Below are 125,257 nucleotides of genomic sequence, written 5' to 3'. Positions count from 1 at the left end.
TACAAAATAAAGAAATTACATAATATTTCACGTCAAAATTTCGATGATCTTTAACAACAATTAACAGTTTATTGTAGTTCTTACTTCTTATGTTGTTTTGTTTTTAGGATTTCGGTTTTTGTAGAGAACGGAAGTATTTTTCGATGCTCTGCAACTACTTGCAAGAGGTGTTATTCGTTATTATTGAGTGTTTTGTTGAGGACTAAAATTAGTGCAACTCCTCATTCTGCTTTATCATTAGTCGTCACTAAATTCTTCACCATCTTTTCGGATGCCTTGAAACTTACATCTTTCCACTGAAACGGATCTCCTTTTTAAAAAGTTATTAGGAAGTAAAAGCATGTTGAAGAATTTTTTGGAGTTTACAGTAATGCTCCAGACCTCTGCTCTTCAAAAATGCAGAGTTCATATCAGTGGCAAGTTTTGGTGGGTGTTCAGGAGCTTCTATTTTCATAGCTGCAATGATTAAGCTTTTTGATTCTGGAAGTATCTTGAAATCAAAAACAATCTAGGATGAAGTATTCAGAGATGTACCATAAGTGTTTCTAAAGTTTTTGTCTCGTTACAGTGGCAATTCTTGGGTGCGGATAGTTAAGTATCTGTTTCATAAGCCGAAAATTATTAAATGGCGCCTTAGTAGCTCGTTTTAGGTCTTTAATTATACGATGGCTGCGAAAACAGTTAAACTAACTACAAATTCCTTTCAGTCCCGCAGCAGGTAGCTGTCACCTTAAATCGGTTACGAAACAAACATTTACTGTCGCATATATGACATCTCGAATTATGCATAGCTTTAGGATAATAGAAACGAATCCCTTCATTTGAAACTCGACCTAGAAAAAACTCTAAGAATTATTTGTAGTCAGATCATGATAACAGCAGAATCTGTGGAAGCCGGTTCAAAATTACTTTTGTCTATGGTTGCCCAGCTGTCTTGGAATTTTTTGAGAAGACTTATATGGAGGCCAGATAATTTACTAATTACCTCATCAAACACCGGTCCAACTATTTTCGTATCCATAACATTCATTATTTAACATTTGATATAAGAACAAGTCGATTCACATGTTCTTGGAAGTTAAGGCGTCCATTAGCTTACCGTCTCAGTAAACAATAATAGGGCTTTAAATTAAAAAGTTTTTTTTATTTTGTTGCAATCTTGGCAATGTGCCGTCTTCTACCGAAGTTGGCGACCATCAAACCATAGGTTTCTCTGTTTTGTGCCGCATGTATTATGTTCGCAGCTTCTGGTATTTGAAACCATTCTTTCAAGTTTCTCAGCCAGGATTTCTTCTTTCTGCCCAAACCTCTTCTACCTTCAATCTTGCCTTCCACGATAAGCTGTAGCAGACTGTACTTATCATTACGGAACACATGGCCCAGGTATGACGCTTTTTTCCTTTTAACATTGTTAACAATTCCACCTCTTTACCCATTCGTCTTAATACCTCTGTGTTGGTCACTGTGTCTGTCCAAGGTATTCTCAGTATGCGTCGTCACAGCCACATTTCTAGAGGAATACCATTGGAGACGTACCATTGGAGGTTAACGCTTAGGTGGCGGTTGCTTAAGAGCTTTCTCATTGTGATGAATTTGAATCCTGCTATTTCAATTCGGATCTTAATCTCTACGTCTGGGCCCCACTTATCATTTACTGTATATCCCAGATATTTAAATCGCTGTACTCTTTCAATACGTTCGGCTTCAATATTCAGGGCGATATGTTAAATGTTCTTTTTACTGAGCACCATAAATTTAGTTTTCTTTCTATTGATCTTCAGTCCAAATTGGTTGCCAGTTGTATTTACTCTATTTAGCATCATCTGTAAATCTTCGGTGTTATCGGCCAGTATAAAAGTATCATCTGTATATCGAAAATTACTTATTGGTACGCCATTGTGTACAGGTTGAAAAGCGGTGGCGAAAGAGTACAGCCCTGTCTAACCCCTCTCGAAATGGTTACGTTTTCACTCACCATATGTATATGATTGATGACTAACGAGTTTAAATCTTGATCAAGACTGGATGCTACCTCACTAATGATGAATGCAGCTTTCCTGGACGACACCTGGATTCTACAAAGGCAGACCAAAGTTCAGAAGTCATAATGTTGATTTGTGCTCGTTTCGGTAAGGTTTCATCTTCAAGAGTCGAAGCCGCACCTACGTTAGCAGTCTTATTGTTGTTTATATTCATTTCAGTTTCACTTGACGATAATAAAGTAGATAACTTCTGAACTTGGGATGCTATAATATCCATGTCGTATTGTAGTCGCTTTCGATGAAGGTTATTATTTTCAACATATTTTTCAGTTCGATGTGTTCGTTGCATTTCAGCCGCTCTAAACCTGCAATGCATCCTGGACGGCTTTTTTGCCTTTACGAGATTAAAAAGTCTTTGTCTTCTGCGATCGTAGTTATATCCATTTACATGGGCTGTATCGAAAAGATCCCCAAGGCGTTCAATAAACTTCGCTTCATGCTCTTTGTGAGCTTCAGTTTTTTCAACACGAAAATTTCACTGTTAATATTAAAGGAGATGGCAATAAACTGTGGAACCGATGAAAATAATTTAGTTTAAATCGCGTAAACTAAACGAAAAAGATAATTCTATACTAAGAGAGAATACTATTTATTATATTACAATTAATATATAATCCATGAGCTTAATAACAGATTTTCATTTCATTAACTAAATTTTAATAATGTTTATTCCTGTGCTTAATTATAACTGATGAGCGATGAATTAATAATTTCTTTTTTTTTAAATCTTTTATACAGTCCATCTAATTTACAAACCGTTGCACGTCATCGACGTGATAGCCCGTGACGTCACATGATACCAACACGAAATATTTAGGCGGTAGGTGTGTTCTTTTTTAGAATCACTTTGCCGAGTACACTGGCATTACAGCCACTAGACATATTTTATTATATACGCGTATAACTACTATTTAAAGATTTCTTTTAATGTTAACTTAAAGAAATAGACAACAATATGTTTCATTTAATTTGTATAAATGCATTATAAAGCGTTTTTATGAAGAATATTTGTTCGGAGTACACTGTAACTGTATACGAACGAAGGTGATATTTTGGCATAAATTGGTAACACTTATTTGACAGTTGCGGTGTTGATACTTTTTGTACTTTATTATTTTCAATTTTAAAGTGAATACCTCTTGTTTAATATTTTTACCTATTTAATAAAATCTGTTCTTTTTAAAACAAAATTAGTGTGTTTTATTTTAAAAATGTCACGTAAGACGTTAAATAGTCGTTGTAAAGAGTATAATAATAATTATGTAATCTATTTGATTTAAAATGGATTCAGGATTTTTTATACTTTGGCAACTATGTCAACTTCGATCTCTGACGTAGATAATGACGTGCAACGGTTTGTAAATTAGATGGACTGTATTATTGGCTAAAATTCTTACTACACGACTAATTTTAATTGCATAGGGCCAAGCTAAAAGTTCAGGGGCCCGGAGCCACCTTTAAATATTTTAAACCACAATAATAACGCTTTTCAGAACACTCATATTTTCCCTTGTCCCTTTCGAAATATTCACTTTAAGGCCAATGATAAATAAATGATATTTACGAAAGAATAACGACTCTCTCGAAATGTGATTATAAGAAAGATTTGCAAGTAACACTAGAAATATCATAAATAGCAAGATCAAGAGGTATTTGCATAATACTGACTAAAATAAAAATAAAATAGGTCGTTCACTCATGTTTTAATTTGAATCTTGCTACCAGTTCATGGGGTCACAAAATTAAAAATCTTTTTACCAACATTTAATCTTTCCCATAAAATTAAAAGCATATTTACTTATCAGTATGATAATAAGATGATATAAATGATGATTTTACGTAAATGCCAAAAACTTAAAATAATCACATCAGCATATTTGTATCACTCTCGACAAATTGGACCGCAAATGTGTAAATGGTTAGTACATTAAAAAATCTTTTGAACGAATATAACATGTACCGGTTAATTATTTGGTTTTGTTGCTTTGGAATGGGAATTTATGGGGTAAGTATAATATTTACTTATTATATTATTCTTTTCGTATAATCTTTCTATATTTAAACAACTCATTCATTGTTACGATTGATAGAGATACAGATCAATTTAAATGAGTTTCAACAAAAAATGTCAGCAAATTAGATCAAATTGTTAATAAAATGGTAAAATAAAAAATTAGATATTGCTGCCAAAGTTATAATACTCAACAGTATAACCTAGATTTATTAGAAAAAGTACATAGTAAATAATTTAATCAAAGCCTAACAAAAAATAGAAGACATTACTAATGTTACTATCGTAATAAAAATATTATAATTTAAAAGGAATATTACTAAAATGGACATCGTCAAAATAGATCAGTAAAAAATCTATAGTGATTAGCGTCTCGACCTTGGCAATCCCCGAACCATCTTTCTCTAATTTTCTTCTTCTTATGGTGCCTATCCGTTACGGATGTTGGACACTAACATGGCTATTCTGACTTTGTTGACTGCTGCTCTGAAAAGTCCGGTAGTGGTTAAGTTAAACCATTTTCACAGGTTATGCAGCCAGGATATTCTTCTTCGTCCTGGACCTCTTTTCCCATACACTTTACCTTGAAGTATGGTCCGAAGTAGGTCATATCGTTGTTCATTGCGCATTATATGGCCCAGGTATTCTAGTTTGCGACGTTTTATGGTTATGACTAGTTCGCGCTCTTTACCCATTCTGTGTAGTACTTCTTCGTTGGTAACTCTGTCTATCCAAGAAATCCTCAACATGCGTCTATAGCACCACATCTCAAATGCTTCGAGTCTCTTCAGTGATGCTTCAGTTAAGGTCCATGACTCCACGCCATATAAAAGAACGGAGAATACGTAGCATTTTAGTAAACGATTTTTTATTTCCAATTTTATATCGTGGCTGTTAAAGATTTTTTCATTTTGACGAAAGCTGATCTTGCCTTCTCGATCGTTACCTTAATTTCCGTCGATTGGTCCCACTGTTCATTTAAGTTTGCAGCCAGATAATAAAAGTTGATGATTTGTGTTATAGGTTGTTGGTTAACTAGTAATTGACCAGGTGGTATCCTATTTTTGCTTATAACCATGTATTTGGTTGTTTTGATGTTAAAATCAAGCCCAAACCTGCTACTTACTTCTGCCACCCTGGAGACAAGTGTCTGCAGACCATTAAGACTGTCTGCAAAAATGACAGTATCATCAGCTTATCTTATGTTGTTCAATCGTTCTCCGTTTATAAGTATTCCCTCGTCTATGTCCGTTAGCGCTAGGTTCATAATGTGCTGTGAATATGTATTGAACAATAATGGGGACAATATACATCCCTGTCGCACCTGTTTTTATCTAGTATGTTGTCTTAAATTCTCTTATTTACTTTTTATTAATTGTATCCTTTTTTGTCACTCCATTGATCCACCTAAACATTCCCACTTTGACCATATGCATTTGTTGTCTTTCTTTTCACCTACTTAACATTTACTTCCGTAGAATACAGCTAGTAGTATGGTAGTGTTGTCGAATTTTCATTTTAATTTCATTGGAATCTTTCTGCCACATAACACATCACACACTTTCTTCCTCTTTATTTATCCCGCTCTAAATCTGCTACATGCATCTCTGCCTACATCCCCATTACCCTGTATTACCTATCCTAGGTACTTTAAGCCATAATTTTTTACAATAGTTGTATCACTCAACGTTATTATCTTATTTGTAGTGGTACCTCTACCTTCAAATGATTATTCCAAATACTACCACCAAGTTTTGTCCTACAAGTTTTAAAACTTGTTCTTCAGGAGGTTGTCTCCTGTGTTCCAGTTTTTTGTTAAATCTTATTGTTAAAGTAAGATAGGAGAATGTCAACTTGGAAAAAGTCACTACAGAAACCAGTGACCAATTTGCGGCAATAATGTTAGAAGTTCTGAAGTTTCCGGAGCAACAACTAACACATTAATGGAGGAAGCTAAGCTACCTGAGGAAAGGAATGCCAAACGTTTAGAACGTTTCAAACAACAAAAAAGGTCAATGCGAGTTAAAGTGAGAGAGTTTATGATATTCCTTTAATTGCCATTTTCTAGTACCGGTCATAGGTGTCCGTTTTGGGTAGGTCAACGTTTATTTTAACTCAAAACTATTTGTCTTTTAAGAATTCGTTATTTTAGATTATTAAATTTTTTGGTATTCTAGTACTAAGTACTCGAATAAATGAAAAAGGCCCAGAAATAACCAAAGAAGAAGTGATTCACGCAGTAAAATCTCAGAAGGATGGAAAAACCATCGGTCCAGACAATATTAATGTCGAAATACTTAAACTAATTGCAGATAACGAAAGTAAAAGCCTAGATTTAATAACAGCACTATTCAATAATACAGGGTGGCGCACCGAAAACGAAACAGATGCATTTACTGGCAGATGATTCCTTTTTAAAAAAAACGCTTGGACCCGTCGATTTTGTTATCGAGGGGGAAACAAAATTGGCATAAAATCACATTAACATTTGCAGCCCCCTAAGCGGGGGTGGCACCATCCCTAAAATCTTAAATGGAAAGGGGGGTCGAATGATCCATCATTTAAAAGGTCTTTCAACTCCCTTTACAATGATGTAAAATTCAGGTACTTCAATTCAGTAGTTTTGGAGATTTATTGATTTAAAGTTTAAATACATCATCGTAAGAGGAGATCAATACATAGCAGCAAAGTTGTTAAAAAATAAAGAATGAACTGACCTGTCAGCCGAGTAAATGTTGAAAATGACCACCATTACTTTCCATGCAATAATAAAGATTTTGCTGAAAACGTTGCCGGACATTTTGCAATATTTGAGGAGTAATTTGATGGCGCTCATTTACAATTCTTTGTCGTAAATCTTCTAAGGATGTTGGCTGAGTAGCATAGATTTTGCTTTTTAAGTTACCCCACAAAAAGAAATCCAAAGGTGATAAATCTGGCGATCTTGGGGGCCATTCAACGGCACCTCTTCTACCAATCCATTGACCTGGAAAGGTCTGATCTAAATAATGCCGAACTCTTAATGCGTAATGTGGTGGGGCACCATCCTGTTTTAACATCAACATATTCTCAACGTATCGACCATCATTCTGATTTTTTAATTATATCTGTTAGCGCAGGATCTATGGCATTTTGCAGTAATTCCAAATACATTTCACCAGTCAAATTTCCAGGTAAGAAAAAAGGACCAACCAAATGATCGCCAAAAATGGCAGCCCAAACATTTAATTTTTGTGGCTGCTGTGTGTGTACCTCATGGTAAATTCTGGGATTAGAGTCCGACCAATATCGACAATTATGACGATTTACTTCGCCATTTAAAAAAAAGGAACATTCGTCGGAAAAGCAAATGTTAAATAAAAATTGTTCATCGTTTGTTATTCGTTCACTCATAACTTTACAAAATTCTAATCGCTTATCAAAATCGCCTTCATTAAGTTCTTGTACAAGGTGAATTTTATACGGATAAAAATTATGGGCCTTTAGAATCCGTTGGATAGTACGTCGACTAACACCACACGAAGTTTGCAATTTGCGGGTACTTAATGTAGGATCTACAATAACTTGCCCTAAAACCCCCACTTCTGTTGCTTCGTTCCTTATAGGATTTTCAATATTACGTTTTTTATTGGCGACTGATCCAGTTTCCCGAAATTTAGCTACAAGTTCTAGAACATATTTTCGGTGCACATTATTGTTCTCATGTCGCTCATTAAAAATTTGTGCTGTTCTATTAGCGCACTGATTATTTCCGAAAAATATTTCAATAATTTCAACCCTTTTTGCCGTGGAATATACCATGGTTAATTTATGTATAAAGCAATAAATGATATTTTAACAACAAAGATTGGTCAAATCAATCGCAAACTAATGTACTATTTCCTATTTAAAATAAGTACGTGGAATTCTCTACTTATCTTTCTTCAAGAAACAACTTTTTTTGTCACAAAGGACACTTCAATTGCTATTTTTATTATTAATAAACCATGGGCGTAGTAAATAAAAGCATTTACTTATCAAGAAAATGCTTTTACTCAAATTTCTTCTGAAAGAAGTACAAACTAATTTGATGTACCTATTAAAGTCTACTTTAAACTTTAAATCAATAAATCTCCAAAACTACTGAATTGAATACATGAATTTTACATCATTATAAAGGGAGTTGAAAGACCTTTCAAATAATGGATCATTCGACCCCCCTTTTCATTTAAGATTTTAGGGATGATGCCACCCCCGCTTAAGGGGCTGCAAATGTTAAAGTGATTTTATGCCAATTTTGTGTTTCCCTCGAAAACAAAATCGACGGGTCCGAGCGTTTTTTCAAAAAAGGAATCATCTGCCAGTAAATGCCTCTGTTTCGTTTTCGGTGCGCCACACTGTATATATGACATAGGTAAAATACCAACAAACTGGCTAAAATCAACATTCGTAGCATTACCAAAAAAATCGAATTCCTCACAATGCGATGATTATCGAATATTAAGCTTGATGTCTCATGTCCTTAAAACTTTTCTCGGAATTATCCATACACGAATTTACAAGAAGTGCGAGTTCCAGATGAGTGACACTCAATTCGGATTTCGGAACGGATTGGGAACACGAGAGGCTCTTTTTGCTTTAAATGTGTTAACGCAACGATGCAGAGACATGAATGTAGATGTATATGCATGTTGTATTGACCATCGAAAAGCATTTGACTGCGTTAACCATCAAAAGATGATCGAAGTTATCTATCTATCTATCTCAGAACTATACTGGCACCATACGGCAACAATTGAAATAGAGCACACAATATTCGAAGACATACAAATCCGACTAGAAGTGTGACAGGGTTGCGTCTTATCACCGCTACTCTTTAATTTGTATTCGGAGTCTATATTCAGAGAAGCATTAGACGAGGTCCAAGGCGGAATTAAGACTAACGGAATCAGCATAGACAACATCATATATGCTGATGATACCGTCTTAATAGCAAGCAACGCACAAGAACTACAAAATATAATAAATGCGGTAGTTGTTCACCACAGCGAAATGTTCGGTTTACATCTAAACGTTTCCAAAACTAAAACTTTAGTATTTTCAAAGACACTAATAAACGTACAGGTGTATGCCAAGGGTCAAATAATAGAACAGGTAAATCCCATAAAATATTTGGGAACAAATATCAATAGTCAGTGTAATCCAAAAAAATTAATCCTATCAAGAATCGAACAAGCAAGGAAAACATTCATGAGCATGAAAACATTTTTCACAAGATCAGACCTTAGTCTACAGCTTAGAATACGAATGATCAGATGTTACGTTTTTTCTGTCTTACTGTATGGCTGTGAAAGTTGGACAATGGACTCTGAAATACAAAAAAAAATAGATGCCTTTGAGATGTTTATATACAGACGACAGACGAATGCTGAGGATTCCATGGGTACAAAGAGTTACTAATGTTGAGGTACTTCGTCGCATGTGTAAACAAAAAGAATTACTAAGAATAATCAAAGAGAGGAAAATGCAATACTTGGGTCATCTGTTGAGAGGCGAAAGATGTGAATTACTTCAAGTTATATTGGAAGGAAAAGTACAGGGCAAAAGATCAGTAGGAAGACGCCAGAACTCGTGGCTGAAAGACCTAAGGAGATCAGCAGTTTCCAAAACTACAATTGTCATTTGGATCGCCAACCTTCGAAAGGAGACGGCGCAATAAGAAGAAGAAGTACTAAAAGGTACTCTTAATTTAAGTCGGTAGGATACACCGTTTTCTACAAAAATCGATTTGAAATTTTTTTGTTTTTCGTCATGAAAGTTAAATTAATAGGTGCCCAAACCAAACTAACACAGAACAAGTATCAAAAGTAGATACTTACAAAATATGCTCGATGTTGATAACCATTAGTCTTTATGCATTAATTTGACCTTTTGATTATAGAACGCACGGTTCTTGCAAAAATTTCAAAGTTATTTCTAAATTCTTTGAAGCATCTTGTATCCTTAGCCAGAGTTGTGCACGATTTTGTATCGAAACGAAATAAATACAATAATCGCAAGAATTTAAATACAACGACCTTGCTGGCCAAGCAACTGGACAGTCTGTTCAAATCCAGTGGTATTGGTAGTTATTATGGAGAAAGTATCGCAGATTCATTTAGTTTTGCCGAATATTTAAAGGCACATCTACCGAATTAGCTAAAACATTTTGCAGGAAATTTAAGTAATTAGCAGCATTCAAACGAGCAGGCAATTTCACTGGCCCAAGAAGATAATCGGTAACTACGATTATCTTAACTCGCTAAAACTATGCTGATGCTTAAATGCTTGAACAACGTGGGGATTGTCACCAATGTACGAATAATATTGTGCATTATGCACATTAAAAATTCCATTTTTTGTGAATGTAGCTTTGTCGCAAAACAAAATGTATCTGAAAAAATTTGCATTTTGATTTTTCTGATTTTGTAACCATCTAGCGAATTCTTCACGGGCAGGAAAATCTCATTGTAGCAGTGCTTGTACAGCATCAGTGCTTTGTAAAATAAAAAAAATATAAATTTTCGTTGTCTAGGATATTTCCTACGTAAGATTTTGAATTGAATGATTTGAATTTGAAATAAGGAACATTGAACCTGTTTCTCTTAATCGTTGATAAGAAGCTAAATGTTTAACGAGTTAAATCACAATTGGAAAATTTTTTAGGGTATCTACGTTGTGCTGCTTTAGCGTTACACTTCATTTCGCCATAAACTAAAACATATCAGCGTAATCCTCGTTAATAAAAACCATTTTTGTTAAAATGAAATTGTTATATTTAAAAACCACAAAGTAAAAAACTAAGAGGTAAACTTCACGATCTGGCCACAATTTGACAATGAAAAACTTGGGTTATACTTCTGTTGATAGGTCTACGGTCTAGTGCAAAAAATATTAATTTAACTTGTAACCTCGAAAACCTATTTTGGACGGTGCTAGAAAGGTCACCAATGGAGACACTGTGGACGGCAGCCAGATGGTTTGTGGAGAGCGAGTCGTGGGTTCGAAACTAGCTTTTGGAACCGGGAATGGGTCCAACGGACGAAATAAGTAAAGATAGGATAAGAGATATTAGAAAAGATACAGAAATAAACAAAAAGATAGATGGGTAAAATTACCAAAGATACGATAAGATAGAAACAGGGCGCCACTTAATTTTTTTTGGGGTTTAAGGAGGAAATTAAGAAACCTTAGAAAAGAAAAGAGATAAGGAAAGATATTTTGGTTCTGAGACCAAATCCAAGGAAAGATATCAACAGTTAATTATTAAATGAATTTGGTCAACACACTATATAAACAAATAATAAACATATTAGGTGGACTTCGTCCACCTACTTACCTACAGAACTTAATCGGCCTGATCTTTCTACTGCTCGAAGGTATAGTAATATTTCAAGCTAAAAAGCAAATATTCAGAGTTATGATTATATCAGGAAATTTGTTAGGAGTTGACAAATAAAATACATACATAAAACAAAAACAATATATTCAACAACACAATGATGTCGGTAGCTGAATGTACATACAGGTAATAAAAATACACCATCAATTATGAAATGGTGATGTACACATAAAAATAAGCAGTAATATGAATCATAAGTACCTTTACAAATACAACAATATAATAATGCACAGGTTCAAATATCAGCGAAGAGAGCCTGATAGTGAGTAAGAAAAGAATTCAACCAAAGTTGATTAAAGAAGGTCTCTCTTTGATGTTTAATGGGCATATCTCGAGACACTGGGTAAAAATGTATAACAATTAGAGCAAATAACAAAAATTAATCGAAGCTAAATTTACAAGAATACAAAAAGTTACCGAAATAAAAATTTAACCAAACCGCACTTGGTTAAGTTGATTATCTATCTCGCACTGTTATTTAATGATTGAGAACTAAATGTTTGTAATTATTATTTATTGAAATTTCTTAGTAGCTGATGGAAAGTTCGTAAGGAAATATTGAATATTCTTTAAATTGAATGCAAAACTCAGTAGTTACTCTCAACTACAGGTGAAGACATGGATGAACTTAGATTCGCCCAGATGATTGAAAAAATATGATACCATACCATATTATTTGCCCAGATAAGTGGAGATACTAAGATTATGGTAACTTACAGTAATTCCTGATGACTGCTGCACTAATTCACTAAAGTTAATTTATTTTACTATAATACTTTACTTATATCAAGCAATGAAGTTAATTAAAATTAAAGGTACTCTATACCAATATTTAGTCTAATATGATATTAGATCAAAAAACTCAAATATACAAGTGTATACACACTTAGAAAGAAAATGCACAGAGAAGGTAACACAGTGACGATAATATGAGCGAACGGCTTTACTCAAAGATCGCCCGACCAAAAGTAGGTCTTTTCTTAACGAGTGCCCACTCAGAAGTGGTCTCCCTTCTGCAAAAATTTACCAAACTACCAAAGAAAGGTGGGATATCTCCCACTTAAAAATGATAGATCAGCCTGTAGTATTTCTAAGAAGGTAAACATTCTAACGACTCGGAAAGTTCGAGGTAAATAACGGTACCAGCAATTGGACATGAGAAAATTAAAATCCTTTGGATTAGGGTATTATAGAAAGAAAACATTACTACGTGCCCCGACGATATTTATCAACTTTAGCATAAAGAAACCCGGCCTTAAAGCCGGAAGGAATTAACCGAGGATTACCTAAACCGTCGTTTTTAATAAGTCGGTTATTCCATATTTTGAGGTAGTCGATAGTTTCAATAAAAATTTTGCCTCTGTTAAACCTACCATGAGCGTACCAGCACGGGGGTAAAAGAATTATCAATAATTTAATATTTTAATCACAAAAAAAAATGTTACAAACTTTTATCACGAAAAACGAAAAATTTTAAAATTGATTTTTGTAGAAAATCTGTATCCAATCGACTTAGAGTAAGAGTACTTTTTAGTACTAGAATACTTTTTAATTTAATAATCTAGTATCACAAATGCTTAAAAGGTAAAGACAAAAATGTTATGCGTTAAAATAACCATTGGCTTATCCAGAACGGACATCTGGAGAATAAATAATTTTACCAGTTTTCGTTTTTATAGTTAGACGCGTTCTGAAGGTATTTAACAAAAACTAATTACAAGGCACCATCTTCAAAGAGCTTTAGCTCTCTGAGGAACATTTTCAAAATAGGTGAATTTGGTTAAATAAATATACTCGTATATTATTTTGCCTAGCTTTTGCTATTGCTGCTTTCGCTACCTTATTGGAGACCTTATAGTTTTAAACAAGCAAATCCATATTTATTAAAATTATATCGAGACATTATTGTATATTCCAAAGTAGTAGGATTTATTCTAATTAATTATAGAAAGCCTTTCTTTCATTTTCACCCAGATCGAGTTGAACGATATGGGTCGTTCACCCATCACTTCAAACATTTATGTAACAAAACAATTGTTTTATTTTGTTTAATCCCAAAAAAATTTATATTTACACTCATTTTTTAAATAATTTCTTTTAATATTGATTGTTTTACTAAATTGTTTTACTAACTTATGTTTATGACTTTTTTATTTTGACACACAGGCTGAAACATATGATGATACTGTTACTGAAATTGTTAACGGCAAAATCCGTGGACAGGTAAGAAAATCGTTTACGGGAAAAGAGTTTATTGCTTATGAAGGAATACCCTATGCTGCGCCACCTACAGGACAAGGAAGGTTTAAGGTAAGACACTTCGTTCTGTAAATAATGTGCTATTTATTTTTGCCATAAAAAAGTATTTTTTTAATTCAATTTTTTAATATCTACAAATTTATAATTTGAAGCACTACTATAATGAGTACACAGTTTAAAAATTAAATTAGGTAGACATGTAGCAAGCTATCCAGTGATATGTTTGTTTTTTTTTTAAACAATTTAATGATTTAAAATTGTTAATTTGACAAGCTGATTAATTACACTTAAAAATCTACGTATATCAACGAAAAAAAGGCTATATTCTGCGTCTGGTAATTAGTGCGTTCGGCTATTTACATAAATGTGGGGCATAATTTACCATTGACCTTACCGAATGACTGTCGTTATAAGCAGTCCCTCTTTTCTCAATCGACACCTTTAGATGGGAGAACTGAAAATAGATTAAGACTACTCTCTTGTCCTTGGAATCAGAAATTCTCCCAAAAATTGAAAGAACCCATAAACAGCATGGAACAGTAGGCAACGTAAAACCAATATTTTTAAAATCCCTAAGAATATTCCAAGAATAGTCGTCACGCCAAATAGTAGTGACGAAACAACAGTTACTGATTGTGAATTGGTGCCCCAAGATTCGGTAAAGGAAGATGACAGAGTTTTTCCCATCGTCAATAAGCAAAATCCCTATAAAAACTCACTTAAATAAAATAAATAAAATTAGGAAAATCAAAATATGCACATCTAACGATAAAATGTTTGTCGAAACAGTGAAGCTTAAAAACCTTTTACATGAAATGGACAGGCTCGACATCTTCGTGACAGGAGTCTACGAAATAGGGTGGTCAAACAACGGACACAATAATTCTCAAGACTATGAGATATATTACTCTAGAACGAACGACGAGTTACTTAAAAACGGCGTAACGATCATACTACAGATGTAGCTTACGATATATGTAAATATACCTAGAGCAGACAAAGAAAATACCGTGATTAAAATATTTTACCAATTTATATCAGAAGCCTTGGAATTAGAAACTACTCTCTGTATTAACGGAAAGTTTGGTCTAGGACAACGAAATGAAAGAGGATAACGCTTGGTGCAGTTTTACCTAGAGGACAATTTCGTACTTATGAATACTTGGTTTAATCTTTTTTTTTTTTTATTTAGTTTGATGGCCTTGGCCGAGCCAATTAGCCAGACAAATTTTAAGACAAACAATTTTTACAATCAGAGGAATTTTTTACAATTAGAGGAATAAACATATAATCATCCGTACAATCTAACGTGCAATTAGTACTAAATTACAACTTATTTTTTAATTCTTTTTTTTCTTTTTTAATTTTTTTTTTCCTGCGCTAAGACATAACCCGATTCAACATCTCGGAGGTTTACATCTTCCTTTTTTTTTTTAATTCTTTATGATTTTTTTTTTATTAATTATATATATATTTTTTAATATATATTTTTTTTTATTTTTTTAAATTTGTTATTTTTTTTTTATATTTAATTTTTTTTTTGCTATAATACACTATTTACTTAAATATAAGTTAGTTTTAAGCTACAATTTATATTTACAGTTTTTGATATGTTCGTAAATCGTTTTTACTATATTGATATCTCTAGAGAAAATCAAATTGTTCAGGTAGACGGGAAGTGGAATTTTTAATATAATAAGATTATCATAAAATTTGTTTATGTTTACTGATTCGTGGGAACATTCAAGAAAAATATGTTTGTTATATGTTGTATGTTATATAAATATGTGGTTTAATCTATCCAAATATAATCTGTATACTTAAAAATCTCCAGGTGATCCACGAGACCACATTGTAACAAATCAAATTAATTATATAACAACCAATGAGTGATTTAAAAACTATATGAAATTGGTAAGGACTTACCCAGGTGCCGATATTCGATTAGACTATTCCCTACTGTGCTCTACGATCACAGTTTAGGCTATAAAAAGTCTCTAAAAATCAGAAAATGCTTTAAAATATTACTTCCTTTGCACCTAAAGACCCATGCACTCTAAACAACGTCTCTTAATAAATTACCAAGTTGCTCTAAATTAACTAGTTCTTCACCTCCCAACAGCTTGAACAGTAGACTCAAGGACTAAAAAACTCAGGTTCTCTGGAGCTTTCTGGTCTTGTTTTTGTATTTTCTTTCCTCCACAATTCGAATGCGATCGTCGATCTGGTACGAAACTGGGTAACAGTTATTCAGGTCGCTAAGGGTGGTCTCCTTCGAAGCTCCAATCCTTATTAACGCCCTTTTGATCTTTTTTGCTGAAGGACCAATAAACAGTTCGAGTTTAATTAAAATTTTGAATTGTTTCTAATGCCCTGAATCTAGTTTTTCTTGATCGACGATGATAAAATAAAATGTTGAATTCGCGGAGTAAAATATAGGTTCATTGGCAGCTACTAAAATATTACACTATAGTTGTTGTTAAGGTAAAAATTTGTAATAGACTGCCTCCCAAACTAGTCTCGAAGCTATATTTATAATCTCACTAAATTGCTACGATTCATCAAATAAGTGATTTGCTCTCTGTATAGAATAAAAACCTTTGACTTTTGAAAGCTAGCAAATATAATTTGAACCGAGAAAATAATTGCAACCATTTCCTCAATACCTATTAGGCAATCTACAGTTTGAGGATTTTAAACAAACTATAATTAAGCTACTTATCAATAGATTTTACAATTATACACGGTGAAACTATAAACATTCAGAAAATTAAGAATAATGTGAGGTTACAAGTTAATGGACTAATTTGTAATTGAACACTCAAGTTATAAATGATTGATCGAAACAAATGAAGTCGACAATAATCACTACAGCATGAGAAAATCTTCTTAGACAGCAAACACTTAAAAAAGACTGGATGACACAATGGCAGTACAAATCCAGAGACAAAGAAAAATACAATTAAATACATAGGGAAATCCCAAATAGAATTAAACCAGCAAAAGACCAATGGCAAAGAGTTCTGTGTGGAAATTCAAAAGATGAAGCAACGACACAACAGCTATCATTTGCATAAAAAAACTTGTAAGGAATTAATGGATTAAAGCAAAATTTACAGCCCTAACATCTTGCAAGACTCTAACGGTAGATTTTTAAATAATTTTAAGCAGCGTTGTACCTATTGGAAAATTACATGACAGAATTATTAGTAAATGGTTTATAAATGTTTCTTCCGAGAACTGAACACCACGAGCCAGGTTAAGGTAGAACGAGACTTGAGGAGACTCGACAAACTACAGGTCCATCAGACCCCAGACTATCTTATATTTATTCAATTTACTTTATTATTAATTCAAATATAAATGTGCCAAATTATTTCAAAAATGATTAGATTTTTAAAATCGCCCAGATATACGTTGTGTTTCTTACATTTCAGGTCATATTATCGTATACAAAATCCTTTTGTTAGTCACTACACAATCATTGTCTTCTAATTGAGACATGATAACGGCATAAATTCAAAATGTTACTAAAAATGATCGTTAAATTCTCGTTCACTTCGACACTGTTGAAAATTACGATTACCTATATATAAAAATTACCTCTATCAAAAGTTTTATGATAATATTATATCTAAAGGGTAGGTTGTTATATTAGAATGCATAATCTTCTTGTTCCTTATTTGTTCGTCGTCGCTTTTTAATGAAGGTAAACTGCAAAAATTTAGGAGTTTACAATCTCTTAGAATTTATGTTGTTTACTTACATATATTGTTTGTCGCATTACCTTTTGTGTTTGGATACACCGCAATAAACTAGTCAGCAAATTTTAAAAATACCATTCTCCATATCATTAACTCTACTGTACTATTTACATTTTAAACTAAAATTGTACTGTTCAAAACGTTATTTTTAACAAAAATGTCTGATCCAAAATTACCATCATCATATCGACCTATATCGTTAATGTCTTGTCTGACCAAAACTTTTGAACGCATGATTAAGTTTTGCCTAGAATATTTTATTGAAAGCAATTCTCTCAATACAGATGCACAAATATGCTTATCTGATAACAAATACATGTTATGCCTATTTGTTGACCTAAAAGGTGCATATAATGTGGTTGATTTAAGTATATTAAGAACAAAATTGTGTAGAATGGGTATCAGCAAACAGGTATCAAATAACTTAATAAATTTTTTTCTAAACAGAAAGATTTATATTTGTGACCACAAAAATATACTCAGCGGACCAAGAACAGTATATAACGGTTTGCCTCGAGGATCAATATTGAGTCCACTTTTATTTAATTTATACACAGCAGAGCTGCATAGTTTGATGGATGACACTATAAAAGTTATTCAGTACGCGGATGATATTTGTTTCTATACTATCCATAGTTTATATAAACGATGTATTACAGATGTAGAGTATATTTTTTGCTGCATGCGTGATTGGTTACATACTATGGGTTTTAGTTTTTCACAGCAAAAGACAGCGATTATGTGTCTTACTAGGCACAAACTTAAAACACCTGATTTGATTACCATAGGTGATTTTACTATACCCATAGTGAAATAATATAAATATCTTGGCATCTATATTGATAATTAACTCCTATAGACCAGCCACATAAAACACGTAAAGCAAAAATGTGAGAAAGGGCTCAACATTCTGCTTGTAGTTTCGAAATATAAATGGGGTGCAGATGTTAAAATATCCCTTACTTTTTATAAGTCATCCGCTCAATAATGGATTATGGATGTACTATTTATGTCTCAACTAGCAAATCAAACTTATTAATCTTAGACAGAATTCAATATAGGGCAATTAAAATAAGTCTAGGAATTATGATGTCGTCACCTAATTGTGCAGTTCTCGCTTAAGCACAAGAACCGCCTTTGTGCCTTTGAAGAGAATATTTAGCTAATAAACAGCTAATAAAGTATAGGACGTTTGCTACATTTATGGTCAAAAAAATATCAAATATAGTGGTCCAGAATCTTACAAATAAATATTGGAGAATTAAAACGTCTCCCCCGCTTGCTGATGCTTTTATTGACACTGAGAGACATAAAAAACTAATACATAGTCAAAAAATATCCTGTTTACAAAATTAATTTTCTAGCCTTAATATTTAAACCAACCATTATAATTCCAAACTATCTAGATAATATATTTCTATCAAAATTAATTTTCAAATCTATACTCTGTAATTTAGGAGAGAATAAAATCATCATCTATACGGATGGATCAAAAAAATGATTTAAAACAGGCTGTGCATTTTTAGTTTCTAATATTAACCATGTTGAGCAATATCAAGTCCCACATTATTTATAGATTTTTAGTGCAGAAGCTATAGCTATTAGGAAAGCTTTAGATTGGTGCGGGATGAATTTACCTTTATCTGTGGTAATTGTAACAGACTCTCTCTCAGTTTTGCACGCCATTGAAAGCCCTCCTTTTAAGCATTATAACAACAATATTCTTCTATCTATAAAAAATAGTATGTATAAACTGCAGGAGTATGGTGTATGAGTTACCTTAGTTTGGGTTAGAGGTCATTCAGGGATAACTAGGAATGAAGCAGTTGATCTCGCAGCTAAAAAAGCCCTTGACTCGGAATTGAGAGTAAACATGTGCAACTCGTCAGATCTTATTAATATATATAAGGCTGATGTTAGGGTTAGATGGGAAGCTCAGTACAGTAAATTTTCAACTACATCAGAGAACCTTTATTTTAAACTTCAACCGGTTTTACCGACGAACATTCCTCACATCAATTCGTGGGATTATAATAGATATAAGTCATCAATTATATTACGTTTAAAACTTAATTATGGTCGCTTTCCAGCACATTTGTTTAGGTTTGTTATCTTAGATTCTCCGTGTTGTCCTCACTGTCCAGAAAAACCTTAGCCCATATAAATTACATTTTCTTAGAGTGTCAAAAATATACTGCACATACAGATATGCTGTACCAAGAACTGAAAAAGTTTGTAAGTCTACCAACTAACATCCCTACTTTATTAGCACAACAAGAGAAAGAAATATAAAACATATTAATCAAGTTTGTTTTAGAAGCAAAAATAGATATTTAGCTCATATATGGTTAAATATATATATGTATTTACAAACATTATGTAATTAGAATCCAAACCTCTGTTTTACCCCATTTTTTAATACCTCCTGCCCGTGACCTAGTCTAGTTTATCTTAATAAAAATGTCTTGATGAGTCCCTAGACAAGAAACGAGTGGCCACGTTTTTTATACTTATCCTATCCTTAATAATAATTAAAAAATACAATTATGAAAACATTATGTTTCCCAGTGTAGAACAGTTGTATCCAGAAAATAATTTTATCCTCTAACAAGATAATTGTCCTGTTCACACTGCAAATATAATAAACTAGTGGCTCCAGAATAATAACATCGAATCCTTACCATGGCCCAGCTACAGTCCAGATTTAAACCCAATCGAGAATGTGTAGGGGGTTATTATAAAACAGTTGTATCGGCGTAATTTTTTGGAACAGGTTTGGAACGAACTCTCTGAAGAAGACAATATCATAGTTCCTTTCATATCATAGTTTCCTGTTCCCTCCATTTTTTATTAATAAAAAAACTATGGTTCTGCTTATGTTAAAATGTTTGCTGCCTCTGATAGTGCCCAGTTATATTTTAATTTGGTTATAATTCTTGCTTTGATATATTGTTGAGTTAAGTCGTTTGTTTTATTTCTTAATAATAATAAAAAATAATAACAACAGCCCTATTTTATGTAAAAACTATCATTTATATAGTCTTTATAAAATGCAGGAATTTAAAATAATATCAAAATTTAGACCTTAATAATTATTACAATTTATGAATTAACATTATGCAATCAATTTTTTATTGTTTGTTTGTTAATTTTATTATTTGGCTGTCATAAATATAATATAATTAATGTCACACCTATCAAGCATAATGCTCAAAATAATTAAATCTTACTAAGGGCCGTTCAAATTTTTTAGGAACCAGCTGTAGAGCAAGCAAAAGCAGATTTTATTTACATGAAATTATTTCTTTTAGCTTCCAAAAGATCCTGATAATTGGACTGGAATATTAGAAACTACAGACAATACTCAAGTTTGTGCTCAAGTATCTTCTCCTATACCTAGTGTTGTAGGTACAGAAGATTGCTTATATCTTAACGTATATACACCAAAAGTAAGTACCTATCCGTATATTACAGAATGATTTTGTGAACTAGGAAACATACAGTAAAATAATCATAGTAACACATCAGTGACTGCTAATAGAATGTCAAACAAGAATTATAAAACACACTTGCAATCTTACTCCACACCCGCGTACATTTTTCTAGACAGGCAAAGATCCCTACTGGAAGAACTCCTCTGTGCGCCAATGTATTGTTGCCATTGCTAGGAGGCATGTACTTTATATGGGATGCTAGTAATATTAGTGATACAGAAATTAAAATACTTAAAAATTCTCAACAAAGATTTTTAAAATTAATCTGATAGTAGTCAAATGAAGTCCAATAATATAATAGAGGATAGTAAACTATTAAGAGTGGCACAAAAGTAGGCCTGATATCTTTTTTTAGAATTATAAGGTCATCAAAGGGGAAGCGAAAGTAACTGTAACAAAACCTGAAGCCGAACCATACAAACATCTACACAATCAAATTGGTAATAGGGAAATTAGAAGAAACATATATTATGTTAAAGCTTGGGGTATGGAAAGGAAAATATTTTAGTCAGAAATGATTTAGTCAGTTTGGAAGTTAAAAAAACAGAATAGCAAAAAAGGTAAAGTACAATAAAGTCAATGAGTACAATAACAATAGAGGATACCAGAAAAAATGGGTATATTTGCAGAAATCTTCGTGTGGTACCAATTAATGACAAGTGACAGAGCATAAATTAAGATGTTCTGGGCAAGTTTAACGTCGGAATGATATTCGTGGTAGACTATATATTGTCAAACTAAATATTAAGCAGGTAAATATTAAGACTAAAATATCGTCGAAAACGATTTGTTATGACACCATTCATTCGTCATTATTAAAATATTGTTATTGATATTACCTAAACTTACAAAGGAAACCTGTAGTGGATAATACAAGATATTTAGCAAACCAGCAAATATAAATCGAGAAAAAGAGATAATGAACCAAAGGATAGAATTGTAATAAAAACTATGTTTTAAATAAAAAAACTTACATAGAAATAAGAACTTCTTATGTATATTGGCATATTTTTTATTCAAAAATAATTTAAAAAAAACTATCCAAAAGAATTACAAATCTTCAAAACGTTTTCGGTCCAGTCGGACCATCATCATCATCATTCTGGCTTTACAACCCTGTGTGGGTCCTAGGCTCCTGAAGCGTTTCTCTCCAGTCGTCCCTATCCATCGCCTTTCTCCGCTATGCACGTATTTCCATATTTCTCATGTCTTCATCGATGTAATCAAGGAACCTTGTTCTGGGTCGTCCTCTTCTTCTCTGACCAATAGGTCTATTAAATAGCGTTTTTCTAGCTGGGCCATTTTGTTCCATCCGCATTACATGCCTTATCCACCTCAGACGTCCTATCTTAATATGTTTTAAGATATCAGATTCCTGGTATGTTCTATAAAGTTCAAAGTTGTATCGTCTTCTTCATATTCCATTGTCATTTACTGCTTTATAAATTTGCCTTAGTACTTTTCTTTCGAAACATCCTAACATGTTTTCATTATTTTTTGTTAGATTCCAGGTCTCTAAACCATATGTTAGGACTGGGCGTAATATTGTTTTGCAGAGTTTTATTTTTGTAGTTCTCGATATAATTGTGGATTTAAGAAGATTAAGCCCAAAATAGCATCTGTTGGCCGTGCAAATTCTGCGGTTTATCTTGCGCTAGTATTATTTTCAGTGTTAAGGAGCGCTCCAAGGTATACAAATTCGTTCACTGCATCGATGACGCCGTTTTCTATAACAAGTGATCGTAGTATTTGTGGTTGCGTGTTTATTTTCATTTACTTCGTTTTGTTGGTGTGTATTGTTAAACCCATTTTTGTAGCCGATTCTTTTAATGCTACATACGTCTCACGTACATCGTTTTCCCTTCTCTCAACAATATTGATATCATGAGCATAGGAGAGACTTTGCACTGATTTATTATATATTGAACCAGTGATTGTAATTTGTGACATACGTATTACTTTTTCTAGAGCTAGATTGAACAGCATATAGGAGAGAGGGTCTCCCTGGCGAAGCCCGTTATTTGTTTTAAAAGGTTTAGACCGTTCCCCCTGAATTCGTACTCTACATTCAACTTTTTCAAGAGTTAGTTTTGTTAAATTTACCAAATGATTTGGTAATCCTAGCTCTTTCATTGCTTTGAACATTTCTCTTCTATTCACAAAGTCGTAGGCTGCTTTGTTGTCTCTAAATATGTGATGAGTATCAATGCCATATTCACGTGTTTTCTCCAAAACAGGAAAAGGGTTGTTTCAGGGTTGCAATCTGATGAATTGTCTATTTACCATCTTTGAAACCAGCCTGGTATTTTTCTACTATCCGTTCTCTGTATGGTGCAAAGTATTTCAATATTACAATCATTGGGGAAAGATTTCTGTGTCTACATTTCTTTTATACGCTGCTGTAATGCCGTTATGGTATCATGGTTACCTTCTTTATATAGTTCAGCTGGGAGGTTATCTATTTCGGGTGATTTGTTTCTGGCTAGTTTTTTAACTGCATCTTTACCTTTAAGAATTATTCCTCTTTCCTCTCGTCTGTTCCCCTTATCTTATCTTTTTCGTGTTTCCAGGTTTTCTTCCTCTTCATCTGTATTGATTACCTGGTTAAAGTATTCCCATTACCATACCCATCTATTCAATACATCTTACCTTGTTGTTAATAGATCGCCATTCTGACTTCTGCAGTCTTGTAGTTGCCTTGAATTCTTTTCTGTATCCTCTTTTTTCTTTGTGTCTGGTAATTCTCTACAGTTATTTTAGTTCGTCGGGTAAGCATCTTTATGTAGGCTTGTAGTGTGCGTGGTGATGTTTTTCGAGTATCGTTCTGCAATTGTCGCATCTCTCATTTTTTGCACATTGCATTTTTTTGTAGTCATTTTATTTGTTTTACTGGTGTTTGAAATTCTAACGCTCAATGTTGAGATCACTAGAAAATGATCTGCAGTTTATTACGTCAGTTCCATGCCTTGAATATATTAAGATGTGATCAATCTGACTCGTTGTTCTTCCATCGGGAGAGGTTCAGGTCACCTTGTGTATGTTTTTGTGTTCAAAATAGGTGCCAACGATTATCATATTAAGTGCTGCTGCTAATTTTATCAGTCGTAATCCATTATCGCTACTGTTATTGTATAGGCTATGCTTTTGCTGTCGTGGGCATGAAAACTCGCTCTCGTCCTATTCTTGCATTTATGTCAATTCGATCCAGCGTTTTTACCTTGTTTAGGCTGTCGCCTGTTCAAGGAAGGGGTACTCCTTTTTTGCGAAGTAATGGGGGTGTGGTAAACGTGATGATGAATGCTTGTGGAGATGTAGTGAATTGCTAAAAGGCTGGAGTTCAGAAGGTGGCTTGTGTGATGTGGACGATATGTTATGATGAAGCGCACAAGTAGAATTATTGGTGGGGAAGGCCAAACAAGTCGAAGGAGGTACTTTAGGGGTTACCAGCCATACTGAGAACGGCTCTTAATCAGCGTTTTTGGAATGCAGTTGTTAGCTGCGATATTTGATGAAGTATGATTATGATGAAATAGCACATTATTTGACTGTAGGCTTTAAAGTCAATAATAAGGCGTTTTATTCTTCGGTTTACAATAAATCCCACCTCATCTATGTGTTGGCTTTCATTGCAGCTATAATGTATGGAATGAGTTCTCTTGTCCAGAGTGCCAGTTCTCGTCCGCCTCATTTCCTGTAGTGCTAAAACATCTACTTATATGTGTTAATTATGTCTAATAAAGATGTGAGTGCTCCAGTTTGGTACAGGGTTTAGGTATTTCATGTTCCTTATCTCATTTCCATCTTTCGTTTGCAGAGTCGTCATCGTGAGTGAGTTCCGTCCAATTAATATTTCCTGAGGTTTCGTAACATATGTTTCTTACAGGAAAAGGTTGTCAGCCTCTAGCTTAACCCCCAACCTGGAGGGTCAGGGACTCTTCTGTTAGGGTTACCATACCTTAGTCTGTTTTGGTTCGCGGTTGGTATTTTCATTTCTCAACTACCCACCGGTCCTACGACCGCTTAGGGCGTTCCCCTATCCACCACCTGGGGGCGAGTCCGATGGGAGACAGACAACTCCTTACTGACATTCGGACCACTATCAGTGAAAAAACCAGAAAGTATATTTTTACTTTAAAATGACAAAAAATATAAGGTAAAATTAAAAAAAACTAATTTAAAAATGACTCCAAAAGGATTTCAAATATTTATCTTGTTTTTTGTTATTTTAAAGTAAAAATATACTTTCAGGTTTTTTGGATGATGATGGTCCGACTAGACCAAAAACATTTTAAAGATTTGTAATCCTTTTGGATGAATTTTTAAATTATTTTTTAATAAAACATATAACGTTATACACAAGAAGTTCTTACTTCCATGTAAGTTTTTATAAACTATGGTATACAGCCAACCATTGAGATTTTCACATTTTACTTTGTTTAAACTATTACTAATTAATTTTGTTTTAGAATTACAAACATTTCAACCAATCTTTACCAGTATTTGCTTTCATTCATGGAGGTGCTTTTCAATCCCGCTCAAAAAGTGTTTGGTTGCCAGATTATTTTATTATGAACGACATCATACTTGTAACTTTTAATTATAGGTTAGGTGTCTTGGGTAGGTTTTCTGTCTTTTATTATGAATAATACATTATTTAAAAGTGATAATTTAAAATTTATGCAACTTAAACAAACAGAGTTTGTTGAATGAAAAAATATATCTAATCATGACCAGTTCTCACACGATCCTATTATTTTATTTTTTCGTGTTTTATCTGCAGCAAATATAATTGATCTGCATCCACTTTGCGTAAGTAGTCGTACTCGGTTAAGTCTAGAATAGCATCTTCTGGAAAGTGCTAGTTTTCACCGAACACCAGCCTGTCCAGACTCAATACCTTAAAACCAGTGTCCAAGTGTGCTAAAAACATTATGTTATTTTATGATCATAACGTGTAACGATAATATTTTGCCTACCATAGGGTAAGATTATAGGGGTAGAAAATTGGGGTCAGAAACTATGGGGGCGAAGATAGGACAAGCAAAACAATCGTTACGTATGCGAACGGCACTCAGGGGGTTGCTGGAGAGCTGGGGTCGTGGGTTAGTAAAAGTCGGATTGGGGCAGCTACAAAAAAAATGAAAGGGTACTTACATAAATCTCCTGGGAAAAATGAAATAAGATATGGCAGACAAAATTACCTCTAGCTATTTTAATTTGGACGCCGCTTCGAAGAAAACTTCCTGCTGGAAAAAGAAAGAAAATTTCTTCTTCCCTATTGTACAAAAAATATAAATAGTTGCAATAGTTTTGCAACTATATAAATAGTTGCAAAATACAGAATAAAAAAAAACTCACATGTGTCCGTTTACAAACTCCGTTTACAAAGAGGTTGGAGATACTACAAAAACATACAAATGTTACCGCACAGAGGATAACCTTTTTTTTAAACAAACAAAACAAATAAATATCGAAAAAAATAAAGCTAGCTGTCATATGTTAATATTAAATTAAAAAAAAAAACAATTAAAATGACAGCTAAGTTAAACCATAAAATTTAAAATTTATTATTTATTACAAAATCCCTTTAAATTTTAATGAAAGCAATTATTGTTTCAGCAAAAAAATGTCTGTCTTTACTTTAAAATTAATATACTGAATGTTACCTCATAATTCACTTTTTTTACACTTAACTTTGAAACTTGCTAGACATCTATGGGAAAGCTACTTGGACAAGTTCTCAACGGGAAAGAAGGAAGGCGATTTCTATAGCCTGGAATCCTGGACTGGAACGAGGTTGGGGCAAACAGACGACAAACGAAGCTGGTGGCACACCCTATGTACTGTTTTAAAATTGTACCATGTTCTGGTATACTACACAAATCTTCTAACTATTCAAGTGGTTACTCTTTTATAAATCTGCCATATTACAGAGAGTAGATTTCCACTTTTTACCGGTCTTGATTATTAACCCATTACACAAAATTACCGGCTATGTTCAACTCGAGCTGCCTTATACAACCTGCTTGCTTCGTTTCTCTTCTCAACCTAACTTGAATTCCCCTCTTGACCTAAATCTAATACTAGTGTGGGCGACCCTTCATACGTCCATAACATAAATTTCTTGTTTTTAAAACAGGCCTCAACTATGTTACAAAGCGACCCTCAAACAAACTACTTCCCAATATGAAGAAATAACACGTATTATATTGATTTTTCTACCTCACAATGTATTCAGAGATTTGAGGGATTTGAATGTAAACAAATCGTTGTTCAGCGACAAAAAAATCTTGAAATATTATAGTTAGAAATAACATGTACGAAATGGGGAATTTTAACTTCGTTGCAAACAAACGAACAGGGTAGTCTTTAGAAATTTTTAACATATTAATATTTCGTAGTTAAAAGAAAAATTTAAAACGCTACAAACGTAATTTGTATCATCATCATCATCATCTTGGTGCTAATGCTCTAAGAGGGCCTCGACCTTCTCAAGCTTTCTACGCCATTCTGTTCTGTCCTTTGCTTGCATTTTCCAGTTGCGACTCCAATCTTCTTGGCATCTTGTGTTACTCCGTCCATCCAGGTTAGCTTTGGTCTACCCCGTCTTCTCATTCCCACTATAGTGGTAATATTTTTACTACCAAACGTATGTAGATATTCTGCAGTTCAAAGTTATAACTACGCCTCCATATTTCGTTATAGCGTCCATGTCTCTGATCCATATGTGAGAACGGGGACTATCAGCGTTCTATACAGCCTTATACGAGTTTTTTGAGACATCCGTGTGTTAGCTAAGTACTTTGATAGACCATGATAACACCTGTTTGCAATTATTATTCACCTTTTTATTTCCTCAGATGTGTTATTATTGGGGTTAACCGATGTCCCTAGATATATGAACTCTTTGACTGCTTCGAAGTTTTGGTCATTGATGATTAAATCTGCGTCAACATTTCCAGCTCTTGTGTTTGTGTTAGTCGCCATGAATTTGGTTTTATTTTAATTTGTATGTAACCCCATTCGTTCTGTTGCTGCTACTAGCTTGGTTGGGATTTCCGCAGTTCTCGCCCTGGTTTTTGTTATAATGTCCACGTCGTCTGCATATGCTAGAATTTGGACTGATCTATTAAATATTGTTCCCTTGCTATCTAAATTAGCGTCTTGTACAATTTTTTCTAAGGTGACATTAAAAAGCTGATACGCTAATGCATCTCCCTGCCTTAACCCCCTATGTATTTTACATGGGGTTGACAAGTTGTTTTGAATTTTTACTGCTGATACCATCTTTGCCATAGTCCCTTTTATCAAACATATGAGTTTTTTTGGTATTCCTAACTCATTCATAGCGTTGTAAAGACTTGGTCTTAAGACACTGTCATATGCCGCTTTAAAATCGACAAAAATATGATACATATATATGTCAAAGTCTTGCGCTTTTTCGAGAATCTGTCGTAGTGTAAAGATCTGGTTAATGGTTGAACGTCCATGCCTGAATCCTGCATGATATTCTCCTAGAAACGTTTCGGTATAAGGCTTCAATCTCTCGTGCAAAATGTTTGACAATATCTTGTATGCTGTACGTAATTTGTATAAGGATAGTAAAATTTAACATTTAACAAAGTACTTAGCCTCGTTCGAAAAAGAAGACAGAACCAGTTCGTAAATATTTGGCTATATCTAGTTTCCCTACAACCTTCTTAAGATCCTTGTAAAAGAAACACGTGATTTTATTGCTTGTTACAAAAATAACCGCTACGAGGAACTAAGGCTTTTTTTAATAGTCCATACTATAATTCATCAATGACTTAATCCATTCTACAAACCATAAAATAACTCCCAATATAATTCTCAAAATTATGCGTATAACATAGTTTAAAAAAATATGATCGATCGGTCTGTGGTCTATAAATTAGGTTCACTTCAAGAGACGAAACAAGACAAAACGAACCAAAATTAACTACTTCTATTCAAAACATTGACCAAAACTACAGCGACCTTGATCCAGCCAAAAAAATTGTTCTTTTAATGAAACTTAAATCAGGTCTTATGGCTCGGCAACTCAATATACATTGTATAGACATTTTTAATGTAACAGTATTTAGAACTAAATCCGAACTATGCTTCCGGTATCGTTACAATTATTTCAGTTTCTTCTGTTAGCCTTGCAGGTATCACCATTTCTGCTATTTTGCTTATAGCTAGTAATAACGTGCCGTTTTTTTCTGGCTTTTCTATCATTATGACAGTAGCTTATTTTTATATGTCAGGAAAATATCTTAATCTGATTAAAATGTTGATTATGTGCGTTATGTGCACTACTGCGTTCGCTGGCAGATCCTTCAGCACTCTGTGATTACATATATTCCTGCTTTTTTTCGTTTGTAAATTTTATCTGGTGTCAAGTATCTTGACTTTTTCTGGGGAAGTATGTGTGATATATATGTTTCCCCCCTATTTTCTTAAAATTTTATATCTCCTTTTGACTTTTATGAATTATGTAATCGTCGGAATGGTAATTATTTTAACGTCCCCTTTTTAGGTATTTTTTATTACCTACGTAATTACCTTCTTCTTCTTTGTAGACAATTTTAATTTCTCCGTGTAGTTGTTTGATCGCTTTTTTGTCTTGGCTTAAAACTTTTGATAGTTTTTGTTGTTCTTCTTCTTCTTCCTCTTTATAAGCAATTCTGCTTGTTCATTGGCAGATTAATACCTCTATGGAAGGTTGTCACTCCATGTTTTGCGCGGTCGTCCGATACTTCTTTTGCCGAATGGTGACTTATCTTTTGCTATTTTGACGACACGGGTCTCCTTTATTCTGCTTATGTGGTTATTGCATTCTTTTTTTTTCTATTTTGTGTTTATTAATTTGTACACTGTACGTTATGTTTTCTTCTAATATCTTCACTTCTCTTTCGATCTATCTGCTTATTTCCTATAATTCTACTCGGTACTCTAATCTCTGCAGTTTTCAGAAGCCTTTGCGTTGTGGTTGTGTCAGGTCTTGTTTCTGAGGCATATGTCATTATTGGTCTTACACTGGCTTTATAAATTCTTGAATTCATCTAAGTGTTAATGTGCATGTTTAGCCATATTGTGGTATTAAGGCATCCTGCCAGTCTATTTACTTTGTGTACTTGATCTCTCAGTTCTTTCTCCAGGTCTCCATAGCTAGACAGTGTAATTCCCAGATTTCTTTCATTACTTGTTTATTACTGATGCCATCAACTTGATAGTTTTTAGGATGCAGATTTGTTTAGATTATCTGCTGGATATAGTTGTCGTAGTTAACGTTAATGTGGTATTATAATTGTTTCTTGAGTTCCCTGTTAAGTTCGTTCACAATTCTTTTGTATTCTTAGCTTCGCGTACTGTTGGCTTTTTTTCCTGTTTTTCTTTGTTATTAGTTATTTCAGTTTATTGCTTATTTCTTTTAGTTGTTGGTTTTTCTTCTTCTTTATTACTTGCATTGCCTGCCAGTATTTTATATCTATTTTTTTTTCAGTTTTAGTATACTTTCTTTCAGTTCTTTTTTGGTTGGTTGTTGATATTGCTGTGACGATTTCGGTCACAATTCTTTTATATTTTGACCAACTTGTCCTTTTCCTTTTGTACGTTTACAATTAGTTTGTTGCTATTTCTCCTAGAGTCAATATTATTGGGTTGTTGTTTCATTTACTCTCATTTACTGATTGCATTTCCTGTTAGTGGCCCACGTTTTGTAGAATTGCGATATCGAGATATGTAAGGAGTCTGTCTCCTTTATTGATTTATAGATCTTCCATTTAGATCTCCTGTAATAATGATTGTGGGCATTTCTGTGTCTAGTATGATAATTTGGTCTTCATTAAATATTGAATCTTGCGGTCTAACATATAAGTTAATGCAATTTTCAGCATATAGTTTACCGTGTATATACTCACTGTGATAGCTTCTATACTGACTAGTCTACCTCGTATAGGAATTACTTGATGTCGATTCTTTCCTTACCAGGCTTGCTGTGCCTTCTACGTTATCTCTATAGACATTTATGTAGACATTGTTGTCTGGAAATTTGGTTCATATTTACTACCAGTCATAGTCTTGAAATTAGCTGTTTCATTTTTTTAATTTGTTTCGACTTTTGGCTCGCCTGGGTTTTTGTAGCTTGAGCGTTACTGACATTTTTTATAGTTGGTTGACTGTCTAAGTTTCTGCTCCTAGTTTGTTGCTGGGTAGAGTTCTTCTTTTTGGGTGTTTTTGAGTCGCCTCTCTAGTCGGCTGTATAGCTTCCTTCTTAATTTGCACATTTTTGATCTATGTTTCTGTATTTCTTGCATTTAGCGATAAAGTGTTTTACGCCGCATTTAAGACATTTTAATGATCCACACTGGCAAGCCTTGGACCAGTGGTAATAGAACTAGTAGTTGTAGTACTGTATTGGTTCTTTTTCCCTTCTTATTTCTTCTACTTTACATATATATTTTCATGTAGCAAGAATAGTGGTAAAATCTTCTGATACTCTTCCTGTGAAATCATGTTAGAGACTTTGATTATTTTTCATTCAATTCACTTATATTTTTGATGTCTATCTTATTCTTTAATTACTGCCTTTTTAGTATTCTTTTCGTCAACTGGGTAAGCAAACCATTTGATTTTATTTATTTTGTTATATTTTTATAACACTTTTTTCATATTGCGATATATTTCTGTTACCGGTTTAGATTACTATAGATTTGCCAGTCTTGGCAAATTTATTACTGGATCCAATTTCTCTTAGCTGCTTTTAAAAAGTAGCGGTTTAGCGGATTTTTAAAGTATTTTCTTGGCATTTGCCAACTGTTTTGGCATTATTTTCATGTTTGTTGTTATATTTGCTTCTTCCTGCTTCTTTTTTTAGCATTCCATAAGTATGTATTCTTTTTCTTTTCTATTTTAAACAATTAGTGTCTGATTTGTACTAATTATTTTTGTTTTCCGGTGAATTGATTTTCGAGGGTTTGTTCGCTTAAGCTATTTTCGTCAGTTTTTTTTTGTCTTCCTTCTTGCTGGACTGTCTATCCAACCTTGTACAGGACTACCTTTTTTGCCTCTGTTTCCTCTTTTTTTCGTTGCTGTTGTTTGGTTTTCCTTCGTATATTTTTCTTATTTTTTACCTGAGTTTTTCCAATGACTCAAATATTTTTAGCCTTTTTTTGTTCATTTCATTTATTTTTTTTTTCTCTAATTTGCCCATTTGTGTTTTATTTTTGGTCACAATTTTTTGATTTTTAGTCTGCTTTCTTTTTACATCTGATGAATTTTACCCATTAAGATTATTTTCAGCTTACATTTTCATGGTTTCTTCGACCAATGTGTCCGTTGATCAAATTTACTCTCTGCTTGATTCCATTTATATGTTTTCTTTACGAATTTTAATTAATTTGTCGTTATTGAGGCTATTTTAGACTTTGAACCAACCAACCTCCAATTTGATACTTCCTCGATACTTATGCACTAAAGTGTTTTTCACCATGTCGCGTTGCTTTACTTCTTCTTCTTCTCGTAGCACTACAACCCAGGGTAGGTTTTGGCTGACTGTACAACTTGTTTCTATCTTAAACGGTCGTCCATAATAGTTGGGTCAGTGGGTAGCCCCATTGTTCTTAGATCTGACCATATATTGTCTTTCCATCACATTCGCGGACGTCCTAAGGGCCTTCTTCGTATGGGGGCTTCCTCCCATATTAACTTGGCAAAGTGGTTATTAGGGAGTCTATGGACATGACCAGCCCATCTTAGACGTTGGGATTTAATCTCTTGGACTATCTGCTTGACCTCAGCATTTGTTCTCATTCGGTATTTCTGATGTTTATGTTAGGCTCTTAGATAATAGTATTGTGGAGGCTGTACATACATCTGTCTGCTGCCAGAATTCTTCCTTTAATCTTTTCCGCGGTATCGTTATCTGCAGTAATTGTTGCTACGCGATATTTAAAACTCTCCACTCTTTCAAAGTTATATGGGTCTATTGTAACATTTTGCCCTATTCTATCTCGTCCCTTTTGTCTGTTGATGCACATGTATTTGGTTTTATCTTCGTTTACCCTTAAACCAGTTTTCTTTGCCTCTACCCCCAATTTATTAAAGGTCTGCTTCACATTGGTGACTGTGTTTCCCAGAATGTCAATGTCATCTACGTATGCTAGTAGTAATTTTGGTCCATTTACTGTCAGAATTCTGTTTTAAGTTGTGCTGCTCTTACTACTTTCTTTAGGATGATATTAAAGAGGAGAGGTGACAGCGCATCTCCTTGTTTCAGGCCACTGCTTATTTCGAAAGATTCTGAGAGTTTGTTACCTATCCGTACTCTAGATCTACAGCTATTCACACATAACTTAACAAGCTGGATAAGTTTTTTGGAACTGAAAGTTCTGCCATTGTATTTCACATCTGATCCCTTTTAATGCTGTCGTACGCTTTATTACTCGAGTTTAAAAATCGCATCGATTTATAAGCCCTGGTCATCCAAACCGTTCAACCGTCTGCTTAGAACTTCACTAATCATTGATTCAAAATAGCTAAAAAAGAATCATCTGTTTAAGATTATGTGATTACTAGTTACCTTTTATGTTTGTATTCGGTTTTTACTATATTTTTTCCTTGCGTTTGGCAAAATACAAATTAAACATATCGAAACTTCAAAATAAATGTATATTTAACTAGAATTGTAATTTATTTTCATCAAAGATTAAATTTGGTTAACGAAATTGCCGGTAGGTAAATATTTGTAAAAATATAAAATGAAGAGAACCATGTTTGATACTTTGTTTTATAGATATACGAGTCTACTTAAGCCTCTTTTGTGTCTTTTTTTAACTTTAATAAAACTTAATTTGTTTGAACCTCTTCTTATTTTTAAATATTTATTTTAATACCAAGATGATTTAAAATAAATATTAGAGTATTGCTATTATTACAAAATTGTCAAGTTTACAAAGAAAGTGGTTATATCCATGTGTTGTCTATTGAACAATATATAAATGTAAATTGTAAATAATAACTGCATTATTGGGTATTTTAGGCTTTTTGTCAACAGAAGATGGAGTAATTCCTGGTAATTTGGGTTTAAAAGATCAACGGTTTGCTTTAAGATGGGTGTCAAAAAATATTGAGAAATTTGGAGGAGCTCCTGACAAAGTAATATTGGGTGGTCAAAGCGCTGGTTCGGTTTCTGTTAGTTATCAATTATTGGATCCAAAGAATGAAGGTAGGTTATATATTTGTAGTTTATATAATATTTTGTAATACCTAAATCATTCATTAGTTGTCCTTATAATCCACATATGCTGTTCCTTTTTTTAAGTTGCGGTTTAACAACTACGTAACGTTTTCATATATAATCGACAATCATCTAACTGATTATATATTGTAAGTAATGTAGCTAAACATATTTAGGTTTCTTATATACTGGAGCAACCTTAGCGATGTGTTAAAATTTAAAGTGATAAAAAACAAGGATTTAATGTTAGTCATAAAAAAATTCATAACGATAGCAGTAAAAAATATCACGAAATTTATATATATATATATATATATATATATATATATATATATATATATATAAACCTTAAGCTAAGATTTATACCATTAGCAAAATTATTATTAAACTCAACAGGCGTCCAGCTTAAACCGCGTCGATTATCACTTCGCCGAGCTTTCAACATCGTCTCTGATGTCTTCTTCAGAGTTTCCGAGACCCCAGACACTACTACAATGATCAATAATTAATACATTAATGCTGCTGGGAAAAGCAGACGGTTCATTTATACCGTCGATAGTCTTGTTTGGTTTGGGTGGAGGTTGACGTGGGGATTAGTGTGGGAGTTGGCGCAGCGATTGGCGCGGGGGTTATCGCAGTCATTTCTGTATGCAAGATTTTGATAGGAGGGTGGATCAAACGATATTTTCTTGATGATAGGTCTCCAAATCAAAGGTTATTGGATACCGTTATCTCTTTTAATAAGACAATTTGACCTTTTTCTCAATTTTTATGGCTTCTCGGGTAATTTTTAGTTTATAGAAGCGGATGGGGCCATGGGTCCGGAGTTTTCAAAATCAATTTTGTGACCTGTGTGAAGAGGGTGTTGACCTACAGCTGAAATTGAATCGGTATTGCGAACAGAAATAGAATATTTATAAACACTATTTAGTATTCTACGATTTGATTGGCCTATATAAGATATTCAGTTAAAATAAGAATTGAAAACCAGCAATCTGATACCTTCAAAACCAGCAGAGGTGTACGACAAGGGTGCATACTATCTCCAGACCTGTTCAATTTATATGGAGAATACATAATGAGGAACGCATGATGGAGAGGCGGCATCTCCATTGCAGGAAAAAAGATCTCAAACTTAAGATTCGCAGACGATACAACACTGATAGCAACATCTGAAGAGGAGATGTCGAGACTGATAAAGAGAGTAGAAACCGAAAGCAACAAGTGTGGGCTCAAGATTAATAATCAGAAAACAAAAATCATGATTGTGGACCACGCGAATATCCTCCAAACAACGGGCGCCCTAAATCAATTCGAGAAAGTAGACGAGTTCACGTATCTAGGATCTTCCTTAAGCAATGCAGCCTCCTCCCATACGGAAATTCGCAGAAGAATAGGGATGGCCAAGAACGCGATGAGTCGACTGTCAAAAATATGGAAGGACCGCTCTTTATCCAAAAAACTCAAAATGAGACTGGTACGGACACTCATTTTTTCAATCTTCAGTTACGGTGCCGAAACATGGACAATAAAATCAGAGGATAGGAAAAGGATTGACGCATTCGAAATGTGGTGCTGGAGACAAATGCTACGCGTCTCGTGGACGGAGCACAGATCCAATCAGTCGATTCTCGAAGAGCTAAACATTCAGACCAGACTCTCCTCTCAGTGTCTTGCAAAATGTTTTAAAGTTTTTTGGCCACATTGCGAGAAAAGACAATGACAACTTAGAAAGACTAATTGTGTGCGGAAACGTAGGAGGACGTAGAGGCAGAGGACGCTCACCTATCCGATGGTCAGATCAAGTACAGAAAGCCACTGGAGAGACGTTTTCCACGTCCATGAGAGCAGCCCAAAATCGCAAGAGATGGAGAGAATTGACAGCCCGCATTGTAGGAAATCACGATCCTCAGCAATGAGGAAACGACAAGAGAGAGAGAGATAAGATATTGGGCAGTCTGCACAAGGAATTTCATAAACTTCGTGTTGTTTATTTGGAATGTTGTCTTAGATTGATCGAACAAGAGATCAAAGTTTTTGTTGGGGGGTAAATATTGTCCTTATTCCTCTTGATTTAAGAATTTTGTCAATTTTTACAGTGATACCTTTGATGTAAGGAAGAAGAGCTTTCGTATGATAAGGGTCTTATCGTCTTATGACGTCGTATAAGTCTTTGGATTGAGATTGAGGGGGAAATTCATGTCTGTGGATGCTCCTATTGATGTGATTTTCGCGGTTACCGTTTTAGATGAGGGCTTGTTTTAAACTAGAGAGCTCAACGGATCTACTTGCATCATCAGAAAAGCGTATTGATCTAAAGACAAGGGTATTAATGACTGAATTAATTTATCAAGGTGACTGATGAGAGAGCAAGTAATGATTGATGTGGGTGAATTTTCGATAAACAGAATAATGAAAACCTTTAGATTGGTTTTTCTTTATGATAACGTCGAGAACGGTATGTGTAAATCAGTTTTTACCACCAGCGTGAACTGTATACTAGGATGTATACCGTTCTGATGGATTTAAAAAGACACCAAAGCATCGTTATTGTGGGACCAAATGACGAATGTATCGTCAACATATCGTAGCCAACATGTGGGTTTGAGCATTGATGTGGAAAGTGCTCTTGTCTTGAAGTCTTTCATAAATTTCAATCTTCCATGGGAAGATGAAATAAGTGGTTTTTCTGGATGCTGAATTTAGTTTTCAGAATGTTTAGAGTTTCGTCCATAGGGTTGCTTGTAAAAAATGAAACGATATTAAAACTTACTAAAATATCTGACAGTAAGATGGGGTATTGTTTAAGAAGTTCGATAAAATAAAAACAATTGTTGACGAAGAAGGAAGCATTTTCGGCTAAATGTTGTAGAGTTTTGGCCAAGTACTTGGCAAATGGTTTTGTAGGGCAGTTGTATGTACTGCCAATGACACGTAGAGTAATATCTGCTTTATGAAGTTTGGGTAGGCTATATATTCAAGGTGTTCTAGAAAACTTTTCACGAAGAAATTTTAGAAATTGTTTTATATCAACAGAAAGAAAGGTTTTATTGATAATGGCTTTTGTTCTTTTTCCTAGGTAAGTTGGCTTATTAAGAATTGGTCTGTGGTCTGGAGTATTAACGAGATTTGAGAGTTTATTGATGTAAGAGCAAGTGGTTGGAATACCGGTGGGATTTTCTTTATCAGCGGGAAAATGACTAGACTTAAATTTCACTGAAGTGCTTTTTTTTCTTATTGAAAAATGTTGAGTTTCTAAGGACCCTAACGATGTCTTGTCGAGTTATGTCAACATCTTCGGAACGTATACTGGGGATAGCTTCTTCAGTTCGACAGATAATTGTCTTAATTGAAATGTGACTTGGGGAAACAAACAAAAATTCAAGTCAAGTCAAGTCAAATTTATTGATCACATGCGACATTATACAAAGTACATGTATGAGACAAGTCAATGTTACAGACATACATCTTAAAATTATATAAATTAATAAACACGATAAAACATACTTAAAAGTTATTTTTAGAATATGGCTCTAGCTCACAAATGTATTGATGTACACACCTCTGAAAGTTTGGCTGATGTAAATTCATTCGTATATTTATTGGTAATTTGTTAAAGAAACTTATGGCTGCATAATGTGTGCTACCTTCCAACAAAACAGAACGATGGTGTGGAAGCATAAAGTGATTGTCTCTGAATCTTGTTGAATAAACATGGTTAAATTGAAATTTATTAAATTCATAAATTTTGCTATGTAAATACATTATACACGAATATATATATATATATATATATATATATATATATATATATATATATATATATATATATGTATATATATATATATATATATATGTATATATATATATATATATATATACTTGAAACAGTTAATCATAGAAATATTTTATTAATAATTCTCTAATTTCTGATAATTTAATAATAGCAAGCTTTATTTTATTGTATAATTGACGAAATAAATTTGGTGTAAGTAGAGATTTAAAGCAAATTCATTATAAAATTATTTGCGAATTACCGTGATTTTGATTTAAACCTTTAGTGGTATTATTAATAATCAAATTCACTCTAATATAATCCCAATTATGCTTTTAAATCCAGTAGATTATTTCCGCAAATTTATTATGTTTTAGGATTATTTAGAGGAGTAATAATGATGAGTGGATCGGCATTATGTCATCATGAGCTTCAACCGACACCCCAAAAGGTGGCTTATAGGCTAGGAAAAGTTATAAATTCATCATTTACAGGTAAATCTGAAGAACTGTTGTCCATTTTGCAAGAAACGCCAATTGAACATCTGCTTTTGAAAGCTAATTCATTGTTAGTTAAGGTAAGCCTTTTCAATAAGTTTGTAACAAACTATCCAACGTAACAAATTATCATTAATTTTTCAGAAGAGATGAAAGTTGTTTTACGAAATTATAAGTTAAATTGTCCAACTATACAATATATCTTTTTCGTATCTCTGCTACGAACGTTGTTCCTCTCCATAATACACATACACACATTGACATCCCCATGTTTATGGTACTCCATCACCCCCATATGTTTATATTATTACTTATACATAACATTCCATGGGTTTCAAACAAACATGGAAAACAAACTAGGTTTCCGTCTTCGATTTTTGTCTAACGTGGACCATGAGGCATTTCTCTCGCTATGTTTTTTTGCCTATTGATTTCTATTTAATACGTTGTATTTAATACGTGTATTATATTTCCCATCCTTATAAGGTTGGAGTGTGTTATGTTGGGTGACGGTTTGTATGGGTCTTCTATTTTGTATCCTTCTTAGACAGTTCTCCTTTCAGAAGGATGCTGTCTCCGTTTTATTGACCCGTTTCTTAGAAGTCGACTGTTTCTATGTTCTGAAATAAAGGATAAATTAGTCTGACTCCCATTTCTACTGATATCTCTTTCGGGGTATCCCCTTCTGTAGGATCCTTTTCATGAATTTCATCATTATGATTGGTTAAAGTATATTGTGATAAATATAGCTTTTTAAGGTACGATTGCGATGGCAGACAGCAACTGCAGACGGCATAAAACAGTTGAGGTTGCGTATTACATAAAAAATATGGATTACGAAATGCTGCAAGTTTTATTCCAAGAAGAAGATGATGACGATTTGTTAATATATTATTGCTTGAGGAAAAATCTTGCAAAGTTATTATACTAAACTAGACCGAAAGAGAGTACTTATGAAAAATTAATCAAAAGGTTTTATTCACTTTTTTGGCGATGTTCTTCCAAACATTTTATTTGAGATGAAAATTTTTATCATTCGCATTTTTGCAGTAAAATAAACAGGGATATTTAGACACTAGATCAATAAAATAATCCCTTTATTCGTTTGTAAATACTTCCATATCGTCCAAGTTCAAGACGGCACTATTGGTAGTACTGTGTTTGTTCAAGTGTGTTGCTTACCGTCAGGCGGTACAGTGATATTCTATTGGGCAGCAGTTGCAGTCAGAGGTCGAATTAAGTCTCATAAAAATTAATACTGCAAAATAATGACGTCTGCCGTAGCGGCAACTGCAACTGACGTCTGCAGTTGCTGCCTGGCGTCTTCAGTTATTGTCGGAATCGTACCTTTAGATTGCACTTTGTTGCAGTATCTTTAGTTTTTCAGATGTGGGCCTTCGCAGTTGGTACTTTTCACTAGTTGGTCACTCTAAGAAATGTGCATTGTGCTGTTTTGTGGTTTTTGCCACATTTTACATATTTTGTAAGAGTGTGGTGTTTGCTGATTGTGAATTGGAACGACTAAAAATTAGAACACTGCATAGATTTTGTCGATTTATTTAAGTTTTTGACTGTCAGTTGTTATTGTATAAGTTTTTTCACTTTTTTTTGCTTCTTTCTTTCCTCTTCGCACTTGAAATTTGTGGATTAAGGTTAATATTATTGTTTTAAAGTTATTTTTTTGTGGTTTATTCATGCAATTTACTAGTTTAATTGGGAAGAAGCCAAACTTTTACTTGAAAATGTGTTTGCGTTTTGATTTTGACTTTGATCGTTCTCAAAATTGTTAGTGGTGTCTTCTGTATCTTTTCTGGGGATATGTTTGGCGTTAGTCCTTTTATGACTGGCTTGTGTTGCTAACGGCATTTATCTTCACTTTCACTTTTGCCCATTTTGTCACTTTTTCTTTGGTTTTGATGTTGTTCGGATTAATCGTGTCGGTTGTTTTCTGAATGAATTTTTGGTTCCTTATTTCCAACCATTCTCGAACAATTCTACTCGTATACACCTGAAAATTGTCACGTTGGAAGATGAAGTTGTTATTGGGGAATCTCTACATCATTGATGTCAACATTATGTTCTTAATAATATGTTTGTAATAAAATCCTGTTAATTTTTTTTCTATATAAAAACAAACATCTGGGCCCTCAGCACCTATTGATCTCCATTCGTTGACCGAGAATACTTTACTATTTCTTAAACGATGAGTGTATCGTTCATCAAACCTATGATTTTTTGTCCTATAAACTCTTATTTGACCATTGCTATATGATTGAAACACTTTATTATCGGAGAATACAACGTTAGACCAAAAGCTGTCTTTGCAATTTATAAATTCATTAGAAAATGCAAATCGTCTTTTGATTTTCTCTATTTATTCTACTTTGATTTTCAAACAAAAAAAAGTTTTCTTGCGGATGCACAATTTACCAGTTTACTTGCTTTAATTATTCTAGGTGCAATGCGAGTGCTGCCCGGAAACGCTGTCTCTTCGCTAGCTTTTCGAGCTGTAGGTAAAAAGAGCTTCTCTCAGATAATCTACCAACACCTCATCTTCTTGTTTTGTCGAGATCTTCTGCCTTCTTTAATCACCAGACGTGCTTTAGAGTGGAAATGATCCCATCTTTGTTTGATTTTTCAGTTGCACATATAGCTCGCGTTCAAATCTGCAGCAACTAGATAGTGATCAACCATCTTCGAGTTTGGCAATTGTTCTTGTTTTTTGCGTGTTATTCAAATGCATTGTAGGAATTTTGGACTCGTTTAATAGCTCTTTATTTTATTTTTCATTACGCGCCAAATTTTTGACAAGCACTTTGACATTTAGCAAATCCGTACGATACTGCGATTTTATAGTATTACAATGTAAAAATGAAGGTCTGAACTAATGACGACAGTTGTAGATCATCTGCATATGCAGTGGTTTGTACCAATTTGGTATTTATTTGGGCATTAGTTTTTCTGATGTTTTTCTGTCTCACTCTCCCGATAATGTCTAATAGAGAGTCAGTTCTTCATCTACTCTTACTTAAGGCTTTTGAACACTGCAACACCTGAGGCTGATACGTTTGTTAGGTATAACTAGGTTTCAAGTATTGTTTGCTAGCATTTTGTTCCTTCCCACCCTATTAAAAGCTTGTTTAAAGCTTGATATGTACATATTATATAGTTCTGCGTCGTTTTAAAAATCTTTTACTTGTTTTGAAATGTTTGAAATGAAATTGTTGTTAGCATTATTAAGTTGTCTGTGATGGCTTTATTTGGTCTTAATCCATTTGGATAATCACGTATTATATTCTCTTAATATTCTTATAATCGATCATAGATATCAAAACAAAATGGATGACTTACGAAAGTCTTGAATTAATGGAGCAGAGTAGACAAGAGAGAAACAACAGAAAGGAATAAACGAAAAACATAAATAATAAAATAAAAGATAAAGAAGGTAAAAGAAAAGTAGATGAAGAATCATCAATGAAGATAGAATACAAACACGACATATTTAATATGTTTAAAAAAAGCAGAGAAATAACTTAGCCTCTATCAGAAGAAAACTCCTTATATAAATATAGACTATAATTATAACAATAGACTAAATGATAATAAATAAAGAAAAGAATCGGACAACTTGGTGTGGGTATAACTGAACAATTTTATGACGTAAGACCAGATCAAAAGACAGTAGATGAAGACGAAGGACCAGAAATACTAAAGGTAGAAGTACTGCATGCTATAAAGTTAACAAAAAATTTCACTGAACTGGTTTCCAAAAGTTTCCAAAAAAAAATAACGCCTGAAACACTGTAGTAACTATAAGCTTATAAGTCTTATAAGTCACACTTTGAAGGTATTACTATGTATCATCCACAGAAAAGTAAAAGAAATAAGTGTGAAAAAGATCAAGATGAAATTTAGTTTCAGAGATTTATTGGGAACTAGAAAAACACTTTTTGCACTGAATGTTTTGCTATAGAAATGTCGAGATCAATGTAAAGATGGCTTTGCTGTTTTTTTGGATTATGAAACAAATTTTATAGATTACATAGTAACGAGTTAATTAAAATATTAAGAGAAATATAAATTAATAGCCTCGATATGAGGATCATTGACAAATTTTATGGGCGTTTAACAGCGACCATTCGTATTAATGAGAAGTCGACAGAACAGTGTAAGATTCTAAAGGAAATCAGACAGGGTTGTGTACTGTCTCCACTCTTGTTTAATTTAATATGAATTTACATTTAAATATAATCTTTAAACGGGCTTTGCGCAACTGGGAATATGGTGTAAAAATTAATGGAAAACTGAATAATAGCACCAGATAAGCAGATAACGTTATACTAAGCGATATACCTTATCAAAATACATACCTGATTATAAATAGACGGACAACAAATACAAAGGTTTCAAATTTTAAATATCTACGTTGTTTTATTATCTAACAATTAAATCCATATAAAAAGATAAAATGTAGAATTGAGGTGGTTCGTGCAACTTTTTTTAAAAATGAAGTCACGCTTTTGTAACTATTACTTGAAACTTGATTTTCGGAAATGCATTATTAAATATTATACAGTATGTCCGTAAAGTATGGAATAAATTCGATATTTCCTAAATAAAAAGCCTTTTTAAAAAAAAAGCTAAAACACGTCGATTTTTAAATGTAATGTTCTACATTTAACAATAAAATTTCATTATACAAGGTGATGCACATTACAGTGATGACGTCATCGGCTCTTTTTTTAAATGTAACACCCTGTATTTTAGGACATTTTTAGATCGATAAAAATGATCTGATTTCAAAAAAGTATAATACTGGGGTCTAATGGATATAATTTGAAGGATATGCGCTTAGAAAATAAATTATTTATTATCAATTGTAAAAAAGTAACCTACTTCTAGTTTTTGGTAAACTGTGATTATTTTTAGTAACGTTCAATAACAATTAAGTAGTACAATAATTGTATTAATTCGTGAATGTTCTGTATTATTGCTTAAAATTAATTTTAAGTAGAAATTAACTTGAGTGTAAAGCAAAGAATTGAAATACTCATGATGATTGGGTATGGAGACAAATCGCGAACTCAGATGGAAGTGGGTAATTTATTTAATGATAAATATCCAGAAATACCCATCACTCAGTCAACAGTAAGATTGAAAAAAAAAAATTTGAGAAACTGGTACGGTTGAAAATGCACGCAAATCGGGTCGTCCCTCTGTAAATTATGTTACAACATTAGATGTTCTACTTGCTTTTGAAAAAGATGCGCACACTTCTGTTCGTAAGGTAAGTAGTGATCTCGATATTTGCAAAACAACGGTACACAAAGTACGTAAAAGTTAGTAAAGTAAGTAAAATGCACAGTTGTACAGGAATTAAACGAGGATGGTACAGATAAAACAATACAATTTTGCTAAATAATGATGGATAACAGCCACGGAAACCCACGGAAAACTACTGGGCAAAAGAAAACTCAACTGGATGCAGGAACATCATACGCAATACCCGCAAAAGGAAACGTATGGGCTGGCATTGTAAGAAATAAAATCATTGGACCCTACTATTTCGAAGGTAATTTAAACGGGCCAGCATACCTTCAGTTTTTAAGTGGGTATCTCGTACCTACTTTAGTTAATTTATTCCCCAGTACAATTAATCTTGGAGGTTTTGATAACAGATAACAGTGAAGTTTATAGTTTAAATAGGATGGTGCGCCTCCGCATTATGATTTAGATGTTCGAAGGTACCTAAATGAAATTTTTCCGAACAGGTGGATTGGAAGACGTGGACATATTGAATGGCCAGCGAGGTCGCCAGACCTTAATCCTTTGGATTATTTTATGTGTGGTCATTTAAAGAATGTTGTTTATCAAACGAAACCTGCAAATATTGGAGATTTAAAAACAAGAATTTTTAAAGAAAGTAACAATATTTCTTAAGAAAGCATAAACAAGGTTCTAAAAGAATTTGTACAACGTTTAGGTTACTGTCAAATAAAACAAGGGCTACAATTCGAACATTTAAGGTTAAGTCATGTAATAATTACTGGATTACTTTCAAGTTATTTATTATAATTTATTAATATTATAAATCAATAAAATATCTTTCAAATTATATCCGTTAAACCCCCAGTATTATACTTTTTTGGAATCGGCTCATTTTTATCGATCTAAAAATGTCCTTAAATACAGGGTGTTACATTTAAAAAAGAGCCGTCATCACTGCAATGTATATCATCTTCATCACTGCAATGTATATCACTGCAATGTATATCATGAAATTTTATTGCAAAATGTAAAACATTAAATTTAAAAATCGACGTGTTTAAGATTTTTGCTAAAAAGGCCTTTTTATTTAGAAAATATCGAATTTATGCCATACTTTAAGGAACACACTGTATATTATGGTCAGTTGTCTTATATGGCATTGAAGCCTGAACCTTAAAAATAACTACTATTAACCGCTTAGAGGCTTTTCAAATATGTTTGTGTAGACTAACACCAAAAATACGGTGGATGGTTAAACAGAAAAATATGTAGCAGGTTTCAATGGAGCAGAAGCTAGATATTCGTCAGCTGATTGATAGCGTTAGTTTCAGAAAAATAGCCTATCTTGGACATACAATGCGAGAAAAACAGTATTTTTCGGATAATTATGTGTAAAATTTATGGGTAAAATCGAAGGACGCATGGACATTGGTAAAAACAAGTTGAAGAATTGGTTGAAGAATGCCTAAGAATGGATCCACCCGCGACGCTTGAGTATTGTCGTATTTATCACCAACGTCAAAGGAACTTGATAAGGCACGTTAAGAATTCTGGCGTTTCGTTTAATCTCCTTTCGTATATATTGGCTGTATAAGGCCAACTACCCATTCCACTGTCATTTACTCCTTTGTTTATATTAATGTTTTTAGATAATGTATTCTTGCCCAAATTCTCAGTTTTTCAGTAATTACATTCATACCTGGCGCTTTTATTATTTTTTAGCTTGTGTAGCTCGTTTTGTTCATTTTTATTGGTTGCTTTTTGGCTTTTGTCAAAGTATTCTCTCCATCTATTTATATATTTTTGTTTCTCTGTTAGTAGTTCTTTGTCTTTGTCTTCGCATTTTTAGTCTTAGCCTAAATGACTGTGTGCTTTCTTTTATCTTTTGTAGAACTTTTGCTTTCATGTCTGTTGTTTCCCTGTTATTTTTGTTTTTTTTTTTGTAGTTGGTTAAGTCTAACTTGCTTTTTGTCCTCTTTGGTCTGATTGGTTGTTGCTGTCTCCATTTCTCTTCTATGATATCGTCTTTGGTTTGGATAATTTTTATTTGGAGAAATAATAATTTTGTTTATAAGTAAATAAGTAACTTATTTGTTGGTGTTCTTGTTTCTTTGTTGTATTCTTACAAATTCCCTTTGTTAATCAATTATTTGTCCCTTTTGTCTTTGTTGAAAATTTCTGTTGTCGTTTTGCCCCTACAAGATAATGATCTCAGGCTAAGTTCTAAAATTAGCTATGTCTGTTGGCAATCTTTTTTGGGATTAAGACGTGGTTAGTTTGATTGGCTTCATTGGTTCCTGGTATTTTTCACGTTTCTTTATGGACTTATTTTCCCTAAAAATTAGTACTAATAACTACATAATTACTTGCTGCTACGAATTGTACTACTGTAGGTCTATTTTCATCGTCATTAGCAGCTATTTAATCCATCGTCAGATGTAAGCCTCCTCTAGGTGTGTCAATTCATCTCTGTTTGTTATTTTTTGCATCCATTCGTGACCATCTATTTGCTTGATGTCATCAGTTCATCTGGTTTGAGGTCTGCTTCTGCTTCTCTTGTTTGCTCTTGGCCGCCATTCAATAATTCGCTTCGTCCAACGGTTGTCTTTTATTCTTCTTATGCGTCCTGCCCAGTTCCATTTTAATATGGCAATATTTTGGACTACATCTGTAAATTTTGTTCGTCTTCCTTTTTCTTTATTGGACTTGCGATCGCTGAGCGCAATGTTGAGCATTCTCCGTCTTGTAGCTATTTGCTATAGAGAACTATTTTCCTTTAAAGTATTTGGTAAGTTTTATTTAAATACTGTTTGTATTAAAAGCGATAAAAGGCAAAATCGGTGAGGATCAGGCAGGCTTCACGGCAGGAAGATCATGCATAGATCACATATACACACTGGAACAACTGTTGGAAAAGAAAAAAGCAAAAAATAGAGATATACACTTGGCATTTGTAGACCTGAGAAAGGCGTATGACTCTGTACCAAGGTCAGAATTATGGGAGGCAATGTATAAATTAGAAATACAGACGAAACTCATAGAAGCTACAAAAGCTCTGTATAAAGAAAATAAAGTGTCCATTAAAATGGGAACAAGAATTATAGGAGACCACAACAAAAGGGCTCCTGCAGGGTTGTTCCACATCTCCAACCCTATTTAAAATATACTTAGAGAAATCCTTGACTACATGGAAAAGAAAATTCGAAGGTATGGGAGTACCGGTACGGAACGAATATCTATATACGTTAAGCTTTGCAGACGATCAAGTAGTGATTGCACAAGACCAAGACAACCTCAGCTACATGATGAAAAAACTACAAGAAGAATATACCGAGGCTGGCCTAGATATTATCCTCGCGAAAACAAAGTACCTATCTACAAGTGAAGAAGACATTGAAGATCTACAGATTGATGAGAACGTAACAATCAAAGGAAAGGATAAATTCAAATACCTGGGGTTTATAATTACGAAAAAGGCAACAACAGAGGAAGAAATTATCCTCAATCCGACAACTTAACTCAGTATGGTGGGATAGACACCTTAATATGAAGACAAAAACGCAGATTTATAAAACATTAGTGCGAAGTATTATGACATATAGGGCTGAAAATTGGATCATAGACAAAAAAAACAGCAGTAAGATAGTAGCAACAGAGATGGAATGCCTGCGAAGATGCTGCAGAGTAACAAGAATGGATAGGAAAAGTAATGACGAAATAAAGCAAAGAATATTAATAGAAACAGACATACTAACATATATAGAACACAAAAGACTAAAGTGGTATGGACGTGTAAAAAGAACTAGCGACAGCAGATGGATAAAGAGAATAACCGAATGGAGCCCCATAGGAAGGAGGAAAAGAGGACGACCCCGAAAATCCTAGAGGAACGAAGGTAGACGACGCCATGAGTAAGGGAGGCCTAAACGATGAAGAATGGAACAACAGAGAGAGATGGAAACGGTTGAGCGAGGGAAGGCAGTGAATACTGTAGAATCCCTAAATATATATATATATATATATATATATATATATATATATATATATATATATATATATTGTAATAAAATTAAATACAGTTAAGATTTGATTTCACGTATATTGCCTCTATTTATTCACTTATACGTATTTCATCCTACCAGGATTCATCAGAGCGACTGGTGGAGAAGCTCTAGAAGTAAATATTTTTCGTTAAAAAAAGCAATAATAAAATAACTTTAATAAAGACGCTACAGCGAGACATGTGAGAACAAAACCGCAAAGTAGAAATCCGAATATTTCTTGATTGACGAATCCAAAGTTTCGATTTTTGCTTAAATCTGTACCTCCTATAAATTGCAAGGTAAAACAGATGATAAAAAAATAACAAAGGAAGACATGGGCAATCTCAAAACTTCTTTCCACAACATATTTACTCATCTAATCATAAATCTTTGGTGAACTGTTTTTTGTGTACTCATAAAGAGTAAATAAAAATAAATGAAAAGACAGTTAAAATTTATTATCGCGTATAGTGCCTCTGTATATTTGATTATATGAATTTCATCTTACCAGGATCATGATCATGATGAATCCTTAATAACACGCTCTGAGATAATGTGTGTGTTTTTTATTGGCACTGGTTTTGACAACCAACTGGCCAACTCTGAGATAACACAAGCCATACAATCATCAAAAAATAAAATTCCAAGTGAAATATACAACCTTATAAATAATAGCAATGTTTTAGAGGCTATAACTTCTTTTTTCAATACCATTTACACTTGCAGACACCTACCTTATGTTTGGTCCAATACATTGTTCTTAGCTCTACCTGAAAAGACAACAACAAAAACCTGTGCTAATCAATATCGCACAACCGACAATTTTGCTTAGGTGTAGATATTAATAATTACACGTTTTACTCACAGATACGGCATTGCTGTATTTAGCTATGTTTATATGGTAGATTTAAATCTGATAGTAAGGATTATATTCGTTATATATTTTTGTGCCACTTCTATCGAAGATTGGAAATCATTCAGGCCATCCTGATCTTATTTACAGCTGATCTGAAGAGCTCATTTGTGGTGCAGCCAAACCAGTCTCTTACATTTCGCAACCATTACATGTTTCTGAATTACTCTTCAGTTCTCTTTTCCCTGAATTATATTTTGAAGTAACGCGTTATTTTGTCCTCAGATTAGGTAGTCCAAATATTTAAGTGTTCTTTGTTTTATAAGTAATATAACTCCCGGCTCTTTTTTCATACGATGTAGCACTTCCACCTTTGTGATTTTATTATTCCAACTTATCTTTAGTATTCGACAGTAGCACCACATCTCGAAGCTTTCAATATTTTTTATGTTGTTCTGTTTTAGAATTCAGGCCTCTATTTCGTATAATAGGTTGTTAAATACATAGCCTCTCAACATTTTTAATTGTAGAGCGATGCTATGTCACTAGTGCAGAAGAATTTTTTCATCTTAATAAATATTATATACTAGTTATAGATAATTCACATTATAGTGTGTATAGTATGTGTATATAGTGTATTATGAATTTAATGGATCAAAAATATTTAAGTACATTTTATTACAGGCGAAAAGTAAATAAAGAGTCTTCTTGTTCTGGTGCATTCCATTACGGAGGTTTGCGATCACTACATCAGAATTTTCTCTATTCTGCGCCACTCTTAACAATTTTCAAATGTTCATGCGCCCTCTATCTTCTCTTCAATTATCATTATACGTAGTAGGTTATATTTGTCGTTTGTCATTATGTAGCCTAGGTACGAGGTCTCTCTTTGCTTAATCCTTTTCGTAAATTCTAACTCTCTATTTATTTATGGTCTTATTTAATACTGTTCGATTTGTAATGTGTTGTGTCTATGATATTCTGAGCATTCTGCGATAAAGCCACCTTTCAAAAGCCTTTAGCCGTCTCATGGTAATTAATTTTAATGTCTAGGCTTCAACTCCATACAGAAGGACTGACCAAGCGTAGCATTTAAAAACTCCAATTGTAATGATTGATAAAAGTTAACAATATAATAAATAAAGTGTAAAGCAAGAAAAAAGAATAATGTCTTTGTTCTTTAGTCTCAATTTCTTAATGCGGAAAATCCTGTAAAAATTGGATCGCTCGAGAATATTTGGCTACCAGTAGTAGAAAGCAAAAGTGACCAAGATATTTTAATTGGCTCTCCAATGCATCAGGCATTTATTGATGGCAACTTTATAAAAGTTCCAATGGTTGCTGGTTTTACAACAGAAGAAATTGTCTTCTTTGCTGGTAAGTATATTCTTTAAATATTTGTCGAACGGAGAGACTAAAACCAAAAAAATATTTGTTGCTAAATTGTATTCGATAAACAAAATTATTAACAGTAAATAAATATTGCCATAATTTAGTTTTTGGTAGTATTTACCTTAAGAATCCAAGTTTTTGTACAGCTTATAATATCTCAATGTTAATACACACACATTTTGCTTAACTTTTTATCTTTTTAGATTATGTAAACGTCTTAACTAATGCCAGTAAATTAGATGCCGAGCCTGATCTCTTGATAGATGACAAATTAAGAATATCGAATAAGCTTGAAGCTGGGCGAAAACTAAAATATTCATATACCAATTCGTTTAAACAAGATCCAGAGAGCTTAATAAAGGTAAGTTTAAATAATTGTTGTAAGAATATTAAATAAATATTGATTTTCCGTCTTAAATTGGGCATCATTATGAAATTTAATTAATCTTACCAGCTCCAGTGAGGTGAGTTCTGCCATCAAAGTGTTTCCCCTGTATTTTTTGTAATTGTTAGTTGCTGTTTTTATTCTATTACATAGTTCTTTGTACATTTCGTCTAATAGTCGTACATAGGAAAGAAATTGTTAGATTTATTTGAAAAGCAGTCATGTGCTGATGGGATGAGAACTCACACTTGTACTAGATGATATATTCCTATCAAATATTTTTTCCTTCTCCTAGAAATAATCATTTCTGTTGGTATTTCTGTTGGTATATTGCCATTTTTTGAAGAAACGCACAAAAACCGGAGATAATTTCACACTACAATGGCACCAAGAAGGTTGATACCCCATATAAAATGTTTGCAGAATACAGCTGTAGCAGGAAATCAATAAGTGGCCAGCTCTTCTCTTTATAAATTTTGTCGACATTGTGGCAGTGAATGCATTCATGAGTTCAACTTCATATAAGGAGAAAGATAAGTAACACTACCATACGCTTCAGGCTGAGTAGAAAGACAGTTAAAGAAATAAAGTTAATATTGGATAATACGTCAGCAGCCCAACGCAAATCAAGGAAAACAAATACAACCTGAGTACTATTTACGCAAACGTGGCAGATTCCATGTGAGTTGAAAACCCAAAGACAATAAAGTTTAAATAAAATGTAGCATGTGTAAGAATTTTGTATGTCCAAAACATATCAAAACAACAAAAATTTGTAAGAAGTGTTAAAATTAATTGTATATAAAACAGCATATGTTAATACTAATATTTTAAAATCACACGATTTTTTTAAAATGTTGACTAACCAATAAAAATTTGATCATAGTTTCCTTCCCACGAAAATTATTTATGTAAAATTGGGAAAACTGTTGTGGTGAGCATTCACCTCACCTGTTTTAAAAATCACCTAGAACCAGGAAGGTTAAAATATGAAAAATATGGGGGTAAAAACAATATTATCAAGGCTATATAATTTTTTAAATACATATTTGGTTTGATAACCAAGAAGTTAAAAAGGACTCAAAGGCAATGTACACAAAATCTTAAGAGTTCTTTTTCTTCTTGTAGTGCCTATCGGTTTCAGATGTTGGCGACCATCATGGCAATCTATATTTTGCAAACTGCTGCTATAAAAAGATTTGTGGTTGTTGTGTTTAACCATATATGTAGATTGTTCAGCCAGGAAATCCTTCGCCTTCCTAATTCTCGTTTTCCTTCTATTTTTCCTTGTAGAATTAATTGCAGCAACCCGTATCTTTCGCTGTTCCTCATAATGTAACCGAGGTATTTGATTTTGGCTGTTTTTATTGTGGTTAACAACTCTTTTAATTTTTGCATCCTTAATAAAACGCCTTGTTTAGTAACGAAGTCGATATAGGATATCTTCAGGATTTGACGATAAAATGTAATGTTGATAATCCTCAATTTTCAGGTACCGTCTGTGAGAGTCCACGACTTAACTCCGTACAACAGTATAGGAAAGATATAACATCGTAGTAACTAGTAAATCATGGCATTTGAATAGCTTAGCCATTTTTTAAAATGCAGATGTGCTTTCTCTATCCTACATTTTATTTCTAGGGAATGGTCCCAATAATTGTCATTAGATTTCAGTATTCAAAATTTAAATAAATTAATGTCATATACAAAATAATACACCGTTAGGAGAAGTTAAGGAGCAATAATATAGTACAACATAAGATATATTATGCATATCTCAAACTTTTCTTAATGTATGACCTCCAAATATGGTTAAAATACTTTGATATGCCCAATATTTTAATTGCCCTTATTTCTCGCTGTTTCTCACTTGTGCATAAGTTGGTATTAATTAAAATTAACTTTTCCAAAACACAATACATGACCAACCTTTTGCTACTAGCCAAAAACATTTTAACTAATGGCACGCAAATTAAACAAGTGTATACCTATAAGTATTTGGGCCTTGAGATTAAATTAGGAAGAGATAATCAAACAACAAGAGTTAAACAAAAGAATAGGACTAACATGGACAGCTTACGGAAAACTGAGGGAAGTCTTGAGATCAGATATTTCGATGTGCTAAAGCAGAAAGGTCATTGATTGATGTATACTTTCAGTTCTAACGTATGAAGCAGAAATATTGACTCTTACCAGAAAAATAATCAATAAGATATAAGTGGTAGAGAGAGCAATGGAGAGGTCAATGTTAAATATATACCTTAGACACAGAGTTTCAAATAAAATAGTTAAGAGAAAAACTAGTGTTACGGACGCTATTAAAAGAATTACAACGCTGAAATGGAACTAAGCAGGACATGTTCCCAGAGTCAGAGATGGGAGATGGGCCAAGAAAATTTTAGAATGAAGACCTAGACACGATGCTTAACCTAATTGAAAACCTCCTCCAACAAGGTGGTCGGACGACATCAAGTGCATCCAGCATAACTGGATTCAAGGTATTTAAGATAGGATGCAACGGAATTATTTACGGGAGGCCTATAATATCGTATGTGGACCGTGTCACCAACGTTGAGGTCCTACAGCGCATAAGAAAAGAAAAAGAAGTGCTTAATTTAGTAAATCAATGTAAGCTTAGTATCTCGGGCACGTGATGCAAAACGAAGAAAAATATCGAATTCGTCAACTCATTATGCAGTGTCAAGTATTTGACAGGAGAGGACCGGGACGCCGTCGTATCTCATGGTTAAAAAACCTCCGACAATGGTTTGGGATGACCTCCGAGGAGCTGTTTCGCAGAGCAGTCAACAAAACCATAATAGTCTTGATGATCGCCAACATCCGGACCGGGTAAGGCACTGAAGAAGAAGAAGAAGAAGAAGGCCTATATTGAGCAATGGACTCAAAATCTCAAAATAGCTAATGATGATGATAATCTCTCTCTATCACCCGTAACTCCAAATGAAGCAAATCGCGCATTACGTATTTTTTTACGCTACGCGTTACCGTTTAGTTGCCATTTGCTATGTAGGCACTTCGTCGGGATTTTTATTTATTATTTAATGTTAGTCCAGTCGTCGGATATTTGACCCCTAAAAATCATACAAACAAGCTAAATTTCGCCGAGAATATCAATTTTGAGACGCTTAAAAAGATGCAAAAAAGTTTACCAGTTTAAACCCCTGGCTTCCTCCTAAAACCTCCCTCGTAGGGGGATAAAAACGCAAAAAAATCGATTTACCAAGAATATGTACGCAGTAGAAAAAATATTTCAAATAAAAAATTTAGCTTAGATAATTTTGTACAAAAATGCTTATTAGCACTTTTTGTGCAGAACGAACCGTAGAAACAACGCTAGAAGCGACCGGCGATTTTGAACGTCAGTTCCGCTCGCGAAATCAATGTTAAATAAAATTTGTATCAACTGAACGGTAAAAAATCGATATCTTTTGATCAGAGGGTCCTGTCAACAAAAATCAAAATGCGTTTTAAAAGTGAAGAGTACAGCTTTCGTATGCAATTTTTATATTTTGCTGCAAATGAAGTCAGTTTCTATAAAGCTGTTCAATAACTTTGCACGTTTTTTGCCATTTTTTACGATTCTCGTGAGATCAATAAAATTATTCTGTCATTAACCGGTCGTAGTGAAATTTCTATTATTGGAGATCAGTCTTCAAAACCTATAACATGAAAATTCGATTTTGATTTTTGGCAAACAATATGAGGCATTTGAAATATGACAGAATTTAAACTTTTACATCTTATTAAATTTATAGCAGGAGTTAAGTACTTTTGAAAAACGTACTAGTGTAATTAAAAAAGTGTTTTTAACATTTTAGATCGTTTGTAATGTAAAAGTTTAAATTCAGCATTTTTGAGGATATTTCAAATGCCTCAGATTTGTTGCCAAAACTGAATACTAAAATTTCATACTATAGGTTTTAAAGATTAGCTTCTAGTTATAAAAGCTCTTTAGTGGCCGGTCAGTACATTGTATTGATCTCATGAGAATCATAAAAAATAGCAAAAATCGCGCCACGGTTATTTATTGACCACCCATATAAAAACTGAGTTCGTTTGCAGCAAAATATACAAATTGCGTACAATAGCTGCACTCTGTACCTTTCAAACGCATTTTGATTTTTGTCAATAGGACGCTCGAATTAAAATATATTGAATTTTTACCGTCGAGCTGATACAAATTTTAATGAGCATTGATTTTGCGCGCGTAACTCTCATTCAAAATCTCCGATCGCTTCAATCGTTGTTTCTGAGAAAACAGTTTATTCTACGCAAACCATTTTTTTTTTAAACATTTTTTTCTACGGCGTACAGATTTTTGGTAAATCGATATTTTTCCGTTTTCCACCTTCTCCGTAGGGCGTTTAAGGGAAAAGCCCGTGAATAAAAGTAATAAACTTTTTTGCATATTATTAAGCGTCCATTGACATTTTCGGCCAAAATTCAGCTTGTTTATATGATTTTTAGGGGTTCAGTAGCATTTTCGTCTCTGACGACCGGAGTATGTGTTAATGTCCTCTATTCCTTTTTGTTTTTAGCTTTATTTTTACTTTTACACAACTTGATTCTACTGTTTTTTACATTCTCTTTTTACTCTCCTATTTCAAGTACTGCCTGACCTCCAATTTCTTTATTCCTAAGTTTTCTAACCAATTCCTTTATTCCTAGTTCTTTTTTGATAAAGTTTGTGATCTATTTTGTCAGGATTTTCGCACTATTTGTATTCATCGGAAAACCTGACCAAATAATGTAATTTTTAACTGTTTTTCCAGTCTCTCGACTTTAGCTTTTTTATCGATTAGTTATTTGTCTAGTACTTGCTTTTTTATCTGTATTTTCTAGTTTTTTTTCTTTACAGTTTCAACTTTATTTTTTAATATGTAATTCTATATCTTTCATATATTGCCTTTGCCCCTCTTTTTTCTTTCATTGGAGATGCCAGTTTTCCATTTTCATTCGTTAGATTTTTCACCATTGTTATTAGTTTGTTCCGTTCATCTTCTGGGTTTATATCTTTTTGTAGTGTTTTATGGGTTTGTTTACTGTTATTAAAAATTTCATGCATTATCTTCTCTTCCCCTCTTTTTATAATCTTAGAATGTATAATTATCGTCGCTATCTATTTTTGTTAGTTGTTGATATTTAAAGCGTATAATTAAATACTAGGTGGAATCAAATCTCTGGTAATAGCTTTTTACCACAGGCTATATGATATTTTTACCATTCTGCATGTCGAAAAAAAATGACCTTCTCCTGCTAAATAATTGTCTAAATATTAAATCACTTTGGTTTCATATATAATGTCCCTTAATTAAATTATTGAATTAATTTTTTGACGAAACCGCCCCTGTTTCCTTCGTCATAATACATTGCACTTTTATTTAGTTTGACTGTTTTTTACTATTCCATATTTGCATAAATAAATGTGTTATTCGTTTTGCGCCATATTCGGCAGCATAACACAAAGTGTGGAGGGTACATTCGTCAATTTTTTGTTTTATTCGCACGCATAGGCAATTATTCGAAAAGCAAATATGCCTATCCGTCCACTTGTTGGTTTTTTGACACACTTCAACGGACACGAGTAAGCCGAATGCACGCCGAATGTATGTGTTGACCGCCCACACTTCGCCCGCAACCGGTGGTGTTTGTCTCGTTGTTTATCCTAACCTAACTTTATTGTAATTCTCATTAATCTTGAACCAATAATTCGTCAAATTTGTGTGTTTGTATACAAAAATCGTAACTATTAAGGTTTGATATATGATGTACCTACTGTGAAATGGAGTGGAGTGGATTTAAGTAAAAATAAGTTGCTGCGACCGTCAATACGTCTACGTCCACTTTGTTTCTGCCAAACTCGCATGACGTAAATATTTGGCATGTTTTACACACCGGCACAAGTGTAGCACAACAAATATTTGGACGAATACAACGAAGCCGCATATCAAATAACACATAGCGAAGTGTGGTGCTGCCATAAGATTTAAATTATAATAAGAGCGATCTTTGCCCATTATTTACTGATCAGCCAATAAGGACCGGATCAATCACACCTATACTTAATTAGAGTTAATTTTTTAACATAATAAGAAATATTCTTTTTTTTTTCAACAATTCTTTCTTCTTCTTTATTTGACAACTTTCTTAATTTATTTAACCTTTTTGTTTTAGTATCTTAGTGATAATTTCTACACAACGCCTATACTTCGCCAAGCAGAATTAGCAATGAAGCACGTTCCAGTATATATTTACGAGTTTTCCGATGCTTATAAAAGCCGATTTGAAAGTAAGTAATTAATAATAAGCGTATATTTTGTTGCATATCAAGCAAAATGTTATCTTCCAGTAAATATTTCTTTAATAAATATAATACTAGGTAGTCTAATAAACTATAAACAAAACAAGGAAAAGCAGCGGGTTCTGATCAAATTCCAGTTGAACTGTTAAAAGCCTTAGATGACGGTAATATAAAGAGACCCACCCGAATTCTCAACCACATATATGTAGAGAGCAACATCTCGGAATAATGGCTTAAATCGATATTTTTACCTCTACCAAAAAACAACAATCCCAAATCATGTAATAAGTATAGATTGATAAGCCCAATGTGCCACCCTTTTAAGATTCTCTTGAAAATTGTTCAAAACCGCATTTATAAGAAATGTGAGGAGCAGATAGATGAAACTCAGTTTGGCTTCAGAGGAGGCATGGGTACAAGAGAGGCATTATTTGCGTTGACGTTACTCTTGCAGAAATGTCGGGAATATAACAAGAGTGCATATGTGTGCTTCATAGACTTTAGGAAGGCCTTTGACCGAGCGCAGCATATGAAGTTAATATATGAAATAAAAAACATTAATTTAGATAAAAAAGACATTGAGTTTATTAAGGCTATATACTGGAACCAGAAAGCAGTAGTAAAGGTGAACGATATAGAAACAAATAATATACCGATTGCGAGAGTGGTTAGCCAAGGATGCGTCTTGTCTCCGACGCTTTTCAAAGTGTACTCACAGGTCATATTCAGAAAAGCTTTATGGGAAAGAAAAGAGGGAATAAGAATTGGTGAAGAAATCATAGACACCATGAGATTTGCAGATGACATGGTAATTATGGCTGAGAGTATAGAAGAACGACAAACTTTACTAGATGCAATAAATAGTGAATGCATTGAAATGGGACTTGACATCAACACAGATAAGACCAAATTTATGATAGTATCAAGGAGTCCAATAAATAATGAACAACAAACTCTTGGTGGACAGCAAATAGAGAGAGTGACAAAATATAAATATCTGGGAGCTTACATCAACACAGAATTAGATCCAGACCAAGAGATCAGGGTACGAATAGAAATGACAAGGGCAGCGTTCTTAAAATTCAAGCAATTGTTCTGTGACAAAAATCTGAATACTGCGCTGAGACTGAGGTTTTTTGAATGTTACGTCTGGTCGCAACTATTGTACGGGATAGAAACATGAACATTAAAAGCGCAAATAGTTAAGAAGCTTGAAACCTTTGAACTTTGGATATACCTGAATAGGTAGAAAGAGGAAGTCATGGCTGCGAAATATTCGAGACTGGACAAACATGACTGTAGACGAATTATTCCACTTTGCAAAAGACAGTAAAGCTTTTAAAAATGTGGTCGCCAACCTCCGTTAATGGGGACGGCATAAGAAGAAGAAGAAGTCTACTAAAACATATATATGTGCAGTCAGCTTATAAGCTGTGACGGGTAGCTCTTTTAGACAGTAGACTCAGTCAAACTTAGGTTAAATATATTCTTAATATATAAAATAACACAATAAAATTATATCCGAGATAATAATATGTACAGAATTCTTCAAACGTTAATCCTAGGGACTGCTGTATCGACGACTTGATGACCGACTGTTTAACACCTGCGAAAAATTAAATACAATATTATTGTCGTTCATGTATTGCATTTTTCATTATTTATTACTCCAATTATTCCAGTCTTCTATCTTCTTAAAGGATGTTTTAGAGTGTTTGAACTCCATTATTGCTGGTCCGCCCGGATGAAAAAGGAGAAGAGTGAATAGTTAGCATACGGGTCTTGATAATGGGATCCTTGTCAAGCTGATGTTGTCACTTAAAAAATATTTTTACACTCTACGACTACGTACAAACAGAGGAAGATAAGAAAATACAACGATTCCTCGCAACGCCTGATCAGATGAATTTGCAAATTCGAAAGTTTACTTGTAAAGAAATATCTGATGTGATCATAAACAAAATCAATCCTAGAAACGGTTCTGGATATACGACAGAATAATCAAAAAAGTATTGTAGAACATTTCCAAAAAGACAACCAAAGGCATTGACAAAAGTATTTAATGCAAATTTAATCCATAATTATTTTTCTAGTCAACAGACACTTGCGGAAATTCCCATGATACTAAAACCTGGAAAATTTACCAATAAGATAACATCCTATAAGCCTATAAGTCTTCTACCAATTATTTTTAAAGTATTTGAAAAACCTCTCATAGAACGTTTAGACTGGATCCTCTTAGAGCGAAACTTAACCCCACAACATCAATTTCCGCAGCAGTCATGTAAGCATAGAACAAGTTTATTGCTTAGTAAAACAGATAAATAATGACCTTGTAAACAAGAGGTACTGTAGTGCAGCCTTTTTTTAAATTAGTGAAGTTTTCGACAAGATGTGACACACCAAACTTCTATATAATCTCAAGAACAATCTTCCTCGCCATTAATATCTAATTCTGAAATATTGCATATCCGACTGTTTTTCTGTAGTTAAAAATCACAAAGCCCGATCCGAGCTATTTGAAGTTAAAACTGGTTTGCCCCAAGGCAGCGTTATTGGTCCTGGTTTATATTTGTTATTTACTGCTACTTACCAACTGTCATATTAACCACAACTGTCACTTATGTTGATGATACGGCTATTCCTGCGACACATATAAATTCGTAAAGAGGATCACAAAACTTGTAAATAAATCTAAACAAAATTCAAAAATGTGACTTAGAACATGAAAAGTCAAAGCAAATGAAGCAAATCGTACCATGTGATATTCACAATGCGACATGAAACTTGTTCTCCAGTTTATTTAAATGATGGTCAACATACGCAGACTCAACAAAATATCTGAGTATATATTTTTATAGAAGACTGACTTACCGAAAGTAATACTATCTTTACTAAAAGAGAACAACTTAACCTGCATAAAGAATAATTGGCAGAAAATCTAACAGAAAACACAATAAATCTCTAACTTTAGCAGAAAATACAAAGATAAACCAAGTGTGCATCCTAACGCACTCTCGAGTGAGTTGTTCAACGTTAGTGGTGAAATGCGCAGACTCTCTCTCTCTCTTTCTCTCTCTCTCTGTCTCTCTCTCTCTCTTTCTTTCTCTCTCTTCTATCTCTGGTCATTTTTTTTAACTTATGCATGGGTCTTCTGCACATTTCTCTAATCTGATCGATCGGTCTCGTGGGGGATCTTCCTCGTGATCCTCAGCCTTTTCTACCTTTCCTTGGATAATAAGCCTTTCCATGTTTTCTGTATCTGCTCTCATAATATGTCCAAAGTATTTTAATTGTTGAAGATGGACTTTGCTGAATAGTCGATTACTGACTTTTAGCTTAGTTAACATTAAAATATTTGTCCTGTGGTTGGTCCACGAAATTCGTAACATTCTTCTCTAACAAAACATTTCAGTAGCGTCTATCTTTCTTCTTTCCGGTTGTCGTATGGTCCAAAATTCACATCCGTATGTCAATATTTGGAATATTATACAGTTGATCAACCTAATTTTTAGAGTTCGTGAAATTTGAGAGTCCTGCTATATTTTGGCCATCTTTCCTACGGCGACTTTTGCTGGATCATATCTACGTTTTATTTTTTTCTGTAGTGACCCTGTGTTTGAGATCAATTATTCCAGATATGAATATGAGCTTAAAACCTCAAACCGGTCAATTGTGGTAATGTGTGGATGATTGATATGTAGTATATCCACTATAATGATCTTTGCCTTTGATATGTTTAATTGCGGACCAAATAGTTGACTTTCATTTTTCGCCACTTGTATGAGATCAATAGAGTAGTCGTGACTATTTGTAAAAAGGGATGTGTCATCTGCAAAACGTAGGGTGTTTATTTTTGGGCCATTTATTGATATTCCCTTTTCTCATCTTTCAATTGCTTTTTCTATATGCGCGGACTAAAGCGTCATAAACAAACAAACTTAATAACTAGATTAGAAGATTAGAATAAAAATAGATATTATTGTAAAATAAGACAAAAAGAGAAATCAATCGATTTCTACCTGGCGAAACCGAATTCGAATTTTTACCACTGTGCTTTCTAAAACTTGCAAAGCAAACAGCTTGATAAATTACTTGGCAAGGGAATCTAAAATTGCATTCCACATGCCGTTTATCATGGTCAAAATTCGTAGTGAATTCAGTTTCTGGTACTCCAAACGGAGTAAAGTAATAAAAAATAATGACGGTATTAGATTTTTGTTTCGATACAGGGTAGCGACAAGCCGCTTATACGTATTTCGACCTCTTTAGGTCTCCTCAGAACGGTATAGCCACTGCTCTGAACCAAAACAAAACTCTTTTCCGTCCTAGACAATAGTTATCAAAATAACTATATACGGACGTAACTACGCCATCTAAAAACAAAAAGAGAAATCAAACGATTTCTACCTGGCGAAACCGAATTCAAATTTTTACCACTGTGCTTTCTAAAAGTTGCAAAGCAAACAGCTTGATAAATTACTCGGCAAGGGAATCTAAAATTGATATTATTGTGTTATCTTTAAACATTAATTGAATTTATATTCTGCCATTATTAAATATTTATTTAAAGGGAAATTTGATTGAAAGTTCTCCCCACATGACCGTTATGTAATAGACATATATTAAACTTGATCTATTGTTCCAATGGAATAAACAAATTGTTAAAATAAATAGGGTTAAATAAAAAAGTGGATGTTGTCAATAAATCACAAGTAATGCACAAGTCTAAACTTGTATAAAGCATAGGCACAAAGGGATAGATAAGGGCGCCTTAAGCCTGGATCATCTTCCAGGTTAGTCCATAAGACTAACCCCTTCATCGCATAAAAAACCTATTGTTACTAAGACAGAAAAGCCGGACTGAATCTTAGACCACGAACCAGGCACCGAACTAATAACAAGGACTTAAAGATTTTTTTTTATTTAAAGAAACAAAGTCGCATCCACCCAAAGGTTATTAGCGACATTCCTGTAACATTTGTAATAATATTAAATTTAACATTTGTAACAATCAATAATTGTAACAATTAATTACAATTTGTGAACAATTGAACATTTGTAACAATTAATTAAGTTAAATTTTGTGTAACATATTTATACATTTTAAATTTTAAGTAACCTAATAAATTGTTCGGAACTAAACTTTTGTTGAGGAGTGCTTTCAGGTTATTTGGCAAATTGTAAAACTGTATCTGATTTACATTTTTAGGACAGTCTAGCAAGAAGTGCTTTATACTGTCTACTGTATTGCATGTTTCGCATTTTGGAGGTTCACTATTTGAGAAGAGATAGGCATGAGTATACCTGCAGTGTCCAAGTCGTAGACGTGTAATAATAGTTTGGAATCTTCTACTTCTGGCTGTAGACTTCCATGAAAAAATATCACTTTTGAGGGTTCTGAGTTTCGAACTAGAGTCATTCCACTCCCGATTCCACGCACTTAACACCTTATTTTAGAAATAAACTTTTAGATCGCCTGCGATACTCCGATACTCTGTTTCTGATGCGTCACTGGTGATAGCGTTACGCGCACTAGTATCTGCTTCTTCATTCCCTTCTATGCCTATATGAGATGGTATCCATAGGAAGTGGACTCTTCTGCAATTTTCTTGAGCTTTCATTAATTCGGCCCTGATAATTTTCTCAATGGGGTGTTTAGGGTATACATTTTGCATAGCTTTGACTGCGCTGAGAGAGTCAGAAAGGACTAGGCAACGAAAACAGTCGTATTGGTTGGAGTTATATTTTTTTGGGGGATTCAGATTAGTTTCCTGTAGGCATATTACATCAGGAGATTGTTCACCAATTAGATGATGGAGCATAGCAAGGTGATGGAAAAAACCATCAATATTCCACTGAAGTAGAGACTTAAATTTATTGTTGGCTTAACTGAGATGTGTAACTTTCCGCTTCCGATGCCTCACTGTTAATATAATTATGGATTTTTTCCTTATGGACGTGAATTTACGTTTTATGGATCTTTCCTTTAAATGGGGATAAACTTGACTGAGCATATGGGACAAAGCTGGTAGGTCTGTGGTATATTCTTGAATTGTGGTTATAGGATCTGTTGATTCCGTGATATTCATTAGGAGCATGTTAAGTTGATCAACGTTTAGAGAGAAAGGTAGATCGTGATTTTCTATGAAGTTTTTAGCAGGGTCAAGTAAGAGAGAAAATGATCATTCAGAAGTGCTTGCTGAACTAATTTTAGCTTTTTTAGATTTTGCTTGGACTTTAGGTGGTGGAAAAATGTTACATTCTTTTGAAGATGGATCTGCTTCAGGTGAAATAATTTCATCAAAGTTTCTTTTTGGTTGATTAATTATGTGACTGTCCTTATTTGATGCATCTACACACTGAGAAGGGTTTGTGTAATTGGATGCTTGCAAGGATATATTTGTTGCGCTGGATACCGATGCTTCATTGTTTTGGTTGGAGTTTAGTTAAGCTAGTGGTTCGGAGCAATGTGAAGTGATGTGTCCTGGTTTCTTGCATCTAAAGCAAACTAAACTGTCTTGAGAAATGAATATTCTATATGTCGTGTTGTCAAAAACAAGAGTAAATGACTCTGGTAGTGTTAGATTGTGAGGACTGATATAGATTTGTCTTCGAAAACTAATAATGTGATTGTACCCAGGCATAGAAGCACTTATTTTGAGGAAGGTCATGGGGGAGACAGGAACTATGCCGATTTTTTGTAACTCATTGATTAGCAAGTCGTGCGGTATTGAAGGACATACGCCGGAGAGCACAAGTCGTTCCGGTGGTGTAACTAACCTTCTTGCTCTGACAATTTCACCTTGTATTTCTATTTGACCATGATTATTCATAAAACCGTCCACTATTTGTTTATTGGATAAATACATACATATGCGATTATTAGATAATCTAGAAGAGAAGATTATATTTTTCGGTTGAATTATATTTCCAAGTGGGAGAAGGTAGTCTTGAAGTTTGGTGTTTTCTAATGCACTAAAGATAATTGCTTGGGACTTTAAAGGAAATTGCACTCTCGACGCTGCCGAAGAGTATGACTGTGATGTGTTTATTTGATTTTGATGGTCTTGTATTGTAGAACTGTTGCTGACTTTAATGCTACTTTAACTGGATATTATGTAACGAGTTTGTACACTTACAGTTTATTTCAATATATCACTAAGATTCACAATTTATAACTTACATTAAATTTTGTTAATGTTAAAAATATTCGGAGCCCACATTGAATACAACATTATAGTTATCGATGCAAAACCGAACTCCCACTTAAAGATTATTAGTTGGAATATAAGAACGCTTTATAGAAAGTTGCTCTAAAATCTATTACTAAAACAAAGAATAGACATTACAGCCCTCTAAGAAATGTGATGAATGAGATCTGGCATTATGTATAAAAAAGAACATGATTACAGTTGCAACCCGCGATATCTATTACAGTTGCAACCCGCAATGACACGATTTCTGAGCTGCGTCTTAGTATAAAATAAAATCAAAAATTATGTTATTGTTTTAAAGCCACAAATGATAGAATGAAATAAAAAAAAAATTTCAACCTATGTTTGTTCAACACGCATGCACCAACCAAGGAAAAAGATAAAGAAATGACTGCTCAATTCTACGAAGACCTCGAAAGAGCAAGTGATAACTATTCAAACAATGATAATAAAATATTCATTGGAGACATAAACGACCAGATAGGAAAACCATAAATTTCCAAGCAGTGATAGTATCACAGCAGAGTTATTTAAACACGATAGACAGCAGATCGTCAGTGTCATACAAAAAATAGTGTGTAAATTTTGATATGGTGAGCAAATACCTGAGAAAAGGAGCTTAATATGCCATTTTGCACAAAACGTGGAACCAACTAGAATGCAATAATTATCACGGAATACCTTTTCTAGATATTACATACAGGATACTATTAAACATCTTGCAGGACATATTAAAGCCTTAAACCGAAGCGCTCTTAGGGGAATATCAGACACATTTTAGGCATGGACGTTTCACTTTGAAAGAGACCTTCGCACTACGCTAAATTATATAAAAAGCGCAGGAGTTTCATATCGATATGTCCTAATTGTTTGTCTTTTTTTAAGCGGCATATGATCGTGTCATAATATTAACTATGTACAAAGCTATGAATAAGATACAAATTCCAAAAAATCTCATATTTATGATCAATGTATGATCCATATGACGATGGCAAAGCTGCTATCAGCAGTAAAAATTCAAAACGACAGACAATTCTATTGGACACGAAATGGGTTAAAGTAGGGAGATATGATGGCGTGTCAAATTGTTTAACATAGCCTTACAAAAAGTCGTTCGTGACGCTCATTTATAAAACAGGAAGATTGTATTTAATAGATCCGTCCAAATTTAAGCATATGCCGACGACACGGAAATTATAAAAGAACTAGGCCGACCTAGAAGCAGTAGGAGAACAAATGGTATTACATTATAAATCAAAAGAAAACCACAAGAGCTATAAATGTTGATACAGATCTTATTGCCATTGGCCAAAACCTTGAAGCAGTCAAACAGGTCATATATTTAAGTGACAAAGTGTAATGACAAATATGTTTTATCATAGTCTATCAAAGTACTTGGCTAAAAACGTCTCACTCAATTAATTCTTTACTCTATCGATTTTTGCAAAAAAGCTATTACGCAGAATATTCTGTGCGGTCTGTAAAAATTGAATATGGAGTCACAAATATAACTTTGAACTACAAAATATCTACAAGTGTAAGTTTTGTGGAAAAGATATTAGCACTATAATTAAGCGAAACCTTCTGAAGTGGGCAGCAGATCTAGCTCGGGTCCCAAAATCAAACATAAAAAAAATGATTTTAACAGCGCAGCCGATAAAAACAACAAAATGTAGCAGATCAAAGCTAGGATGGATAGACGGCGTAACACCAACTAGAAAACCTAAGAAAGGGATAGAGCATTCGGATTCCCTGATTATTTTAATTGACTTAATCTGAAGGCAATACATATATCGTTGCTTTGTTTTATTCATTTTAGTTCTATAAACCGATATTTTCTAGTATTTTATCTATTACTTTATTGTCATTTTAAGTTATAAAGTATTTTCGTCATTTTAGATTTACTTCAAACCTTTTTTTTACAGTTTTTTAGTATTTACTATATAGCGTTTCACGTTAAGAAAATAACATTAGGCTTATGGAGATCAGTGTTGCCAAAACTCTCAGGCATGCGGTTTACTAGATTGTCGATATATTTTTCGAATTTACATTTTCAATTAACATTTAACTGTAAAGTCAGAATAACAACTGAAGAACCACAAAGCCTTATTATCATTATGTAGTCTCAGAGAACGACATAAAATCGCTGACATACGCACACGGTATTATTTTTTTAAGTTGCAATTAGTAATTAGATATATGCATTCCAAGCGGTCCGTTTATTTGCTTTTAAATCTTTAATAGCCGGCAAAGTGCATGATTTAACTAAGCAATATTTTCTACTGATTTCTATGATTCATGGTATATGATATTCTTACCGAAAAACAAATAAACTGTCGTTACTATAATTAAAATAAGATAAAATAAAATTATCTTTTGTAAATACTATTTATTTAATTAAAATCCTTTTCATCTCTTGTTTCGAGTGGACACTTTTGGTCAATTACGTTAAAAAACAATTATTTAAATTATGTCTGTGAAAACAAAAATACAAATTATACAACCCTGAATCGTGCTTGTGTTCATCGTGGCATCGCTGCGCTTCTATCGTCCATAAGAAATACATGGCCCTATCTCCGCAATGTTATTTTCTTAACGTGGAACGCTGTATAGTCTATATATATTTACTTATGTCTTTTAGTTTTATATGGTCATATTCGATTATATCAATCTTCGGGTATAAAGGCTTTCTAATATATTTTTTAATATCTTGTTTAATAATGTATTTTTTAAAACTATCGAATATCGTTCAAATTTTTTATAAAATTATTACTTCCTACAGTTTATTTACTAATATTTTTTTTTGTAGTTCAAGGAAAAAAAGTTACCGCACATACGTCAGATTTGCCGTTAATTTTTTACAGCGCCTTTAATATTACATATCCTGTAGATTATTTGACGCAGAAAAGATTTTTGAAATTATATACCAATTTCATTAAATATCAGTAAGTAGATTTTAGTTAATAAGATTCATTCACTTTTTTAACAAGCTACTAACTTTTAATAATAAAACTGAAACCAATTTAATTTAGTATTATACCTAAAGCAATGTTCACATTAATATCGAAAAATTTTCCATCACCTAATATATACGAGGTGATAACAGTGATAAGTGCAATTTACTTATATATCACAATACGACTCGTACTGATTTCGGCGGTACATATAAATTAAAACGATATAGAAATTGGCATCACCACAATAACATGCAAAATCGTGAAACGTTTTACTTATATATCTACTTACCGGATCCATGGAAATTTCCCTGCATTCAATTAGCTGAAAAGTTCATTCTCTAATGCCGATCTAACAATCAAATGAACCTTCTACCAATTTGTTTAATTATTAGTTTTTTGGGCTGACTCCTTGGAAACTATTGATGATTATTGTCATTGTACCCTGTATTTATAGATACATGTATATTTGCATATATGGGCTTTCACAAGATATTTATCAAATTCTCTATTTTTATAATGCAGGACTCAGGTTTATTTATTCTAATACTTAGAGTTTTTATTCGATAAAAATTATTCGACATTTTAAACATGCAATTTAATTTAGCCTTATTATTCTGAAGCTATTTTCTTGTGTCATTTTAAATTAATTACTATTTAAATGGGAATAAGCCACAATTAAAGGTTAAAATACCTTTACTGACGTTTCAATTTCCACTTCGGAAATCGTTCTCAAAATACAAACATTAGTAAATTAAACAAATTTTGTTTTTTGTTACTTAGTGAAAAATTCTTCTAATAATTTAATTTTATCTGACTCATCTATATTGACAATTCAGACATACATTATACATTTTAAAGTAGATGACTTTAAAATGATATTGCCAATATTGTTGAGTTGCGTTCCTGGGACGACTTTACTTATAAAATAGTTCATTCGATTACATGAAATCAACTTTAACTTGAGAATATCCGTCAGAAGAGATCATAACATGTAATTCGTCTTTAAAAAGACAAATACATGCCATGATGACAGTAAAATTCTCCTGTTAGTGATTCCATAGTAAATTATGAGGGAAAAACCAGGAAAAAACCTCATAATACTATCCCGACATGGTAAGTATTTGATCGTGCATTTAGTTTACCTTCAATAAACACAAAATTCCGATTTTATATGTTTGTTATTTAAAAAACATAAATGATGTATTCTCTATATGTTACTGACTTACCAATACTGGTATTTTCCTTTTAATAACTTCCTCTTTCAATATGGGTAACCAGATCCTACTACATTCTGCCGAGGAATTCGCGACACAATTGGTCTCATTTAGCATAATTAGAGCCGCTTCTTTGATTTTTCTCTTTTTACCATCCGTTTCTTTTAGGACTATATTTGAATCATTCCATTGAACCCTATGTTCATTATTAAACACGCATGGGATAATGAACATAGGGTTCAATGGAATGATTCAAATATAGTCCTAAAAGAAACGGATGGTAAAAAGAGAAAAATCAAAGAAGCGGCTCTAATTATGCTAAATGAGACCAATTGTGTCGCGAATTCCTCGGCAGAATGTAGTAGGATCTGGTTACCCATATTGAAAGAGGAAGTTATTAAAATGAAAATACCAGTATTGGTAAGTCAGTAACATATAGAGAATACATCATTTATGTTTTTTAAATAACAAACATATAAAATCGGAATTTGGTGTTTATTGAAGGTAAACTAAATGTACGATCAAATACTTACCATGTCGGGATAGTATTATGAGGTTTTTTCCCTCATAATTTACTATGGAATCACTAACAGGAGAATTTTACTGTCATCATGGCATGTATTGGTCTTTTTAAAGACGAATTACATGTTATGATCTCTTCTGACGGATATTCTCAAGTTAAAGTTGATTTCATGTAATCGAATGAACTATCTTATAAGTAAAGTCGTCCCAGGAACGCAACTCAACAATATTGGCAATATCATTTTAAAGTCGTCTACTTTAAAATGTATAATGTATGTCTGAATTGTCAATATAGATGAGTCAGATAAAATTAAATTATTAGAAGAATTTTTCAAGTAACAAAAAACAAAATTTGTTTAATTTACTAATGTTTGTATTTTGAGAACGATTTCCGAAGTGGAAATTGAAATGTCAATAAACTTATTTTAACCTTTAATTGTGGCTTATTCCCATTTAAATAGTAATTAATTTAGCCTTATAAAGATTGTCATCTATTGGTTGTTTACATTTTACTGCAATGTGGTATGGTTAACCCATTTTTTGTGTGTTTTTTTTTGTTTTCTGGTAATCTTTTACATAAAAGGTAGTATATAAAATTTCTGGAAATATTTTTATAAATTGCTGATGTTTTCGTTTACAATGTCTTTCCTGGGCCCTATAAACGACGCTAGTATATCAAATTATTCAAAGGTCAAATATTTTCAGCTATTTTTGAATCAAGCAGGTAGAGGTGGGAGAAATGCAGATGTTAGATCAATCTTGCAACCATTTACGCAAGCACAGTGACACAACAGATAACAGTAATAGTACTGTTAAGTTTCTTATCTCGCACAGACGTGTCGTCTAAACATATTCTTCGAAATGGCAACGCGAAGTAGTTTAAACTGTCCAATACTAGGTACAATAATTATTGGTGTTTTCAAGGATCTTAAGTTGACAAATAATAATAAAGATCCATCTATCGCCGATGTCTCGAATGACGTTACAACGAAAGTAGAACAAATATGCATAAAAGCTTATATTCCAACATTATTGCATAAGCGTATTCAAGATATGATTAAAAATATTTATACAGAGTATCAAAATTTCGATATCAAGCGACACTCAAAAACTCAGCAAGCATTTGATTCATACAAAGAGAAGATTTGCCAGTTTCGAAAGTAGTGTAAAAAGCTATTTGATATCGCGGCTTGCAATAGCAACATGACTGGAACTGTGTATGTGTGTGACTTGCAATAAAATCAAGAAAATACCACTAAATGAGCGAATTTTTCTTTAAAACCAACGATTCAGTAGAAAAATGGCAATTGGACCAGTGGATATTGCAGCATCTGCTGCAATAAGGAAGAAAATCGAAAGAACCATGAAGGCAAAGGCAAGTTCTCAAACATATAATACTGACGAAATTGTTCTTAAATCATGTACCGTTGATTTCTCTAATCGTTTCATAAGTGGCAGCTTGTCTGACTCAAAGTCTTCTGACTTCTGTCTGACCAGATTCTCGATATGTAGGGCACGTGTCTTTTTTATTAGGATCGGCTGCAAACATCGCGAATAGCATACAGACATTTATCTTGAAAAATAATATTGATATATCGAAGTTAAGCGTAGTTGGATGCGATGGTATGGTAGTGAACACCAGCCCTCAAGTAGGCCTTATAAGAATACTGGAAGAATACTGCTCCTTTGCTAAAACATATTTCCAATGAAGCTGTAATGGATATGACTGATTCTGGGAATCACAACAACATAGAGGTCTTAAACTGCCTCTGTCATACTTAATTCGTGGAAAGAACTGTTAAGGTAGCAACTGAAGCATCAGCTGCTGTTTGTGGTCCAGAATCAAGGGATGGCTTTATTCGTTCAAGATTGCAATCTAAAAATATTATGATATTTCTTAACAGAAAATCAGACTACTAATTATAAAATGTATATTTTATCATAAAATAATTATTTAGATTTAAAGAACTGATACAAAAAAAATTTTAAATTAATTTTTTTTTTATTCTCAAAAATTTTATTAATTGTTATTTTTATTTTATTAATGTATTTAATGCTTTTAATTTGAGATCTGATCATCTTTATATACGTTACGATATCTTTAACATAACGTATATGACTAGAGAAGCGGGACGGTCAAATACTTCGCGAAATTTGCTTAATTAAAGACTGTTTTAGACTATACCTTTTTGTTGTTAACAGAAAATGATAAAATAAAATAACTTAAAATTATTGTATACAATATTAAATGCAAGAAGTTTTGTATATTACATTGTCATATATTTATACTGGAATATGTTATGTGATTCTGTGCATTACATGCTAAACAGTATGGTTTTTATGTTGATACATGTACTGTTAACCTCAATGTTTTTCTTCTTTCTCTTTTAACAATATTTTAACCTCATTTTTCCCATAGATATACAATACAATTTTTTTATATACAAACAAAAAAGGTATACAAACACCTGTGCCGTGTTTGTATACTGCTATCTGGTCACAAATGACCAATTATCAGTTATTTTCTGACCTAACTTATAAACAACAAATACTTAAATCTAAGGGCTTACCTTATGGCTTACTCTTACTTTATCTATCAACTACTGCACTACAACTAACATGCAATAACTTCACAGCACTATACTCTGTTTTATACACTAAACTATTACACATTTACACTAACTCGAATGGTTTTGTCCTTATGAGTCTTCTCTTTAGTTCAGTGTTGTCAAGTAGCTGGATTGCCTTGACATTCACATGACTATGCAGCCTCTGCTCGTGATTTGCTGCTGTTCTCTTGATTATTTCGATCACAGTTTCCATACCCAGGTCCTGATGGAGGTTGCTGTTACGGATATACCAAGGAGCATCAACAATGTTTCTCAGTAATTTGTTTTGAAATCCCAGAGTTGGCACCCATATACCCATACTGGCCTCAGTACTTGCTTGTAGATGGATAATTTATTATGAAGTGATAATGTTGAATTTTTTCCAATCAGCCAATACAATTTCTTATATCTAATATCAAGCTCCCCTCTTTTCTTTTTGACATGGACTTTCCAGCGCAGCTTCGTGTTTAGGGTGATGCCCAAGTATTTTGCTGATGTTGCATAAGGAATTTGGGTATCATTTATTCTAACCGGGAAATTTTCAATTTTTTTATATGTAAAGTTAATGTGTGCAGATTTATTCGCCATTTTCTGGTCCAGTTATGTATTTTATTTACTGATAGTTGCAACTTATCAGTCGCTTCTTGACTAGTGTCTCCTATCGCTAGTATGGCTGTATCATCGGCGAAGGTGGCAATGGTGTTTTGTTCTCGCTCTGGAATATCACACGTATACAATAGGCACAGGACTGGACCTAAGACACTCCCTTGTGGCACGCCAGCTTTGATCTCCCTTAAGTTGGTGTATACTTCTTCTTGTTTTAGTCTGAAATATCTATTCGCAATGTATGATTTCAAGATTTCTGAATACTGTTTAGGCATGAACGTTCTTAGTTTGTAGTTTAAACCGTCATGCCAGACTTTATCAAACGCTTGTGCTACGTCCAAGAAGATTGTAGAGCAGACTTTCTTTTCTTCTAATGTTTTTTCTATTATATTCGTTATTCTGTGAACTTGATCTATAGTGGAATGTTGATTTCTGAAACTAAATTGATGATTTGATATAAGATTTTTTCTTTCTATTATTGGTTTTAATCTTTTCAGTAGAAGTTTTTCAAATAATTTTGACACCACCGGAAGGAGTGATATTGGTCGATAGGATGTCACTTCATTAGGAGATTTACCTGGTTTGGCGATCATAATCACTTCCGCTACTTTCCAGAGTCTGGGAACATATCTTAATCTAAAAGCAGCATTTATTATGTGTGACAGCTTAACTATGGCTTTTCTTGGTAGATTTTTTTAAAGTTCTCCTGTTATGAGATCATATCCTGGAGCTTTCTTAGGATTTATATTCTCTTTTATCTCTGTTGATACTTCTGTAAATGATGTCAACGTTATTTTTTCTTCAGTTTGAAATGGTTCTTCCCATCTCAGTTCTTCACCATCATTGTCGTTGGGTTTGAACGTGCTTTCTAAATGATCTGCAAATCGTTCTGCTTTCTGTTCGTTACTTCTAGCCCAGTTGCCGTTTTCCAACTTGATAGGAGGAGAATGAATAATTGGTCTATTCATTCTTTTTGTTGCCTTCCATAACGAATAATCTGTGTTCTGGTCAGCTGTTAAATTACTTAAAAAAGAATTAATTCTTGAATGTTTTATATTCTGTATCTCCCTTTTTAGTTTTTGTGTAGCATTATTTAGACTAGTTTTGTCTCGTGGAGCTCTGTATTACTGCCATTTTTTTCTTAACTTCCTTTTTTCTACTATGAGTTCTCTGATTTCTTTTGGATAGTTGTTTTTTTTTTATCTAGAAGTTATTGTGGGAGTATTTTTCCAAGCTACCTGTTGGATATTTTTTATAAAAACTTCTAATTCGTCATCAAGTTGCCTCGTCTTTCTTAATAGCACAGCAAGATTAATTTTGCGTTCAAGGTTTATTTTGAAGCTCTCTTAGTCAGTTTTTTTATTAGTCAATATTGGATTGAACTCTTTTTTAATCACTGTATCACTCATAGTTAAAATTATCGGTGAGTGATTAGAGTTCATGTCCCAGCCGTCATTGATATGATAGTTAGCTGAGATATTTTTGTAAATAAAGAAATCTATTAGGTCTAAATTTTGTTCCTATTGGTAGAACACAGAATACAATACAAATGTTCCCCTAGTTTTACCTTTGTTATTCTATATAATATATTATATGATAGATTAGAAAATTCTATTATTATCCGCTGCTTCTATTGCAACATTTCTTCTTATTCAAACAAGCAAGCAAAAACTCCAACGAAATACGTGGTCTAGAGCTTGGCTTCAGAATTCAGAAAAGACAGGAAGGTCCTGGTGTTTTAAATATGTTGGAAACAGAGCTCAAAGACAATGATCCTGAAAAATATAGGCAGTTTTTAAGAATGTGTGAGCCACAGTTTAATGAACTTCTTGAGGTTATTCGAGAAGATATTGCCAAACAGGATACAATATTAAGGATTTACCAAAGAGTAAAAGACGAATACATGAAGATGCCTTAAACTATAAGCAAGTGGCAGTGGCAAGTGACAAATTTGTGATAATTTCCAATGTGCCTTGGAGCAATTGATGGCAAGCATATTAATTTTCGTGCTCCACGTAGCAGTGGATCTTATTTTTACAATTAGAAAGGACAGTTTAATATGGTACTGCTGGCAGTATCAAATGCTGAATATAAATTCCTATATGTTAATGTAGAAGTAATTGGAAGAATGAGTGATGGTGGTGTATTCAGGGAATCCTCACTCAAAAAAGCCATAGATAGAAATACACTTTTTTCTATCTATGTATTTTTAATTTTTCTCCAGAGCAAAATTTACAAAAGAGCAACATTGTTGTGCCTCATGTATTTGTTTGCGATGATGAATTTCCCCTATCAGAACACGTGATGAAACCTAAATTTATCAAATGATAAAAGAATTTTTAATTATCGTTTGTCTCGAGCACGGAGAGTTATTGAAAATGAATTTGGCATAACGTCCAACAGGTTTAGAGTGCTTTTATTAACTATAAATTTGAGCCCAAAGAAGGTTGAAACAATCACTCTTGTCTGTTGTGTCCTACACAATTTTTTAATTTAAAAAAATTTAACATATGCGGAAACTGATAATAAATTTATCTCATTCACAAGGTCCTAATAGGCTAGCAGAAATTACTTTATCTGTCAGAGGTAAATTTCAAAATCATTTTATGAATGAAGGTTCTGTATCTTGGCAAAAGAAATGTCTTATGTAATATTCATAGATTATAGATTCATATTTAATAAAACACAATTTTTATTGTAATCTTTTGATTATTATTTACCAAGTAGATTTATAAATTACCTACGAATTTTTTATTCAAACTCTTCAAGTTGAGCTTCATACAAAATATTATCAATTTTTTGTTTCACTGGTAAAAATCTTAATTTTTTATTTTTGAAAATCTCTCCGTCACATATTTTCCATAAATGGACTTTTCATCCTCATTTGATGCACTTTTATTGCACGTGCAATGCTGTCTAAAACTTCTGATGCTTTAGCAGTTAATGATGGTTTCACTTCCTTCTTTTTTTATTTGGTGTCATACATTTCATCTGGAAGTTCTTAAACCTCATTTAAAAGAGGTGATAAAATGCCATCATCACCTACTAAAATACCATGTCTTAATCGTTACTTGACGTACTGGCTGTTTCATTTATATCAAATAATAAAACTGCCTTTCTAATGGTTAATAATCGATTTAAAAACTGAAGCTTATTGTTGTAGATACCATAGTTTTGGGATATATATCTGCAAAGATATAAATATGATTAATAAACCTATAACTTACAAATTCTGTAATGTATTTACTCCAGCACCACTTTTTTGCGATTCTAAAACTTTTCTTCTTTCTGGACTATAAGTATTTCAGATTCCGTTCCACTTCATTTGTATATCAGAAATTGGCTTTCGAATAATTTTGCTTAACTGATTTAGTGCCACATTTCTCTTCTGTTTATTATGGTAATATCTGTGTGTAACAATACATAAACATGGATTTAATTCATACCCTTCTATTAAATGAATTATATTTTCCGTTGACCTACTAAATGACCTAGGATTGATGAAGGAAAGATTCCTCAAGAATGGTACAACTCCGAAGTCATTTTACTATTCAAGAAAGGAGACAAAGCAAACATCGAGAATTACCGACCAATATCCTTGCTCTCACATCTGTATAAATTACTAACTAAAATCATAACCAACCGCCTAACACACAAGCTCGATTTCTATCAACCTATCGAGCAGGCTGGATTCAGAAAACATTTTAGTACCATAGAGCACTTGCACACCGTAAAAACACTGATAGAAAAATGCACCAAGTATAATGTTCCAATTCATATGGCGTTCGTCGATTTCCATAAAGCATTCGATTCCATCGAATTATGGGCAGTGCTTGAATCTCTAGAAAATGCACGTATAGATTCAAGATACACTAACATAATTAAAAACATATATGAAAATGCCACCATGCAGATAAAGCTGGACGAAAGCACAAAAACGAATCCCATGACTACAACGGGGAGTAAGACAAGGAGACACTATCTCTCCCAAACTATTTACCCTTGCTCTAGAAGACATTTTTAAGAAACTAGAATGGAACAATAAGTGTATCAACGTCGACGGATCATACTTAAACCACTTGCGATTCACAGATGACATAGTTTTAATAGCCGATAATATCCAAGAACTAAATGATATGTTACAACAATTAAATGCAGTTTCAGGAGCGGTAGGCTTAAAAATGAAGTACAGCAAAACAAAAATACTGAGCCGAGACCAGACAAATATAACAATACAAAATCATACCATAGAAAATGTTGAACATTATGTATATCTAGTTCACGTTATCAAACTAGGAAAACCAAATCAAGATGCTGAAATTAAAAGAAGAACACAACTGGCATGGGGTGCTTTCGGCAAATTAGCATATATCTTGAAAAACACCTCCATTCCTGTAAACTTAAAGAAAAAGGTGTATAACACATGCATACTACCAGTTTGTACTTACGGCTTGGAGACAGTAGCCCTTACCAAAAAATCTACTAAAAAATTAGAAACAACGCAAAGAGCAATGGAACGAATCATGCTTGGACTATCACTAAGAGACAAGATTAGAAACACCGAGATAAGACGTAGAACGAAGATTAGGGATATTATGGAAGAAATTACAAAAATGAAATGGCGCTGGGCAGGTCACGTAGCCCGATATAATGACAAGAGGTGGACACGGAGAATTCTAGAATAAAGACCAAGGACGACAACTAGAAGCATGGGAAGACCTCAAAAAAGATGGGTAGATGACATAAGAACAGTAACAGGCAAACTGTGGATTAGATTGGCGCAAGATAGAGAAAGATGGAAGCAATTGGGAGAGACCTACATTCAGGAGTGTACACAGGAGTATTTACATTATTTTTTATATCATTTTATACTATAGTCTAAAGCAGACTTAAGATTTACAAGTCGCCTACCACCCAGCCCCTTAATTTTGGGTATGGGGGTCGTGCTTGGTATCATTCGATAGATTTTTAAAAAATATTGAACGCGTGTTTTTTAGTTTTTTGATCCGATCTAAATTTCGGCAAATATTTTACCGTCCTGCTTATCTTGGCATACCTAGTATATTAAAGATCGTATCGTATATGAAGATGATCATTTTGGAGTTTGTTTTTTAGGAATCCTACTCCTGAGTACGATGATATGTTAATACATTGGCCCAAAACTACTGAAAATTTGAACTACTTGAATATAAATACCACGTTGGAAATTCTAACACATCCCAAGAAGTATGAATCTTGGAAAAATATTTTGAATACATATATGTCCAAACCATATTTTGTTTATTAAATTTTAATATAAAATAAAGGATTTTTGTGTCTTCTTTATTGCTCTGAACTGCTAGTTTTGTTATTAGAGGTATTAGTAAAGACCCTACTATTGACTGTAAGTTAAATCAAAAACGTGGTTCTATAACCTGCAAATGTATCACCGTAGATGGTATACATAATTTTCCGGATTTACCTTATTTTACAAAAAACAGTTATTCCCAACAAAGGCTATAGAGGGATGAGATGGTAAAATCTGATAAAAAAAATCTAAAAAAATTGACGAACATACATTTTAATGCCCACAAATTCTCTGATTTTTTTAAGATTTTTTGGATCAAAATTAAGTTCAGGAAAAAAATTTTAAAATTTACAAAAAAAATTTAGATTATGTGTGTAATTTTTGGCAAAATTCTAAATCATTATTTTTCGTGCAAAATTCGAAAAAAAATCCATGTTTATGATATTTTTCGCATGTTTTAAGCGCAAAACCCCATTTAAATATGTCTAATTCTCCCCTTTTTTCTAGTGGTGATTATCACTTAAATATTTGTACACCCAAAACTATTTCGATTTTTTTCAAATTTTTTGGATCAAAATTGAGCTCAGGAAAAATATTTGAATTTTTCAACGAATTTTTAGTATATGTAGATAATTTTTGGAAAAACTTCTAAATCAATACTTTTCGTGTATTGTTTCCCGTTATTTTTAGTGGCGGGGTTATATTTGTCATTTTATTTCCGTAACATCCTTAAAATTCGAAAAAACCCATTTTTTAGTATTTTCCTACATGTTTTTACTATATACACTAAACAGAATGTCAAGAAATAACGGTTTTTGTTACTTCTTCGATATTTCTAATAGCGAGAATAGGTTTACAAATTTCCGAACCAGGACCTGCTTAAAATATGTCAAACTCTCTTCTTCTGATATTTTTCCTATGTTTTTAGCACATAGTCTTAACTGCATTTATGGCTGAATAAGTTTTTCATTAGATATTTCTTCATTTTACTTGTGTCTTCTGATTTCTCAGTTGGAATTACCATTTTTATATTACCTTTTTCGTATTTATAAATGAGTCGCTCATAAGCAGAGTGGCCCAACTGTTTTTTTTTGTATAATTCAGATAGCTAGTACAATAGGTAGCAATTTGTCATATCTTTCATTTCAAAGTGGCTTAACTAACATTTTACTGTGTACTAAGAGGTGATGCGAGTTGTACAGTTAGGCTACGTAAACATTTCTTATGACTTAGTTATTTAAATATGGCCCAAGTGACAGATGAGCCAGTGTGCAGTAAAATGTTTTAGATATTCCCATTCTTGTCTAGTGTTCATTCGTTTTTTACAGTATTATCAGCCTTTTATACGGTTTATGTTTGTGCAATCTTGTGTAACAGTGAGTAAATTATTGTATTTTATATTAATAGTGATTGTAATTATCTTAGCTCAAAATTTAAATTAGGATTCTAAATTTTTTAAGATTATAACCTTAAAATTATAACCTTAAAATAATGAAAGCAGTCTCGTTTTCTAAGCGATGTTGCAAAAAGTACAGGTTATTCTTTAAATTCAAGACAATTGATTAGAATTAATTAATAGAGAATATTTTTGATATAGTTTGGAAATGCCGTTATAAGATACATCCACTACTCGTGAACCTAGAGAATTTGAAACACATTCTGGCTCTGACTTCCATCCACCATCTGATGATGAGTCTTCTACAACTAGAGAAAGCTTAAAAAAAAGGCTTGTGTAGGGTAAAAAACGTAAGAAAAATAAGTCAGTTTGGAAAAGAGCTAAGTCTTACTTGGAAAGAAATTCAGAAAAATCATGTTTCAATTCTCGTGGTAGAGAATTGTGTCTGTGTTTAAAATTTATTTAAAATATTCTAATAACGAGAGTGTGTTATTTAATTGTATTTACATCTCAAAAAAAAACAAACGTCTTTCAGATAAAAAGAGAAAACTTCGACTTGTACATTCTTTATCATATACAGGCTTAATATTTGACATAATGGCCTAACTGACATTTTTGGTAAAAGAACATATTTTTTTTATTAATCTTTTGCTCATATAATGTATAAGGTGTCAGGAATGTTTGTGTAAGTGAATAGAATAATACTGGTTAATAAATGAAAATGATTTTATTTTTAACTCAATTTTTTAGTTGCCGATATCTCAAAACATAAATTTTACACTTAGTATTAATTAACTTAGTTAATAGTTTAAGATACTAAAGTGTTTAAACAAAAGTGGTACAGTATGCGGTACTGTTCTGAACACGGTACTGCGGTACTGTCCTGTACAGACTAGTCGAAGCTTTATACATACTATGTTTTTCTGTATTTTTAAATTTTAAATAATATTTTTAAACCAATATATGCGAAATGAGTCGATACTCACAATCTTAAGTAGTTTTTATTATTATTTAATGATGGTAAATTTTGGGCTTTTAAGGCTTTTTAGACAATATTTGTCTCAGGCCCCAGTACGTTAGTCTTACATTAAAAACTAAAAGATATCAGATACAGGAAAGCTCTATAAACTAGGGTACTCCTGAAAACCACCTTCCCCCTCAAGGAATCCATTCACTTAAACCCCGGACAATAGTTTGTAGGTTGCTAGGTTATAACCACTTAAAAATAACAACATAACATGGGGCGAAAGACAGTTCAAATTTTAATTAATTGTGTTTGTGTTTTCATGTATGTGTCGTCCAAATTTTTTGTTTTTTATCCTGAATTAACAGCTATAACAATTAAGAAATATATGAAAACAAAAAAAAATCTTTATCTTTGTTTATAGAGTATCTGTATTTCCTGTATCTGATATCTTGTAGTAGTTTTTATTATAAATTAGACTAACGTACTTGGGCCTGATGATGAGGCAAATATTGTAAGCCTTGATACCAGTAGCCTAAAATTTACCATCATTAAATATTAAAACCTATTTAGATTGTGAGTATTGAATATTTTTACAATTAAATAAAGTAATTTAATTATGTTTGCTCAGATTCAATACAAAAAGTTACCTGAAAATCTTATTTTATTTAATTTTATTTAATTTTATTTAATTTTATTTAATTTTATTTAATTTTATTTAATTTTATTTATTTTTTTTTTAATTTTATTTAATTTTATTTAATTTTATTAAATTTTATTAAATTTTATTTAATTTTATTTAATTTTATTTAATTTTATTTAATTTTATTTAATTTTATTTAATTTTATTTAATTTTATTTAATTTTATTTAATTTTATTTAATTTTATTTAATTTTATTTAATTTTATTTAATTTTATTTAATTTTATTTAATTTTATTTAATTTTATTTAATTTTATTTAATTTTATTTAATTTTAATTTTATTTAATTTTATTTAATTTTATTTAATTTTATTTAATTTTATTTAATTTTATTTAATTTTATTTAATTTTATTTAATTTTATTTAATTTTATTTAATTTTATTTAATTTTATTTAATTTTATTTAATTTTATTTAATAATATTTAATTTTATTTAATTTTATTTAAACTTGTTTAATTTTATTTAATTTTTTGAAATTTTTATAATTTTTCTTTCTTTTTTCATTTATGTATATTCCTTTCTTTCCCGCTTTCGCTTTTTACTTTTTAGTAATTCTTTTAATTCTTGTTTACTTCTGGCTATCAGTACTACAGTCATCAGCTAATGCTAGACATTGATGTTTCCGTTGATATACAAGTCCTGTCCTGTTGATTCCTGTTTCTTTGACGACATTTTCAAGAAAGGATACTGATCTATTCTCGATACATCCCTTAATTATGTTAAGGAGAATTTGGAGTAACATAATTTTAAATGTTTAATGGGAGAAAATCTTGATCGGTGCAAAAATAATTTTTCAGTGCCAATTTTTATTTTGCAAACAAAGCTGTGGATTCAGGTCAAATCGATGGTTTGTAGCAAAGTAAAAAGTTCACCTTAAAGAAAAAGTGAGTATTAAGCTGTTAAAAAATGATAAAAAATAAACCGGATTTTAACAAAATTTTTACTGGTACTTAAAGTGCGAAATCGGAATCTGTCGTCAGTTTTTCTCTATCTATTACAATTTTTTCAATCTAAGACTGAACAGAGAAACTTACAGAAAAACATAATCTATAGAATCGAAATTTTATTTTCGTATGATTATTTTGATTCAATTTATTTAAAGTTGTGGCTATCTCTATAAACTATAAAATATTAGCTTAACTTTAGAGAAAATATTCTTTAAACTAAAACAATAGGGCACAAATTTTATTATCGAATGCCAGTGAAATTCCCAGTCTTGTACCGTAATTTTACACCATTAATCATGTACTTGAATTAATACATACTTAATGACTTGGCGTTCTCTTACTCGTGGTTTGAATGTTATCTGGATATTGAACGGCAGACTTGGCGATGCAGTTTACTCGCTTATGCTCTAATTAAATTTTTGTTTGCGTCTTAAACGCTTAATTGCATAGCTAGGTGAACTCGATGCCTGCCTTCAATCTTGTTTATGCTGTGTTTATAATAAAAGAAGAGAAGCAGAATAAAAAGATTTTTGTTTGTCATTAACAAAAAGTAAGAAAAATGTTGACAGTAAAAAATTAAAAGTATAATTGTTGTATACCAGAAAAATAAAAGATCGATACCCACTAGGATTCGATTCGTAATGATTCTTCTTCTTCTTCTTCGTCTAGCCATTCACGTCCACATCTGAACATAAGCCTCTTCTTGTGTAATAAGATTACTTTAGAGTTGTTCCAGCTCTTATGGACTTTGCCCTGATGTAAACAACTGTCCACAAGCTTAGTTACAATTGCAATTAGTTCCTTACCTCCTTCTAATATCATATCTGTGCTAATACTATCTTCTCCTGCAGCTTTATTTCTCTTCATGTTTTCCAATGCTGTAGTTACCTCTGAAATTGTTACTTTTGGCATTATTTCTGATCCAACATTTTTTATTAATTTCCGTGCTGGTCTCATCTCATCATCTTGTTGATGTGTTCTGTAAAGTTCTGTGTAAAATTCTTCTATTCGTGTCAGTATGTTTTCTCTAGTTGTGATTTCATTTTCGTCTTTTACCATTAATGATATCATCTGACGTCGTCCTAGTGTCGGTCTGAGGCATTTCATACTCTTATTTTTTTCAATAGTTGTTGTTATTAATTTTTCGTTTTCTTTTCTTTTTTGTTGTCTGATTCCTTTTCTAATCTGCCTATTAAGTTCTCTATATTCGTCGGTTCCCCTTTTGTTAGATTTATTTAAGATCTTCCCTATTTTTATTTGTTGTAATATTTCTTTGTCTAATTCATTGTATGTTGTTTTTGGTTTTTTCAGTTGCAGAAGGCTTTTATTCACTGTTTCGGTAATAAGGTTATTCAAATCATCAATATCATTGGAGTTTATCTGCTGCATGCTAACTTGATTTAATGCATGCGTTATCTTTTTATTAAATTCACTATTTTTGATTTCTTCAGATGTCCATTTGTATCTTTTTTCATGTATTCTTTTTCTTTCTAGTTTTTTGTTAATTATTAGTTTTGTTCTTATTAGTCTATGATCGCTTCCTAGGTCAAACTGATTTAATACTGATACGTCTTCTACTAGGTTTCTATTCTTCGTTAAGATATAATCTATTTTATTCTTTGTCTTTTTATCGGGGCTCATCCATGTCCATTTTCTGCTTGGTTTTTTATTGAAAAAGGAGTTCATTGAGTACATGTTATGTTCATTCATGAAATTGAGAAGCATTTCTCCTCTATCGTTTCTTTTCCCGTAGCCATAGTTACCAATTAAATGTTCGTAATCTTTCTCTTTTTTGCCCAATTTAGCATTAAAATCTCCTAATAGTATTTCGTAATTTGCTTTATTTGTATCTATAGCTATTCTTATTTCACCATAAAATATTTCTACTTCTTCATCGTCGTGGCTTTTGGTCAGAGCGTATACTTGGATCACTTTCAGAGTGGTTCTTTTATTATTCCTGATGATGAGATATGCTACTCTGTCTGATATGATAATGATTCTAGAACGTCAAAGTTCATCGAAAATGTCAAAATTCTGGACAGCAGAAGTGTGACGTCAAGGCGGCCATAGTGTTATTATCACTTTTCAAACAAAGGTTGAAAAGCCATGGTTTACTCAATCTCACGACATTTTAATTCCTATAAACTTGAAAGTTTGCTTCCTATGAAGCTTTTTCTGCTTAATTATAGTCTTTTTTATATATTTGTATGAAATATAATTTTTTAGTGATATACGCCAAGCAAAGGCTAGACACTTTTATGAACCATTGTAATTTGTATAATAAAAATGGTAATCGTGGTAATGGTAATGGTGCTTTGTCCCTAATCGTAAACACTATGGTGAAAATGGTTATGTAGATTATTTGCATTTCCAACTTATCCGGCTGAAAAGAAGAGGATTTCATTATTAAGGTAACATACTGAAGCAGGTTGGCTTTTATACACAACCAACCTGCTTCATTATATTACAAAGGATTCACCAACACAAGTGGGTAACTCTTTTTGGCTTCCCAAGGACTTCTCACTAAGACTGAAGGTCTACGAAAAATCCTTCTATAATTTAACGATGCCTATGGAATTGGTTTAACTGAGGTGGAAGATGATCTTGCTGCTTTTAGGTCTTTTTCATTTCGGAAAGGATTATTCCCCTGCGAAAATCAAGGGAAAGTCACCAAAATTACTATTCCGTTCCCTCCAAAAAGAAATTCTTAAATAATACGACGTGTTCTGTTGGACTATTTGGACAAATTATTTTAGTGATGACAGCTTTAACATGGTTTTGATTAATATTTCTAGAGGAATTAGGATTTCCTCGAATAGTTGTGGTTACCGAGCACTGGCTTGAAGTCAACGAGCCTTTTTTTGTAGACAAATATACCACAATTGCTAAGTATGATCTTTCATGTTCAGCTCATGGTGGCACCATAATTTTTTCTACAAATAATGATTTCTCTCCTATAACAAAATATGACTTTCTGTTGAACGAAGTCTTTTTTGAGTTTTCATTGGTTTATAAGAAGAATATATCGCACCCTCAGTGCAAGACTGCAGTAAGTCAGAATAAGTAAGTTTCGAGATAAAGACGATTTTGTTTATTTTCGTGCTAATATCGGTGAAATAAGACACAAGTTTTAAGAAAAATTATCATTTAATTATCATTTTGCATGCTTTTCAGCCTATATTACATTAACCAAAAATAGAAATTTAAATAAAATAATATTAATGCTAAAAAAATTAGGAATTTCAAAGTTACAACACTTTTGCACGGAGAAAATTGTTAATCACTACACATTTAGTATTAGCATTTTAAAGTTACAACACTTTTACATGGAGAAAATTGTAAAAAGTGTAGACACATTTTCTGTTAGTTGTTGTCCTCTTCTCGTATATCATCTTGGGCCAAAATATTTTTATAAAAACTATGGTGGGCTTTTGGTATCATACCCGAATGGCATAAGTATACCAAATCTTTCTTTTTGGCCATTTGAATTTTTCAATATTTTTATTTAAATTCAAAACAAAAGGACTATAATAAAAATATGCAAATCAGGCTACCTTGAGTAGAGTGATTAACAAAAGGATTGAAATTCACTACCTTAGTAAAAGTTGAGAATTACGGGGGGACAATATGATAAGACAATCGCCCCGGAAAATAACATGACGATTTAATACAATTTGGGATTTAGTTTTTATAGAACAGGTTTTCTGAGAATAGATATTTTTAACCTGTCAGTATTGTTAATACACAAGTTTTAAGATAACTGTTTTTCCTTTCATAAGAAAAAATACTTTTTGGCTGTAAATAATTAGTCTTAATTTATGTGTTTTTAATCCAATCTAATAAATAAATGGCCAAACGACATCGCACCCATTTTATGGAAAATATAATGTCACACAAAGGACATAAAACTTACATGAATAGATCGGTCTCGTAAATCTTTCTTTATTGTTTCGGCCGTTAATGGATTACGTAGACACGCTGTATATTAAAATTAAACACCACAGATATAGATATTAAAATGACAAATATCTTACTCTTTTCGCGCCTTTCATTGCTTGTTATCGAAACCATTGCAATGTTCCGTGCAAAACTGTTGTAACTCTGTTACATTAGAATTACAACAGTTTTTCACGGAACTTATGTACAAAAACGCAAAATAGTTAAACTGTTGTTGTTGTAATATTTAGCCGGTTAAACATTTGAAAGTTACTAAAGTTTTACAGGGGATAGATATGCATGTTTACAATCGAATTCCATGATTACTTCATTTTCATAAAATTTTGAGTTACTGCAGTCTTGCACTGAGGGTGCGATATATTCTTTCATTTATAGATTACCTGATTCTTCCACGTAACTATTTTTTTAGAACCTGCTAAATTTGTTAGACGATCTGCGCAATAAAAGCAGAAAATTCTATGCGTGGACTGCAGTGAATATTAATCACACTATAGCTTGTGCAACCCAATTATTCTTGGTCAATATATTCTAATCGTATGGTTTAACAATGCACGTTAATCCTCTTACAAGAATTATTAAAACAACGTCTACCATAATTGATTATATTGTCATTGATTTCCTACCCCTTAATGTACATTTGCTCTACATTTATTAATGCAGCACTATCTGATCATGAAGCAGTATATACCAAGTTTAACATTTTTAACAGACCATCCTCGAAAACCCAACGTTTAGGTAGAATTTTTTCCGGTCAGAACTTTCCTAAACTCCAAAATTTGAATTTGACAATTTGTTGGACGGCACTTTCCCTCTGTGGACGTAGACTATAATTTCAGTGATTTTTAAGATAGGCTTGTCTGTATTTTTAATAAGGCATTTCCTTTAATTACAATTAAGTCAAAACATCACAAACCCTAGAACCAAAGTACCACTACTGTACATTAAAAAATTTAATACGAACGACTTTGTCACTGAATATATATCCACGTAAAGAGGAAACTATTTAAAACGTATCAAAACAGCTAAAAAAATGTACTATCAAAATCGTCTGGGAAGCTCTAAAAATGTTGCAAAAGAAATTTGGTCCATAATAAATCATCTTCGAAATAAAACTAACAAAGTTCAAACATTTTTTTTTTCAAACCCTGAAAATATAAATGAATACTTTGTTTATGTAAGTAAAAATATAACATCAACTATTTTGCCACAACAAGATCCTATTTCCTATTTCCCCAATTGAAAAAAGGTCTCGTAAGTTGATAAATCTAAACTGATCCAAACAATCAGTAGAATCAAAAGCAAATCTTCCTGTAGTACTGATGAACTCCACATAAAAATTTTCTTAAATCTCCCAAAAATGTGTTGAAATTCCTGGTCTCACCAATTAATGATTCCTTTAAAAAGGTAGATTTCCATAGGGCCTAAAAACAGCCATTATTATTCCTATTTATAAGGTTGCTGAAAAATCGAATATCTGCAACTATAGACATATTGCCTTACTACCAGTCCTATCTAAAATTATTGAGGGACTTATAAAAGCCCGGCTTATGCTCTTTCTTGTTGAAAACAACATTTTGTCACAAAGTCAGTTCGGCTTTTTATCTAATAAATGTACCAGTGATGCTATGTTTTCTGTACTACATGAAGACTATCAAGTACTAAACAATAATTTTTACACTGCCACCGTTTTTTGTGACTATGCCAAAGCTTTTGATTATGCAAAATACGATATTTTGATAAAAAAAAGAAATTCTACGGAATTCGAAGTATCTCTTTGAAATGGTTTTAACCTTACTTGAGGAATAGGAAACAACTAGTTAAAGCAAATGATACTCACTCTAGTCACAAAAGCATTGTATGTGGAGTATCACCAGGTTCAGTATGGGTTCCTCTACATTTCGTTATCCTTATAAATAACATCACTAACTTAAAAATCGATGGAAAAATTTTTCTTTAGTTGATGATTTCAGTATCACCTGGAGAAATTTTAATATTGCAACTCTTTAAGCAACTATAACTTCTGATCTACTTAAAATAAAAACCTGGTCCAACTTTAATTTACTCTCTTTTATCGTGGATAAGACAGTGGCATTATCCTATAAAAAAGCTCTTCAACCCTTGCTTTTTAACAACAGCCAGATCAGTATCGTTGATTCGGTAAAATTTCTTGGAATTTTTATAGACAATAACCTTAAATGGTCCTTTCATATCGATTTGTTAAGTAAGAAACTCGCCTCAGCCTGCATTGCAGTAAGATCTGTTTTAAAGTAATTTAATTAAGCATTTTTCAAAATAACATATTTTTTTTTATTTTACTCTTCATCTTCGATATCGTCTTTTTGGGATTCTAGTACAGCTGCCCAATCTGATGTTATTTTTTAATTACAAAAAGGAGCAATATGGTACCTTTTTGGCCTTAGTAGAATCATACATTGCGGAAGACACTTCAAAAATCACGGAATTTTAAAACTCTTCTTTTTTATATATTTTAAAAACTGTTTGCTTAATTCGCAAACAGCTACATATTTTTCCAGCAAGACCTTATTATGACTACTCCACCAGAACTTCTACCTTTGATGTGTATTTACCGATACCATCCACTAAGTTAGTAAAGAAATCTATATTATATTCGATAAAAAAATTCTACAACCATCTCCCTTTGCAACTTAAATCTGCAACTTCTTTGCTTAAGTTCCTTAACGAATAACTAAGAAATTACAGTACCTTTATGTACAAGTAACTAAAGTATTTTTATGTATATTTGGGTAACACAGCAATAACTTCAATTTATTAGTTCGGAAGGTTTTATAACGCAATTTGCAATTTATTTAAATTTTGCAATGGATTATGCTTTATTTTGTGATATTGACGATTTACGTAGGTATTTTCAGTAAATAAATTGTTATTGTTATTTTTCTGACCTTTTGTAAGCTTTGTCCATATTTTTCTTCAAGTGCCATCTCCGCGGCGGAGGTCAGCAATCATCATAGCTATTCGGACTTTTGAGACGGCTGCTCTGAAAAGTTCATTTGATGTACATCCGTACCACTCTCTCAGGTTGCGCAGCCATGCCATTCTACGCCTCCCTATGCTTCTCTTTCCTTGGATTTTTCCCTGCATAATCATTTGGAGCAAGGTGTATTTCTCTCCACGTGTAATATGTCCGAGATATTCTAATTTTCTTGTTTTTATTGAATTTAAAATTTCCATTTCTTTGTGCATCCTTCCCAGAACCTCTTTGTTTGTGACGTGTTCTGTCCATGATATTTTCAGAATTCTTCTGTACACCCACAGCTCAGATGATTCCAGTTTTTTCATTGATGTCGCATTCAAGGTCCAAGATTCCATTCCATAAAATAAAGTCGAAAAAACATAGCACCTCGCCAACCTAACTCTTAGTTCCAGTTTTAAATCCATAAAATTGTACAATTTTTAGTGAAAATAAAGCATATTTCTATTCTATTCTATCTATAAACTACAGTGCAGAAAAAGAATTAAATTTATCGCTTTATAATTCAGTGGCGGCCGGTCAGGGTTGGCAGGGTCGGCAGTGCCTTTTAATTTAATCAGTATTTCGATAATTAATTGTGTCAGGTAAGTTGATGTCATTTGTTTCTGTGAAATAAAACAAATATCTGTGAGATAATAATAACTAAATTTTATTCATGGTTTTTAAAAGAATTCGACCAATTCGACCAAACTAAATTTTATTTATGGTTTTTAATAGAATTTGACCAATCTTAGCGTTAAGTGATCCCTGCGTGAGACACTTTTCAAATTGATGATCCAAAATTCGAGACATCCACCGCCTGTGTAAATTCTTATAAAGACACGTTTCGGGGTTTCGGAAAGCCGATCCCAAGCTTAACGGTTTACATGTAAAAATCAACGGAATATTAGACGATGAGCAACCAAACATACATTCCTCTCCATACGCATCTAATTGCTAGGTACGGCAAATTTAAATTTGCCGATTCTTCATTTGGATTGGCCGCAAACTGTATCTTGCGAGCGCGGGATAAAAATGTTATTTCGGGATGAATAAGTACTTAAGAACTTAAGTAGTGAAGTGATATTGAGTGCACGTACTGGCTTTTCTGGTATATCGATCGATTTGTTTTGTATTGATTTATTTTTATTTTCTAAAGTAATATTGTGATAAGTTACCGCTGCCATAAATAGTTAATGGGTTTTTTGATATATTAGAAGTTTTTTTTTTAATTAAAGTGTAAACAAATTCAGGTAAATTAACCTAAAAATGTAAGCTATGGGAAAAGCTGTAAGTAGGTATTCATAAATCTGATATTGTAAATTATATTTTGCAAAATGGGTTTTCATCTATTCCATACGAAGAACAAAGTGATATTAAAAATAAGGGGCCTCCTTTGCCTAAAATAGGGAAGTAATAGATCATTTTCAGATAATTTGTACAGCAAGTACTCATGGCTTACCGGGAGTGAAATAAAAAACAAACGTTTCTGTTGGCCTTGCATTTTATTTTCGACAAATAGGGACACACATCAGAATCCGTGGTGTGAATCTGGTTACGATAATTTAAAGCAATTATTTAGAGCTTTACAAAAACATAATATTTCGAAAGATCATACATACAACCAGATTAAATTAGATTTATTTGGAAAACAAAATATCTATGTTTCATTAGATAATGCCCAACATGAAAATGCTATTAAACATAACGAAATTGTAAAAAATAATCAAGTTTTAAGTCATTTAATTGATAGTGTAATTTTTTTAAGTTGTCAGGAATTATCATTTAGGGGACACGATGATTCGGAGGATTCGTTAAATCAAGGTAATTATAGGGAACTTATAAAAATACGATTTGAAGTTTTCTAATTTACTTTCTGATTCGAAGACATTTAGCGGCGTATCTAAAACAATCCAGAATAAATTAATAGAATCAATTAGTAACATTTTGGGTAACGTTATTGAATCTGAGATTGAGGAAACCATTTACTTTTCACTAGAAGTAGATGAAACTACCGATATATCATGTCATTCACAATTATCAATTGTTGTTCGATACGCGTTACGTTGTAATCTTTATGAGAGGTTTTTAGGTTTTACACACGTGAGTAAAAGCCATAAGGCATAATATATTTTTTAAAGGACAGATCAAAATTTTTTGATCTCAAAAATAAATTGGTAGGGCAAACTTATGACGGCGCTGCCGTGATGTTTGATGAATTGAATGGTCTCCAGGCAAAAGTTGGTGTTGGTCTCCACTGTCATGCGCATATAATAAATTTAGTTTTGCAGGATACATATAAAAAAATTGAAGAATTTAGTCTTTTTTTGTCAGTTTAAGCGGATTTGCTTCATTTTTCTCAAGCTCGCCTAAAGGGACTAAGCAGTTTGTTTAAAAAAAAATGGCAACAGTTTGTCAGACGCGATCGAATTTTAAATGTCGGTTAATTTTCACTGTAGCACTAAGTTTTTGATTTTATTATTGAATGCGACGATTTTGAAAGTGATGATATCTCGACCCGTGAAGCAATCGGTTTGAAAACTTTATTAAATGATTACTCTTTTAACATACTTTTAACTATTTTTAAGAAAGTGTTTACCTAAACCGATTTGATATTCAACATACCCTTTGGAATGGAAGGGGCGGTCCAGTTGCTTAACCAGCATGGTCGCCGGATTTGAATAATTGCGATTATTGTATTTGAGAATATATATAGTAGAAACCCTCAATTCAGAAGAGTGATATCATAGTTTAAACGCGGAATATCCTCAAATTTAAATGTACACAGCGGCCCTCGAAAACTGCCTGTTTTCTCGATTGGAATTTGCGTTTCCTCATAAGAAATTACAGAATATATAAAGTAGTATATTTATTTGTGCTTCTCTATAGTAGACTTGACCAGAAATTGTCGTACAGTGTAGCCAAATCTTGTTCACAAGTAGTAATTATGGTCATACAAAACCTGTATTCTTCTACGCAGCGATTATTACCGTCATAAAAATACCAAAAAACATGATTTTTTCAATAGTAAAAATTAAGCACAAAATTGTAATAAAATAAATTTTATTTATATGTTCCGTTTCGTTACGTATTTAAATTTATAAAATAAAAATCGATATTTTAAAACATTATTTTTCAATCGTTTGGCAATGTTGGAATTAGCGAGGGAACTCGGTTTTACAATTCGGATCCAGACATGCAGTAAAACTAGTTTTTATTATTTTTTGCCCAAGAAATGAACGAAGAAAACATTGGTGTTTCTATGGGTAAATAGTGCATGTGTTTTTGTGAGTATATTTTATGTGATAAGTTTTTAAACTTATTGTTGTCAATACTGTTTTATCAATACTGTATTGTAGTATTGATAAAACGTGTTATAGATAATAAGAGTGTTATATTTTGTCGTTTTATAGTAAATATTTGAAATACAATGGACGAAAAACCGAGTTGTTCCAAGAGAAGACAGCAAAATTCTGATGTTGATTCCAAGAATGAAAAGCCGCAAAAGAGACGGAAAATGTTAACGTCCGAAGAGAAGGTAATGATACGAAACGTTTATGAAGGAATTGTCGGCAGAAAAATGGCATTAAACGTTAGCCAAGCGGTCGACATTTGTAGCAGTTTAACAAAAGTATCCGTTAGCTGTATTTATCGTGTACTTAAAAATACATCGGAAAATAAAAAGCAAGAAAAAGGTAAAACTAGAGGTATTCATTCATTTTATTTTCGAAGTGAAATTCCAACACTGAAAAAAATTTCTCAAGAGCTCGAAAATGATGACTCTTTACCCAAGATATCTCGTAGAGTCTTAATCAGGACCATACACGAAATAAACTTTCGATACGTAAAACGCAACAGAAAAAGTATGCTATTAGAAAAAAATGAAATTATTCTGTGGAGAAGAAAATATTTAGAAGAAATACGAAAAATTCGCAGCACTGGATGCAAAATATATTATTTGGATGAAACCTGGATTAACGAAGGTGATGCAGTTGGAAAAGTTTGGCAAGATTTAAATGTAAAAAGTAAACGCGAAGCATTTATAGAAGGCTGGTCTACAGGATTAAAGGCTCCATCAGGAAAGGGACGGCGTTTAATCATCACCCATATAGGAAGTGATACAGGGTTCCTTGATGATGGTTTGCTTCAATTTGAGTCGAAAAAAACAGGTGATTATCATGAAGAAATGACTTCTGAAGTATTTGAGCGCTGGTTTAAGAGAATCTTACCAAAATTGGAATCTGGGTCTGTGGTTGTTATGGACAATGCGCCATATCATAGCCGCAGACTAGAACAATTACCGACGACGGCATGGCGGAAAGGGAGAATTCAAGAATGGCTTACAGAAAAGGGGATTGCATACGAAGAATCAATGCTCAAAATTCAACTACTTGACATTGCACGGTTAAGGAAAATTGAATATCTTAAATATGCTGTAGATAAAACTGCAAAAGATTATGGTGTCAAAGTTCTGCGTCTACCACCTTATCATTGCGAACTTAATCTCATTGAACTTATCTGGGAGCAAGTGAAAGGAGAAGTAGCACGCAATAACAAAACGTTCAAATTAAACAAAATTAAGAAACTTTTGATTCAAGCAATCCTCCATGTAACTCCAGAGAAATGGGCTAAATGTATAGGCCACATAATTAAAGAAGAACATCGTATGTGGGAACTTGACACTCATATCAAAGTTTTACTAGAGCCAATTATAATTACACTAGGTGGTGAAGATAATGACAGCGATAGCAGCACTGCATCTTCAGGTTTAGACAGCGAATAATATTTTCTAATAGTTTAATAAGAACATCAGCATAAAAAAAACCAAAAACAAAAAAAAACGAGAAGAACATAGTAAGTGTGTATAGTGTTTGTGTTTAAACACATCAAACATTATTTTTATTTTGTTTTTATAGAATTTTATTTTGTTTTATAGGATTTTATTTTGTTTTGTTTTATACTGTTTAAGTGTTTTGTTCATTTTATTTAATAAGACAATATGGCTCTTGGCGATTACCCATTTAAAAAAAGTATCGCGCCACAAGACATACCTCTGGGATGGTGTGGAAACTGTCTTAAAATTTGTTTTAAAAAATTTTTATTGTGTAACTCTTTAAGGACGGGTCACGTCAAAAGACGTTTTAGCGTAACTACTTTTAGCCTACTTTGGTATCAGTAAACTTTCTGCAAAATTAATTCTTTTTTATAGCTTTTTGTTTGTGGCATTCTGTATTTTTAGGGGAATGTAGGGAATGAGCCACAAAATATTTATTCATATGTTTATTTATTGACGTTTCGATCTCTATATCCAGAGACCGTTTTCAATTATACAAATGATAGTACCATTTATTTTCTATGGCTTTTCGCTTGTCGTTCTGTATTTTTAGAAATAATGTTGGGAATAAGCCACAATATATTTATTCAAATGTTTAATTTACGGACGTTTCGATCTCTATAAAGAGACCGTTTTCAAACATACAAATGACAGATATATTTATTTTTCTATAGCTGCTTGTTTGTGGCATTCTTTATTTTTAGGGAGAAGTTTTCACATAAGCCACAATATATCTATTTACATGTTTAATACATTGACGTTTCGATCTCTATTCCGTTTTTAAAGATAGAAAAAAAAAAAAATAAACAATATAGGATTATAAAAATATATAATAATAAACAAATAAAAAAAATATTACTATCATTTATATCTTTGAAAGCGGTCTTTGGATATAGAGATCGAAACGTCAGTAAAAACTTGTAAATAAATATATTGTTGCCTATTTCGAACATTAATATTTGAAAAATAAAATATAATTAACGTTAAAATAAAAGTAAGTGTACGTCACTGGATTTCCAAACGGCTTTCCGCATTTCTGGGTCTTTAAACGATGACTCACTCTCTCAAATAGTGAAATTATACTTTAAAAAAGATTAACAGTCACATTGAGCTTTTTTTTGTTACTATCTACCTTTGATACTTGTTCTTTTGTGTTACTCGTAGTTTCGTTCCATCGTAATAGATACTCTGTTTTTAAAAACCTTTAAATAAAATTTTGTTTCAAACTGATTTTTTGCTTCTTTTTCCAAATTTTTTTTAGGAATTGTATGCAGCATTTATTAAAACAAAAAGTAATTTATAAAATTAATTAAGGTACCTATTAAACGAAAAAGTTTCAAATCGATTTTTCTAGAAAACGGTGAATCCTACAGACTTAAGAACTTAAGAGTATCTTTTAGTACTAGAATATCTAAAACTTTAATAATCTATTATCACAAATGCTTAAAAGTTGAAGACAAAAAAAGTATGCGTTAAAATAACCGTTGACCTATCCAAAACGGACGTCTATGAACGGTACTAGAAATTTTTAAGTAATGGAATCGATTCAACTCTGAATGATAAATAATCATACAAGTTTTCGTTTTTCTAATAGAAGGGTTCTGGAGGTATTCGAAAAAACTACTTACAAGGCGCCATCTTCAAAGAGCTCTAACTCCATTAGGAAGCATTTTCGGAATAGGTGAATTGGGTTAAATCGTCTTAAAATTATCTGAGAAATCTCCGGTTTTCGTTTGTCAGGAGAGTTTCTGGACATCCTGTATAAAGATTACATGAGTTGAAAGGTTGTGGGCTAATCTTTTTTCAATAACTTGCTTCAGAGAAAATATGCTGTCTATATAGAATCTGCTTGCACAAAAGCCATTTTCTTATTCTACATCTGTCATCTCTTTTTCAATTTTATTTTTTATTCTCTTTCCATGATGGAGTCTTCAGAGCGAATTTATGACACTTAGTCCCTGTAGTTTGAACCATGGACGTATAAACACAGATGGACTCAGTTATTTACATAAAAATGTGAAGCCAAAATTATTTGAATAGGTCACATTCTCAGTACCTTCAAATGTTGTCACGTTTTTTTATTAAAATATCTTATTCACGTATCGCTGAAAATATTACTATATTTATTTTATACTCTACAGGTGCTATCAAACCAAAATAATAAGTTATTAGTTAAATTAATATATTTAATTGTAATTAAAACATCAAGTGTGCACATAGTGTGCATATCATTTAATAATAGCTTATAACATATATCAACCAATTATTTTATACCTATGTAGAAGCACTGAAAACTATTTATTAATGGCAACGGTGTTTACATTTCTCTGTCTTATGGCTCTACGTCAAACTTCCAATGCTGTTCCATGTTTGTTTACTTTTTACCAAGATGAGGAAAAGTTGTTGTTTTTCGATATTTTGGCTGTATTTTGAGTGATATTTGTAAATAGTGAAATAAACATATATTATAATAATGGTGCTACAGTATTGCATTTGCAAAAAACGAAATATTTACATCCGAATGCCTCATTTAATTTGTAAGTACTGTTTATTTACATTATTTAAGATGAGGAACTGAGGAAGCCTGTTTGTTTACATTTTAAAATATGTCTTTCATAGGCGTACCATTGGGTTTGTTCATATACATTAATGTATTGAACAAGATATTAGTTCATGAAATTAGTATAGGTAGACATTTTTAAATTGTAAGTAGACATCATCTGATTAAAAAGATCTGTTTAGTAGCTTTTTAATTTAATATTTCTCATGAATTCAAATAAATTAGTGAAATGAATAAAACTCATTTATTTTTCTATGTAGGTTTCCAAATAATATTGATTAATGATGAAACTTACTCTAAACTTCAACAGAGAAAACAGTATAAAAACCTTTTAAAAGCATCCTTTTTGGTTTTTAAAACTTGTAAGGAAGCTGAAAAATATTTCAGATTTTTTAATCTTCTTCTTCCTATGCCGTCCCCATTAACGGAGGTTGGCGACAACATTTTTAAAAGCTTCTCTGTCTTTTGCAACGTGGAATAATTCGTCTGTCCAGTCTCGATTTTTTAATAAAACTATAAATATCTACAACAGACCAGTTAAAAACCTTATGAATATTTTGATTAATAAAACCATACAAAATGTTCCAAAATCAATTTATGAGCATTTTGGTGACCATATGTATGATGAAGATGCAATCGATGGTCACTCTATGCAACTTTTAAATTTGGTTCTTGAGAAATATTTTAAAATTGGAATTCATCATGAAACGAAGACTACTTTAGATGCTAACACCGTGCCCATAAGAAGCGTTCTTACTAAGACTGTTTTATTTCGCAATCAATAAATTTATTTCTGTACCAACGTCTTCTATTATGTCTATTTACCATTTTTACTTTAATACTTCTGTTCGCTAAATAGCTTTCCAATAATTTATACATTTTCACGCCTACTTTTTAATAAGTATATTTGCAAATAATTTTATGTCAAATGCCAGCAAGAGCTTTGGAATGATCAATAAATATTTTTTTGTGTAGCAGAAACCCTTACTACGAGGAATCTATTCATATTGTATTAAAACAAATTTGTCACAATTTGAAAAAATATGTTTTAATACATTATCAATAAATATAGGTATGTACTTAAATTTGACAAATGTATATTTTTTAATTTTTTTTTTTTTTATCGTAGAATTATTTGATACCTATTAAAAAATTAACTTGAGCTCAACTATATTTTATTGTATTAATTTTAAAGCAAATAAAATTGTATTTTATTTTTTCTATTAAAACGTGTTTTTATACATTATTACTTCCAATTATTAACGTCTGAATAAATATCCCCGCGAGTAAAAATTCAAGCACGCTTATGCTCATTGAGGAAATATCACAGTCTATCGATACCCGTTTTACTCCCCTTTACCCTCTTGTCCAGGAATATCGAAGCTTCAAAACAGTGTGTGTTTAAGGTATCTTATTGCTGTGTCCATCTATGTTTATACGTCCATGGTTTGAACAGTTCTTTCTATCGCCTTTTTTGTAGATGTTGTTAATATGTGCTTTTGTCCACTCCGGTGGTAAGTCATGTCTCTTATAGAATAAGGTAAAGACATACGCCAGTAATTCCTGCAATACTTGTGAGCTGTGTTTTAATAACTCGTTCAAAAAAAAATTATAAATAAATAGTTAAATTTCTTTATTCAATTTTAAACAATATTTAAATTTTAAAAATACAGAAAATATAGTATGAAGCTTTGCGCTAGTCTACAGTACCGCCTACTGTACCACCTTTTTTTACAAAACAAACATAGAAAACTGAAATACAAAATCGACCTGACTAAACTTTAATCCTGATCTTCGAAAATAATCAACCCTTGAAATTATGAAACATTTCCACACTTTATAAACGGACTCTTTATAGAATTTAACATGCATGACAAAAAGAGCTTAGAGGATTGTAAAAGTCACAGATCTAATTGAGAGCACATCCTATTCAAAACCAAAGCAATCCTGAAATTATAATATTAAACCTGTACAAGCAGTATATTTCATTATCTTAGTTATTAATACTGGAAGTAAAACTAGATAGTTCGTTTAAATTTCCAACACTACCTACTCATAAGCGGAACTTCATTAAAAGTTTTTAATTATGTTCTGCACTTGTTTTTAATATGAAAAAGACCTAATTGGATAAAATTAATATCCATATTATCTATAAAGTGTATTTATAAGTCCAATTTTAATCGGAAGTAAAATTAAAAACGGCTCAATAAACTTGTTAGTAATTTCAAAAAGTTCAGTTTATTTGCATACTTTTTAATAAACCTCAATCCCTATTAAAAGAATTATAAGTAAAAGTCAGAAGCGTAGATGGTATTGCATTTCACTTTCATTAATTTTAATTATTTTTCGCTGCAACCACAGGCAGGGGTTGTTAGTGACATAAAATATAATATAATTTACGTTACAATAACTTATATAAACCAGTCTCTTTTAAATAAATAATTTTTAATATTCATTTTTTTTTATTTAAAAACAAAACCACATCATCTGCGCAGGGTTATTAGTGGATATAACAAATACAAGTAATATTACATTAAATACAATTGAATAACTTTATGACTTTTAAATAGCTTAACACTGTTGAAATTTTTTTGGTGAGAACTGTTTTGAGATCATCATTTGCGAATCCGTGGGTTCTTCTTTTTTCTATGAATTGAAGACAGTCAAGCAGGATATGTTTGACAGTCAGAGGGTTAGAGCAGCAGGAGCAGATGGGTAGTGGTTCTTTTGTTATTAGGTATTTATGTGTTAAGGCAGTATGGCCAATTCTTAGACAGTTAATAATAACTTGGTTTTTTCTATTTGAAGGAGTCTCCAGGACAGCATTTATTTTTGAGCAAATTACATTTAATTTTGTACCTAATTTTTCCCAATGATTTTGCCATGTATTAGTACAGTGGATTTTAACCAGGTTCTTTAGATCGGTGTACGGATATGTTTTCAATTTTGTAGTATGATTTAAGTTCATTCGACTTTTGTTTGCCAGTTGATCTGCTTTTTCATTTCCGTAAATACCTGTATGTAAAGGTACCCAAATAAAAGTCACTTTTTTCCTAATGATCGAAACGTTTCTAGTTCGTTTTTTATATTCTGTATAATAGGATTGCTGGTATATATTTGTTTCAATTCAAGTAAAGCATTTAATGAGTCTGTTATGATAATGCACTTCATCGTTCTACTCTTTTCGAAGAAAATTAGGGCTTCCAAAATAGCTGTAGCCTCTCATGTCAGTATACTGCAGTTTGTTGGTATCGATATGCCATAAGAATTTTCTTTACAGTAGTAGGCAGCAGCGTGACCACTGGGAGTTTTAGAAGCATCATTAAAGATTTGCAAATAATTAGGATTATGGTCTAGAATTTCCATGAATAGAGATTTAATTATTGTGGAATTTGTAGTTGATTTGGGATACTTTGTAAGTGTTAAGTCAATAGTTAATGGGTGGCTTGTCCATGGGTGATAGTTTGCATTTATATGTAGCGATAAATTGAGTTGATTCATATCGAAAGTTGTGAGCTTTATCCTTTCGATGAGGGGTGTAGAGTTTTTAGTCTTATTGTTAGGAGGAAGACCAGGGTGGCAGATGTGGATGAATACAGGATGCTTTTTCTGGGATGACATCTTTGCAATGTAGTTCAAGGATAGTTGCTGTCGTCTTATATATATAAGGGAGGTTCTCCAGTTAGAACTTGCATACTATCAACCGGACCAGTTTTAAAAGCCCCCAGTGCTAATCTTAAAGCTGTAGATTGAATACTGTTTAGATTTTTTAAAGTGGTTTTACATGCAGCATCGTAGCTTATACAACCATTATCGATTTTAGTTCTAATGAGCAATTTGTAAAGCCTAATTAATATTTTATGATCAGCACCGTGAATTTTGTTGAATAATATTTTAAGTATATTTAATCTCTTTTGGCAGGAAAGCTGTAGTTTATCTATGTGCGAATTCCAATTTAAAGTTCTCTCAAAAGTTAGACCTAGAAAGTTTATTTCTTTTGACTGTTCTAAAGGTAAATTATTTAAAGTAAGACTAGTTGTGAAGTATGTTTTATTTTTATTAAAAATAATGTATCGTATTATTTTAATAGAAAAAACAAATCTCGTTTTTATCGTCCAATTATAAAGCAGATTTAAGAAACTCTGTATATTCTTAGTTGCTGTCATTACATTATTCGATTTAATATAAATAAAAATGGCATCTGCGTTAATACTAGCTTTAATAGGTGCTTTAATTACATCCATTGAGTTGGACTAAGAATCGAACTTTGAGGAATTCCATTGTCTAGTAGCTTAAATGAGCTTGTAACACCATTTATTCTAACTTGAATTGAGCGATTTTAAAAAAAAAATATAAATGCAAGTATGTGACCTTGAATGTCAGTATCTTTCAATGTTTGTAGAATATAGTGCCACCCACCATGCTCTATCGTAGACTTGGGTTATATCGAAAAATATTACTATTAGTTTTCGGTTATTTTTAAAAGCATCATTAATTGAAGTCTGTAATGCAACGTAATTATCTAATGTGGATCTACCTCTTCGAAAACCACTTTGGAAGGGAGTAAGAAAATTATTATTTTCTAAGTACCATATAAGGCAGAGGTTTAAAATTTTTTCTAGGATCTAGCACATGCAACATGTAAGAGAGATGGGTCGGTAAGAGGTACGGTTGTCCTTTGGTTTGTTAGGCTTAATAATGGGAATGATTAATGCTTGAGACCAGAGGTCTGGGAATTCATGCTTTAGGAAGCAGGTATTAAATAAATCTAACAGAATTAATTAGGCTCCGAATGGTTTTTTATGAAGACTGGTAGAACATCATCTGGTCCTACAGATGCGTTTTTTATATTTGAGAGAGAAAACTCTAACTCTTGAAGAGTTATAGGAGCATTTAAGGGGTTGTCAGAGTTGTTAATGAAAATTCTATAAGCTTCTATGTTTTTCTTGTATGTTAGGAATTCGTAAGAAATATTTTTGTCGCTAGAATTTTGTTGATAGACATCAGCTAAAGCTTCTGTGATTGTATTTTTGCAAGTGATTAATTTGTTATTGTGTGTTAAGGTGTTTATATATCTATAAGAATTGGAGCTTTTAAGCTTACGAATTTTAGTCCAGATAACCTCGGAGGGTGTTGAAGAATTGATATATGATACGTACTCTTTCGAGGTATCTCTTGCTTTTCCTTATGACATATCTTGCTGTAGCTCTGATTTTTTTGAAATTAAGTAAATTTTCATTAGTATTGTGTTTTTTAAGTGCATTAAAAGCATGATTGCTAGAAAAAAGAGCATGTGCTACGTCATTGTTCCACCAAGGTACTGGAGGTCTTTTACAGATCTTTGTTTGACCTATATTATTTATAGCTGCCTCTATAATTATATTGTTTAAGGAGGTAATTCGTGACCAAATTGGTAAAGTAGCGAATGTGCATATTCGCTACTTTTCAGGAGAGCTAAAAAACACTTTGGGCTTCGACTAAAAATCTGTTTGTAATGTTATTTGTCTTTACACACCTGATCTGGAAACCTTAAAAAATGCCTAAAAGGGTTAATAATAAAATAGGCTAAGTAACCATAGTTACTGAAAAAGTCACATTTGTTAGTTAGAGTTAAAATGTTAGGCTATAAAAAATAGCGAATCTACATTTGTGTTAATGGAGAATGTACTTATGTATCACCTATTGATTGGTTTTCTCATGAAGTGGGTGAACAGAATAGAAAACTTTAAGATTGAACAAAATTTAATGAAACGCTAAACTAATATTTATAATTTTGCTTTAAAATTTAGAAGATTGGTTATATTGGTTTAGTTGTTATGATTCGCTCTCAGATTCTTCAGAGGCATTTGGCTCTAGAAGGGCATCTCGTACACTGTCCTCGGAGGAAAGATTTGTGTAGAAATCATGGTAAACACGTAATATTTGAAGATCCTTACGAAGCTTTTAAAGGTCTTTTAGTTTTTTGGTAGCAATTGGGAACCTCGATTTGTAAGGTTTTATTGGAAAATTATTAGAAGAAGGTCTTCTAATGTAGTTCACAAAAGGTGCGTCATCTGATTAATCCGTCTTCACGAATACAACATATGGATGAGTTGACAGGTACTTAAACCAAATGGGTTTTTTGAAGGGTAAGTGGTTATATTTTTTATTGCCACTATCAGAGTCCTTAAAAGATTTCTTATCAGTACAGAAATCAATGAAGTCATCATGGCACAAATGCATTACTTAAAATGATGTTGGCTTACTTTTAGCAATGCGAATTATTTGGCACCAACCCTCTGGAGTAAAAATTGGGACATTTTTACTTTGCTGCTCTATTTTGGCATGAATGAAGTCACACTCCATTTGGCTATGACCAGGTTAAAAAAACTTGTGATCAATTTGTTAGATCGAGAGGTGCTTATTAACAACATTCATATACAAGGTAATTAATTTGGAATTTTTTGCTGCCCTTTGCAGCTATCCGACATCATTCTGACAAATTCTGTATTGGTTTGGCCATCAAATAAGTATAAATGTCGATATCTCTATACTTTCTCCGGTTTCCTTATGTTTCGTCCCAGACGCAACAGGTCACACTGGCATCTTTAAGCTTGTAAATGGTAAAAGGTTGTATATAGCCAACTTTCTGATGTAGAAGAATAGCCCACTGGCTCCTTTTGGTGTATTCAGAATGGTTTGGAGATCTCATTGTATTGCCAAAACACTTTCTTGGTCCTTTGTATCCTCTTTGTCTTGATTTTTCGTGCTGCTTCCTTGCGTTTAATATGCTCAGTATAGACAGTATCATCATAGTTTTTATCTCCGTTTTGCTCTTCGTGAGCAATATATTTCTTACAACGATCTTTAGCAGGTTTGTGAAATTTCAGTTCCGTACTTTTTTAAAGATACTGGATTTTTGTTTTCTTCAATGAACTTTTCTTTATACAAATTGTGCATAATTGTTACATTTAAGTCACTGGGTAAATATTGGTATTCTGATTTCTTCCTTGCATAGTGTGATTCCATTCTTGGGAATGATAAAATGTAATATCTTATGAATTTTTCATTTATAGGGTTTTCTTTATTTAGTGGATCTTTTTTCCTTCGTATTATTTCCAATTAAAATTCCAAAATAACACTCACTGTAACTAGAAAACAGGAGACGTATTTAAATACCAAATGTTCAAACTTTACGTCTTATATAGGTTATGTTTATAAAGGTCAAGTACAAACATTCGTCATTTACTTCTTTTCAGCATTGCAAAAATCCAATAAGGTAAACTGACGAATACGCCACTTTCATTATTTTGACGATCTCTAATGGCAGTAATACACTTTGGTAAAAGTGCGAATGTAGCACATTCGCTAGTTTCCCTATCAAATATTCATATTCGACTGTTTAGCATTGTGAATAGTGAAGTAGGTGTAGATTCATTAAACTAAAAATAGTCAACAATGACGTAAATATTGGACCTGCACATTCTCTGTTTTACTGGAATATACGTCTTGACAAGCCACAGCTGTTTAGTGTATTAGCTCAAATACGTCAATTTTGCACATTCGCTACTTTACCAGTTTGGTCACGTATTAGAGTTTATATCATCACTTGGATGATAGTTTTCAATTTTTTTTTTCAATGTCGACTTGATAAGATGACTAGTGTGCAGTCCTTAATTTCCAGGATTGATAGATTGGAAAATTAGAAAACTGAATTTTATTTAATAATATTCAGATAGGAAAGTGATCACTGTCATATAACGATTTTAAAGTATTCCACGTGAGAAACGTTGATAAGGATTGACTATGATAAATCTATGGCGGAAAAAGAGCCGCTATAGGCGTTAAGTATGGTAGGTTCGCCTGTATTAAGTAATAATAGATCAGAAGAGTAAACGAGATGTTTTATTAGATTACCGTATTTGTCTGTTTTAGAGCTTCCCCAAATTATTTTTGGGTGTGAAATTTGATCAAGAAGGTTATTTAGTTCTTGTAGGTCTAGCTCGCTATTTCTTCTTAGAGTGCCGTCTGCCTACGGAGGTTGGCAATCATAATGGCTATTTTTATTTTTGAACTTGCTACTCTAAACAAATCAATCGATCTGCATTGATAACAATCACGTAGATTCTTCAACCATGAGTTCTGCCTTCAACCAACAGATCTTCCTCCTTGAATCTTTCCCTGTATTATGAGTCTCAAAATTTCATATTTTGGTTCCCTTATCACGTGGCTTAGGTATTCCAGTTTTCTGGTTTGTATAGGAGTGTTGTTTAGTTCTGTTTCTTTACCAACCCTCTCCAGTACTTCTTTATTTGTAATTCTATCAGTCCATGATATTTTTAATACTCTGCGGTATAACCAGAGTTCGAAAGCCTCGATTCTTATTAAATTGCATTTTTTTAATGTCCAAGAAAATATACAACAGCGAATGGTACGTAGTCTAATCTTCAAATTTAAATTTTTGCACGTTAGGAGTAGCTTCATTCGTATAAATGCTGATCTGGCAATCTCTATTCGCCTGTTTATTTCTGCAGTATGATCATTGGTTTCATTAATCAAAGTTCCCAAGTACTGATATTTTTCTAGTTGTTCTATCACGTTACCATTGATTGTCAATAGGTGATGTATATTTTGTGGTCTTTTTGTAATTAGCAAGTACTTCGTTTTTTTTTAGCGTTTATAGTAATTCCCATCTAAGCACTATTTATACGTAAGCTTTCGATAAGATGTTATAAATCTTCTATACTCGTTGCTATTATCACAGTGTCGTCTGTATATCGTAAGTTGTTAATTAATTTTCCGGTAAAGGTAACTCCCGCTTTGATATTATTGAGCGTGTTTTTGGAAAAAAATTTCAGAATATAAGTTAAACAAAAGTGGCGATAAAACACATCCCTGTCCTCTACAGATCTTCATTTCTTCTGAGTGTTGTCCATCAATTTGAACGGTGGCACTTTGTGCTTACTTTTGCTTTGAATTACTTGATGTAATTGGCTTAGCTTCTAGGTCTGTACTTACGAAGATAGCTACTCCTCCACTGGCCTGTTATGCTACTCTATTTTTTGGAAAACATTAATAATTTCGAAGATTTATATTAACTTATTTAAAATAAGTTTCTTGAAAACATAAGATCTTTGGGCATAATTCATTTATTAAAAGTTTTAACTATTCTAAATGGGTATAAAACCCATTAAGATTTTACTGTAAAATAAAGGAATTGGACATGTTAGAATTCTGCCTGAGATAATTGTTTATCTGTCTCTTCTGTGGAAGAGATATTATTGGGGTTTAGTTTATTTTTTAATCCAGTTTATTATTTTTTAATTTTAAATTGTGGGTATAAGCGTGAACAAAATTAACGATCTCAATTAGCTCGGCAGTTTCATTCAAGTAATCTTTTGAAATTATTTCAGGATGTTTAGCATATATTGTGTTTTCTAAAAAGTCACATAGTTCAATATAGTTTAGGATAAACGGTGGTAATCTGTTTTCTATTTCGTCTTTAATTGACTCTAGTGAAAATAAAAGTTCTTCGCGGGAATTTCTGGTTGACTTTTTTGACTTTTGTTTGGTTTGCTTACTACAGGAGAAGCAAATATCTGTGAATCCGTCTGTGGGGTATTTTCGTTAATATCTGAAGAAGAAGAGATGAATCTTTTTAGTTGATTAGTGACATTTGTAGTAATTGGATTTTTTGGTGTTACTTCTATTGGAGTAGGATTTCTGATGTTGTTTAAGGTTGATGATGTTGAGGTTTGTAAGGAAGATATTTCACTTCTATTACTTATGGATCTAGTCAGGTTATCGTCAGTTTCCATAATTTGTTCTGTTTGGTTATTAAAGGATTTTATTTTAATTAATGTGTTTTGGAAAGTTTCTGGATGTGCACTAGCAGTGGATGAATTAGCTTTGTCAGAACTTTGTACTTTTGTTTGCTAGAAGTAGTGAGGTTTGCTTGGTTGGAACATTCAGCTTCCTCATGAATAATAGTCTTGCTTTTTGTACAGTTAAATCTTTCTATATAAAGGTATAGACGATAATTGGTATTGTCAAAAGAGATAATGAAAGAATCAGGAATAGATATATTGTCGAAAGGTGTAGTAAATATTTGCGTTCTAAAACTCGAGACATGGTTGTATTCGCTTTCATGACTAGTCTTTGAGCAGGAGAGATACGTCTTCTTATTTCTACTTGAGTTTCTTTTATATTAACATATTTGTGAGAATGTAGCAGTGAATCAACTGCATTTTCAGATGAAAGATATAGACATATTCTATTGTTGGCAATTCTGGAAGCGAAGGATACGTTACGTGAACCAACTAGTGAACCAACGGCTATAATATAGTCATGAACTATAGTTCCTTCAATACTGGAAAGCACTATAGCTTGTTCTTTTGTTGGATCTTTAAATGTGTTGACAACACTGGAATATGAGACGTGAGATGAAGTGAGAGTAGTATTTATAGTTTTATTCGAAGTCATGGTTGATTAATTTTAAGTCCGGTCCTGTCACCGGTTCGAAAAGCGATTATTGACCCAAAACTGGATTTGTTTCTATTTCTTCGGAACGTTATAGGTTATATTAATATTAGAGAGTTAAAGTGCAGGTAACACGTAAACGTTAACACTATCGTAAACGTAAAGAAATTACGTTTGCTGCCACTATACGTTTTAACTGTGAAGTGTAAAACCACGTAAAACGTTAACGTCTAACGTGTGTTTCTAACCTTACTTTTACTCAGATTTGTTGTGGATTGTTTACAAATTTGAATGATTAGACAGTGTCCTTTTATATTTTTTTCCTGGTTTAGGTAGATTTTTTATGAAATATTTTGATTGCTTTTACAGCAGAATGGAAGATATCCTTAATATTGAAATGTTTGGGGAATCTGATTTCGAGGATAATAACATGGACGATGCTATACTTCTACATGTATTTGGTAATAATTTATTGGGAAATTGGTTTCCTCATTTTTTTTTTCGATTTTTTTCACTATTCTTAGGTTACAATAATACCAAATAATACAAACAAAAGATAAATCTTTGGTTAAAAGTTAAAATCACAAAACAACAAAAAATTTTTAATTTTCGAAGATTTGACAGACATTCGGTAATACTCAGAACAATTTGGATAACGTTAAGGGAATTCGTAAACGCACGCAAGGTTACGGAGACCCGTTAACGCAAACGTGTGTATTCCGCTACTGCGCACGAGTAGCTGTCAAATTATACGTTAACGTTAACGTTTTGCCCTGCACTTTAACTCCCTATTGATATAGATAACATGAAGCTATTTTTGGTACTCACGTAACGTTTACTAGGTTGACTTGGAGGTAGAACTATAACAACTATGTGTAGAAAGTAACAAAAATAATTTTTATCTTTGGTTTTATCATTTAAATACTGATATATTTCAAAACGGTTTGTAACGTGATTTATTTTTTCACTGTCAGGACCGTACTCTTTAATGTTCATGTTTTCTCCTAAGCCTTCCTTTCTATTCATTGAGATGCTATTTTTCTTTCTTGTAGCTTCGTATAGTTTACACTGAGTTAAAATGTGTTTCACGGAAAGGGTTGTTTGGCAATTTTCGCACATTGGTGACACAGTTCGCGTACAACACAGAAGTGTTTATGAGTTACTGTGTTTTATCAAAAATTTTGTAGTAAAATATCTTCGATAACTGCGAAATCAAATTATTCCTGCACCTTAACATCTTCCAGTCAACATAAATGGAAATTTGATTTCAACAAAATGACTGTCCTTTACATAAAGCACAGGCCGTTAGAGACTATGTAGCTTTAATTTTTCGTGAACATGTGATTAGTTAACAAGGTACAATAAATGGACCTCTGGGTCAGCCGACTTAGCTACCCTAGATTTTTATTTTTGGGGGATGCTAAAGACCAAGTTGTATAGGTATAAATTCGAGCGATGCAAAATATATCGGCAAATGAAATTAATGACATGAGAATGACATTGTATAATAGATTTGGTTTCTGTTTGGTACAAAGTAGTGATTTATTTGAACGTTATTATAATTTTATTTGGCTTAGAAATTGTAATTGTTGAAAAATTATTTTAATTTAAGCAGTAATTTTGTAATTTATTTTTATTTTATTTTATTTTTGTAGAACTAATTTTAGTTAAGTTATTTTTTAAGTTTTTTTTTTAAATATACCTATATAATGTTGCAAAGAACATACATGGTTATAAAAAAATTGTAGTGTAAGAAATAGAGAAACTTTCCAACATGGAGGTCAAAAAGAATTCCAAAATAGCACTGACACTATTTAAGAATTGACACATTTAACTTTTGGTAGCATTATTCAATAATTTTATTGCAAAGTAGTAATTTAGCAGCTTACGAGTGTAAGCCGAATCAAGAGTAAGATTTGATAAAACTTCAACTAAGAGAGCCATAATTTTAAAAAACGTTGACTTGACATATCGGAGTGTTGCCAAAGTTAGTGTAAGTTGACATTTATGAAGTAGGCAAAGTTACATTACAGCTTTATCATTAACTAGTTATTTTGCCCGTCGCCATACAGGGATCCAATCAATTGCATCTACAAGCACTCCATTTAATTTTTTCTGTCTTTCTCCTATTTAAGGCTAGGACGACAACAGATTTAAATTTTAATCTGTTGTATAACTTTCATAACAAATAGGTCACTTTTGGAGAGTCGCTGAACTTCTTGCGTAAAATATTAAAAAACCTATACTAAGTAAATGAAAATATGTATCAAAACTTTTATATACATTTATTAACAACTATTTACAATATGTTCTCAGAATATATATAACTGTCAGTTTACTTAATCTTAACCTTTTAAAAAACTCTTTATCATTACAAAAATTAAAATGTTTAATTCTGCATCAAATATTATATTCCTGCACTATAACCAATAAACATCATACTGATCATACTCTCCGATTTCATTAAATCTTTTAATATCCATGTCTCTAACCTACACTAAACTACAATATTTAGGTTATATTTTTGATTTCTCGATAACCTACAACATAATAACGAACTACAATAAATACAATTTATTTTTCAGATAACTTTTTATTCAGTACTTTATTTGGCAAATAAATATTTTATAATGAAAGACAGTCAAGATTTCATTTCACGTACAAATCGTCTATGTATCTGTTTATACGTATTTCGCTTTAATAAAGCTCATCAGAACAGTTATTCATAGGCGTTCTCAACGTGAAATTAACATCTTTATCAACGTCTGGCTATGCCTTGCAATTTTTAGAAGGCAGTTATCTGAATTGTGTTTCGAAACTATTTTACAGATTAAATATTTTATATTTTACATGTCAGATCATTTTAATTTATTTTATTTATTTTATCCGTTCAGATTTTTTTCTTTAGTGAAGCTAGAATTTTAAATCTAAGCTAACATAAAACTTTATTTATTTTGTATTAAATTGTACCTAAAAAATATTAATAATATTATTTTTTAATTATAAAAATATGTAATTATTATTTTTGTATTATTAATTAAACGTCTCGTTTCAAAAACAAAATATGATTGAGTCATAGGTTGAAATGTCAGTAGTTCGGATTTCTTTGTTAAGATGGCGTTAGAATTTTAAATCTAAACTAAAGTAAATCTTTATTTTTTATTAAATTCTACCTTCAAATTATTATTAAAATTAATAAATAATTGTATTAATATGTAATTAATACATTATTATTCACTAATAGAATCGTTTCAAGAAAAAAATGTGAATGAAATGTCAAATGTTGGTAGTTCTGATTCTTTTCTAGATAGCGTCGTTAGTTTACTGGACAAACGGTGTGACTTGTCACCATATCCTTTTATAGAGATAGATGTGCATCTCAACTTGGCATTGTTATGTGAGGACACAATTAGTGTTTTGATGGAGCACTACCCATTTAAAATATTAAATTATGATTAACCTGTGGTTAACTATACCAATCAAATTAAGGACTATGTGAGTAATTTCAAAATGTATATATTCATTATTTAATATTTAATTATTTGTTTATTTGAGTCAAGTTACCAATGTCAGTTCTCTTGTTAAGTGCATTAGGATGTTTAAGTATGTAAGGCTTTCCAAAACCTTTCTTAGCGTAATTTCTTTCATTGCAAAAAATTATAACCACTTCATAATAAATCTTGTGTTTAGAAAAAAGTGTTTTTAAATAAAAAAAATATCACTGAGGTGAAAGATTAATCTCCCTTAAGTGGACGCTTAGTCTGTCCTATGTAACAAGAATTAAATTTATCACAGGGAGTGTAGTAAATAACATTAATTGGTTTGAGAGGGGACAAAGGTACCTGAATTTTGGAACATAAGTTCCCGACAGTTTTATCGTTTTTCTTGCTAATTTTGATGATGATCAAAACTCAAAAGTTCTCAAAAGTTGAAATACCTGTACAACATATTTTCTTCAAGGGAAAGTAAACGGCAAAAGGGGTCAAGGTATTCCTCGCTGAAAAATTTACGAAAATGATATATCACGACTTATACTCCATAATATGATATTACAATAAAAAAATAAGTTGTCATAAGAATTATGTGTGATTTTAATAATAACTTATCACTATACTAATATATTTGTTTTTGTTACTCACATTTTGTAGTATACATTTTTTCGTATACCTTTAAATTGTTAAAAATTTTATTTCATTTAGTACAGTGTACTTTGGATCAACCAAATTGCATTTACCTTTACCTAGTACTAGCTTACTGTAGTAGATATAATAAATTTAACAATTATTTAAAAAATACTCATCGATCTAAAATAATTTTAATAAAAAAATTATTCCACATATTGCACATTTTCAAAATATTTTAAAAATCAAGAGAATAATAAGTAGAAAATTAGATTTTAAGAGTATAATTATTTTGTACATATTTTACCATTTTTATTTAGTTTAGAGAAATGAACTTGGTCAACCAAATACCATTTATAGCTAGTATTAGCCTGCAGTAGTAAATATGATAAATTTAATAATTATTACAAAAAAAGTCGCATTGATCGCAACAATTTTTAATAAAAAAAATTTATTCTACGCTCATCATATTTTTATGATATCTCAATTAACTCAGAAATTTCTATAAAATAATATTCAATTTCAATAGAAGTGTTCGTTTTAAATGTTAAAATAAAATTTAATTTAATTGAATGACCTGCCATTCATTTTTAATTTTATTATTGTACATTAATATTCAGATCCATTGTTTCAATTTAAAAATTTAAATTGACTGAAAGTATTTTATTAACTTTTGAACAAGTCCTGACAGATATTATTTGCATAGAGGATAAAACAGACATAAAATACTATTAGAATATAAGAAGTCACAATATACCCGCAACAATCGTCAGATACTACATGATTTTATAAAACGATAAATAAAGTGAAACGACGTTAATTGCTTCATTTCATTTTACAAAGAAAAGTTTGATGTAGAAAATAATCAAAACACTTTAAATAAATTGGTAACTTGGCAGCAGCACTGAAAAAGATGAGTTTTAAGCCCCGATAGATCAGATAGCAACAAAAATAATTCTTTTTTGTTTCGTCTTTATAGAGGGGGGATCTAGAATCTTCAAAAGACATTTCAGTCCAGGACGCCGCCGACTGACCTTAGTGAAGGATTCGTTCTTTGTACTCCTGGAGAACGCCCTCTCGTTGCCGAGTCTACGCCGAACGCCTACCTGTTAAACCAGACCCTCCCCTGTCGTCCAGCGATCCGCAATTGGAATGGTCGCTGTAAGGCCGGCATTACTTTCGAAGCACTACCTTTATTTATCTACAGACTGTCAGTAAGAAGGCTCTTGGTTCCTTTTTTCTGTGTCCCCTTGTTTTGGTCCAAAGAATTTTTTTTTGTGAAAGGAATCTCGTTCCAGGTAGTGTGGAAGACCCTCATCGCTCCTAGTATGACATCACTCCTAGACGGGCATTTCCTCTTTCCCCACAGTCTAACTCACACAGTCTAATTCACAGTATCTTTCCCTTTTAGGTTTACCGTTGCTTCAGCTGTCTTTCTTCATCTGCTTTTTCTTGATCACTGCACGGATATAGTTGTGTATACTAGTCCAACCTGCTTTATTTTCAATTATTCTCTCAATCATTTCTCTCACTGCAACAAAGTCATAACTGTCTCTCTTTCCATTCTGTTTCTTTCTACTATCCATCTGTTGCACTTTAACATCGTATATGTCACAGTATCTGAATGTTTTTAGTATAGGCATTCAACAGTGTCAGCCTTTCCGAACCTTGAGAGGTAGGCCCTAAAACACCTGTGTCCGTCCTGTGAGCATGTGTATTAGGAAATAATCTAGTCACCTGTGGCCGCAATCAACCCAATCTCTTATATTCGCGATTAGCATCTTTATCCACTATACTACATTTTCAGGTTTGTTCCATTCTTCTTGCCATCTTTCAATTGACCTTTTCCTATCCTGTCTTCTCTTGGCTATAGTAAGGTTTAGGTCTCTTCTCTCATACAGTTTTTTTATTTTCACTGCCAAAAGGAGTAGCGAAACACATCAAGTGATGGTCCACAAGGCTGCCGCAGACACAGTCCCCTTGGCGCATGCTAGAGGAGTGCGTCAAAGGAGTCAATAAAATCATTAGAAAATAGTGAAGAGCAGCTAAAGAAAACTGGATGCCTAAAAATTAACCAACTTCAGGAAAGATACGACACTTTTAATGTCCACAAAAAGTGAAAGAAATGACAGGTAGATACAGAAAGAGACAAGAAACAATATCAAGAAATAATAATACCGAGATAATTATAGGTATAGAAGATAAACTGGAGAGATGGAAAAAATACATTCGGACACTTTTTGACGATGATTTTTTTTGTTGTTCACCATCCACGGATGATCGAATAAATAAAAAAGTTCCAAAAATAAAAAAGAGTAGAAGTTATTTATGCAGTAAAAACTCCAAATCCAAACCCTAAATATCTAAAAAATATCAATTTCGAAATATTTAAATGAATTGCAAACAACGAAAGTAAAACCCTCGACTTAATAACAGCGCTATTCAATAAGATATATGACACAGGTAAAATACCATCAGACTGGGTAAAATCAACATTTGTAACATTACCAAAAAAACCCAATGCCTCACACTGCGATGACTTCGACTATTAAGCATGATGTCTCATGTCCTTAAAACTTTTCTTAGAATCATTCATATACGAATTTACAAGCAGTGTGAGTTTCAGATAAGTGACACTCAATTTGGATTTTCAAATGGATTGAGAACACAGAAGCTCTGTTTACCTTAAATGTGTTAACACAACGATGCAGAGACATAAATGTAGATGTATATGCGTGTTTTGTTAATTATTGAAAAGCATTTGACTGCGTTAACCATCAAAAGATGATTGAAATTCTAAGAACAACTGGAATTATCTTAGAACTATGTTGACACCAAATGGCTACAATTGAAATAGAGCAGACAACATCCGAAGATATACGAATCCGACGAGATTTGCATCTTATAACCGCTATTATTTAATCTGTATTCGGAATCCATATTTAGAAAAGCAATAGACGAGGTTTACGGTGGAATCAAGATTACCGGAACCAGTATAGACATCAGGCACGCTGATCATACCGTCCTAATAGCAAGCAACGCACAAGAACTACAAAATATAATAAATGCGGTAGTTCGTGATAGCGAAATGTTCGGTTTACATCTAAATCTTTCCAAAACTAAAATTCTGGTATTTTCAAAGATACCAACAAACGTACATTTGTATGCCAAGAGACAAATAATAAAACAGGTAACTTCCATAAAATATTTGGGAGCAAATATCAACAGCCAGTGTAACTCAAAAAATAAATCCTATCAAGAATCGAACAAGCGAGGAAAACACTCATGAGCATGAAAACATTTTTTACAAGATCCGACCTTAGTCTAGAGCTCAAAATTCGAATGATCAAATGGTACGTTTTTTCCGTTTTGCTGTATGGTTGTGAAAGTTGGACAATGGACTTTGGAACAGAAAAAAGAGTAGATGCCTTTGAAATGTATATATACAGACGGATGCTGAGAATTCCATGGGTACAAAAAGTTTCTAACGGTGACGTACTTCGACGCATGAGTAAATAAAAAGAATTACTCAGCATAATCAGAAGAGGAAAATACGAGTACAATACTTGGGTCATGTGTTTAGAGGTGAAAGATATGAATTACTTTAAATCATATTGGAAGGTAAAGTGAAGGGCAAAAGATCAGTTGGAAGACGCCAAAACTCGTGACTAAAAGACCTGTGGAGATGGTTTGACCGCTCATCCACAGAAATCTTTCGTGCTCCAGTTTCCAAAGCTACAATTGTCATTTAGATCGCCAACCTTCCAAAGGAGATGGCAAAATAATAAAAAGAAAAAAAGGCTATAGAATATATTTGGAACCAAAACTCTATAGCGGCGATTAGATGATCAATATTACTGTCAGTATCTACTTATGTGAATATTGAAGTTTATGATCAATATTTTTGTGCACCTTAGTCAGTCAGTAATATTGATATTATTTTTATCAGTACTTTTCTATCGACAAGCAAATTCGCATTATTATGGACGAAGCGTGTTTGGCAATTGTATTAAGTTTTGTTTACCAACGAAAAAATCAAAAAAGAGACGAATTTGGATAAAAGACTGGTTGAAAAAAGAGATCAGGTGACGCATGTAAATCTTCTAGATGAAATAAAAATCAAAAAATACAGAGGATTATCATAATTATTATCGTATGTCAGAAGAGTTATTTAATCAGCTCCTCGGAATGGTTACACCTTTTATTAAAAAAAAAGAAACCGTTATGAGGAATTCAATTCCTCCAAAAGAAAGACTAGCAGTAACTTTAAGATATTTAGCAACAGAAAGAACTTTTCATGATATGAAGTTTACTGCACTGATATCTCCATTAAGTATCAGTGAAATCGTACTTAAAACTTGTCAAGTTTTAATACAAGTTTTAAGCGGATTATTAAGGGTAAATGTGGTAAATGAAATAAAATACAATAATTTATGTATGTTTAATTTATTGGACCATTAAAATTGTGAAAAAACGAGGAAATACCTGTTTCTTTACGATCCTCACCTGATTCTTAATGAAATGTATGTAGAGTGCTATTTGATGTTGGTGATGGAGTTGGTATATAAGTAGAAACAGGTGTCTTTGAGGGTGGTATGTATTTATTTATTCGAACACAATGTCATTGAAGTTAGCCCATTTCTGCTTCAAACAGTAAATCGTTAATAGCTTTATCAGCAAAAAATTTTTGTTGTGAGTGTAAGTTTTCTAATTTTGTAGCCCAAACTTTGGCAATGTTTAAGTTGGCGTTACTACCCTGTTTTGATAAATAGCTACATGCTAAAGAAAAAAGTTCACTTTGTTTGGTAGAGTTATCATCCAAATTACGCTTTCTCTTTTGTTGTTTTGATAACTGCTCTTGATGCAATGAACTTTGTGAGGATGTTGATGGTGTCGAAAATTGTTCAGGCTAAAACAATAAATTATTATTTTTAGATTCCATCCACTAATGAAGAATGGTGAAATATTGCAAGACAATTTGAAAAAAAGTGTAATTTTCCAACTTGTATATGAGCACTTGACGGAAAGCCAGATAATTCAGCTCCTACATATTACAATTATAAAGGGTATCATAGCATTGTTTGAATAGCCCTTGTAAATGCCGATAGAGAGTTTATAATGGTAGATGTAAGAGCTAACGGAAGAGTATCGGATGGTGGCGTATTATTTTACCCCAAATTCTGAGAATTATTCCAAAATAGCCAATTTAATATTCCACCTCCAACCCAGTTACCAAATTCAGACGAACATTTTCCATACGTCTTCGTAGCTGATGAAGCATTTGCTTTACATCCAAATTTGCTAAAACCGTATTCTCAAAAAAATTGCAGCAGACAACAAGAAATATTTAATTTTCGTTTATCAGCTGCACGATGCGTGATAGAAAATGCATTAGGAATTTTAGCTTCAAGGTTTGGAATTTTTCAAAAGGCTATTGGGCTTTCACCAGAAAAAGGAACAATAGTTACATTGGCTTGTTGCTACTTGCACAATTTTTTAACGAGTCATTCATCTGTTCCTTATCAGTCTCATAAAACTGAAAAGGAGATACTACTTAATTTAGGATTAAATTTACGTGAAAATTCAGTTAGAAATTCATGTCTAGATGCCAAAGCTCCATGATTTGTACTGTGCATATTTTAATAGCAATATATTGAACTTAACCTAAATTTATTTTTTTTATTAAATTATATATATATTATGTGTAACTTCCAAATAAAACAAATTATCACTACTAACCTGTGTTGTTATTGGCACTTCAACTTCCTCTTCAATTGTTGATGATTGGCTAGTTTGTGGTTTCTTATGCTTATCCAGAAACTGCAATGCATAATATACCCAGGATGTGGGCGAATATAGATCGTCTGTCCCTGCACCACTTCTTTTTGATTCTGTAATTTTTTTTCTGCTCTTTCCGATAATTAGAAAGAAGTGTATTCATTTTTTTTAAACGTCATCTATCGTGACGTCCGCTTTTGTTTTTTTAAAAATGTCTACCAACTTTTGCAACGCATTAATACGCTTGTTTTTTTTATATATGACGGATCGCTGCCGTTCCATAATTCTGGAAGAATTTCCAGTGTTTCAATAAATTCTTTTAAAGGATGTTTTTCATCTTCCTTATGAAGCGAACTAGTATTTTCCTGCTCATCGCCCATGGCTGAATCGTTTTTAATACACTATATAACGCAACAACGCAGCACACCTCCAGAAACACAATCAGATACTGAGGAATGAACCCAACCTTTAACCTAGACGATCAATATTACTGACAATATCCCCTCCGCTATTAGTACTGACGCTGTTATTGATGGAATTTTCGGCCATTCCTCAGTATCACACATCATTACTTCAATACTCTGTTTAGACGATCAATATTACTGTCAGTATTTCAAATAGTGACAGTAATATTGATCGTCTAAACGCCGCTTATGATTTGTATCACTACCTCATTGATTCTCTTAACTCTAATATAAATATCAAATATATCCTCCATACTGTGGATAAGATTAAATAAGGGATGAATGGCCAAATAATAAAAGTGTTGCCTTTATTCCTTACTTGTGAACTTTAATTAAATTTAATTATACCAAAAGTAAAAAATATGAGTTAACTTTTCTTTTAGTAATTTTTTTGTGTTATAGACAAGTAATTTTTTCTTGGATACGTTTATGACGATCACAGCTACTAAAAAGCCTGTAAAGTTCAGAAAATTGCATTTACAAACTTATTTTACGAATCCGGTTAGAGCAAATTGAAAAATATTAACAGAAAGGGTAAAGCTCAGTGCTAATTAAAAATTGTTTCCCGGCAATACTCTTCTTCTCTAATAATCCCTTTCAGGGTGAAGATAAGGATTCTAATTAGTATTGGGTTGGGGTCGTTTAGGATTTTCGCCATTTTATCCCTAGATTTATTGCTTTCTTAATTTTATACTCCGGCTGGCAGTTGATGTATTGCCAAAAGTTAGCAGTTTGTAACAATATTTAAATTAGATTTCTGACAAGAAATAAAAGACTTTTGCTCTTGCCCTTCGTTTTTGATATTGGATTTCGCTAAAGCTGTCAAGGTTTTAATAAAAAAATTCAAGATAATAACGACATCAAATTAGGTAAATATGTTTGTACTGAAACAACGAAAAGTCCAATCTTTGTTTTCATCACGAAAATAAACAAGCTTATAAATCCGGAAAGTGGGAATTAGGAAATACAAATAAATTAGAAGGCTCAAGGTAAGCTGAATGATTATTTTTTGTGAATACATTAGAAATGTATTGTTTCACTTTTGTTTTAATCCTAAAACATCGCCGGATTATTTAGTGCTAAAGTTTACGATCTAATTTTTATAATAAATAAGATAATATCCAAACCTTTAGATAATTCTTATAATTTTCTTAAAACGGACATAGTTTTTTGCTGGAACTCTTAAGACATAGGCTCATTATTCCTTATTCTTACAAGTGGGCATCATCTCCTAGGGTAGGAAGTACAGAAGGTTTTTAAAACAACTTGTGATGGTATTTTGCATTCGCTCTGACTGTACGATTAAATTTTCTGTACTAGTACTAAATTAAAAACTAGTACTAAAAAAATCAAAAAGGGACAATATATTTTGAAAGTTGTTTATAATTGACAAGATGTGATTCAATGATTTAAAAGTACCGATTCCCTATAATATAAATGGACATTAAACTTTAATTAGCTTACATTACGTTTCCATGATTCTAATATTATATTAGTTTTGGAAAGTTATTTTTCTTCTTCCCCTAGCATTACAACACTTCAAGAGTTTTGAGCTGCTTAACAATGATCTTTCATTTTCCCTGTTAGCTACTTTTCTTCTCCACTGCCTAATGTTCATGGTTTTATCTCTTGTTCTATTTTCTTGAGCTTTAATTTCTGGATTACTTTCACAATTTTAGATCTCATAGATACTTTTATCTTTAGTAGCAATCAAAGCTTGTAGATTAAAAGGTGTTCTTATATATTGTGTAATAAATTTGATCTATAAAATAATCTATTTATTTTTTTTATTTACATTCTTATATCATATGTTCTTCGGATCCTAATTCTCCACATTCACAACAGTTTGTGTCTGACAGTCCTAAGTCTAAGTAAGTCTACATATATATGATATAAAAACCTTGTCTTGATAGTCACTAAACCAGCTTTTAGATGGGATCTCTGTTTGGATAGTTTTATAATACAGTCGCTTTTTGGAATTAATATATCATTCTTTCCAGTTTTTTATTTTATTAATATTAATATAAGCATAGGCATCATTAAGTGTTAACTTGTATTCATAGTTAGTATCTAATTCTGTAGCACTCTTTGCTAGTTTGTCTACAATTTCATTATTTTTTAAATTGCAATGGGCCTTTATCCAACAGAATGATATTTCTTTACCTTTGGATTTGAGTCCAATAAAGTTTTTTATTATTTCTATAATGATATGATTGTAATGTTCTGTCCACTTCTCCAATTTAGTTAGAGAACTTTTGCTATCGGAAAGTATCACGAATCTATCATTATTGGTGATCGTTGCTATGTACTGCATTGCTCTTAATATTGCTATTAGTTCTCCTGTAAATACCGTGGTATCTGTATCTAGACCTATTCCTTCTCTGTATTATGTTTTAGGGTTCCATATAGCAGCAGCAACTTTAGAGTTAATTTTTGAGGCATGTGTATAAATTTGGTAATATTTTGGGCATGTATTAAACATAGAGTTCCTTAGATTCACTGGGAAACGCGAATAATCTCTCTTGACGTGTATAATTCATTTTTAAATTAGCGCAAGTTGTAGTAGGTTTCAACAAGTAGTAAAGTAGGTTTTTTCTGCCAGTATTCACTCGTTATATCATGTATAAAAAGTTTTTGGCACTTATCCTCTAAACTCTCTTTATCGATGGTTTTAATTATAAACTTTTCGCATAGAGTTTTTCTTCTTAAATGCAGTGGTGCTTCATTGCACTCTATACTTAAATTAGATGTCGGGGTGCTTATTAGAGCTCCGATACATAATCGAAGGCATTTATTTGATAACACTTCTACTTTTTTAGGTGAGTTTTGGCTGCTTGGTTGTAAAATATGCATCCGTAGTCTAAAATTGATCTTATATATGATCTGTACATTATTAATGAAATATTAGCATCTGCTCCCCAAGTTATGTGACTTAGTGTTCGTAATACATTATAACCTTTTTCAGCTCTTGTCACAACATATTCAATATGATCTTTCCAGCTCATTTTTTTATCTAGTATAATCCCCAAATTCTTAACTTTAGGTTGAACTTTAAACTGTAAGTTTTCCATTTTTACTAATTATGGAAGTTTTTGTTTTGTGGAAAATATGCAAACTTGTGTTTTTTTTACAGATATTGTTAAATTTAACTGATACAAGTCATCAAGTAAATAATTGTATACTTCAATTATCATGTTGCAACCATTTTCTACCTTATCTTGGTCTACGTAAATACATATGTCATCTGCAAACTGTAGTACTTTACCTTGGTTACTATTTACTATGCTTTTACCTATATCCGAAGTATAAATAGCATATAATATTGGGCTTAGGATACTTGCTTGGGGTATTCCAGTGTTTTTTTATTCATTCTTTGGCCCACTAGTTTGTTGTCAATTTGAATATATAAAACTCTATTACTCTACAGTTTATAAATTTTCCAGCACAGTATATCTGGGATTCCTATTTTCTTCATTTGGTGATATAGTATTAATAAATTAACATTATCATAGGCATTTTCTACGTCTACAAATGTAGCTACGACTGATATATTCTAAGAAAATGAGTTATAGACATCCACTATCAAGTGTGATAAGTTGAGTTCAATTGTTGAGCATGATTTCCTGAATCCAAATTGCTTTGTAGAGAGTAGGGAATTTTTCCCCAACCAAAGTTCTAATCTTTGTTTAATCACTATTTCTAATGTTTTTAAGATACATGACGATAGCGAAATACCTCTGTATGAATCCAGATAATCTCCGGGCTTATGTTGTTTGAGAATTGTGACTATAATATATTCTTTCCATAATTGATGGATTCGACCGTTACTTGATGGAAATTCGTTTTATGTAACAATAAAACACTGAAAACTTTGTTTTCAAACTTCCACAAAATTTATTTTAAATTCTTATCACTACAGCTGTTTCGGCTGATTGCCTTTCCATAAGTTTGGAAATTCCAGGCTTACCCATATATGGTTTATTATATTCATAAATTGTATTTTTTTGAATATGTAAATTATATAGCATACTATAGTGAATACTGTCCTTTCCTGGAGCTAAGTTGTCATTATTTTTTAAACAATTTTTAAGTTCTTCCAAATTAAATATTTCTGTTAGAAATGTACTGTCTTCAGTGATTGCATTCGTTGCATTGTTCGTTGTATATGTAATTTCCTTCTCGATAACCCAAAGTCTGGCAATTTTGTTAAAGAATAGTTCGGTCCAATAATTTTCTACTATTGGATTATTATGTAGCTTATAGGCATTTTTTAATTTTCTAATCTCACTCCATATTTTACTAATTGGTGTATTTTTATTTTAACTATTAGATAAATTTTTGCATGAGGCTCGTTTACTATTTAAAATAATTCTCTTTTTTTTGTTTCCGCTTGCTAATATTTTAAATAATTTTCGTGGTGTAATCAAGTGAGGAAAGACTCCTGAACGCCACATTCTGAGAAAATCAGGCAGAAGTTCAGTTGGTCGCCCAAGAAAGAGATGGAAGGACGCAGTAGCCAGTGATCTACGCAAAATGGGAAATAGCTGCTCAGGAACGACAACAGTGGAGGGAAATAGTAAACGCAGCCAAGACTCACATAGAGTTGTAGAGCCAATTGATGATAATGATGGTTAGATATTCTTTTAAATTGTAAAAAAAGCCTCTTTTTGGTAATTAATAGCTTCCCTACATTCATTGTTCCACCATGGTGTATTAAATTTTGGATTGGTCATTTTTCTCTTCTCTGGGATGCTAATTTTACTAGCTTCATTTATAGAATCGGAAAATATTTCATATTCTTGTTCTATATTTTCTCCTATATTATCTTTTTTTTTTTCATTGTAAGAGGTAAGAGAAAACTGCCCAATCCGCTTTTTTAATATCCCATTTAATTATATTTCTAATTATATCATTATTATCATTATAGGTATTTACGTTAATATCATGTATAAACTCCATAAATACTGGATAGTGATCTGAACCCAGACTTATATTTTCGGTGTGCCAATAGCACGTATAATAGATATCTCTTGAGCAAATTGTTAGATCTATAGCTGATTTACTTTTATTCATGGAACTCCGAATTAATGTTTCGAAACCATTATTTAAGAAATTAAGTCCACATTCTTCCATGGCTTCAAAAAGATTTATTTCTTCGCGATCAGTTTTATCACATCCCCATATTTTATGACAATTGAAGTCTTCCCCCACTAAAAATGGTTTGTTACAACTATTGAAGAACTTGACCCACTCGTTTTTTGATATACATAGTTTAGGCTTTGCATATACCGAGTATAAACTTAGAATATTATTTTTAAATTGACTTGTACTGCAATACACATTACATTATTTATTTTATAAAAATTAAAGTTATTCCAAAAATTAATCTTTTTTTTTTATTAATATTGCTACTCCTCCATAACCGTGTGGTCCATCTTCGAGAAACATATTATATCCAGAAAAGTTTATGTTAGTATTTGGTTTCACTCAGTAATATAGCTAAAAAATTATTTTCAATATTTTTCAAAATGTCCCTTATTGTGTATTATCGATTGTAAGATTTTTTTACTTGTGAGATCCATTTAAAAAATTTTCTAGACTGTCTTTAAATTCTTCAAAAATTTGTTTATTTTCTGTTGGCAAAAAATTTTTACTAGAATATTTTCAAATATTGTTAAATATTTTCACTAAGATTTTTGTTTATCTGAGAATTTTGTGTTATTTGTTTGTGATACATTGGAATGTTCTTAGGAATTGGTAGAGGCGGGTACTCAGAGGTGCTGATTTGTCAAAATATTTTCAGGTTCTTCCGAATATGGGTAAAGAGACTTATTTTGTGTAGCTTCGCTCCATTTTCTTTTTGTTGTTATTGTATATCTATTACCTACATTTGATGTTTTTTGAGCTGATGTGTAGCTTGAGCTGTGTGCTTGAAGAATCAAAATTAAAATACAATAATAGCGTATTTTAATTTTGCTTCTTCAAATAATATATTTTCATTTACCATAAGATATTTAATACCCTTTTGTTTCTCAAATTCAGGACATTTTGCCAAAATATACAGGTAGGCTCTGTTAAGTCGCATGCTTTAGATTCATGTTCTTGTCCACATTTTCCGCATCTTTTTTTTCCTCTACATTGTGTCGTAACATGACCATATCTTATACAGTTGAGACACTGTATTACTCTAGGTATATAAGGTCCTACCTGGTATATCATTCTCTCAATGAAAACTTGTTTTGGTATCATTTGTCCTCTGAAAGACACCACTATAGTACCCGTCTCTATCAACTCGTCGTTTAATTTTCTTTTTATTCTTTTTACACTTAATACCTTAAAATTACCGTATCTACAAACAGTAATGTCTTTTAATTTGTTTTCTGAAATATCTTTATCGACTCCTTTAATTACACCACTTTTTGGAACTAAAAAGTTTTGAATGCATAAGTCATAATTTTTGTCTAATAAGTTTTTACTTTCTATTAAGATATTTGCACTTTTATACATTCAATTCTAACTTTATTTCTACCAATGACGCTAATATTAACTATATTATCTTTTATTGTAGCTTCTGCATTTAGTATTAAACGTGCTGTTGCAATTTTGTGTAACTTACCAATATTTTCATCTTTATTTTGTAAATAAACAAAATATCGTGCTTGATCTCCTTGTGTATGTTAATTTTTGTTATGTGTAAATAACGAGTGATTTACATTAGTACTATTAGTATCGCTTACCTGAAAATCTGGAAAAAAGTTGTTTGTTTGTGGTGTTAATACCTGTCAAGCCAGGAAACTTTAACGTGTATTTTCACTTAGCTGTGTTTTTTTTCTTCATTATCCAAATCCATAGTATTAAAAATACTAATGTTCTTTCCTCGATCGGGTAGATGGCCTTTACTAATTGTATTGATTTCCATTCTAAAATTTTAAACACAATAATACCGATCTCACACTGAGAACGATCAATCCGCTCCGAATGCTAATTCGACAAATATATACTTTGTCCAAACCAAGTTTTTCAAATATAATAAATTTTAATTTTCGATAATTACCAGAGGAAATTGATTACAACACATTATTTACTAAAAAACCGCCAAAATTCAATATTTTTGGGGAGATCTAAAAAATTATAATAACTTTGACAGTTGTTTTTGACGTCTCAATAAAAATATTATTGTACATTTAATACAAACTATACAATATACATCCCAAAAAACAACTGACAAATATTTTAAACAATTATTATATATAATACATAATAGAAATAATGTTCCCAGCAGTACCTAAAACGTTCCTTTATATTTCAAGGAAGTTTTTCTGCTTATAAAAAGACATTATATCTCAACGGAAGGTCTTAAAAGGCCTATATGTCTCCTCTTAACTTTATCTTTGTATTTCGTCTTTCTCCGGGCTGTATGGAAACTCGATCCAATCATGAAATGTACTCTTTACTGCCCTTTGAAAATAGCATCACTCGAATTGTTAGTCGATGTCGAGGCGGGGAACGTAAGTATATAATATAAAGTCCATCTAACTGCTAACACTTGGTAGTAAAATACAGGATTGACTTAGCCCACATCATTAATTACAAATATTTTTTATTGTAAAAGTTTACTTTGGTAAATATTTTGGTTTTTAATATCACTTTTGTAGCACGTTTTCATTGTGTACTCTTCTCCCATCGTTCATTTTATCCGTTTAGTGTGCTCAAAATTTCAAAAGCTTTCCTACCTCTGACTTTCGCTTATAACTAGAAGTCCCCACATTTTGCAATATTTCATGGTATAGCAGTTTTAGTTTGTTCGGGACAATATTCCATTTTCCTTCAATTTTCATCTCATCTTTCTGTCAACACTTTTATATTCACAATTATTTTTATTTGTATTTTTAATTATTAATAACTTGCATTATGTACATAGTTTAAAGATTTAATTTTCTGAAATACTGTTACGCCAGTCTTGCTACGCCCCTGATCGAATCTTCGCTACATCCAATGATTCGAGCTATAGGTGTTTTAATGGCGCCGAGAAAGTTCTACGGAGTTCTGGAAGCGTTCCACGAAATATGTATAAACATAAGTTAAATTTTAGGAGTAAGTCTAAAATATAAATTTGAACGGTTAAGCAAATAAATATAAATTAATTGTGTTTTAATGTTAGTGTTTGAAGAATTTAAATAAATAAATTAAAATAAACAGTACATATAGTTATTCTGAAAATGATACTTCAGGCCAGATTATTTGTTTTGACTTATAGTTTAAAATTTTAAAGTCAAATGTATATGTTCCTAGGACTATCTCGTGGATTGCTACCAATTATTCACATCCACACACAACAATTTTTGTAGAATCCCAGCTCCGAGTAACATATGTGTGTTCTAATGGAACAGTGGGACCCACATGTCCGAAGATCAAACCGGTTACACTCCGTAATGGAGTCATACCTATCTGACCCCAAGCTATAACCAACCACCCCTCCTCATCGCAGGACATAAAGAATGAGGAGGCTTTGTACTGAAAGTTACTTTGGATGCCCTGGGTAATGGGACATCCTCTGTTTTACTTTGTGTGGTTAAGCCACCTGATTTTCGGGGTAGCTAGAAAAGCTTTTCTCCCTATGAATGACTAAAGTTAATTTTTAAATGACTTTGGACTTGTGTCCCAAAATGTGTGTTCCGGACAACAACGAGTCACCGACCTAAGTCGGTGACTCCCGGTCCGGATTGTGTGTGCTCGGTCACTCAGCCGCCGAATTGGCAAAATAATTTTTGTTTTCCTCATCGGCTGAGCACCCCAAGCGTATGGCCATCAAGCCCACGTTTGTCGGTACGTGACCTCGATGCTCAAATTCGGCGAACTTGGTCGTTTTGACCTACCTGAAGAGCCTTTTAGCTGGACAGCTTTTC

The 125,257-nt window shown here is 32.3% G+C and overlaps 1 protein-coding gene across 1 annotated transcript; it reads left to right on the top strand.

Annotated features, from left to right (window-relative positions):
• The first annotated feature begins 3,895 nt into the window (after positions 1-3,895).
• Positions 3,896-77,203, top strand: LOC140438227 (venom carboxylesterase-6-like). Its single transcript, XM_072527929.1, has 11 exons — positions 3,896-4,047; positions 13,640-13,783; positions 20,808-20,945; positions 25,457-25,607; positions 34,036-34,221; positions 38,386-38,585; positions 49,854-50,046; positions 50,265-50,422; positions 56,642-56,756; positions 66,795-66,930; positions 77,009-77,203. Exons 1-11 carry the CDS (start codon positions 3,958-3,960, stop codon positions 77,178-77,180), a joined length of 1,683 nt encoding a protein of 560 aa, XP_072384030.1. The 5' UTR covers positions 3,896-3,957; the 3' UTR covers positions 77,181-77,203.
• Positions 77,204-125,257: the final 48,054 nt, after the last annotated feature.

The sequence above is a fragment of the Diabrotica undecimpunctata genome, chromosome 4, assembly GCF_040954645.1.
Source record: "Diabrotica undecimpunctata isolate CICGRU chromosome 4, icDiaUnde3, whole genome shotgun sequence".
NCBI lineage: Eukaryota > Metazoa > Arthropoda > Insecta > Coleoptera > Chrysomelidae > Diabrotica > Diabrotica undecimpunctata.
Note: the sequence above shows the minus strand (reverse complement) of the source record. Positions and strands in the feature narration are given on the sequence as shown.

What these genes read in the sequence shown, in the direction of transcription:
- LOC140438227 (XM_072527929.1), top strand. Translation starts at nt 3,958, where the DNA reads ATGGTTAGTACATTAAAAAATCTTTTGAACGAATATAACATGTACCGG. An exon ending in TTAACGTATATACACCAAAA is followed by an intron (nt 20,946 to 25,456) that starts GTAAGTACCTAT and finishes ATTTTGTTTTAG; the next exon opens with AATTACAAACATTTCAACCA. An exon ending in AGAAATTGTCTTCTTTGCTG is followed by an intron (nt 50,047 to 50,264) that starts GTAAGTATATTC and finishes TTATCTTTTTAG; the next exon opens with ATTATGTAAACGTCTTAACT.